A 110,980-nucleotide genomic window follows, 5' to 3' on the forward strand; every position below is an offset into this window, starting at 1 on the left:
CCCAAAACCCAGGCATGTGCCATGACTGGGAATCAAATTGGCAACACTTTGCTTCACAGGCCAGCACTCACTCTACTGAACCATACCAGCCAGGGCTGCAAATTATTTCTTTCACTGAGTTATATTTATGGCTGTCCTTCCCTACCAGCCCATACCAATCTACCTTATTTTTTTTAAGATATAGAACCATTGTATAGTTGTACCATAATTTATTAATCACTTCTAGATTAATGGATATTTAGGTTACACCAATTTTTCCATGGTATACATAATGCTAAAATAAGTATCTTTTCACAGAAAGCTTTGCACAATTATTTGATTATTTCTGTACAAATGTCTCCCATAATACGAACACTTGGGACAACGAGTATGTGCGGTTACAATTTGGAAATATCATGCACGATTGGCCTCTGTAAAGGTCATATCAATCTACATGTAAACCTAGAGTATCTAGGGGTATCCTTTTCCCTGTACTCTTTCCAACCCTAGACATACATCTTTTTTCAATCTTAATTTATATTCCTTTGAGTTGTGTGAGATTGAATGGCTTTTTTATACATTTATTGGCCATTTGTGTTATTTATAGGAATTGTTTGTTTATATTTTTTGTCCACCCACCATGGCCCTGCCATTCATGTTTTAACTGCTTCCATCCTCTGTTCCCTTCAGGTTTCTCAGGTTCAGAGCCAGGCTCAAAATACACCTTCACAACATGAGGTTTCAATCTCATTGTTTGCATTCAGTGTTCTATTGTACTTAATATATTTTCTGTCATTCTTAATATGAAAAGCTAGCTGCTTTTTAAAAGTAATTCTTTGGCCATGGCTGGTGTGGCTCAGTTGGTTGGGCATCATGCCACAAAGTGAAAGGTTGCTGGTTTGATTTGATTCTGGTCAGGGCATATGCCTAGATTGCAGGTTCAGTTGCATACCGGAGGCAGTAGATCGGTGTTTCTTTCTCACATCGATGTTTCTCTCCCTCTCTTTGTTCCTCCCTTTCTCCCTCTCTCTAAAAAAAAAAAGTAATTCTTTTATTTTTTTAATTACTTTATTGTTGTTCAGTTACAGTTGTCTGCATTCCCCCCACTGCCTCCCACCCCAGCCAATCCCACCTCCCTCCCTTGCTTCCACCCTTCCCCTTGGTTTTGTCCATGTGTCCTTTATAGTAGTTCCTGAAAACCCTTCCCCTCACTGTCCCCTCCTCCTCCCCTCTGGCTATTATTAGACTGTTCTTAATTTCAATGTCTCTGGTTATATTTGGTTTGCTTTAAAAAAAAAAGTAATTCTTTTAAAAAGTAATTTTTTTTCTTCCAGTCAAGATGGCAGCAGAGGTAAACACAACTCACCTCTTCATACACCCACATCAAAATTACAACTAAATTGTAGAATGACCATCACTGAGAACTGTCAGAAATCGAGTCGAATAGAGGAAGTCTGACAACTATGGAATTAAAGAAATCACATCCATCCAGACTGGTAGGAGGCTCAGAGACCCAGAACGGGCTGGTTCCACATGCGCATGTGGTGGATAAAAATTTGGGAGGGATATCTCAGGAGTGAGAAGTCACAGCCCCACACCAGGCCTCCCAGCCCAGGTTCCAGTGCCAGGAAGATAGGGCACCATAACTTCTGGCTGCAAAAACCAGTGGGAATTGAATCAGTGAAGGAGGCTGCTGGAGGCCCAAGCAGTTCCTCTTAAAGAACCCACATATGGACTCACCTACTCAGACTCACTCCCTCTGAGCTCCAGCACAGGGGTAGCAGCTTGAAAGGCACCAGTGGCACACAGGGAGGAACTGAAATGTCTGGCATCAGGCAAGAGATGGGGAACAGAAAGGTGGGCCATTGTCCCTTTTCTGAACCCTCCTCCCACAGAACGACAGGCTGGTGCTATACCTGAGACTCCATCAGTCTGGTTAACAGTGTTTGCCCTGCCCTGGAGATTCCCAGAGACTCCACCCTACCCAATTTATGGGCTACCCCAAGCTGCTTTTCCATATGAATGGCTGGTCTTGGTTCATGCTTCACAACTTCTTAAATCCTCTCAAACAAGCAACAGCCAGACTCAGTGAGCCCCCAGGCCCTGCACCTCTTGCTAAGTGGTCACAGGTCTGGCACTAGCAGCAACCCGCTTAAATTCACAGCTTGGCTTTGTCTGGGAATCTCTAAGCTCAGCACAAGTAGCAGCCATCTGAAGATGGATTTATAGCTCAGGCAGTGTGGCCCTGGGCAAAACACAGGTGGGGGCTGACCTTGCCCTGCACCACCTGGGAAACCCCAGAGCCTGTGCACCCAGTGAACACATAAAAACCATACTGAAGCACCACCACCCTGCCCCATGCACAGCTGATACTCCATGGAGGGCGGGGGGTTGGTGGTCAGTGGTCACAGCCTGTCCTTGCAGCTGACTGGCCTGGGTAAATCCCTCCCATTGATGTGCCTACAACAATCAAGGCTCAACTACAAGAGGAGGATATACTCAGCCTACACAAAGGGCACACCTTGAGTACCCAGTTTGGGTGATAGGGGGAGGCTGTGCCACTGGACCCTACAGGATATCTACTACATTAGGCCATACTACCAAGATAGGGAGTCATAGCAGCTCTACCTAATACATATGTAACACGGTGCAGCCAAGAGGGGAGCCCCAAATAGGGATTTGTAATAGGGTCCCGAAGAGCTTGGAGATAATTGGCTCCACACCACAGGGCCACACCTTCCCAGAATGCTGGCAGTTGTTAATTGTGAGAGGAGCCAGAAATGGGGCTGCAGAAGAAGACTGGCGCTGGGATTTAAACGGAGGCACAGCAGCCATTGGGCGTCTCTCTTTTGGGGACCACGGGTCTGTTTAGGACCACGTGGCTTTGGTGTCTTGGTTGGGACCATGTCGCTTGGGTGAGAGTCAGGACCACAAGGCTTTGGAAGTGTTCCCTTTTGCCACGTGGCGGGTGCCGGGAGGACTGTGTGCATTTGTGGGGAACTTCAGTTTGTGTTATTTCAAACAAATAATAAATTCCTTTCCTTTTCACTGATCTCTGATATTAAGAGACATCTTTCCTCAGGCGGTGGGCTGAACGACCCCAGTAGGTGGTGAGGAACCCCTGGAGAAAAAGGGGGGGTCTTTTATATCATTCAGCACCCCCTGCTCTGTTCTGTAACACACAGAAACAAACACAGGGGTACTGCCAAAATGAGCAGACAAAGAAATATGGCCCAAATGAAGCAGAAGAGAAACAGAATCATAGATATGAAGATCATCTGGATGGTTACCATTTGGGATGTGGGAGCGGGGGAATGGGGGAAAAGATGCTGGGATTAAGAAGTACAAATTGGTAGTAACAGAACTGGTAAGGGGATGTTAAGAACAGTATAGGAAATGGAGTAACCAAAGAACTTATATGCCTGACCCATGGACATGAACTAAGTGGTACGGGAATTCCGAAGGGAGTGGGGGATGCTGGGTGGAAGCATGCAAAGGGGGAAAAATTGGGACAGCTGTAATAACATAATCAATAAAATATTAATTAATTAATTAATTTTAAAAAAGGAATATTTAGAATCCCCTTCCGGCCAGAATCTTTGGACTCTTGGGACAGCTGAACAAGGGTGGAAATGAAGCATCCAATGATATCCAGAGGCTAAGCCTTCCTGATAGACTTTTACGGGAATACAAATATGGAGGAAAAGTTCAGACAGTGACAGAGGGAGAGACACCAGTCTTCCAGTGTCAGAGAGAGACAAGGCAGCTGAATGTTGAAAGAGCAAGAACAGGATAAATGGTCTAGGCAGCTTGCCATCTTTTCCTGAGTTATTCTTTCACTGAGTGGATTCCTTCAACTGAAAGTGCTATCAATTCTTAGCTTCTCCAATATAGTTTAGATATTAAGAGCATGAACTCTTAGTTCTCTAGTAATCTTGGCAATCACTTACCCTCTCTGAACCTGGGTTTCTCCATTACAAGACAAGGATCATGATAGTACTCACCTCATAGAATTGCTGATTAGATTAAAGCAATTGGAATAGAGCCTGACATGTAGTAGGTCGTCAGTGCATAGTATATATTATTATTATTATGTTGTTATTATTATTATTATTTCTCACATTGAATGCAGCTATAAATGGCTGTTGGAATATCCATGCCAGCGTATACTACTTTGAGGCCAAATTATAGGCTCACTGGCCTGGAAGGAATGCTAGAGATTATATATTGTTGTTTTTTTTTTTAATTTGACACATTAGAAACCTAAGATCCAAGGGAGACAAATGTATTTCAGGAAAAAGAAAGCTTGTGCGAAATCAAAAGGTATAAAAGAGAGTGAAAAGGGATTTATAGTGGCTGCAATGCCAGATAAATGAGAGTGTGTATGCATGTGTTAGAGAGGTGGGGAGAATGCATGAAAACTGGAGGGTAGATAATGCTATAGAAGAAATAAAGACAAGAATATAATGTGCTTTTGTATCAAAGTTAGGAACTTGGCCTTTACCTAGATAAGCTCTGTCCATTAAAAATACAAGCCACATATGCAGCTTAATTTTTTTCCTTCATAAAAATATATGTATTATTTATTTTTATCACAGTAATTTGGATTGAATACATAGACAGTTGTTTTGTCCTCACACCATAACAATAGTTAATAATTTTTAAAATTTTATTTTAATTGTTGTTCAAGTACAATTTTCTTTTACTCCCATCCCAGCCCACCTACCTAGCCCTCCCCACCTCCCTCCCATTTCCACCCACCCCTAGTTTTTGTCCATGTGTCCTTTATACTTGTTCCTGTAAACCCTTCCCCTTTTCCCTTGAAATTCCCTCCCCTTTCCCCTCTGGACTCTGTCAGCTTGTTCTCTATTTCAGTGTCTTTGGTTATATTTTGCTCATTTGTTTGTTTTGTTGTTTAGGTTCCTGTTAAAGGTGAGATCATATGGTATTTGTCTTTCACTGTCTGGCTTATTTCGCTTAGCATAATGCTCTCCAGTTCCATCCATGCTGTCGCACATATGCACATATGCAGCTTTAAATTATCTCGTAGCTGCATTAAAAAAAGAAAAAAGAAAGAGGTAACTTCAAGTTTAATACTGTATTTTATTTAACCCAATATATTAAAATACTATTTCAACATGTAATCAACATAAACAATTATTAATGATATATTTTACATTCTTTATAAATACTAAGTCATTTAACTCCAGTATGTGTTTTACATTTACAATGCAACTCAATTTGAACTAGCCCCCATTTCAAATGCTCAGGAACCAGATACTTCTAGAAGCTAGTGTATTTGTGAGTACAGATCTATGCAATGAGGAACCATTGAAGGGTTTTAGGCAGAGGGGTGCCATGATCTGATGTGTGCCTCAGAACAAGAATCCTGGTGATGATGGCAAGGGTGGATCGGGACAGAGGCACTCAGGATTGCTATGTATAGTTGTACAGATTGTATGGTACAAGGAGCACAAATGCAGGGGCTGAAATCCAGCTCATATTCCATATTTCAAGTCAAGCACCCTGGCCCAACACGGCCAGCTCGGAGCAAAGTCAGCCTTTCCTTAATTGGTAAGTTTAGAGGCAGTGCCTGTTTTCTAATTGTCACAAAGATGCCACATCTGCTAATGGTAGCCCTGGGGAATATCAGATTAGAGTACAAGGTATAAACCTCAGCCCCTACTTCTGATGGATAGGAACAATCACATCTCTTTATAAATCAAAGTTAATTGCATTTTGATTTCTCAGTCCCATAAGTCTAGAGGGAAACTTAACCTTAGTTATTCTTGGGACACCTAACTCAGAGTTGTGCATGAATTCTGACATTTTACATGCACCAGGGCATGGGGGTATGGACCTCTAACTAGTCAACAAGTCATCTGTTCATGCTGGTTAATATCAAGATATTCATGGACCCTTACGCAGGGTCTTTCAGGTCTGGCAGCACTCTGATGAATTTGTGGAAAACTTTTGCTTATGGCCCCAACTTTCTAGATTCCCTACCTCACAACTTCCCTCTAGGGCCTTCCTCACACACTGTTCAGAATCCAGGCCAGGCCCTGTCACTCTGGAACTCACAGAGCTCTTTCTCTTCTCCCCTTCTATTGGGAGAATCTCTTTTTCAGTCTGGGAATTCCTTTTCCCTTTCTGTTTCTTTACTGGCAAACTTTTTCCTTCCACTGGGTCTCAAGGCTTTTGTGAACAAAAGTCAGAAAGTGTTGTGGTAACTCTCAGCATTCTTTAAGCTGTTCTCAGCCTTAGGTGTGGGTCAAAAGCTTGTAAACAGTCTGTAAAACTACTGTCCTGGACTAAAAAATGTCAATGTCATGAAAAACCAGCAAAAGGGCTGGGGAGCTGTTCTAGATTGCAGAAGACTAAATGATACTGAAATGAGATATATGGATTCTGGACAGGGTAGAAGGGAATGGCTGAGTGGGTAGAGGCCATTATGGGATAGTTAAGGAAAATTGAATATGAATTGTATGTGGAAGAATGTCCTTGTTCCTAGGGGATACATACTGAAGAATTTAAGATCAAATATCATATCTGCAACTAACTTTCAAATGGTTCAGCAAAATAATAATTATTTTATATACATTAAATATAATTATATTTAAATATAATTATATATTCATAATTTAGTCAGTTGTATGCTAGATAGATAAAGTGAGATGGCAAAATGTTAATAATTGGTAAAACTGGATAAATGGTATATGACTAGTCATTGTACTGATCTTTTTTTTAGGTTTTATTTTTCCCCAAAACACAAAGGAGTAATAGAACATCACTTGAAGAATATTTTTGAGAATATACATGCTTGTGTTTTAGCCCAAAGCTAAGAAATTAAGACTTTTCCTGGGTGGGAGAACAAGTCTCCTTATCCCTGATATTTTTAAAGTTTAAGTGAAACTTTCATTTCTCTGGTTTTGCTTGCTCCAAATTTTATTTCCCCTTTCCTAAACTCATTTGATTTGTTCCCTAAGTTCCTTAAGCAGGGATTTAATTCATTGTTGTTGTTTTTGTACTGATACATGCTTTCAGGACAAGACATTCTCTGAATACCACCTTGGCAATCTCCCATAAAGTGTTACTCCCATATATAATGCGTCTCCCATTTTTCTTTTTGCCTCAAGTTCCATTATGGTTTGACATGGTACTGTTACTGATCTTCTGTATTACGATCAATGAATTTTTTGCATTAATGTTTTTGTTGACTTTATTGGGGTGACATTGGTTAATGAAATTATAATATATAGGTTTTGGGTGTACAATTTTGTAATACATCATCTGTATATTGTATTGTGTGTTCACCACCCCAAGTCACATCTCTTTCCATCACCATTTATCTACCCTATGCCCTCCTCCACCACCCCTACTTCCTTTTCACTTTGGTAATCTCCATACTGTTGTCTGTGTCTATGAGGTGGGTTTTTTTTCTTAATCCCTTCACTTTTTTTACCAAGCTTCCTAACCCCCATCCCCTCTGACAGTTGTAATTCTGCTCTCTGTTTTGTTTGTTTATATTGTTCATTAGATTCCACGTGAGTGAATTCATATGATACTTGTCTTTCTCTGTCTGGCATTAATTTTGATTTTTAAAAATAGTGCATTCGAATATTATTTATCTTGATTACTGAGTTTTTGGTACCCCCTTAAAATTTGCCCCTGAGGCAAGCGCTTCTAACATCTCACCTCAACCCAGTCCTGGCCCTGCAATAACCTCCCAGATGAGTTCTGTTCATAAGTTTCTTTTAAAATGGATGCCTGATATTCAAACAGACTAAAATTGTCAAAGATAGCAAACCAATTAATTACACCACCTGTCAGGAGATAACCATGATTTTCCTCTCCTCCCGTCTTACCTTTTCTATCACATGTTGGGTCTCAGCTCAACAGAAGTCCTTGTTCATTTCCAACTGTTAGCACTGATCAAGGCCACATTGCTAATAGGGTGTTTGGGAGCACTTCTCCATTTAGAGAGGTGAAAGGCCAGGATCTCACCCCCCAGAGATAAACCCCAAGACTGTTGAGCTGTTCCAGACCCTTGTCAGGGTCCTCTGTGGCCCAAAGTATTCCTTTCTATCTTGGAGTCTGTCAGTTAGCTCTGGCAAAAATCCAGTTTCCTCACCTTGATCTTACCTCATCTACACAGGTTTCCTTGAGAAAATATGGAAAAGAAACTTTTGGAATTCTGAAATATGAGAACTGGAAGGGCCCTTAGAGACAATTTTGCCCCAACCCTTCTCATTTAACAGCACATACAACTTATTGTCCTGTATTTCCACAGTCCCAGGAATCCCTAAGGCTGCCTCATGATAAAAATCAAGAGCAAGTCAAGAGCCAAGTTAATCAATGAAGTTAACTACTATGGGCCCCAGTTGTGTTCAGGGAGGACTGAGTCATTAGAAATACAGCCCTGGTTCTGTGATTTGTTTATTAAAGATTTTCTTCAAGGACAAAGAGAAGGATCTGTGGTGGCTCAGCTCCAAAGCTTTTCATGGGGTGGGGTGTGACTAGGAAAGATTTGATTAGCTTTAATTTGGGCTAGGGAGTTTTAAGAGGTCCTGCTTTGAAGGGGCCTGACTTTCCTTCTGACTGGCCCAGACATTGTGTTAAGGTGGTAAAGTTTGCCTCCATGCCTCTTACCTCCCCAAAAAGTGCCTCTCTGGGTTACATTACCAGAGAACTTTGCTTTCATTTTTAAAATGTATTAGGAGCACTTGCAACTGTGTTAGGATGGGCTTTGAAAGTACAGTTTCCTTCACATATCTACATTTGTAACAAGATTCACCTTGTGGAAAGCATCACATCCATTCCTTCAGCTTAAGCTGAGGGTAATTTTTGGCTACATTTTACAGGTGAAGAAACAGGCTCAGAGTCTAGGTGACTCTGTAAGGCCATGTAGCTAGTAAGAGTCAAAAACTTTGGCTTTTGAATCCAGAAGGATGCCATATCTTGTACTTGTTCTACAAAGCCACAAGCACCTCATAGGTGCCAAGGTATGTGTGTTGCCACTCTTCAAGGCCAGGCAGGTTTATGGTATTCGTGCAGACAGAAAAATATTCACAGAGCTGTTGGGATGTCTGGCATATCTTTATTCATGGATGGGCGAGCTAAACATGCTTCAAGCTGCATGTCTGTCTGTATGTCTCATGTCGTGGCCATTGCTCCCCAGCATGGCACCCAGCGTGGCACCTGTCCCCTTGTGTGTCTCTCTCTCATCATAATCACCACCAGCAGGTAGTCCCTACCTGTTTAAGTACTAGAGGGGAACAAATCCGGAAAACTGCCAGAACATTACATAGCATAATTCTGTGCATGCAAGGTCACTTTATGTTATGGGAACAGTTTATCAGACCCAGTCTCAAGGCTATGAGGACACTAGTTATCAGGCCCTTCCAAGGCGATGGGAACACTGTTCCCCTTAGTTACCCAGACAGCTGGGTGAGGAAGCCAGACTGCCTCCACTTACCCTACAATCCACCCCTTCTGGGTTCCTCACCTTACAATCTATGCAAGGATGTCTTCCACAAGGTGTCTTTGGCAAGGAGGACAGAGCCCTGCACCCATAACCCACAATAGCAGTATAGGCTACAGCAACAAGCAATCAAAACACAAGCACTGCTACAGCAGCAGTAAAAGCTTTAACAGCATACAGCCAAAAGGCATGTTGTACATAGGCCACCCCTATGTACAACAGCCAGTCCAATTTCCATACATGTAAGGCTACTCATGTGAGCTACACACCCAGAGGGTCCCAGTGGGAACAGCAGCCCATGAACCATTCTGCACCTCCCAGCAATGTCCAAGAATATGGGTCTGACACAGACCTGTTGGAGTCCAGCCCACCTGGGCTTGTCCTTTGCAGTTCTTAATGCAAAGGGGAGCTGGTCCAGCCAGTTCCACAGCCTCAGCTGTGAGCCACCCCAAGCCATCTTATATGGAATAGCCACTTAATGGCATGGGCCAGTCATACTGCTGCTTGGCCCCAGCATAGATTTCAGTCCAGGTCATACTCTACAGGGGATGTTTGCTGTTACACTGGTTTTGAAGCCAAGTCAAATCTGAGACAGAAGCAGGAGAGATGCACCATGGGAGGCCAGCACCAACGTGCTCACGGAGAGTTCAGTGCAGACCCAGCATACTGATTGGTCAGCCACTAAGGCATAGATATGAACCTAGTCCACTAACGTGTTACTTTGTACTCTAAGGGTGAAAAGACAGAGCAGTTATAGACACCAGTAAAGGCAAGTCGTGACCTTCTGGCAATATACAAACAAGCTTCTGGTCAGCCAATAAGACAGTGGCTGGCAGAGAGCATCTTCCTGGGCATGAATACCAGACCTTTTGTTCCTTAACTGGGGGTTCAGCATCTATTTGCAATAATAGGGGAGAACCCATAATGGGCCATAGAGAAATCACAAAGGTGCCACATAAAAGCATTTCGTGGTTGGCTGGCCCTGGATATGTCGCCTTTAAGGCTGGGGACCAGGTCCTGATCACCCAAGGCACTATTTGTAAATCTCTCTCCATCCCTTGGTCCCAAGGGGCAACAAGGGCCACCCAGCACACGTGGCAGGCTTTGATTTCCCAAGGCCACATCCAAGTAGCTGTTTGCCCTTGCTCCAGGTCCTCTGGAGCAGGCAGGAGAATATACCCATTTCTGCATGCCTGGTTTCAGTAAGGCATCCTTAGTCTGTACCTATACCTGGATAGGAGCAGCAGTCTGGTGGAGCAACACTTCCACCAGAGCAGGGCCCCTGCTCTGACTCTCCTCATTTAGAGTCCAGAGGACAGTCCACAAGCCTTTTGTCCAACCCCTCAGTGTAGGGGTGGCAGCTGCAGCTTGCAGGCCCTGCTTTAAGAGACCATTGTACCATTCAGTCATTCCAGCAGCTTCAGGTGATAGGCCACATGAAATTTTCAGTCAATTTACAAGTTCTGAGCCCACTATTTTACCAAGCCCCCAATAAAATGTGTCCCCTGATCACTTTCCATGATTAAGGGTCACCCATAAGCAGAACATAACTGCTTAAGAGTAGTAATTACTGCTTTCTGCTCTGGGTGCCATGTGGGATAAGCAGCTAAAAGTCCTGTGGATGTGTCCACACATGTAATAGGATACTTATACCCCTCTGAACTAGATAGGGGCCTGATTACATCCACTTGCCACGGGGTCAGCAGTACCCATCCCTGCACTACCCTTCTAGAAGTTCACACAGACCTTCGGGGATGCTCTTACAAGGTCTCACAGGCTTTTTGTGCCTCTGCCAATGTAACAGGTAACCTCTAAGTTTTGATAGTGGACCACATGGTCTTCTGTGCAGCATGTAAGAGGTGACGGTATAGCCACTGGGCTACTTCTCTTCCTGAGGGACTGGCAGATACTATTTCTAGCTACCGACCTTGGCTAGAGTATCAGCCTCATCATTACCAGGGGAAACAAGAGGTATATGTCCAGTAACATGATATACATGATTCGTTTCTGGTGGCCTAACTCCCATAAGTCTTGCCACAAAGCCTGTGCCCACAATGGTCTATGTATAACCATCCATTTATTTGCATGCCATGTAGAGATCCATAATGTTAGCCCCTGGTACACTGCCCAACTATCTGTGCAAATAGTGGAGAGCAGGGCTTCATTGAGCACTACCAGCCATTCAGCTCAGAGTTCTGCCCATTTGCTGTTTTGTTCCATACCAGTGTTGTTACAGGGTGCAGCCAAGAAGGGGGACCCCAAATGGGCATTTAAAATGGGGTCCAGAACTCAAGGTGTCCAGGAGATTTTAAGATGTCTTCACCCCCTCCTCCAGGGTGTGGGCTGGGGAAAGGGACACATGGAGCAGGGCCTTTGAAAGCTGTTTCGCATAGCAACAGCCTTGTAGCTAACCTCTGGCGTGGTTATTTAACATATCTATAGCCTTTGGCTGGTCGCTTAGATATGTTAAATAGCTGTGGCCAGGCTCTGAGCCAGAGGAATGGAAGTAACTACCCCACCAAGGTGTAACTGGGGGGCAAGTCCCTCGAGTTACAGTGCCTGCGTGGGAGCTTGGAGATGATTGGCTCCATGACATGGGGCCACACCTGCCCAGACTCATGATGGCAGTCCAGTAAAGCTGGAAGGGTATTGTTACAGAACAAACAAGGGGGGGCCTGGGATGATATACTATTACTGAAAGAAGCCCCCAGGTCCATTATGTCCGCCACCAGAGGAAAGACGTCTCTCAATGCCAGAGATTCGTGAAAAGGAAAGGAAATGTTTATTTAATGCTATACAAGCTTGAAGTAGTGACCTAATGTCTTTATCAAAAAGCCCTAAAGTCCCTTAAAACACCCACAAACACAGTCCTTCCTTCCTTCCCCCTTTGCCCAGTCCAGAGTACCGTATCTCAGGAAAGGAAATAGAAGTCCATGGCTCAGGCAGTCCTCTGGTTATTCCCAGTTAGTATTCCATCTCGACTGGAAGACCTCCCCGGGTTCCCGGCACCCTCAGCTGAGTTGCCGGGATCTCTGCTAAAACCAGGTGGTGGTTCCCCCTTCTAAAGCTGCGGGGGTCCCCACTCTGGCAAAGGCACTTGGTCCTCTCCCTCAGGGCCGCAGGAGTCTTCACTGTGCTAAAGCTGTGTAGTTCTCTCTCTCAAGGCTGCGGGAGTCTCCACTCTGTCAAGGCCGCATGGTTCTCTCTCTGCGCAATGGCTGTGATCCTCTCTGCACTTCCACAGCTGCATGGTTCTCCCCCTCAATGGCTGCCGCATCTGGGTTTAAATCCCCGTGCCAATCTGCCTCTGCAGCCCCATTTCCGACTCCTCCCACATTCGGCTTCACATGCCAGAACTCATACCCTTCCAGCTTTACTGGACTGCCATCATGAGTCTGGGTAGGTGTGGCCCCATGTCCTGGAGCCAATCATCTTCGAGCTCCCACGCAGGCGCTGTAACTCGGGGGACCTGCCTCCCAGTCCTATCTTGGTGGGGTAGCTACTTCCATTCCCTTGGCTCTGAGCAGGGCCACAGCTATTTGACATATCTAAGGGACCAGCCAAAGGCTATAGATATGTTAAATGACGACACCAGAGGTTAGCTGCAAGGCTGTTGCTATGCGAAACAGCTTTCAAAGGCCCTGCTCCACGTGTCCCTTCCCCCAGCCCACACCTTGGGAGTGGGAGTGAGGACATCCAAAAATCTCCTGGACACCTTGAGTTCTGGACCCCATTTTAAATGCCCATCTGGGGACCCCCCTATGGCTGCACCCTGTAACAGTATGAGTTCTGGCATGTGAGGCCAAGTGTAGGAGGAGTTGGAAATGGGGCTGCAGAGGAAGATTGGTGCAGGGATTTAAACCCAGACACGACAGCCATTGAGGGAGAACCATGCGGCCTTGACAGAGTGGAGACTCCCGCAGCCCTGAGAGGGAGAATCACCATGCGGCTTTAGCAGAGAACCGCCACTCGGCTTTGACAGAGTGGCGACCCCCGCCCTCCCTTGCAGACATTGCCCTGAGGGAGAGAACCACGCGGTTTTGGCTGAATGGGGACTCCCATGGCCCTGGGAGAGAGGACCACGTGCCTTTGCCAGAGTGGGGACCCCCGCAGCTTTAGAAGGGGGAACCACCACCTGGTTTTAGCAGAGATCCCGGCGACTCAGCTGAGGGTGCCGGGAACCCGGGGAGGTCTCCCAGTCGAGATGGAGTACTAACTGGAAATAACCAGAGGACTGCCTGAACCATGGACTTCTATTTCCTTTCCTGAGATACGGTACTCTGGACTGGGTAAAAGGGGAAGGAAGGAAGGACTGTGTCTGATATATAGGGTGTTCTAAGGGACTTTGGAATTTTGGTAAAGATATTGGGTCACTACTTCAAGCTTGTATAGCATTAAATAAACGTTTCCTTTCCTTTTCACGAATCTGGCATTGAGAGACGTCTTTCCTCTGGTGGCGGACATGACGGACCTGGGGGCTTTTTTTTTTCAATAATAGTATATCGTCCCAGGTCCCCCTTGTTTGTTCTGTAACAGTGCCAAACCAGATCGTCTCTGTCTCCGTTTGAACTGCTACAGCGGTCCATACAACAGGCTGGCCCCTGCTGGACCCATCAGTGTACCACACATCTGAGGGAATAGATGCCTGCCCTTCCTAGAAGGGGCTAGCTTCCATCTCTTCTAACGGGACAGGAACAGTTGATTTTTCATCCACATAAATAACTGGACCTAACACTTCTTATAGCTCAGCCCAAAAAGGGTTAGCAGACAGAGTACTCCTTTGTTGCAGATAAGCCCCCCTCCCACTTAGCTAATGTGGGTGTCTGAGCCATTCCATTATGAGGCTTGGCCATCCAGTCCTGGACCCTCCCTGCAATGGGATACGTGGTCCTAACTGTCACAGGGGCAGTTACCATTATGGCTTCTGTGGCCAACAGGGCAGCATATACAGCAGCCAACTGATTTTTAATCAAGGAGTACCGTACCTGTGCTCCCTTCCATAGCTGGGACCAGAAACTCAAGAGTTGATGAAGCCATTCTGATCACTGCCACAAATCCCATTCAAAGCCTTCCTGTGTCACATGTACATCTAGCTCACAGGGTCCAGCAGAATATTTCCTCCAATATTGGAAACATTTGACTGGTACAGCCAAATGGCCCTTTAGATGCACAGGATGGGCCTTTTTGGGTCACACCCCCTGGGGTTTGGACAGATAATTTAGGCCTGTACTGGATGCCAGTGTGGGGGCATCAGGAACTGCACTTGTGTAGCACCACATGCTGCTCAGGTGGGTGCCAATTGCTGGCATCACCATGGCATCCCTTCCCCTCGGGTCACTGGGCTGCTGTTGAGAACCACCCTGCCTGGTAACAGAAGCTGTCTAAGGCTGAGGGAATGACCTTGGACCATAAGCCAGCAAGGAGACAAAAGCTTATCTCCCTAGCAGGAGCGCCGCTTCTGCTCCTTTTACTTCACCCTGCCTGGCCCCCAATGCTTGGTCGGTTAGCCAATGATGGGTAAGATTCCCCAAGGGGGAGACAATCTCAGACAGGCACAATCATGTGGGAGGCCCCCAAGGAAGGACTTTGGGGGCTACAGCAAAAAGGGGTGATGGACCCTTGCCCCCTGGCTTTGACAAAGCCTGAGTCCTCATTGTCTGCAAGAAAATCTCCTAATCTCTTGGCTGCCTTCCCTTGCTCCACCTAAGCCTGAAACAATGACAGAGGGTGGTGCAGCCCTGTGCTGGAAAGGGCGGATTCCCCGGGTGATCAGGCCTAAGAAAGAATATGTAAAATCCTGTGAAATCTGCTTTGTTTAGAATGCTCTCAGTTGAATGATAAGGGTCCAGGGAAGAAGTAAGTTTGTTCCTTAAAGTTTTACAGCTCTTTGACCCTGACTCAAAATAGGCCTTCAGAGTTCCTTGTTATCTATTGTTTGATCCATACTTTTGGGCAATGAGTAATGAATGAGCTTTACCTGAATTCCTGTGTAAAGGAACCCAATAAAAGCCATTGAGGAAAAGGTTCTTGGCCCTTCTCCTGTGAGAGATCGGCCACCTTTCCCCCCAAGCAGATCGTGTCTTGGTAGACTTATTCTCATCTGTGGCGGGCGGGGGGGGGGGGGTGCCTGCAGGCAGAGCCCCCCCCCCAGGCTGCTGTTTCTGCAACTCTGGTGATTGCTGTCTCTGTGGCTCCAGGTGCCACTGTCATCTTCCAGGACCTCTTTGACAGGCACTGAACTCGCCTGCCACTGACACCACCATGGCTCTGGCCCGCTCCCTATCAGTGAGCTTTCTGGGTGCCAGCACCTGCTTCCCTATCTCATGCCAGCTCCAGCCTACTCTCTTATAGCCTCCAGAGTCATACCACCAACTCTAACAGCTCCCATGGCCGCCCCTCCTCCTGGAACACTGCTGCAAAGCTCAGCTCCAAGTGCTCGGCCTTAACCCACAGGCATAGCAGCCCACGGTGCTCGCAGCAGTCCCTGCTTCTTCTGATCAGCATGCTGGGAGCAGAGCTTTCCAGGTGCTGGCACTGCTCCTGCCAGAGCACCCAACCCGGGCTGGCCCTCTGGCCTGTCACTCTCAGCAACTGTGTTCCACATCTGTGTGGGGCAGGGGAGAGAAGGGGATTCCCAGACCAAAACTTCCCCCAGGAGCCATAGGCTGCTGCCCTCAGGGAACTCGGTTCATTTCCCCCCCCCCCCGCCCCCTGCCACTCTCTTCCCCCAATCATTCACTATGAGGGGGGTGAATTTCAGCAGCTCAGCTGCTCAAAGGCTTTTTACCAGGGTACAGACTCAAGCCTTCAAGGCTTTTTCTCTCTGCCTTGGTGTTTGTGTAACTTCGCAGTGTCGAGAAGTGCAGCCTCCTCTTCTTCAGCCTTCACAGCTTCTGCTGTTTCTCAGGGCTCTTGAAACTTCACTGTCCTAAAGTGTAGTTTCCACTCAGCTTGCAAAGCTGAAACAAACACCCAGCCCATAGCCCCCAGGGCCACTGGGCCCTGGGCTTTTCTAGGGTCTTCCCCACCACCCACAGGGCTTTCTCCACTGTGTCTGTGCACCACTGACATAGGGCCAGTTATGGGGTTAGAAGCCAAGCTGCCAGGAGCCTGGCAACCAAATACTACCTGCCGATGATCGGCCACTTCAAGCCCCTCTCTGGGGGCACCACCTCCATAGCATTCTGCGACAAATCCTGATGGTTATGCCAATTGTGTTGCCAGCCTTCAAGGCCAGGCAGGTTTATGGTATTCATGCAGACAGAAAAATATTCACAGAGCTGTTGGGATGTCTGGCATGTCTTTATTCATGGGTGGGTGAGCTACACAAGCTGCAAGCTGCATGTCTATCTGTATGTCTCATCATGGCTATTGCTCTTTAGCGTGGTACTCATCGTGACACCTGTCCCCTTGTGTGTCTCTCATCATCATTGCACCCAGCAGGGAGTCCCTACCTGTTTAAGTACTAGAGGGGGGCAAAGCCAGAAAACTGCCAGAACATTCTGTAGCATAATTCTGCACATGCGAGCTCACTTTATGTTATGGGAACAGTTTATCAGACCCAGTCTCAAGGCTATGAGAACACTAGTTATCAGGCCCTTCCAAGGCTATGGGAACACTGTTCCTGTTAGTTATCCAGACACCTGGGTGAGGAAGCCAGACTGCCTCCATTTACCTTACAGTATGTCATAGCAAACTAGCTAACAGAAGACCACAGGGTTGAAACCACTGTCTTGATCTGATCTGCAATGAATTCTAGCATTGTAATTGACTTCTGACAAGCATACAACAAATCTAGGAACTTAGTGCTAGCCTCAAAGGACACAATGGAATTCGCATACCATGGCTATAAGGAATTTACCATTCTGTAGTTTATTCTCAGAAAATTTTCTTCTCAGACTGACAGAAGACAAGGAAATCTTATCAGTTAAAGGAAATGACTTATAAGGAAGCTTTATTCACACATGGGGGAGGATCAGTTCCCACTGTAGTTCAGGATAGTAAATACTAAGTAGTCATGGCTAAATAGTAAGTACTAAATAGCCATGTGCAGTAAATAGGGAGTATGTGTGTGGCAAGGTGGGGGTAGTGTCACGATGTCCATGAGTGATATACTTACATCAGTCTGTTTTTTGTCTAAGCTATCCCATTTGTAAACTCCTAATAAAGACCAAGAAAACTGTATCCTTGGGATTGGAGGGAAGATTATGAAGTTATATAGGTATGTGTCAGAAACAGGGAGTCCACAGCTGGCAAACCTCTACATTGTAATGCAGATTATCTGGACAAACCATATTACTTAGAGATTTGGACATGAGTTATACCTTTATGTCTTGAGTGCTCACAAAATAACTCAGGGTCAGATCTGGACCCAAGTCCAACACTATATCACCAGTCCTTGGAGTTAGACCCTCTCCCCTCTTTTGCCTCAGATATATTTTTGTTAAGGAAACAATGACACATTTTTTATTTTTTTATTCATGTTGTTGCCTAGCTTATTTAACACCTTATACTTGCACAGTCCAACTGCTCAGATGTATTGGGAAATACAATCGTGTAGCATGTTGTTCAACTTGCCTAATGAAGGGGTGCCCAGATGGCATGGAATGCTGCTGTGGGGCAGGGAGGGGTAACTACAGAGGTGTTTAAGGCATTGTTAGTTCACAGGTTAGTGAGCAGCCAGTCCAGCAGTTGTTTTCTAGTCATATTGCCCACGGCTTCATCCAGTTGTCGTTCCTTGGCAAACTTCATGACTTCTTGAAGGAGATCTCCGACACTGTACCCCTTCTCTGCTGCCTTAGCTGATACTTGTGGAAGCTGTGGAGACAGCAGAGATAGTTTGAATCATGTGAAACTTTTGGAGAAGGGACCCAGATGGATAAAGTGAACTACCTCTTTAACCCACCTTTCCACCCATGATTCTAAGATTAGAGTAAAAGCTGCCACAGATACAGGACTGGCTTTCCTTTCCTTTTTCCTTTACCTTCCTCTAATGTCATAGATAAAAATGAAAATTATACTTCCCTTTTGAGCATCAAAACCAAATTCTGGAATCAGTTGTGTTTACTAAATAGTTCTCACAAAGGGCTGGGTCCTTCAGTTAGTCTGTGCTGATTACTAGGTCAAGGTTAGGGGTTGCCATTCCTCCACCTCCCTAAAACATATTTTACCAGATAGTTTGTTTAAAGGATACTGATAAAACAAAGCTGATCTTACTCTCCTCCTCTTGGCTTAAATGTACAGACCTCGAGGTCCCACAGCCTCAACTAATAGTTCATCATTTTTGTGTCTTTTTATGAAGTGAAAGTAGTTTGGACTATTCTTGAGCTCTAAGTACAATTTTTTCTCCCTGCCCATTCTATCTCCCTTCTTGTGCTTTGTCATTGCTTACCTTCTCCAGTTGTCCATCATCATCTCCCATGAAATAGAGCATTGGCACATTAAATTGGGAGGCTGCAATCCACTGCAGGACAGCCTGGAGCTGCTTCTGCAAACTACTTGTTGAGCACTGATTATTGACGATGACTTCTGGCCCAGGAAATGCTTGATGTGACATTGCACCATCATGATTACATCTGGGACCACCAACCTGGTAACTGGGGTTGTTTGCCAAGGCTGCTTGTTCTTCCAACTCGGCAAGGGCTTCCCTGTTGTTGCTATACTTAGCCATGATAAGGCACAGCTTCATCACAGATTCTACCAGTTGATCAATGAACTGTCGGTTCATTTGCTTTGTCCCACTGACAAAGTCAAGTTCTGAATTGTCCTGGAATTGTTCTTCCACTCTCTCAGACATGAAAGTTGCTTTGTTTGAACTGAACTCAGAAGGCTTACTCTCAACTTCAGATTGTTCGTCAATGTTGAAGGTGCTCTGACTGTCCTTGTTGCAGGTGCTCTCATTGAGCAGTTTTTGAATCAGTGATAGAACGATGTTTGACATATCTGACTTTTGGCAGTCTGCCTGTTGAGATTCTTTTACACAGGCAGATGACCCAGGAGCTACACGAGACTCTAGATGTTTCATTGAAAGTGCCTTGGCAGTTTGGCCTCCCACATTCTTTTCATATTGGGCACTCTGAGTCATATAGCCCATGGTAGAACCAGGACAGTCTTCTTCAAGTGTATCTTTGCCCTTGGCCTGCTGGGTCAGGTGGTACTGAATCAGCATAAGGGCAGAGACAATCAAGTCTTTTGCCAGCAAATATGTGGAAGCGCTGATATTTTCTCTTTTTTCTTCCATATTGGTGCATGCTTTGCCAGCAATCTTGCCTTGGTTTCCTTGTGTTTGGTTCCACATGGCCAGACTTTCCTTGAGGATGTGTTCACCGACTCTTTCAGCACTAATCAATGACTTGTATTCATCTGGCTTTATTTTGCATTTGTCCTTCCCCTTCATCTCAGCTTTCATGGTAGAGAATTCAAGACTTTGATTTTTACTTTGGTTCTTGCATTTGAGATCATGGGACCCAGCTTTCAAAGATGCATACAACAGACTCTGTGATTTAGTCTCCTTCTCTCCAAGCATAGCACAAACCAGGCGCTTCAGCATGGCCTCCAATATATCTGTAGCATTTTGTTTTCCATGGTTGAACAGATTCCTCTTGACAGCTGAGACAAAGTCAGAGTCAGTCATCAGGACCCCAGTGACACTATGCAGGTTCTTCAAGCATGAGTCAATCAAATCAGACACAATTTCCTTGGTGTGTTTTAACAACACCCTTTTCAGGACCACACAGGCAGGAACTGGTTTCCCAGAAGTTTGCACTTTTAAGCTCCTCATAACAGAAACCATCATGTCAGATGCCACTTGATTTGCATAAACCATGAGCCCTTTACTGAGAGTGTCTGTGAATTCTTTGCTTTCTCTTTGGCACATCTGTTTGTCTCCTCCCTTGCTCTTGTTGGATAATTCACTATACATAAACGTTTTTCGGCCACCTTCCTTGCCCTCTTCCCCAGTGCCCCGGATTTCTGCAGAGGTCATTTCCACAGCATCGTGGACCATTTCAGAAGCGATCTTGCTCACAGCACTGCGGGGACAGTTTTTCCCTTTGTCCCCAGAGGGTGGATAGATTGAATAATGATAACATTTGCTTCCATTTTCCAATTTATCCTTGATTTCCTTATGGGCCATCTGGATTACCAGATTAGATAGTCGGTTGACATAGAAGGAAAGGTCATCCATGGAACATTCTCCCTCTGGAGAGATTACTGCCCTATGAGTGCTAGATTTTGTTGAAGAGGTGGAAGGACTCTGGTTATTGTTGGTATTATTGGCTGCAGTCATTTCTAGATGTAGGCTTTGAGGTCTGTTGGCCATATAATCAATGTTCAGTTGATCAGCATAGACGCTGTAGCAGTTTGTAGAGGGTACTTTGTGATGTTCATCTTCTGCCTCTCCTACTTTACGTTTACAAGTAGAGGCTGAGGGGCTTAGTGCATGTTGGAAACCCAAGGCATACTTCTGGAGATCATTTAGAAGCCAATTTGGAACACTTATAGGATTAGAGGGAGCTTGTTTAAAAAGGCATACAGATCCCTCCATCTAAAAAAAAGAAGAACACCTAAGAGTTTGGGGAGCCTACTCCCCCCCCTTATTTTATTTAGAAGATATATCTTTCTAAACTGCACGTATTAGGGATTTGGCCTTTAGAACTTGCATGGAAACTTAATACATAATTATATCCATTAACAGACATTTGAACACCAGTGGTAGCTTGTCAATTTCACCTGAGCATATGTGCTTATCTCAATATGTGTAAAAAAATGTGTCAATGTGTCTCTTATGTATGTGTATGAATAACTGTATAGCAATTCATAAGTGTGAACATCTCAGTAGATGTGAGAATGTGTCAGTCTGTGTTGCTGGTGTGTGTGCATATGCATATATCAGTGTACATGTATGGCTGACTATGTGTAAGCATGTGTAATAACACATTCACATCAATACTTATTCTATATGTCTACTATATGGGCCAATATGTGCATGATAGTGTGTATGTCAGTGTGTCTCTGAAAATGTAAATGAAAACTGTCAATTTGAATGATTTTTGTATTTGTTTACAGTACAAAATCAATAGAATGTATCATGGAGCTATAAATACAGTTATATGTTAAAGCATAAATGCACAGGTTAACATACATACTCATTAATATATTAATGTGTAATATATAATATGTTAATGTATAGTATATAATACATTAATAAATGTGTATGTTAAAATATGAATATGTGTATTAATAGATGATTGTATAACGACTGTGCATGTCAATAAATTGGGTATAAATTTATGTTATATTATATGCTATGTCAATAATTGAGAATGTGTGTCAGTGTTGCACACATCCTGCATATTTGAGTTTGTGTGTGAATACATGAATGGGGATGTCACTGTATTTGTGTCAATGTGTGTATTAATGCATTCAAATGTGTGTTAGTGAATACGTGTCACTTTGTTTAAGTTTGTATGTATGTGTATTGACATGAGGTATATTTACAGGGTTGGACAAAAGTAGGTTTACAGTTTTTTGTATGGAAAATAATAAAATAATAAGTAATAATTCAAGATTTATGGTTTTGTGTACTCATAACTGTAAACCTATTTTTGTCCCATCTTGTATAAGAGTATATGCTTGTATCTGAATCTGTATGGTCACTGTGTTTTGATCAAGGCTTGTGTGTGTACATTTATGTATTGTGTGCATGGATGTGAATATGGATGTTTATGTGGGCATATCAATGCAGCTGAATCTATACCTTTGTATATGTAAGTCATTGTTTATGAATAGTCATTGTTTACAAATATATGTGTATACATAGATGTATACTATGTACATAGCATACATCTATGTTTACATATATATGTATACATATATGTATACATATATATGTAAACACAGATGTATACACATATACACACATATGCATACATGTATATTTGTATACACACATAAATATATATACAAATACGGATACATGCATGCATGCATATCTCATATATACATGTATGTATCTTGAGATATACATGTATACATCTATTATATTTGTATACACATTATATGTATATGTGTACATACATGTCTAGTTATGTGTATATGTATTGCACACATCTTCTACTCAGTGCTACGTACCATTGCCCTCTTTGCTCCCTCCATTGTTTCATCTCCTTTCTTTTCACTGAATTCCCAGGCATTTGAGGTTATGATAAGTTCAACATTTTGCAAATGGGCTTAGGTTACAATCAGGGAAATCTGTGTCATGTGTGGGAAATATGTGCTGTGCTTTTAAAAATAAACATCAAGCATAATTTACTCCCTTCTTAAGACTTCAAAATGGAGTCCCCCCCAATGGAACCCAAAACTCTTTGAGGAATAATTTTTAACTGTTTTTTCTTAAGAGCCACTCTCATCACTTCAAGTGTGTCTGGGGCCAGAAATATTGTTTCTGGTTTTAACATGAGCATAGGGACACAGAACAGAAAATATTTGACTTCTTTGGGCTAAAACCAAATATCCTGTTTTAATATCAGCCATTCTAGGTTTGTAGAACAGTGAAGGTTACTTGTCATGGGTTCTAATGCCCACCCAAACCAGGAGCCTAACAGATATAATTTAGGATAGTTACACAAAAACAAAAGGACTTGCATGTGACAGTAATATGCAAATCTAATTGCTTCTAATTTTATGCTACCTAACAGTCTATGTAATCTCTTAGATAATAAGGTTGGGGACCAGGCAACTAAAGTTCTTGGTAATTGTGGACTCTCTCTGCTCCATATATCCTTATTCTTTTCTTTTTGGACACTGGGCAATGAGGGGCACACAAGTCCATTACAAGGCAAGAAAAAACACTATAAGAAATCTTGCTTATAAGCCCATATCTTTGTTAGTTATGTTTGGAGTAGGTACCTATAATCAGGAAAGGGCATTCTGAGTCTCTGTGATTAGGGCCATTGTTACATACCTGGGCATGAAACTTACCTGTGAATTTAGGCCTGCATTCTCTAGAATGTCATAGTAGTCAGGTTTAGGGGCCTGTTTGTCAACAATTTTCTTACTATTTCTGAACCAGAGTCCTCAGATTCAAAACTGGGCTCTGGAAATTAGAAGGAGCAGACTCAGAGGCTAAGTGTACCTTAGACTGGTTTTGCTTCTCAGTATCCTTGATTACAATAATTTCTGTTTCTTCTAAATGCTCCAGGGCTAAGTCACGTCCTGAACTGGAACCACCAGCATCCTATGGAATTAAGGGGTCAGATTCTTATGAATAGTTGCTTTTTGAGACTTCACCAAGCTGCCCTCTCCACTGCTCCCTCTTAAAAACATGAATGTCATAACTCTTATCACTTTTCCTTTCAAAGGAGAAATAAACTTGTAATGCTAGCTAATCTTTGAAGAATGAGATATTTTTCTCTCCACAAAATACTACCCTTCCCAGAGGTATTCACAAAGCCATGAGTCTCAAGAATCATATTTCATTAATCATTGAACTTTGGCAGTTTTTTTTTCACCGTTCTGACATTCTACCTTCCATGCTTTAATTCTTTCAGCCCTGCCAGCAATTTAAGTGCCTTCTAAAATGAGATTTGGTATCAAGAGTGTCAGTAAATTCTCAGCAAGAGATTTTGGCTTCTCAAAAATGATAGCTGCTCATTCGAATCTCCTCCATCTTTCTACCCTCTGCCACACCCTTTCTCTTTTATTATGATGTCACTAATAACCTTTTCAGAAGTTTCTCACTCATTCCAACTCTGAGAAAATACTCACCTTGGAACCTTTATCTTCCGTATTCAGGGTGGACACATCGACAAAACATATCTGCATCAAAGTAGGATAATACATTTAGGAAAATTCTAGAGAAAAGACTGCAGTTTCTCTGAGATGATAAAGCACCTACCGTATTGGGTTCTTATGAGAATTGATTGAGATAGTGCATATAAAGCTTTTAGCAGACTGTACATAGTAAGTACTCAATAAATGTTATTTGCCAGAGAGAATCTTATCATTACTGTATTTCCTCAATAAGAATACCTACCTGTCAGAGATGCCCACAATACAATCCCCACGTTTATTGAGAAAAGTCAGAAGAAAGGTGGTTTGCCCAACTGACACAAACTCAAAGGTGAAACTTGTATTAGAACTCAATTCCCTGGCTCCCAGTTAGAGTAGTTTCAATAACCACAGTGTTCCCCAAAAGTGGCATTTTTACTATTGATGCTATAGAAAACTTCAGGTGGTACATAATAAACATTTCTGTTTAATAGGTGTATTTTTTATTGGTTGTTTAGTAGGAAAAATACACACTAAAACATCAAACCTGTGATATTGTGGATAATATTGCTTAGGGTGTTGGTAATTTTTAAATGTCAGTTTTTAAAAACATTGCAGAAGCACATATTAAATAAATACTAGTATGAAAGATACTTAAACATGATAAAAATGTGAGCATGATAAAAACAGAGCATAAGGTATTTTGTTCTCTTGGAGGAGTCCAACTTTAGTGCAACTTACTGGTAGCTAGGTGACATTATTATGACTTCAGAGGTTAGGTAATAGAGGCTGGTAACTAGGCAACCACTACTCCTCCCTCCCCAGAGGCTCCCCTCAGTCCTCCCTCCCTAGCTTTTTTACCACTCTTCATTCTGCCCCTCCCTTGATTTGTCCCTCTGTGAGGTATAAGCACACTGGTCACCCCACAGACTTGACTGAACTTGGCATCTTGAGAAATGACACTATCACCCCCCATTAGTCTACCCTGGGTTGCAGGATATCTGCATTCATAAGGCAACCCTTTCCACATCTTGGTAGGGGTAATTTTGTATCTTACCACTTTCCGTTCTTGTTCCTGCCGTTCTTTTGGGCTATAGATATCAACCTTGCACACACCCCTGGGGCTGTGTAACCAGTCAATATTATCAGACATCTGGAAAGACAAAGAAAAGTATATGGTTATATATGTGCTTAAAGGTTATGGATGTGCTAAAGGTTCTATATATGTGCAATAAAAGGTTCTAAAAACCTTCTATATGGTTTTTAGAAACTTGCTTGGTTTAGATAAGAGGGCCCTGAAACTCATCTGTGTGTTTCACATTGGTTTAGGCTAGGAACTGGTGGGGTGAGTAGTAGGGAAAAGATTCTCTGAAGTCATCAGGGTAATTTTAGCATAATTCATTGGGAAGCAAGTTTAAAAGGAGGTATAGAGAATGTGGGGATTATCTTTAGAGATTTATTTCTACCAAACTCCACTAAATCTCACCTGTCTCCACTCTTGAGTACCTTCAAAGATTCAAACTCACCTCATCCCCTTTAATTGAATTTTAGTTAACCCCAGTTCAGCCAGAGTCTTTCTTATATTAAGGGAGCAAAATGAGGTAAATAGCTGTAACACTTACCACATAGAGCCACTGGAAAAGACTAAGGTCAATACAGTAGAGTGAATAAGTAACCTTTTAAATTAAAACAACACATAAGATTCAACATATAGAACAAGTTTCTGAATGCTGGGAAAACTCAGTCTAATAGCTATAAATACAACCAAAAAGCAAATGTGTGAAGAAAGACCAGACCCTGATCCCATGGAACCATGTTTAATTTTATTTTTGAAAGAATAATAATCTCTGCCAACTTTCTTCATTCCCCATGCCACCTCTCACCCCAGACAAGAAGTAAAAATATAAAGAAATTGGCAAAAGCCCTGACTGATTTTTGTTGTGTAAGACCTCAGATCCATGTTCAGAAAGACACAGTTATGAGTTCAGTAGAATTGTTTTGGTACTTGGCACTTGGATTTGTTAATTAACAAGAGAAACATTTTGCCAAATATTACAGAGCTGTTGAATTCCTTTCCTCCAACTTCCTTCACAATTTAGACCTCTAGTTCCCTTTTTTCCTCTTTCTTTTCCCTCCCTTCCTCCCCTTCCCTCCCTCCATTTTCCCTCCCTCTCTCCCTCACTCTCTCTTCTCCCCTCTCTCCTTTCCTCCTCTCTCTCTCTCCCTCTTCCTCTTTTCCTGTTTCCCTTTTCTCTGCTCCCCTCCCTTTCTATCCCTTTGTTTCTCTTCCCTCTCTCTCTCCTTCATTCTTCTTCCTCTTCCTTCTTCTTCTTCCCTCTTCTATATTCAGCTATTGTTCACATGATAATACTACATCCCTACCCTTTATCACCCCCCTCAAGACCTTTGGGGCTTTCCCAAAGATTTAGGAAAAGGCTTCCCACACCCTCAAAAGAGGGAGTTTCTCTTTTTCCAGAGCTAGAGATCACTAGCCTAGAAAGAAAAAGAGTGAGGCATAGAGGTTCCCTCATGACCAGATTCTAAAAAACAATAAAAAAATAAAATTTACAAACTCATTACCTTGATAATGAAGTTATTTTCTTCTTTTGTCTGAAAATGTGCCACCGAGAAGGGAGATGTGCCCCTTTAGATGGATATGGGCAGTGCCAAGTTCTTGGGCACCTGCAGCTGGCTGCTACCTTCGTCAGCAGTTGGACAAGACTGAAGGGCCAAGGCCTTTCCTGCTGCCTATGACCTTGTGGTATGACACCAGAGTTTGTTGGGTCACAATGCCTGAAACCATAGCAACCACAGCAAAAGTATAGCAGGTTGGCAAACTCAATACCCCTTCATATCAAAACCACCTCAGGTTGTCTGCTGTATAACAATCTTCTTGGGTTCTCTGTAGGAGAGTACATATAATTCTTTTACATTTTCTCCAGTTCACAACACCTTGAATCCTTCATTCTTTCCTCTTTTTGCTAGATTTCCAGAACAATTTAATCATATTAATTACCAGTTTGGTCTGTATTTTTCACAAAACAGTATTAATTTTCACATCTTATCTTATTTTTCTTTGGTTTTCCCACTAGAAGTTCAGCATTAGAAATAGAGAAATGTAGTTAAAGTCCTTTCTGAGTATCCTGAATAAAAGTGTGAAAATAGAAAGTTGGAGGCTGACTTAACAGCTTCTGTGGTTTTACCTCACCATTAAGACACCCCCTTAGCTAGTCAAAAAGAAGTCAAAAGATGCCCCTACTTTTGTAATATTACAATAGGTTATTTCATAAGACCTTGAAATATTTTTTTCTTGTGAATTTGGATGCTATGATGACCCTTCCAGTCTGACATAAGATGTTTCTTCTTTCCTCAACTCTCCATACTCTCCTAAAGTCTTGACCACCAGCTGGTACTAGAACTTCTACTTCACAACATTGCTGTTTATTTTTATAGAGGACAATGACAGCCCAAAGTTGGGTGTTCTTAAGATTATGGGTGCCTAACTGGTTCAACAAGCTCTAATTTTCATCATGAAACATTATTAGCCCAGAATAAAAGCTAATCCTCTTGGGACAGGGTCAGACTTTCAGAGACTCCTCAAGCCATAAATGGACTTGAGCCCCTCTTTATTCTTCTCCATTATAGCCAGTACTGGATTTCTGGCTACACTATTATTTATAAGATTATTCATTATATTTTGATATGCCTTTAGTTTAGCCCTGGTTTGGACACACTAGCCCACAACCAGATAATTCACAATGTGCCCAAGTCTTATTTTGTTTTCTCCTTGTCTCTTCTTCACATGTATCTACTTTAACCTCATACATGAGAATAAATGCATCTGAATTTAAAAAAAATCAGTTGAGATGACCCCTCCCCAAAATAATGCAGTTTCATATTCTTGGTCTACCTTCATTTGACCTTTTCCCTGTTGTCCCTGAGACTGCACGTCTTAACCTTGTTGTAGAGTTCTTATCTTTATAATTCGTGGCATCAAAGAGAAACAGAACTGGACATTTTTTAAAGGTGGCAAGATAGATTTTATTCAGGCTATTACAGTAGGAGAGAAACTTTAGATAACTAGAGCTCAACTCTACTGAAACAAAAAGCAGGAGCTTTTAAATGCTGGGGTGTGCTAAAGGAAAAGTATTGAGGGAAATTTGGGGAGCAGAGGGAGGTTGATCAATGTAATCAGGGCCTTTCTGTTTGCTAACTGGTACTTATCAAAGTTAGAATCCTACCCTTCCATAGAGATTGGAAAACAGAGGCTCTGTCTTGATGATTACATTTCAAAGGGGTGGCTCCCAGGTCCTTGAAACAGATATTTCTGGGTTGTGGAAGATACATCTCAAAGGGACAGAGAAAGGATTTATAATCACAAGTTTTGTAAATTCTCTAAGAAAAGCAAGGTGAGGCAAGGGTCTATAGACAGGTTTTGGTTGAAACAGACAGGAAATTCTTTTGGCAATGTTGAACTTTCTGAGGCAGGTATGTTAAGGAGGCTGGGGTCATCATTCTAAGGGCATGCCTTGAGCTGATAGAAACTATGCTAGTATTTGTTCAAGTCTCATAATGTAGGGAGGTAAAAATCTTTGTCCTGAAAGTTGAAGTTTTTATAGGCTGAAGTTGAGGCCTAATTGAGAAGAAGGTTCCAAGAAGCCTGACTCTGAAATCATTATGTTGTATAGCTTAAATACATACAGTTTTTAGTTTTGGTCAAGGAAGGAGTCTTTGTCAACAGTGATAGGCTAAAATCCTCAGTACAGGACTTGTTTTTTTTTCTTTACCATTGTTTTGTTAAGGGGAAATTTTGATGTTTAAGTTGGAGCTCCTGTATCTGGCTCATATCTATGGAATTAGAAGCAAAGAAAGAAAATGTTTATTTATTTTTCAAGCATAAGAATGTATATCCTTAAGATTAAAACAAGCAAGCAAGCAAGCAAACAAACAAACAAAAAACCCTCTATGTCTTTCAGTCCAGAAGGGAAAAATTGTGATCTGGGCCTGGAAAATGTCCTATCAAATCCCCTAAATGACAAAGAGAGAACTATTATGGATGATTAGAGCCCTATTCCATGGCACCCCAGTCCTGTCATGCTGGAGGCTAACCAGGAGCAAACAAGAGCAGCATTTGGATGAGAAACCAGTAGTGAAAATGTAAGGAGGCTCAGTCATATGTTACAGTATATTCACTGCTTCTTTTCTCTTAAGCTACTGAGACTCCCAGAGTGTCCTGTACTGACTAGCGGTAGGGACAGATAGGGAAGAAAGGATGTTCAAAGAGTCAAAAAAGGAAAGAACATGCTCCATTAATATGTGAATATGTGTGAAGTAGTATGCACTTAGGTTACTCTTTAAGAGCCAAATATAGAGATGATAAACACAGAAGCTTTGGTCACCTGCTTTTTTTCCCAACCACAATCATCCATTTTCTAACCTTGTTTATTCTATCCAAACATCTTTTTTTTCCATACAAACTTGTGACTAATCATACAAATCTCACTTTAAGTGTGCATTAATTTTGTATTTGGTTTGAAAGAGCTATTAAGATAATAGATATGGAACCTGCACTTGTAATGTAATTATTATGAATAATGGAAAATGAAATTTAAATGAACTGAATTATCAGCCTTCATTAAATTAATGCCTGCCTGTTAGTCCCATTAAGCATCTTACAGCTTCAGATTTAGCCTACCTAATTTAGTTTATGCAATGATACTGTGACAATTAGGTTTAATAAACTTTTCCTATTCTTGGATCACCTACACCGAAGCCTCAAGAGCAGGTTCTCTGTCTCTTTTTCTTTGTATTTGCCATGGAGTTAGGCTCAAGGAACAGATGACGGTTTTGAAAATTCAGGCAGGAAACATAATTCAGAAGCCATGGAGTCATTGATTCTGAAATAATGACCAAAAAAACTTGATTAGCTATTTGAATGGGCAGCTTCTTCATAAAGCAAAAATTTTCACAATTTAGACGTGCCTCAGAATCACCTGGAGGGCTTATTTAAAAATAGTTGGGCCCCATCCCAGAGTTTCTAATTCTGCATGTCTGGAAATTTGCCTGGTGTGTTTTGCATGCATTATCTCATTTAATTCTCACACAGCCTTATGATATATGTACTATTTTAATCCAGATTTTATTAATGGCATGTTGGAGCCCAGAGAGGCCATTTGATTGGTGGTTCGGCTACTTCCGGCATGAGCCACTTCCATCGTCTTGGAGGGCGTTGTATGTTTCCGTGCTCAAAAATTAGCACTCCTTTTCTTTCTTCTAGAGTCCAAAGATGTAATAGAGAAATTCCTAGGGAAAACAAAGGTAAACGGTACCTAGTCTGATCATTTGGTCCCATCTGGTGGTTTCAAGCCTGACGGAAAAGTGTTGATCGGTTATCTCCCCCTGCTGGTCAGAATGGTAGAGTCGGCGTACCGCCTCTGAGAACTTTTTTCTGTAGGCAGTTAGTGTGCGGCGGTTGGTCTGAAACCGTTGGTCCTGTGGCGGTTGGTCTGAGGTGGTAATTCTGAGGCGGTTAGTCCCCTCTCCCCGCTGCCCCTCATCTGTTTTGTTCTGTTCTGTTCTGTTTTGTTTTGTTTTGTTTTGTTTTGCTTTGTTTTGTATTGTTTCTGTTTCTGACTGGCGAGAAGCCCTTTTCCCATGCGTAGCTTTAGTTCCAATCCATTTATGGCTTGTTATGGGTACTTTTGCCTTACATGTATAAATACATTTTATGTCAGAGCTGGAGATGTGGTTCAGGAAACTAGGTTGTTAATCGGAATTTTTTTCTTGTCAAACCAGCAAACTTGTCTCGAACATCTGATGGAAAAGTATTTAAATATAGTATTAATTGATGACAGTTTTTCTCCTTCCCTCCAGAGAGTATGTTTATTTGTGCGTGAATGTTTTAAACAAAGGCTACGGAGGAGAGGAGGGGAATATGGAAGCATGAACCTCTTCAGATTCCCTCATAGCACTTATAGGCATCCTATCCCCAATACACACCCTTGAGGATCCCCCTGGTTTCAGGGACATTTAAATAGGATGAAGACGGTCCTATCGCCCCGCAGGGACGTCAGGCTTAGCCTTTCTGTGCGTCGCTCTCAAAGCTAGATGGTAATAAGTTCATGTGGCCACTAGGAGGTCTCAGCTGCTTGGAAAACGTATTTCTACACAGTACTTGATCACTCTGTACAAAAACCCATTTTGCTAAGGCATTCCTCAAATTAAAAGGGAAATGATGAATCCCCCTATAGAATAACTTTTCCATCCTAAAAACTGCATTTTATGTATGTTTATTGACCTAATATTTAATATATTCATTTATAATCTAGATAATATATTTATAATATTAATATAATATTTCCTTAATAGCCCCATCATAAATATGTATTAGGTTAAAAGGAAGAAGTGTTTGTCTAACTCTATAGACTTGAACAGTGGCTCATGTGCTTAGACACTCAATAATCACTCTTGGTGATGCTGGGCTGAATATGACAACAGTGATTGTGTTGGCAATAACGGTGTGCTGAACAACATGTGTTCTCTGAAATCCTTAGCAGTTGTATTTTAACCTTGCTTTGGAACTTATCATGTTCTTTTGTGTATTGGTAGTTCATTATGAACTTTATCTTTCCAAATACATAATGACTGTATTTTACTCATTATCATTTACCCTTCCAGGGAAGCATTAGGTTCATATATATTACTAAGTGCTTAAGGATACTTACATAATTGAAAATTAGTGTGTATAGTGTGTACACCTGGAACTGATATAATGTTATATATAAATTATATCCTGATTTTTTTAAAAAAGAAAGAAAATTAGTGGTAATGGTTATTAATGAATTGCTGTGCTCAGAACCATATAGAAGTGCTTTGCCATGGCCAAGAACATTGGACCATTTTGGTCCAAATTGCCTGGCTTATTGAAACAACTTCTTAACAGGTTCCACTGAGTCTTTCCTTGCCAATCTTCAACAGACTTTTTAAAGAACCAATATATTTTATTAGCCACTGTGATTTTATAACAGCTTTATTGAAACAATTCAAATGCCATTTAATCCACACATATAAAGTTTATAAATGATTTTTAGTGTACTCACGGAGTTGTGCAGCCATCGCCATAATTTTAGAACATTTTCATCACCAAAAAAAGAAACCTCATACACTTTAGCTATCACAACTCCCCCAACTCTATACCTTCCTAGCTTTAGGCAGTCAGTAATCTGCTTTCTGTCTCTATAGATTTACCTATTCTGGACATTTAATATAAATGGAATCATACAATATGTACTCTTTTGTGACTGCTTTCACTTGTATAGCTTTTTGCAGTAAATTATTGTGACAACTTGTATGGAAATGCTGTTTATGAGGACAGCTCATTAGAAACTCTGTGCCAAGGGCTTTTATTAGGGCGCTGGTCCTGCAGGCACCCTCTGCCTAGTACATACCAAAATTCCAGAGTCCCAGCGGGAAAGCCGTTGTTCACCATAAATCATATTGTTTGCACAAACAGTTAAGGTACAGTGAACTACTCTCATCAGTTAGGATGGTGGAACTCCCCCGTCCCAAATCCAAGTTCCCAGATCCTAGCCAAGGGGCAAACTTGCAAACAGGATTTTCAAAAGATAGCATTCTCAGCCCTACTATATTAACTCTTTGTGACACAGATTTTGATAGAGATTGTGTTGATTCTGTAAATCAATTTGAGAATTGCCATCTTAATATTAAGTATCACAATTAATGAACATGGGATGTCTTTACACTTGTTTAGGTCTTTAATTTCTCTCAATGATATTTTTGTGGGTTTCAGTGTACAAGTCTTGCAGCTCTTTTGTTAAATTTATTTTCTAAGTCTTTTATTATTTTTGATGTCATTGTAAGTAGAATTGTCTTAATTTTATTTTCACATTGTTTCTTGCAAGTGTATAGAAATACGGTTGAATTTTGTATATTGATTAATCTTCTGTCCTGAACCTTTGAGCTTGTTTATTAGCTCTAATAGCTTTCTTTTTGTGCATGTGGATTCCTTGGCCTGTTAATGGTCAATGGCCAAATTATTGGCCTTTTAATGTGGTAGGTAACATGAATTGATTTTTTGAGCAAATTTGCATCCCTAGAATAAACCTCACTCGTTCATGGCATTTAATATACTTTTTATATATGGCTAAATTCTGCTTGCAATAGCTTGCTTAAGGGATTCTGTTTTCTATTTTGGTTCTATTTTCATGAGGGATTTTGGTCTGTACTTTTCTTTTTTCATACTGTCTTTGGATGGTTTGGTATCATGGTAAAAGTGTTCTCATATAAGTTGTGAAGTGTTTCCTCCTCTTCTGTTTTCTTAGAGAAATGGTATAGAATTGATGTTAATCATTTTTTAAACATTGAGTTTAATCCTACGTTGAAATATTCTGGGTCTAGAGACTTCTTTTTTAAAGAATTTTAAAATTACAAATTGAATTTCTTTAAAATAATGGAATTATTCAAATTATGTATTAAATACTGAATGTATTGTGCTAGTTTTTGATTTCTAAGGAATTTTTTCATTTCAATTAAATTGTCAAGTTTATTTGTGTCAGTTTCATAGTATTCCACTGATATCCTTTTGATGTCATTAAGGTCTGTAATGATATCTTTTGTTTCATTTCTGATATTGCTAATTTGCATTTTTTCTTTGTCAGTCTTTCTAAAGGTTTGCCAATTTTATTGATCTTTTCAAAGAACCAGCTTTCTGTTTCATTGATTTTTACTATTGATATTTCTGTTTTTGATTTCATCAATTTTTGCTTTTATCTTGATTATTCCTTACATTATGTTTGCTTTGGATTTATTTTGTTCTTTTTCTAGATTTGAGGTGAAACTCAGATTGACTTTTAGATTTTTCCTCTTTTCCAATGTAGGCAGTTAGTCCTATAAATTTCCCTTTCAGCACTGCTCTAATTGTATCCCATAAATTTTGATATATTGTATTTTCATTCTCATTCACTTCAATGCATTTTTTATTTGGCTTAACAATTCCCCTTCAATCAGTTTTCAAGTGTTTGGGGATATTCCTGTTATTTTTGTCATTGATTCCATGTGGTCAGAGGACACACTCATTTACTATTTCAATTGTTTTATATTTGCTGGTTTGTTTTATGATTGAGGGTATAGTCTGTTTTGGTAAATATGCCATGGGAGCTTGAAAGGTATGCATATTCTGCTGTTACTGGGTGAGTTGCTTTATAAATTTTGATTAGATTCTGTTGATGGCGGTGTTGAGTTCTCCTTGTTGATTTTTTATCTAATTGCTGTATCAGTTACTGAGGTGAAGTGTTGAAATTTCCAACTATGAATGTGGATTTGACTATTTTTCCTTCAGTTCTGTCAAATTTTGCTTTGTGTATTTTCCAGCCCTATTGGTTAGTGTATACATGTTTAGGATTGCTGTGTTGTCTTGGTGGATTGACCCTTTAACATTATGTAACATCCCTCTCTGTCCCTGGTAATTGACTTTGCTCTGAGATTTACTTTATCTGATATACATTTAGTTATCCTGCTTTTTCAGAATTAATGTATATATGGTATATCTCTTCTCATTCTTTAATTTTTAGTCTACTTATATCATTGTATTTGAAGTAGGTTTCTTGTTCATGGCCTATCATTGAATCATGTTTTTTAAATCCACTCTGCCAATCTCTATCTTTTAATTCTTCTACTTAAAACAATGTACATTTAATGTAACTATTAATCTGTTAGGACTTAAGTTCACCATTTTACTTTTTGCTTTCTGATTATTCCCTCTTTCTTATCCATATGTTTTCTTTTTCCTGCCTTTTAGTCAGTTACTTGAACATTCTTTTCAATTGCATTTTGATGTATCTATAGTGTCTTTGAGTATATCTCTTTGTATAACTTTATTAGTGCATGCATGCGGGGGACCCAACTGGAATTTATTTATAAATAATTGCATATTATTCTTACATGTTTAAACTTCAGTCACCTTCAAAGTACTTTGCATTTGATGCAATATACCTATCAAGATGTTTTTTCCACTGCTCAAAACAGTTTTTGAACTTTTCAATTTTGGTGCCTTTTAGTGCTTTTGCCATTTTTTATTTCACCTCTTCCACATTGGCAAAATGTTTCTCTTTGAGGGCTTTTTTCTTTTTTTTTAAGTATATTTTATTGATTATGCTATTACAGTTGTTCCATTTTTCCTCGCCTTTATCCCCCTCCACCCCGCACCCCCTCCCTCTAGCATTCCCCCCTTAGTTCATGTCCATGGGCCATACACATAAGTTCTTTGACTTCTCCATTTCCTATACTATTCTTAACCTCCCTCCTCCAGTCTATTTTGTGCCTACCAATTATGCTTCTTATTCTCTGTACTTTTTTCCTCCATTCTCCCTTCTCCCCCTCTCCATGGATAACCTGCCATGTAATCTCCATTTCTGTGATTCTGTTCCTGTTCTAGTTGTTGGCTTACTTTTCTTGTTTTTGTTTTTGTTTTTAGGTTCAGTTGTTGATAGTTGTGAGTTTGTTGTAATTTTAATGTTCATCATTTTTATCTTCTTTTTCTTAGATAAGTCCCTTTAACATTTCATATAATAAGGGCTTGGTGATGATGAACTCCTTTAACTTCACCTTATCTGGGAAGCACTTTATCTGCCTTTCCATTCTAAATGATAGCTTTATTGGATGGAGTAATCTAAGTTGTAGGACCTTGCTTCTCATGACTTGGAATACTTCTTTCTAGCCTTTTCTTGCCTGTAAGGTTTCTTTTGAGAAATCATCTGTTAGTCTTATGGGAACTCCTTTGTAGATAGCACTCTCCTGTCTTCCTGCTGCCTTTAAAATTTTCTCCTTATCTTTAATCTTGAGTAATTTAATTATGATGTGTCTTGGTGTGTTTCTCCTTAGATCCAACTTCTTTGGGACTCTTTGAGCTTCCAGGACTTCCTGAAAGTCTATTTCCTTCACCAGATTGGGGAAGTTTTCCTTCATTACTTGTTCAAATAAGTTTTCAATTTCTTGCTCTTCGTCTTCTCCTTCTGGCATCCCTATGATTCAGATGAAAAAAGAAGTCTCTCTGGGCAAGATCAGATGAATAGGGAGGGTGAGACACAGGAGTCATGCCATTTTTTTTTTGTCAAAACCTGCTGAACACTCAGTGCAATGTGGGCAGGTGTGCTTGTAAATCACCCATTATGAAATGGGCAAACACAATGAAAGGGTCTTCAAAAAAAATTACTGAATAACTCAGACACTCACAACAATGTCACTAGTACACTTTTACAGATGGGCTCCTAGAACACTCATCTAGCAGGAGAAGCCTATATATACTACAAGGGATCCACCTCCCAGAAGATAATTCTGGGGTTTTTTGGGGACCCCTTCATACACAACTTATCACTGTGTGTTGGAGTTAACATTTCACTAGTTTGAGGGATGTGTAGTAACCTTTCCTCCCTTTATCATTCTTCATCTATTTATTGTTTTAAATATTTCCTCTACATACAATGAGCACATTAGGCATTGCTTACAGCATAATTTATGCTCTAATTGTCTAATATAATTGAGAGAACAGCATCAGAATGAAAGTCTATTATATCTACCTATATTTTTGCTCTTTCCACTGTTCTTTCATCCTGATGTCATCAGATTCATGAGATTCCTTCTATTGCATTTGTCTTTGCTTTATGAACTTTCTATTTTTTAAGGTGGGCATCCAAGAATGACTTGATTTCCCCATTACTCCTGAAGGATGTTTTCCTTGGATAGAGAATTTTGAGATGACAACTCTTTTTCTTTTAGTACTTAGAAAATACAATGTCACCTCTTCCTGGCTTGCATGGTTGCTGATGAGAAATTTATTGTCATTCAAAAAATTTTGCCCCTATTAGGAATGTGTCATTTCTCTCTTGCTGATTTCAAGTATTTTTCTTTGTCTTTAGCTTTCAGAAATTTGATTATGATGTGCCTTTGTTTGCATTTCCTTGGATTTGTCCTATTTGGAATTTGAATCTGTAGGTTTATTTATAAATTGTTGGAAAATTTCACCCTTATTTTTTGGAATAAGTGTTTTTGTAGGAAAGATTACTAGAAGTAGAATCTCTGGGTAAAAGGATTCAGACATTTAAAATTTAGTAGGTATTTTCAAAAAACCCTCCCAAAGTTTATAGCAGATTTTACTCCTGCCAACAGTGGATAAAAGTGCCTGTTTACCCACCCTCTTACCAGCAGGAGTTATTATTAATCTATTAAACATTTGCCAATGTCCTGAACAAAATCAATGCATTGCTGTTTTAATCTGCATTTACTTTTAACAAAACTGAGCATATTTTCATGTTTATTGACCATTTGTATTTCTTCTCTAATTATCTTTTTTTGCCACAATTTTTGATGGGTGCTTCATTTCTTATCATTGATCATGAAGTACTCTTTGTTCATTTTGGAAATTATTTTTCTGTCATTTGTGTTGCTAATGTTTTTGCCAGTCTGTTGTCAGGCTTTTTAACTTTATTTTTGTTTTGTGTTTGTATTGTCAAAAAATTTAAAATTTCCACTTACTAAAAGTTATCCAGCCTTTTTCTGTCTCTAGAATTTTGGTCCTGTTTAGATAGATTTTTCCTTCAGCAAGGTTATAAAAATATTTTTTATATATTTGTCTAGTATTTCCATGGTTTCATTTTTACAATTAAATCTTGCATCCATCTGAAATATATTATCATGTAAAGTGAGGTAGATAATAGCAGATCTTTTCTATCAGGTTTTAAAACAGTGGTGTAGCGGGGAGTACATAGGAAAGTTTATGAGAATGTTGTATGCCTGGGAGGAGGGAAATGTTGGAAAACTATGGAGTCAAAAGGCTGTCTCCTCTTTTCTCAGTTTTCTGAGTGCTACCCAAGGGAAAGGTTAAGTTAACTGAGATGTGAAGGTTGAAAGAAAAACAAGTTTAAAAAATTTTGGAAAAAATCATAACTTACACTCATTAATGTTTTAAAAATTGTGGTATAATTGACATGCAACATTATATTTTGTGGTATATAACATAATTATTCATATTTGTATATATTGTGAAATGATCACCACCATAAGTCTAGTTAACATCCATCACCATGCTAGGAAAAATGAAATTGCTTATTTGCGATTTTTGTGTTACTCTTGTTTTGGTAGAAGGACCTTTTTCTCTTTTGATTAAAGAACGCATATAGTGACTTGGGTTAATATTATATTTCCTTTATAGTGCATCCTAGTGAGACATTTGTTTACAGTTATGAACCTTAAAGTAAGATACTCATTCAATTAACAAATATTTTCAATCATCTCTCAAGGAGGTGGGTATGCTTATGTGTTTGGTCTCTGGAATCAGACTGCTTAGATTTAAATTTCAGTCTAATAACGTATTTGCTGTGTGATCTTGGGCAAGTTACTAAATTTAACTGTACTTCAAATTACTCTTCTGCAAAATGGGGATATTAACACTTCACAGTATTGATGTCAATGTCAGAACAGTGTCAAACATGTAGCAAGCAATCAATAAATGTGACCTATTATTAATGCTAATCATTGGAGATAGAGCATAAGAGATACAGTCCTTTTAGTTACAGACCTTGCATTCTTGAGTAAGGATATAAATTTAAAAATTACAAATAGCACACTGGTTAGGTGGCTTAGTTGGTTGGAGCATCATCCTGTGTACCAAAAGGTGGTGGGTTTGATTCCTTGTCAGGGCATATACCTAAGTTGTGGGTTCAATCCCTGGTTGGGGCACCTACAGGAAGCAACCTATCGATGTTTCTCTCCTTCTCTTTCTCCCTTCCCCTCCCTCTAAAAATACGTAAATAAAATCTTTTAAAAAGTGAAGAGGATCTGGGATCATGTAAATATTTTACCTTTAATGTAGAAACTATGAGATACTAAAAAGAGAATGGGCTAATAATAAAAATAGGGATATAATTTAGTGGTACAGTATCTGCTATATATGAAGGAAATCCCAGATTTTATTCCTGGCATCTTCATTTCTCTTTGCCTCCTCAGAGAACAGGGCAGCGCTATACATTCTTCCAGTCTTTTTGTCAATCATACATATTTTTTCTAGTTCATGGAACACAGGAGATGCTCAATAGATGTATTTTTAAATATTTTATTTATTTATTTTTAGAGAGGAGAAGGGAGGGAGAGAGGGAGAGAAACATAAGTGTGTGGTTGCCTTTCGTGTGCCCCCTACTGGGGACCTGGCCTGCAATCCAGGCCTGTGCCCTGACTGGGAATCGAACCAGTGACCCTTTGGTTCAAAGGCTGGCACTCAATCCACTGATCTACACCAGCCAGGGCTCAATAGATAATTTTTGAATGAAAAATTATTGTATAAATGGAGTAAATGAGAATATCTGGGTTGTAGTACCTGCTTTGCCACAATGTAACTTTGTAATACTGGGCAGTTAGCAAGCTACAATTTTGTTATCTGTAAAATGGCAGTAATAAAAGTACCTATCTTTTGGAAGGAGCTCCTACCCTTCATGACAGCATGGATGGATATGGAGAGCATTATGCTAAGTGAAATAAGCCAGTCAGTAAAAGACAAATACCATATGATCTCACCTATAAGTGGAACCTAATCAACCAAACAAACAAGCAAGCAAAATATAACCAGAGACATTGAAATAAAGAACAAACTGACAGTAACCAGAGGGGAGGGGGGAGGGGATAACAGGGGTAAAGGGGGAAGGGTCATCAAGGAACAACTATCAAGGACACAGACAAAAGCAAAGGGGCATAGAATCGAGGGTGGGAGGTGGGGATGGCTGGGGTGGGTGGGAGTGGTGGAAAAGAAAATGAGGTAATGGATGTTTAACTGTGATGTCTTTAGTCTTACTGTGATGATGATTTTGTAATATATACAAATATTGAATCATGTTGTATATCTGAAACTAATATAATATGTTAATTATACCTCAATAAAAAGTATCTTTTGGATATGGTTTATGACAATAAAAAGATATAACAATTAGTACAGAGCTATCACTGAATTAATGTTAGCTACTACTATTTACTCTCTGCACTTTGGGGACTTACCCACAAAATAGGGGCAATGATTTCTGCCCTCCTTTCCATCTCAAGGTCATTCATGAAGCCAGCGGGAGTTAATATCTGATTCTGCAAAGGGTTATTAATATTAATGTTTTAACTGGTCTGAACCTACATTGTACAGCTGCTCTCCTCCACGTCCAGCAGGGTTATTTAACTGAAAATGCTTCTTTAAAGAGTCCCCATACTCCAGCTAGTCAAACATGCCCCTTCCAACCAATAGTACTGGAAACCACGCCCTAATATTATCCTTCAGTCTCGGAGTTCAATTAACCCCCAGCCCTGTCCCTCCTTGCTGGGCGGTCACCACGCAACTCTGCACATGGATTGGCCCCTGATGGCCAATCAACACTGCGCATTCTCTAGGGCTGTAATTTTTAAAATTCGCTACTGGTGGATTAGGGGGGAGCGTAGATCTGGTTGCGACCGATGGTTTCCCTGGCCGCTCCTGGTCTGGGAGTGCGTCCATGGTCTTTCCTGTTTTTTCCCCCAATCTCAATGTGAGGTAGGCGCCTTTGGGTTTGTACTGCCACTCTAATGCCCGGCTCCGTCGCACGCGTGTTAGTCCTTGAGTGTCACTCCTGCCCCTTGCTACACTGTGTCCTCTCTTGCCGGGGTGCATGGCGCCCCTGTCAGGAAACCTTTATTTTGTTCTCCAGCCAGTCAGCAGTCTGCGGGGTGAGCCTTGTACGAGCTTGGGCCGGAGTGTGTATTAAGGGGTGTGTTGGCAAAGCAAAGGAGACTGGGTCCTGTCTTTTAGATGGAGCATCCAAGTACACATTTACAAAACGTCTTTTCACTAGTGAAAGTGTGCCGGATCGATTTCATCCACAAGACGACGTATTTAAGTTAGAATGTTACTTTGAGGGATGTCTTTTGAAGTACAGGTAGATGGAAATATGTCCTTTCCCCCTTGTTATCTTTATATCTCCATTCTTTTATGTCTGCCTCTAATCCCTTCAGCTCTGGCTTGCCCATTGCTCTCTGCTATGTGATTAGAATCATAGAAGGCTAGAGGTCAAAGGGGCCTTAGAACCTTGCTTCTTAAAACTTTAAAGTGTATACAAATCACCTGGGGATGTTTTATCTCGCCTATTTCTATTTAGTAAAGGCCTAGCATGGTGCCTGAGATTTTAAAGGGCTAAAAGGTCCCATGTGATGTTAATATTGCCAGATCACTTACCACTGTTTGAAGAGTATGGAGGCTCTGGTCCCATTGCCTCAATTTATTAAGTGGAGAAATGAAGCCTAGGGAGGGAAAAGGAACTTGCCCAGTGTCACCCAGCCAACTACAAGCAAGGTCAGAACTAGACCCTAGGCATACTTTCCATCCCAGTGCTGCTTTCATTGACACAAACCATGATGCTTTTTCTTCCTAATATCTTGCTGTCTGTAACCTGCCTTTATATATAAAATGAAGTTGCTACTATTTCCTGTAGACTGTTTTGATCTACAATTTTGGAGTCTGAACAATTTGGGCTTCTAAAAGAATTGGTTTGCCCCTATTGGTTTCAGCACTGCTCTGGGATGCCCAATGAGGTCTTCAAGATGTAGGGGAGATGGAGAATCTGAAAAGTGGAAAGGATTCTAATTTTCTTGTTCAAGTAAGGCTCAGCATTTTGTAGGTGGTAGAAGTCCAGGGTGTATTGCAGAGAGTGCCCTTTTATGAAAGCATGTTTTTATGGTTCCAATCCCTACTCCTAGTGGCAGGGAAATTAGCTACTTAAGTCAGTGTGTCCCCCAAAGCAAGTGATTATTGTTCAGGAGAGTGAAGGTGGTATATGGCCATACTGTGAATAACTATTTTTTTTCTGAGGTTTAATTAATCTGTGACATTATCAGCTAAAAGTATTTTAGCCTTTTTTGCTCCAGTCTGATATTTTCTCCTTTCCCTTGAAAGACAAAGGTTTCAGAACATGAGTCTTTGATCATCAATAAAAAATTGTATGAGGTGTGAATAATAATAGTGGAGTAAGTGGTTTTCATACAGTGCAGTTAGGGGTGGGTTCACCCAATTTAGCTTTATTGCTGCTTGGCTAAGTTTTGAAGGATGAGATAGAAGATAGTTTTGGATTTGGAGGAAGAGAAGAGTAATTAATACCCACCATTTATTCTGAGTGCCTACCATGCTTAGGCTCTCAGGTACAAATATACATTTGAGCCACAGGATGCCTCTGCAAGTAAGTGATGGTATAGCTCTTTTGCTAAAGAGAAGCTGAGACTCAAAGATGCTAATCTGGCTGATTAAAAAGCCCAATTGCTTCTTTTTAAAAAGCCTGTGCTAATTCTACCTCCTCTCACTACTACACTAGAGCCTTTCATTTTGGACCATGGACTGTTTTGAAATGTTATTTTAGTGTCATTGGAGAGAGTTCATGGTTTTTTAGAAAGAGCTGGGTGATCTATACTGCTTACTAGCTTGTCCTGTGTATTAAGTCACTTAACTCATCTGGGACTATAAAATGGAAACAGTTTTGTTGTGAGGATCCCTGAGGTAATACATGTGAAGGCACATACTTGTACTGACTTTTCTCAGTGACAAAGTGTTTAATATTGAAATACTTCTCCATCCAAAGCAAAACCCAAATTCTTTGTTAATTAAATCTTCCCCTCAAACCATTGTCTTCTCTGCTTCCCTTTGTTACCAGCCTACCCCCAGCCTAGATTTCAGCCTCTTTCTAACTCCTCCCTAGCACACTCTTTATATTCTGCAATCAGACAATCTGGACATCCCTGAACCTTCTGTGCTCTCCATGTTCCAGTGTTTGCCTTGCCTGGGCTCAGGCTTTCTTTGCCTGGAAAATGCCCACAGTCTACTTGGGAATGTCATTGTCCCTTGCCGTTGAAGTCCAGGTCAAATATAATTATATTCCATTATATTTCTCTAGTACTTTGTATCTACCTTTGTGAAATCATTTGTCACATTTTCATGTTACTATTAGAGCTATACACATGCATAGTTCTAGGATAAGATGATGATTTCTTTGTTTTTGTATCTCTGTTGCCTGAAGTATCTGGTACATAGTGGTAAGTTTGTTGCATTGCCTTAGGGCTTCTCTTAGGGAAGCCTTTTTGTCAAATGCAGTTGAACTTGGTGGTGAATGTGAGTGGGGTTAGAAGGGCACTTTCTTGTGTATAAAAAAAATGATTCCTCCTAATAATGTATTTGATTGTAAGACACATAAATGTATCCTAACTATTAAGGACTCACAAACTACACCCACCTTAAGAAATATAGAATGGGGTCCCACACTAAGATGGAGTGAAGGTAGTATTCTCCCAACTGTTATAACGTCTGTTAAATTTTTATGCTAAAAGTTTCTTGTGCTTGAATGCAGCCCTTGAATACTCTCTAGCCTGTTGTGCATATGTGTGTGTGCAGTGCATTCTTGTGTCTTCTCGGTAGCATTATAATTTCTGTGACCAGGACCTCATGCCTTTTAAAGAACATTAATCCTATTGGCTAGCCTCCATCCTATATGACCGGTCACATTCTTGATTGTTTTCAATGTAAATCATGTCAGTTGTCATCAATGTTCCTAGGCCTAAATTAGGGGCTAGGATATAATTCCAGGGCCCACAAAAGATGGCAGGTGCTGTTCTGGGCTTTTTACATAGAGTATCTCACTTAATTTGAACAGTGCCCTGCAGAGGTAGGTATACTTATGTCCATTTTATAGATGAGATAACTGGACCCTGGAGACTTTCAGTCACTTGCCCAAGGTTAATTATGGTAGAACCAATATTTGAACCCAGATTTGCCTAACTCAAAGTCTGTTTTTCCTCCTAAGGATGCTATAGAAAGATTGGGTTTTCGCAAGAGTCTCCAGAGAATTCTGTGATGTTTCTAGTGAAAGGTGTTTTAAAAAGTCTCTTTTTTATTACAGCTCTGCTTTGGATAGACACTGCCCAATCTGTAAGAGATGCCATTGCCACTGCCACTACCACTTGGAAGCTCCAAGCAGGAGACTAAGAAATTTCAGTCCAGCAAAATTGTGCCCAGTGATCATGGCCAATCTGAAAAGGTTAGAGTAAGCTGTCTTTTCCAAAAGTGCCTCAGGTAGCCTCTTCCTGTGCTAGCTTAGTCCCTATCCTCACCCCTAAATCATTTGGAATATGTGTGGTTTAATTTGAGAAGGAGGGAAGGAATGGGGGCCCTTGTAGTTGGAGAAGACCAGCAAATTAGAAATTGGGGGGAAAAGTGTGAACTTTGCTTTTCCATAAAAGCATGACCAAAATGAAGGTCATCCTCCACAATTTTCAAAAGCAAACAATATTCAGCTCTTATAATGATAATATTCACACTTTTATTACCTCTAAGATGCTGAAAGCACCTTTCCAGAAAGCTGCGTAGTACATCCTGGGGACAGTATAAAGATTAAGTCAACAAATATATTATCAAGCTTTTTTTTTTTTAATTTGAAAAATTGATCCATTTTGACTCTGCTGTTTTGACCTTGTGGATAGTTTGACATACTCATTCTAATCCTGGGATGTTCTCTGTTCATTCATTGTTATACATACGTTAATCAGAATTTCACTAACACTTATGAATTGTCATTAAGAGAACATTTCCTAGAGCAAACATTATTAGGCCAATTTAATTTCCTTGATTAGTTTCCTCTCAGTACAGATAAACATTTTCTAATAATTTTCATTTTAATTTTACCAAAGTGATTTTCATGGAGAGTCCAATTTTTTTTTCCTCTGTAAATTGGCAAGAAATTTTTGACACATTTATCAGATTATTGTCCACATCAAATTTTCTGATTTAGAGTTCTGCCATTGTAAGTTTACTTTGGTGGTAGGGATTTTTCCAAGTGCAACTTTCTTGGGGCATATTTTGTAAATCTAAATATTTTTTAAAAATTTTGATTGTTGACACTATTACAGATGTCTCCCATTTCCCCACCTTTTGCCCACCTCCACCCAACCCCCACCTCCCCTTCCCCTGGCCTTTACCACACTATTGTCTGTGTCCATAGGCTGTGCATATACATTCTTTAGCTAATACTTTCACCTTCTTTTATCCAATCCCCCCACTCCCCTCTGACATTTGTCAGTCTGTTCCATGTATCCATGCCTCTGATTCTGTTTTGTTTTAGTTCATTTTGTTCATTAGTTCCACATATTAGTGAGATCATATGGCTGTCTTTTTCTCACTGGCTTATTTCACTTTTCATAATAATCTCCAGGTCCATCCATTCTGTGGGAAAGGGTAAGATTTCTTTCTTTTTTACAGCCCCATAGTATTCCATTGTATAAATGTACCACAGCTTTTTTACCCACTCATCTACTGGTGGGCACTTGGGCTGTTCCCAGATCTTGGCTATTGTAAATAATGCTGCTATGAACACAGGGGTACATATATTCTTTTGATTTGTTGTTTTAGGATCCTTAGGGATATATATCCACAAGTGTGGTCCATGGGCCAATAGGCATTTCCATTTTTAATTTTTTGAGGAAATTCCATACTGTTTCCCACAGTGGCTGCACCAGTCTGCATTCCCACTTACAGTGCAGAAGAGGTCCTTTTTCTCCACATCCTGGTCAGCACATGGTGTTTGTTGATTTATTGACAGTAGCCATTCTGGCAGGAGTGAGGTGATACCTCATTGTAGTTCTAATTTGCATTTCCCTGATGATTAGTGATATTGCACATTCTTTTCACGTGTCTATTGGCCATCTGTATGTCCTCTTTGGAGAAGTGTCTATTCAGGTCCTTTGCCCAGTTTTTAATTGGATATTGGATTGTTTATCTCCTGGGTGATGAGTTGTATAAGTTCTTTATATATTTTGGAGATTAACCCCTTATCAGATGTATTATTGGCAAATATGTTCTTCCATACAGTGGGTTCCCTTTTCATTTTGTTGATGGTTTCTTTTGCTGTGCAGAAACTTTTTAGTTTGATGCAGTCCCATTTGTTTACTTTTTCCTGTGTTTCCCTTGCCCTAGGAGGCATGTTACCAAAAATATTGCTCTGGCAGATGTCTGAGATTTTGCTGCCTATGTTTTCTTCTAGGATTTTTATGGTTTGCAACTTACATTTAAGTCTTTTATCCATCTTTAGTTAATTGTGTATGGCAGAAGTTGTGTAGTTGCATTTTTTTGCATGTACCTGTCCAACTTTCCCAGTACCATTTACTGAAGAGACTTTTTCCTCCATTGTATGTAAATATAAACTTTTATTGAGTTCAGTTTCACCTGTGAATTTTATTTAGGGCTGATTATTTCTATCAGTAATATTAAGTAGGAATTAGATAACAGATTGGCAGTTTATTTCTTAGCTAATTTGTGAGAAAATAATATTTTAATTTTTTACTAATTATTTGCACTAGGATTATTTATTGTAAACAAGATGAAAGACTAACAGTGTTATTTATAGTTATACTGTTTATATAAAAAAGTCTATATAATCTGTAAATATTCAGAAATCATATTTTAAAAGTATATGACTGGTTTAAAAGTATATATGGTTGTTAATATTGGATAGTGTACCAATAAATATGAGAGAAGTCAGAGGGAAAATTAACTTTATCAAGCTATTTTGCTCATTGTAAGAGTTACACTGAAGGTCATCTTGTCTCTTCATAGCCTTGTCCCCATCATCAATAATTACTTCCTTCAGGGATTCTCTAAGCATCAGTGAATGTCAAAATTTCCTTTTCTTGTAGTTTATTGGGGTTTATTATATGCATCCACAGTTACCTGGAGATTCTGGAGTTGCCCCCTGAGCTCCAAAGATGACTCAAATTCCCTGAAAAAGTCTGTTCACAATTGGGTATACTTATTTACCACTTTTACTTTTTTAGAGAGGGGAGAAGTACCAAGCAAAGATATCTTCATCTTCACCTCAGGGACCTCTCAAAAAGAGATCAGCTTTGGAAGATCTCACCAATGTGAGTATACTAGTCCAATCCTTTGCTGTGATTGTTGCATAAGGTTTAGCCAAACTCTTCCTTGAGAGTCCTTTTCAGTTTACCAGACCCTGACCCTTTCTGGAATGTTGAGAGGTGATTTTTATTGGAATCAATGACTCAATTTCATAAATTGCAAGGGCTCTTCTGCTGGCACATGCATCTGGGTTAATTGGTGAAACTCTCTGGAAGCAACAGATATGAAATTGTAGATAAATGAAAACTATGGGACCTTACATTTAGACAAAGTCCAGAGGTGGGTCATCTGGTTGCCTAGGCCTTGAAAGTAAGTACTGGTAGATTTGTTATAGTCTAGGCACTGTCTATCAATTCAAGCACTATGAGGATTTGGGAAAGGACATTGTTTTTTCTGTTGCATAGGACTGAGCTTAGCCAGCATTCCTGGCCCCCAGGCATTAAGTTACAGTAGCATCCCAGTCATAGTGACAATAAAAAATGTGCCCTGATATATGGAATCAAGGAACACCATAGATCCATGATCTGGTCTTCAACTGTGGAGATCTAGAAACTCAATTTTAACTAGAATTTTTTTTGAGGGGGGGAGTGTTTATTTTCCTATTGTTCAAATACAGTTATGCCTGATTTTCCCTCCATTACTCATCCCTGCCCTGCCCACCTCCCTCCTACATTCAGTCCTCCCCGCAGCCTCCATTGTCCTTGTCCATGGGTCCCTTATATATGTTCCTTGACTTGACCCTTCCCCTTCTTTTCCTCATCATCTCCCTCTCCCCTCCCCTCTGGTTACTGTCAGTTTGTTCTTTATTTCCATGTCTCTGGTTCTATTTTACTCGTTTCTATTGTTGATTGCATTTTACTTAAAGGTGAGATCATATGGTATTTGTCTTTCTCTGCCTGGCTTATTTCACTTAGCATAATGCCTTCCATTTCCATCCATGCTGTTGTGAAGGGTAGTGGTTCCTTCTTTCTTTCTGCTGGGTGTAGTATTCCATTGTATAAATGTACCATAGATTTTTGATCCACTCATTTACTGATGGACACTTAGGTTGCTTCCAGCACTTGGTTATTGTAAATTGTGCTGTTATGAACATTGGGCTGTATAGGTTCTTTTTAATTGGTGTTTCAGGGTTCGTAGGGTATAATTCCAGCAGTGGAATTTCCAGGTCAAAGGGCAGTTCCATCTTTAGTTTTTTGAGGAAATTCCATACTGTTTTCCACAGTGGCTGTACAAGTTTGCATTCCTACCAACAGTGTACTAGGGTTTCCTTTTCTCTCCAACCTCGCCAGCACTTGTTTGTTGATTTGTTTATGATGGCCATTCTGACTGGAATGAAGTGGTGTCTCATTGTGGTTTCAATTTGCATCTCTGATGGCTAGTGATGTTGAGCATCCTTTCATATGTCTCTTGGCCCTCTGTATGTTCTCCTTGGAGAAGTATCTGTTCATGTCCTTTGCCCATTATTTAATTGGATTTTTCTCTTACTGGTATGGACTCCTGTGAATTCTTTACATATTTTGAAGATCAAACTCTTGTCTGAGGTATCATTGCCAAATATGTTTTCCCATATGGTTGGTTTCCTTTTCATTTTACTGCTGTTTTCTTTAGTCATGCAGAGCTTTTTATTTTGAGGTAGTCCCACTTGTTTATTTTTTCCTTTATATCCCTTGCACTAGGGGACATATCAGTGAACATATTGCTGTATGGAATATCTGAAATTTTCCTGCTTAAGTTTTCCTCTAGGATTTTTATGGTGTTGAGACTTATATTAAGTCTTTTATCCATCTGGATTTTATTTTTGTGTATGTGTAACTTGGTGGTCAACTTTCATTTTTATGCATGCACCTGTCCAGATATTCCAACACAATTTGTTAAGAGGTTATTTTGGTTCCTTTTTATGCTTCTGCCCCCTGTGTCAAATATTAATTGATCATAGAGACGTGGGTTTATTTCTGGGCTCTCTATTTTATTCCATTGATCTATGTGTCTGTTCTTATGCCAGTACCAAACTATTTTGATTACAGTGGCCTTGTAATATGGTTTGATATCAGATATTGTGATCCCTCCTACTTTGTTCTTTTTTTTTAAATTTTAATCTTTGTTTAAGTACAATTTTCTCCCTTTTACTCCCATTCCAGCCCACCCACCCAACCCTCCCCACTTCCCTCCCATTAACACCCTCCTCCTAGATTTTGTCCATGTGTCCTTTAAATTTGTTCCTGTAAATCCTACCCATTTTCCCCTGAAATTCCCTCTTGTCTTCCAACTGGTCACTATCAGCCTGTCCTCTATTTCAGTGACTTTGATTATATTTTGCTTGTTTCTTTGTTTTGTTGTTTAGGTTCCTGTTAAAGGTAAGATTATATGGTATTTGTCTTTCACTGCCTGGCTTATTTCACTTAGCATAATGCTTTCCAGCTCCATCCAAGCTGTTGCAAAAGGCAGGAGCTCCTTCTTTCTGCTGCATAGAATTCCACTGTGTAAATGTACCATAGTTTTTTGATCCATTCATTTACTGATGGGCATCTAGGTTGCTTCCAGCACCTAGGTATTGTAAATTGTGCTGCTATGAACATCAGGGTGTAAAAGTTCTTTTGTATTGGTGTTTTAGTATTCTTAGGATATAGTCCTAGAAATATAATTGCTGGGTCAAAAGGCAGACCCATTATTAGTTTTCTGAGGAAGTTCCATACTGCTTTCCATAGTGGTTGTACCAGTCTACAGTCCCACCAACAGTGCATTAGGGTCCCCTATTCTTCACACCCTCTCCAACACTTGTTGTTTGTTGCTTTGTTTATGATGGCCATTCTGACTGGTGTGAAGTGGTATCTCATTGTGGTTTTAATTTGCATCTCTCTGATAGCTAGCGATATTGAACATCATTTCATGTGTCTTTGGATCTTCTGTATGTCCTCCTTGGAGAAGTGTCTGTTCAAGTCCTTTGCCCATTTTTTTAATTGGGTTGCTTGTCTTCTTAGAGTGGAGTCGTGTAAGTTCTTTATATATTTTGGAGATTAAACCCTTGTCTGAGGTATCATTGGCAAATATGTTTTCCCATACAGTTGGTTCTCTTTTTATTTTGATACTGTGTTTTCTTTAGCTGTGCAAAAGCTTTTTATTTTGATGAGGTCCCATTTGTTTATTCTTTCCTTTATGTCCCTTGCTCTAGGAGACATGTCAGCAAAAAAGTTTCTGCATGAAATATCTGAGATTTTCCTACCTACATTCTCTTCTAGGACTTCAATGGTGTCACAGTTTATATTTAAGTCTTTTATCCACCTTGAATTTATTTTTGTATAAGGTGTAAATTCGTGCTCGAGTTTCATTTTTTTTGCACATAGCTGTCCAGTTCTCCCAAAACCATTTTTTGAAGAGGCTATTTTTATTCCATTTTATGTTGCTGCTTCCTTTGTCAAATATTAATTGACTGTATAGACTTGGGTTTATTTCTGGGCTCTCTATTCTGTTCCATTGGTCCATGTGCCTGATTTTAACCCAGTACCAGGCTGTTTTGATTACAGTGGCCTTGTAGTATAGTTTAGTGTCAGGTATTGTGATCCCTCCAGCTTTACTCTTCTTTCTCAAAATTTCAGCAGCTATTCGGGGTCGTTTATGGTTCCATATAATTTTTGAAGTGTTTGTTCTATGTCTGTGAAATAAGCCATGGGTACTTTAATAGGAATTGCATTGAATGTGTAAATTGCTTTGGGTAGTATGGACATTTTGATGATATTAAGTCTTCCAATTCATGAACATGGTACATGTTTCCATTTGTTTGTGTCTTCCTTGAATTCTTTCCTCAGTGTTATGTAGTTTTCTAAATACAGGTCTTTTACCTCTTTGGTTAGGTTTATTTCTAGGTATTTTATTTTCCTTTTTGCTATTTCAAATGGGATTTTTTTTCTTGATTTCTGCTTCTGCTGTTTCATTGTTGGTGTACAGAAATGCCTTTGATTTCTGGATATTGACTTTATATCCCACTGTTTTGCCAAATTCATTTATTAGGTCAAGCAGTTTTTTTGTGGAGTCTATAGGATTTTCTATGTACACTATCATGTCATCTGCAAACAGTGACAGTTTTGTTTCCTCCTTTCCAGTTCGGATGTCTTTTATTTCTTTTTCTTGTCTGATCACTGTGGCTAAAACTTCCAGTACTATATTGAATAGAAGTGGTGAAATTGGACAGCCTTGTCTTGTTCTGATCTTAGTGGAAAAGATTTTAATTTTTGCCCATTGAGTACGATGTTGGCTGTAGGTCTCTCATATATGGCCTTTATTATGTTGAGGAATGCTCCCTCTATTCCCACTTTGCCGAGTGTTTTTATCATAAATGGGTGCTGTACCTTATCAAATGCTTTTTCTGCATCCATTGATATGATCATGTGTTTTTTGTCTTTGCTTTTGTTTATGTGATGTATTCCATTTACTGATTTGCAAATATTGTACCATCCTTGCATCCCTGCGATGAATCCCACTTGGTCATGGTGTATGATCTTTTTAATGTACTGTTGGATGCAGTTTGCCAGTATTTTGTTGAGGATTTTAGCATCAATGTTCATCATTGATATTGGCCTGAAGTTTTCTTTCTTTGTTGTGTCTTTATCTGGTTTCGGAATTGGGATGATGTTGGCCTCATAACAAGAATTTGGGATTCTTCCATCTTTTTGAATGTTTTGAAATAGTCTGTGAAGGATAGGGGTTAGTTATTCCTTAAATGCTTTGTAGAATTCTCCTGTGAAACCATCTGGTCCAGGGCTTTTGTGTATTAGGAGGTTTTTGATTACTGCTTCAATTTCTTTTGCTGTTATTGGTTAGTTCAGGCTTTCTGCTTCTTTTTCATTGAGTTTTGGAAGATTATATTTTTCTAGAAATTTGTCCATTTCATCTAGGTTTTCAAATTTCTTGGCATACAGTTCTTCATAGTAATTTCTTACAATGCTTTTTATTTCTGTGGTATCTGTTGTAATCTCTCATCTTTCATTTCTGATTGTGTTTATTTGGGTTTTCTCTCTTTTTTTCTTGATGAGTCTGCTTAAAGGCTTGTTGATTTTGTTTATCTTTTCAAAGAACCAGCTCTTGGATTCATTGATCCTTAGAATTGTGCTTTTAGTCTCTATGTCATTTAATTCTGCTCTGATCTTGGTTATTTCCTTCCTTCTGCTTGCTCTGGGCTGTCTTTGTTGTTGTTCCTCGAATTCTTGTAGACGTAGGGTTAGGTTGTTTGTTTGAAATGTTTCTAACTTTTTTAGGTAGGCCTGTATCACTAGGTACTTCCCTCTCAGGACTGCCTTCACTGTGTCCCATAAGTTTTGAGTTGCTGTGAGTTCGTTTTCATTTGTTTCCTGAAACCTTTTGATTTCTTCCCTAATATCATTCTTGACCCATTCATTGTTTAAACGCATGGTATTTAATCTCCATGATTTTGAGTGTTTTGGGTTTCCGTCCCTGGGATTGGTTTCTAGCTTCAGTTTCTTGTGATCTGAGAAAATGCTTGGTATGATTTCAATTTTTTTGAAATTATTGAGGCTTGTGGCCTATCATGTGGTCTGTCTATGAAAATGTTCAGTGTACATTTGAAAAGAAGGTGTATTTAGCTTCTTTTGGATGGAGGATGCCGTATGTTCAGTAAAGCCCATTTCATCTAGGGTATTGTTCAATGCCATAATATCTTTGTTGATATTTTGTTTAGAAGATGTGTCCATTTTTGATAATGGGGTATTAAAATCTCCCACAATAATTGTGTTGCTGTCAATATCTTTGTTGAAGTCCTCTAAGATTTTCTTTATGTATTTGGGTGCTCCTATGTTGGGTGCATATATTTTTACAATATTAATGTCTTCTTGGTGGATTCTTTCCTTGAGTATAATGAAATGACCTTCTGGGTCTCTCTTTATGGCCCTTTTTTGGAAGTCTATTTTGTCTGATATGAGTATTGCTACCCCGGCTTTTTTTCCCTGTCCATTTGCTTGGAAAATTCGTTTCCAGCCCTTCACTTTCAGACTGTGCAGGTCTTTTATCCTGAGGTGGGTCTCTTGTAGGCAGCATATGTGTGGGTCATGTTTTCTTATCTAATCAGTTATTCTATGTCTTTTGCTTGGAGCATTTAATCCATTTACGTTCAAGGTTATTATTGATAGGTACTTATTCATTTCCTTTATGTACGTGTGTTCCTCTCTCTTTTCCTTTCTTTCCTTAAAGCAGTCCCTTTAGCATCTCTTGCATAGCTGGTTTGGTGGAGGTGTATTCTTTTAGACTTCTTTTGTCTGGGAAGCTTCTTATTTGGCCTTCTATCTTTTTTTTTTAAGATTTTATTTATTTATTTTTAGAGAGGGAAGGGAGGGAGGGAGAGAGAGAGAGAGAGAGAGAGAGAGAGAGAGAGAGAGAGAGAGAAACATCAATGTGTGGTTGCTAGGGGTTATGGCCTGCAACCCAGGCATGTACCCTGGCTGGGAATCGAACCTGGGATACTTTGGTTCCCAGCCCGCGCTCAATCCACTGAGCTACAGCAGCCAGGGCTTTGGCCTTCTATCTTGATTGAGAACCTTTCTGGGTAAAGTAGCCTTGGTTGCAGACCTCTGGTTGTCATTACTTGGAATATTTCTTGCCATTCTCTTCTGGCTTCGAGTGTTTCCATTAAGAAGTCAGCTGTTAGCCTTATTGGGGCTCCCTTGTATGTTACTTCCTGTTTTTCCCTTGCTGCCTTTAATTTTCTCTGTTTGTGTTGAAATTTTGCCATTTTAATTATTATGTGTCTTGAGGTGGGCCTCTTTGGGTTCCTCTTGATTGGGACTCTCTGTGTATCCTGGATTTGTGTGACTTTTTCTCTCATCAAATTAGGGAAGTTTTCCATCATTACTTTTTCAACTAGGTTTTTGATCCCTTGCTCTTCTTCTTCTCCTTCTGGTATTCCTATTATACGGATATTATTACATTTCATATTGTCTGGCATTTCTCTTAATCCCTCTTCATTCTTTCTGAGCCTCTTTTCCTTTTCTTGCTCTTTCTAGGTGTTTTCTTCTACTTTGTCCTCTAGCTCGCTGATCCGATCTTCTGCTTCATCGATCCTGCTTTTCATTCCTTCTACTGTATTCTTCAGTTCAGAAATTGTATTCTTCATTTCCTCTTGGCCCTTGTTGAGACTTTCTATTTCCTTTTTCATGTTGATGTAATTTTCAGTGAGTTCATTGTAGCTTCCCTGTAGTTTCTGGTAGCTCATTGTGAGCTCATTGAGCTTCCTGATGATCATTGCTTTGAATTCAATATCTGATAGTTGATATTTCATTTAGCATTCTTTCTGAGGCTTCCTCCTTTTCTTTTATTTGGGGATTGTTTCTTTGTCTTCCCATTGTTTGTGAGACTCTTCTTGTTAGCCTCTTTTTCTTAAATTGATCTGTTCTGGCTCCCTGGGTTTGTGGTGTGAACTTCTTTAGTAGAATAGCAGTGAGTTTCAGTGGTGTAGTTTCCTTGATCTCCCAAGCTCACTGGTTTTGGGCTGTCATTTAAGTTGGCTTTGTGTTTGCCTTTGGGTTTTGATTGTTGTTGGTTCTTTCTTTGGTGGTTCCTTCCCACCAGCTGGTTAAATGAGGGTCAGTCTGTCCACTATCTCTTGTATTTTGTTGTGCTGGTGAGGGCAGGTTGTGTTGAAGCTCGTTCTTTTGTGTGTAAAAGGTTTTAAGGATTCTCTCTTGCTCTTGTTCAATTGTTTGCATTGGATACTGTCTCTGCTGTTTAGTTGTATTTCCAGATAGGTCCTGGATTGAGGTTTGTGTGGTTACCACTCCCTCTTTCACCGTCTTCTGTTGTTATCTATTAATGGTTCCTTTGTTGTTGGGTTTCCTCTTCCAGTGGGTATCCTGGTGTTCACCGCTTCCAGCTACTCTTTTTTTGTGATCAGTTGGAGGGGGAGGCAAAATGGTTTAAGACAGCAAGATAGTATTCTATGATATTTACACTAGCAGCCAGTAGAGAAGAGATCAGAGATGCTTTGACTATGTATAGTGTTAACCATGATCTTCCACCCAGCTAGCTGATTTTTAGAAAGGATGGAAAGAATATAAGACTCTTGTTGGGGAAGGAAGGATTGTGAGTTGGATCTAGAAAGCAGTGAGGTTGTGGGAGGTCAGATTCTAAGGTAAGGTGAGAGTAAAAGATGGTAAATAGGTGTAGTGTGTGAGATAATATAGTTAACCACTACAATATTAGAGTTTAGGAAACTTTGAAATGGGCTAAGTTCTGGGAGGGGTATTGTGAAATAATTACAATTGCATGGAATAGCAGTTATTTACAATAATATTAGGTCAACAATCATATGACCGAATCTATGAGTTCTAGGTAACAAGAATAGAGAGTACAGAACCTCGAGTAGTGTGCTAATGGGACACAGGTGAGTTAAAGGACAGTAGATTAGCAATACACTATGAAAGAGATATCAGGGGGAAGCTGTCAGGTCATACAATATAACCAGCCTAGCAAAGCAAACTATACAAAAAGAAGAGGGACACAAAAATACTATTAAAAAAAGATGTAAGAATACTGGGAAAATAATAATAATACAAATATGCAATAACTTGCAGGTTCTCTGTAATAGCAGAGTGAAATTTGTCTCACTGTCCCAGCTGTTGTGATGCCCAATCTTTGGGTTCAACTTTGGTCTTTTCACAGATCCAGGGTTTTGTCTCACTTGTAGGTATTTAAAAAAAATAAATAAGGCAGACAAAGGAAGGAAGAAGAGATACAATTGGAGGAAAGAAGGGAGGAAGGAATAAAACAAGAAAGCAGGAAAGAGGAAAAAGAAATTAAGAGAGAATAAAAATAATAAAAATTTAAAAATTAAGAATTGTTAAAAAAAAATAGAATCAATTTAAAAAGTCTCTTGGTTTCAAAGTGGCCAAACCGGTTTTTCTGCTCTTGCTGGCTGAGGCAGACTGACGGGTGATTGGTATGGCCTTTCTTCCTTGGTCTGCTGCATGCACTGTCTGGGAAGCTAATGTGGCTCCTTAGTCCTGCGCCCTGGGTGTGGGAATCAGGCCTTTCCCCAGGGTTACTGCTGTGGACTGGGGTGTGGGGCTGCTCTCCCCGTGCGCCTGTGCCTGTGTGCCCTTGGCTGGGTGGCAGAGAGGCTGGAGCGATTGATCACTTCAGGAGAATTCCCCAAACAGTGTCTGTCTATTCATTCCTTCCTCTTGAGAAATTCCTCCTGTTCAAGCCTGCCGCTCCACACAGTGGCCTAGCTTCTCCTGCCGCCAAACTCTCCAGCCAGACCAGTGACTGTGGGGATCAGGGCCCGCTGCGCGACCCAGCCTTTCCGATGTCCACAGCCTCCAAAGGTGCTCACAGTCCTTGTGTGTTTGCTAGCACCTGGATTCCTCCCAGTGCTGCTCAGACCCCTTTTGCCTGGGGAGGGAACAGTTGTCCCGGCTCTCTCCAAAGGACTCTGTGGCAAACCCAGCAGCAGGCACTGGGGCTGGGGCTGCAGCCTTTGGTCCCCATGCTGGTCCCTGGGACCCTACCTTTTTGCAGCACTCTTCTTAGGGTCTGGTTTTTCGGTTCCATCACAATCCTTGGTCCCCTATTTTCACATATGCTGAAGTATGGTGGTTGCTTGCTTCTCTACTCCATAGATCTGTCAGGATTTTCTCCCCTGAGCAGAAGGAAGCTGAATCTGCTCCTTCCTACTCTGACGCCATCTTAGATCCTCCCTACTTTGTTCTTCTATCTCAAAATTGCTGAGGCTATTTGGGGATGTTTATGGTCCCATATAAATTTTTGAAATATTTGTTCTGTATCTGTGAAATATGTCATTGGTATTTTAATAGTGATTGTGTTGAGTCTATAAATTGCTTTAGGTAGTATGGACATTGTGATGATGTTAATTTTTCCAATCCATCAATACAGTATATGCTTCCCTTTATTTATGTCTTCCTTAATTTCTTTCTTCAGAGTTGTGTAATTTTCTGAGAATAGGTCTTTTACCTCTTTGGCTAGCTTTATTCCTAGGTACTTATATTTTTTTCTTCTTGCTATAGTAAATGGGATTCCTCCCCTAATTTCTGTTTCTGACATTTTATTGTTGGTATACAAAAAATGCCTTCGATTTCTGAATTATGACTTGTATCTCACTGTTTTGCCAAATTCATATAGTAGGTCGAGTAGTTTTTTGGTGGAGTCTGTATGTTTTTTATGTATACTATCATTTCATCTGCAAACAATGACAGTTTTACTTCATCCTTTCCAATTTGGATGTCTTTTATTTTTTTTTCTTATTTGATTCCTATGGCTAGAACTCCCAAAATTATTTTGAATAGAAGTGGTAAAAGTAGCTCTGGCTGGTGTGGCTCAGTAGATTGAGTGCTGGCCTGCAAATCAAAGGGTCGCTGGTTCAAGTCCCAGTCTGGGGCACATGCTTGGGTTGCAGGCCAGGTGTAGGGAGCGTCCAAGAGGCAAACACACATTGATGTTTCTCTTCCTCTCTTTCTCCATCCCTTCTTCTCTCTAAAAATAAATAAAACCTTATAAAAATTAAGAAAAAAGTGGTGAAAGTGGACACCCTTATCTTGTTCCTGATCTTAGTGGGAAAGCTTTTATTTTTCTGTCTGTTGAGTATGATGTTGGCTCTAGGTATCTCATATATGGCCTTTATTTTGTTGAGGTATGCTCTGTCTACTGCTACTTTGCTGAGTGTTTTTTATCTTAAATGGGTTCTGTGCTTTATCAAATGATTTTATAGCATCTATTGTTATGTTTACATGGTTTTTGTCCCTTTGTTTATGTGATATATTATATTTATTGTTTTATGAATATTGTACAGCCTTTGCATTCATGGGATGAATCCCTCTTGATCACAATGTATGATCTTTTTTAATGTATGGGTAGATATGGATTGCCAATACATTTTTGAGGATTTTCACATCTGTGTACATCAGTGATATTGGCCTGTAGTTTTCTTTCTTTGTTGTGTCTTTATCCGCTTTGGGGATTAGGATGATGCTGACCTCATAAAAAGAGTTCGGGAGCCTTTCCTCTTCTTGCATTTTTTGGTAGAGTTTGACAAGGATAGCAGTTTGCTGTTCCTTAAATGTTTTGTCAGATTTTCCTGTGAAACTCTCTGGTCCAGGGCTTTTGTGTGCTGGGTTTTTTGATTCCTGCTTCAATTTCAGTAGTTGTTATTGGTCTGTTCAGGCTTTCTGCTTTTTCATTCAGTTTTGGAAGATTATATGTTCCTAGAAATTTGTCCAGTTCACCCAGGTTTTCAAATTTCTTGCCATATACTTGTTCATAGCAATTTCTCACAGTCCTTCGTATTTCTGTGGTATTAGTTGTAATTTTTCCTCTCTTACATCTGATTTTATTTATTTGGGTCATCTTTTTTTTATTGATGAGTCTTGTTAAAAACTTGTCAGTTTTGTTCATCTTTTCAAAGAATCAGCTCCTGGATTTATTGATCCTTTGGATTGTCCTTTTAGTATCTATGTCATTTAATTCTGCTCTGATCTTGATTATTTCCTTCCTTCTGTTCATTTTGGGCTTTGTTTGTGGTTGTTCCTCTAGTTGTTTGAAATGTAGGGTTAGGATGTTTATTTGAAAATTTTCTCATTTTTAGGTAGGCCTCTGTTGGTATGAACTGCTCTTGAACTTCCCTCTCAGGACTGCCTTTGCTGTGTCCCATAGGTTTGGGGATGGTGTGTGTTCATTTTCATTTGTTTCCTGAAACTTTTTGATTTCTTCCTTGATCTCATTGTTAACTCATTCATTGTTTAATAACATGTTATTCACTCTCCATGAATTTTACTGTTTTTCAGTTTTTTCCTTGAGGTTGGTTTCTAGTTTCAAGCCCTTGTGGTTTGAGGAAATGCTTGATATGATTTAAATTTTCTTGAATTTTTTGAGGCTTATTTAGTATCCTCTCATGTGGTCTATCTTTGAACATGTCCCATGTGCATTTGAAAAGAATATGTGTATTGCTCCTTGAGGTGAAAGTTTCTATATATATCAGTTAATTCCATTAGCTCTAATGTGTCATTCAGTGCCACAATATCCTCATTGATTCCTTGTTTGGAAGATCTATCCATCGTTGAAAGTGGTGTGTTAAAATCCCCTGCTATAAATGTGTTGCTCTCTATATCTTTCTTGAAGTCCTCCAAGATTTCCCTTATATATTTGGGTGCTTGTACGTTGGGTGCATATATGTTTCTAATATTTATATCTTTTTATGGATTCTTCCCTCTAGTATTATGAAGTGTCTCTTTTTATGGCACTTTGTTTTGTTGTCTATTTTGTGTGGTAGAAGTATTGCTAACCCGACTTTTTTTCCCTGTTGGTTTGGTTGGAATATTTTTATCGAACCCTTCACTTTCAGTCTCTGTAGGTCTTTTGTTCTGATGTTGGTTTCTTGTAGACAGTATATATGCAGGTCATGTTTTCTTATCCATTCAGCTACCCTACGTCTTTTGATTAGAGCATTTAATCCATTTACATTTAGGGTTATTATTGATAGGTACTTAGTCATTGACATTTTTCCCTTTGTTTTTGTGTTTCCCCCTCTCCTTTTGTTCCTTTTCTTAAAGCAGTCCCTTTAGCATATTTTGCAGTGCTGGTTTGGTGGAGGTATATTCTTTCAACCGTCTTTTGTCTGAGAAACTCCTGTTTTGCCTACCATTTTAGTGAGAGTCTTGCTGGGTAGTCTTGGTTGCGGGCCTTTGCTTTTCATTACTTGGAATATTTCTTGTCATTCCATTCTGGCTTGTAGTATTTCTGTTGAGAAATCAGCTGCTAGCCTTATTGGAGTTTCCTTGTATGTTGCTTCCTATTCCTCCTTTGCTGCCTTTAAGCTTCTCTTTTTGTCTTTGCATTTTGCTCTTTTAATTATGATGTGTCTTGGAGTGGGACTCTTTGGATTTGTTGGGTTTTGGTTGTTGTTGGGTCATTCTCTGGTGGGTCCTTCCCTCCTGCTGGCTGACTGAGGGTTACTTAACTTGCCATGTCTTATATGCTGTTGTGCAGGTGCTACCAGAACAAAACCAGAAAGCCCAGGAACCAAATCCATAACTCTACAAAAATAACTCCCACTTGCTATCCGACTGTCAACAGCAAATGAACCAGTATTAATGAGGGTGTAAAGAGATTAAGACTACTCTAAGAAAGGAGAACAAATATGAGATGACCTACTGAAAGATGATTTTGGGAGGGTAGAGGAAGGAGTATTAATATGAGTAGGAATTGGTGCAATGTGAAGAGAAAAAGTAATGTTTACATCATAAATAAAGGGAATGGAGAAGGTGGAATGTAGTGAGAAAAGAGAAGTGTATTGTATTGGGTTGAAAAATAAATTTAAAAAAATAAAAGAGAGAGAAAGAAAAAGGGAAAAAAGTAAATAAATAATAAAAAAATAGGAACCAAATTGGAGAAAAAGATCCACCACAGCATTATCAATAGCAATTGAGCTAAAATTAATATAGGTGGGATGGGAATAAAAGGGAAAAAGGAAGAAAGAAGAGCTTAAGATGTCTAGAGGAAAGGGAAGTGATTTAGAGATGATAGAGGGAGTGGGAATTCTAAGAGTGAGGAATGAAAACCAAGTTAATACAGGGAAAAAGTAAAGTTTGAGGTGAGAAGAAAAAGAAACAAAGAAAAAGGCTGGGACAAAAGGGGAAAAAAGAAAAAAGCAGGCTAATACAGGGAAAGATTAAAATTTAATCTTTTAGGTGAAAAAAAGAGTAGGAGAGGGTAACAGTAAAATTTGAGATTTGAAATATAAAAGTAATGATGATCTAGAGATAAAGTTGAAAAAATGCAACAACAACTATGCTTTCCACAACCAATGAGCCAAGATTGCTAATGGTGGAGAGAGAATGAGGGTATTTTAAGAATGGGGAAAGAATGAGGTGACCATTGATAAGAAAATTGGTTTGAGAGGGTGGATGGGAAAGAAATAGTAAGAGTGTGGAATGGAAACAAGTAGTAGCAAGAGAGAAAACAAAACTTGAAGTGAAAATAATAAGAGGAAAGAAGAAGGTAAAATGGGGTAAACGAAGGGAGGGGCAAACTATGAAAATTGAAATAAAGTATAATATAAAATCTAGTGGCTTAATATTCACAAACTGGGAGGACAAGAAATGAATGTTAAAAAGTGATGCAGGAAAGAAAATATCACAAATCATGGAGAATAACATGGTTGGTTTAATCTTGGAAACATCTAGTATTTACCACTGTTTTTTCTATGTAGTTCCACCTCTGGTAATGTCAGATGATGACCCCATCTGGCCTTAGGCAGCCTGTTGGAGACTACCAGGGATCTATTGTCAGTGGCTGACTCCTTCATTTGTTAATCTAGTCACTCTGCACTCAGCAGTCAGGCTTAAGTACCACAGAGTGGAGCAGAATCCTTTCTGGGGTTAGGGCTATTACTTCCCCTCAGGCTGCTGCCACTTGGAGGAGGGTGGTCTGCCTGAGCAAGATGACTCCTGCAGTATGGGGATGACTCAGCACTGGGATCCTGGTGGCTGCTCTCTCAGTTCTCTCCCCAAAGCTACCATCCCCAATCTCAAGCATCTCTAGTCCACTTTGCCACGCCTTTGCCAGAGTCCAGGATAAGTGGCTATAAATGAAATTTTATGTGTTGGCCCTTTAAATGGCTCTTTGTGTCTCCAGCCATCTGTCTCTGGCAGAGAGCAACCCTGCCATTTTTCACAGCTGGATGTTATCTGTGTACTTTTCAGGCTCTAGTGATCTAGACTGGGGATCCCAGCTTGGGATTTAGACCCCACACTTCTCAGGGGGGATCTTCCTGGCTGCTTAAATATTCCTCCAGCCCTTCAGCTGCCCATCATGAGTGCCCAACCAGCCCTCTCGAGTCTCCACTGCACTACCTACCAGTCACATGGTGTTGAAACTGTTCCTTCTGTTTGTCCCTGGTTATAAGGCTTTTCTCTTGCAATTGTTCAGTTGTTTATTCTGGATGATTTCTCCACAATTTAGTTGTAATTCAAGATTGGTCCTGGGAGGAGGTTAGTGTAACTCCCATTCACTCTTCTGCCATCTAGGTCCCCCCCGACTAGAATTCTTGAGTTTCCTTCCAAGTTACCTCCCTTCTGGTATTATTAAGGCAAAACCCAGAACTAATAGAATGTTACTAATTGAATGAAGAATTGGGCCAAAGGAAATCTTTTATCTTACATAATAGTAACTGATACCTACTGAGTACTTACTATCTGCCAGGCACTATTCTAAGTACTTTTTCCTCTATCAACTGGATTCTCATGTGAGCCTTTGAGATACATGCTATAATTACCTCTGCTTTAAAAATAAAAGAGTATATGTACAGGACTTCCAGCCAAGATGGAAACATAAGTAGACACACTGTGCCTCCTTGCACAACCAAAATAAGGACAACAAAAATTTAGAAACAAAAAAACAACCAGTATTGACAGAAAATTGAACTGTATGGAAGTCTGATAACCAAGGAGTTAAAGAAGAAACTTTCATCTAGACTGGTAGGAGGGGCAGAGCCAGGTGGCTGGGTGGAGAGTGCTTGCGGCAAAGCAGCAGCTAGAGGACCCCAGGTGCCCAAAGCAGCAGCGGGTGGACCCAGCGAGGCGGCAATTGTGGAGGGGCATGGCGCACAAGGTGACTGGTCGACTGGGTGGTCCCACATTTGCATGCAGATAAACCAGGCAAAACTGGGGAGTGAGACAGACTGCACAACCCAGGGTTCCAGTGCAGGGAAATAAAGCCTCAAAACACCGATTGAAAACACCTGTGGGTGTTGAGATACTAGGATAGACTTCCAGCCACACAGGAGAGTTCGTTGGAGACCCACAGGGTCCTAGAATGTACACAAAGCTAGCCACATGGTAATCAGCACCAGAAGGGCCCAGTTTGCTTGGGGGAAGTGGAGGAAGTAACTGAAGTCCTGTAAGAGTGGACCAAGCAACATTGTTCCCTCTTGGACCTCTCCCAAACATACTGGTCACAACCCAGCGACTGGTTGCACCACCCTGGTGAACACCTAAGGTTCCATCCCTCACTACATAACAAGCACGTCAAGACAAAAAAAAAAAAAAAAAAAAAAGAAAGAAAGGCCCAAATGAAATAACAGATCAAAGCTCCAGAAAAAAATAATACTAAGTGACAAAGAGATAGCTAACCTATCAGATGCACATTTCAAAACAGTAATGATCAAGATGCTCAGAGAATTTGGTCACAAACTAGATGAAAAAATGAAGGCAATGCTAAGTGAAATAAAGGAAAATGTACAGGAACCAATAGTGATGGGAAGGAAACTGGGACTCAAATCAATGGAGTGGACCAGAAGGAAGAAAGAAACAATAACACAGAAAAGAATGAAGAAATAAGAATTCAAAAAAAATGAGGAGTGGCTTAGGAACCTCTGGGACACCTTTAAATGTTCCAACATCCCAATTATAGGGGTACCAGAAGGAGAAGAGGAAGAGCAACAAGTGGAAAACTTATTTGAACAAATAATAAAAGAGAACTTCTCTAATCTGGCAAAGGAAATAGACTTCCAGGAAGTCCAGGAAGCTCAGAGAGTCCCAAGGAAGTTGGACCCAAGGAGGAACTCACCAAGGCACATCATAATTACATTAGCCAAGGTAAAAATGAAGGAGAGAATCCTAGAAGCAGCCAGAGATAGGAGACAGTAACCTACAAAGGAGTTCCCATCAGACTGTCAACTGATTTCTCAAAAGAGACTTTGCAGGCAAGAAGGGGTTGGAAAGAAGTATTCCAAGTCATGAAAGGCAAGGACCTACATCCAAGATTTCTCTATCCAGCAAAGCTTTCATTTAGAGTAGAAGGGCAGATAAAGTGCTTCCCAGATAAGGTCAAGTTAAAGGAGTTCATCATCACCAAGCCCTTATCATATGAAATGTTAAAGAGACTTATCTAAGAAAAAGAAGATAAAAAACATGTATAGTAAAATGACAGCAAACTCACAATTATTAACAACCACACCTAAAGCAAAAACAAAAATAAACTAAGTCAACATCTAGAACAGGAAAAGAACCACAGAAATGGAGATCACGTGGGGGGTTATCAACAGGGGAGTGGGAGGAGGAGAGAGGGGGAAAAGGTACAGGGAATAAGTAGCATAGATGGTAGGTAGAAAATAGACAGGGGGAGGGCAAGAATAGTATGGGAGATGTAGAAGCTAAAGAACTTATAAGTATGACACATGGACATGAACTAAAGTGGGGAATGTGGGTGGGAGAGGGTATGGAGGGGAGTGAAGGGGGAAAATGGGACAACTATAATAGAATAATCAATAAACTATATTAAAAATAAAATATAGTATCAAAAAATATTAGACTACATGTTGCCTTTGAAAAAAAATAAGAACTTGTCCAATGTTCGTTTTGAAGTCTGTTTAATTGAGGATACAGAGAACCCTGGTGAACTATTCCTGCCCTCCTTAGAAAGGCATCCTTCTGTGACTGACAAAATACTTGTGTCTACTAGATGATATTTTACCCCCTTGACCAGGGTTGGATAATCATTGTCGAAGTTCTCCCCTTTGGATCTCTGCTCTTTAGATGCTATGTGACCACCTTTGTGCTAATACAGTCTCTTCTGCGTAGAGATTACAACATAGATGATTAGGTTACAGCTTTGTGCATAATTTCAGATTTACTATAGGTTGGTTGAAAGAGACCCCTTCCACACATACCTGTGGTGTTAGGTTCATTTCTTGAATTACTTAACCATGGATCTAGAAACCTGGATGAAATAAGGTAGCCATACAAATCAGGACCATGTGAAGCCCATCTTGGTGTAACTTCCCTTGGCCTACAGAATTCATGATGTGAATGTGGTGACACTGTGCAAAGCAAGGTCTCATGGCATGTGAGAAACTTCTTTGCTATGTCTCAGTCCTTTTTTTCATGAAGTTTATATGGCCATTTATAAAGAACCAACACAAATAAACTAGTAGGAAGTACATGCAAATCTCCAGGGCCCTCCTGATACTTCAACTGTATTTAACTTCTGCTAGGCCACATCCTCATCCAGTTTTGGGGTGGGGTTAGAAAGGCATCCCTGAGCAGTATCTTTGCCTCTATCTAGCTTTCCAGAATCTCAAAATGTCCATTTCCATTTTGCATTCTAAATCTCTATTTCATATATAGGGAGTTTGTAAAACTTTAGGTAAAGTTAAAATGAAAACTGTGCCACACTCTTTGAAGAGCAGAGAGGGATGACTTGAGGGCCTAGGAAAGAATTCCCTATTGGATTACAGTTGTTTATTATGATATGATGATGCAAAGGTATCACATTTGTACATTTCATTTGCAGATCATTTCTGATATAAAAAAACTTGCAAAATCAGTGCAAAGATCACACAAATATCCTTTACTCAGAGTCACCTGTTGTTAACATTGTATCTCATTTGCTTATATACATCATGGCTCTTTTACCCCTAAGTACTTTAGTATATATTTCCTCAGAACAATTGACAGCTTTATAAAATTACATTGATAGAGAATTTTTATATAATCTATCATCCACATTTCAGGTTTTTAGTTGATCTTATAAGATCAACATTATAATCATTTTCCCCCCTTCACTAAAGGATTCAGTCTAGGGTCACTTACTTGTCATATCCCTAGCTTTTTAAAATCTGGAACATTTCCATAGCCTTTCTTTGTTTTGTTTTTGTTGTTGTTGTTTTTTAATGATATTACCCTTTTTGAAGAATACAGTTCCACCTAACTTCCCCTTTTAAAAATAGAACATTCATCATTTTGTGTTTGTCTGATGTTTCCACATGATTAGATTGATGTTATACATTCTTGGCTGGAATACTGTGTTGGTGATGTTCTCTCCTTTTTAGGGTATCACATCTGGAAACACACAATGTACATCTGTCCCTCACTAGTGATGTTAAATTTGATCACTAAGTTAAGATGTTGTCTGGTGTCTCCACTGTATAATTACTGATTTTTTTTCCTCTTGCAACTAATAAGCAGTCTGTGGGACACACTCTTAAAAGCCTACAAATAACCTGCTCTTCATCAAATTATCCCCTAGAGTTAGCATCCATTGATGATTTTTGCCTAAACCAATCTTTATGATGAGTTTTCTAACTCTAGCACTCAATCCCCATTTACCAGTCTGACCTTGACATTCTACTACAAGCATGAGCCTTCTCTTCTTTCCTGTTTATGTATTATTGGTAAGGGCTTATGAATTCCTACTCTTTCTGTGGTTTACTATTTATTATTGTGCTTAATTATTTTTGTGCTGCTGAACCTGTTGTAGATTTGGCCAATAGGGTCCCCTTCAAGCTGACTGCTGTGACATACTCTAATAACCATGACATACTCTCTTTGTGACATACTGTCATAATTTTTTGAGCAGCTTCTTTCCAGCATAACAAGATGTTCCAGATTCATCTTGTATCTATTTTTTCTCAGCTCTGGAGTGGTATCAGAGGCCAATATCTCAGTGCTAGGTGTGTGCTACTGGGGTGTCTGATTTTTCTGTCTTTTCAGTGGACAGAACTAGGAAATATCTGCATGGATACATACATCCCCACGTGTGTACTTATACATATATCTATACACACAGATATACACATATGCCTATATACTCAGATGTGTATATACATATTTAAAAATCATGAGTTCACAGTGCCCTCATTCCAATAAACAGGGTTCATTCTTGTATTCTCCAATCCATATTTGTAACTTCCCTTGTTTTACAGTAAGATTCCTGGTTTCCAAGGATATCAGTGTATTTTCTCAGTACTATAATACATGAGAGTTTCAACATTACTTTGTCCATGCCATCATAATAAACAAGCCTACTAAAAAGAGTTCCAGATTTATTTGTAATATCCCATGACAGCCCACAAACCCATCCTGATTGAGGGTGTATATGGTGAGGGTATATAGTCTAATACTGTGTTTACTTGACTTAGTTGTTTTTTGTCTTGTATTTTCTTCTTTTTTTTTCTTTAGCATGGTTATAGCTATTTATGTGGAATATAATTAGGTTTGATTTATTTCATTTCATTTTATTTTTAGTATATTTCATTTATTATGGTATTACAGTTGTCCCAATTCTCCCCTCTTTGCCCTCTCTGTACAGTTCTCCCTTCCCTCCAGCAGTCTCCCCCATTAGTTCATGTCCATGGGCTGTACATGTAAGTTCTTTGGCTTCTCCATTGCCTATACTGTTCTTAATTCCCCCCATCTATTCTGTACCTACACAATTATGCTTCTTATTCCCTGTACCTTTTCTCCCATTCTTCCCTTTCCCCCTCCTAGCTGATAACCCTCCAAATGGTCTCCATACCTATGATTCTCTTCCTGTTCTAGTTGTTTGCTTAGCTTGTTTTTATTTTTTTTTTAGATTCAGTTGTTGATATTTGTGAGTTTGTTGTAATTTTAATGTTCATAGTTTTTATCTTCTTTTTCCTAAATAAGTCCACTTTAACATTTCATATAATAAGGGTGTAGTGATGATGAACTCCTTTAGCTTTACCTTGTTTGGGAAGTGCTTTATTTGTCCTTCCATTCTATATGATGGTTTTGCTGTATAGAGTCATCTAGGTTGTAGGTCTTCACTTTTCATAATTTTGAATACTTCTTGACATTCCCTTCAAGTCTGCAAAGTTTCTTTTGAGAAATCAGCTGATAGTCTTATGGGAACTCCTTTGTAGGTAACTCTGCCTTTCTCTTGCTGCTTTTAAGATTCTCTCTTTATCTTTAATCTTTTGCATTTTAATTATGATGTGTCTTGGTGTGGACCTCTTTCAGTCCAACTTGTTTGGGATTCTCTGTGCTTCCCAGATTTGTATGTCTATTTCCTTTGCCAAATTGGGGAAGTTTTCTTTCATTATTTTTTCAAATAAGTTTTCAATTTCTTGCTTTGTCTTCTTCTGTCATCCCTATGATTCAGATGTTGGCCCTTTTGCAGATGTCCCAGAGTCTTCTTAAACTTGCCTTTTTTAAAAAAAAATCTCATTTCTTCATTTTGTTCTGGTTGAATGTTTATTTATTTCTTATGTTCCAAAGTGTTGATTTGAATCTCAATTTCCTTCCCTTCACTGTTGGTTTCCTGAGGATTTTTCTTTATTTTCCTTAGTATGGCCTTCATTTCTTACCTTATGCTTTTGCCATATTCAGTGAGTGTTTTGAGCATTCTGACAGCCAGTGTTTTGAACTCTGCATCAGATACTTTGGCTATTTCCACATCATGTAGTTCTTTTTCTGGGGTTCTATTCTATTCCTTCATTTGGGCCATATTTCTTTGTCTCCTGATTTTGGCAGCCTCCCTCTGTATACTAGGTAGAGCTACTTCGATTCCATTTTAGCGCACTTGTTAAGTTGTGTGCGGTGGAGCCTTGGGTATTCACCAGGGCAAGGCAATTGTGGGTCCTTGTGTTGGGGAGCGGCGGAAGAGAGGACAATGTCACTGCTGGCTGACTTCTGGGAGATTGCCTGGCCCTCACCCCATTTCTAGTCACTTCACCCACTTCCCGTATGTGACTGGCGCCTCTCTAGCTGCTGTCCTGGTTGTGATTCCCAGGGTGGGTGGGTTTGCATGTGTTGGGCGCTCCTGAAAAAGCAGCAGTTTTTTCCGTCACCCAAACCCCACTGGGTTTATATCTAGAAGTTATGAGGCTTTCTTTATGCTGTGCTGCGCCATCTGGCCTGGGCCTGGGCTTGCTCACTTATGAAGTGTCTCCCTGATTTTTATCTACCACATGTGAATGTGGGGCTGCCCATTCTGCCAGCTGCCACTACCTCTCTGCCTCTCCAACCCTGGCTCACCACTGCTATACCGAATCCTTTCCACCCTGACTCTCCATCTCAGCCCCTCCTACCTGTCTGGATGAATATAGCTTCTTTAAATCCTTGGTTGTTGGACTTCTGTACAGTTCTAGGTATTTTTCTGGGTGATTTTCTGGAAGTTCTGGGTATTTTTCATTTTTAAGGTAGTTGTGTTCCTTCTTATTGTTGTGCAACGAGATGAGGTGTGTCTACCTATGCCTCCATCATGACTGGACCAATTTATTTCATTTTAAAGGTATTACATTTAAATTTATTTTACTGACATTATTTGTAGACCCAGGATCTCTCCTACTGTTTAATAGAGTTAGTCATGGTTAGAGTTTGCGGTGGAGCTCCCCAGAGCTCCATGTTAAATGTCCCCTCAGTGAAATCACAGATAGTTTTGTGTTAGAAGTCTATAGTTAAAACTTAATTGATTTTGGTATATCCAGGCAGAAAAGCCATCTATGTTGCCTTTTTTCCCCTCTGAACATCTTATGGGATCAAAGTGGAATGTGATATTAACAAAACATCTATTGGGTAATTTGCCAGCCAGTATGCATGACATGGAGATCAGAACCACTTCCTTTGTGTCTTAGAATCACTTAGTGCTTAGTGCTGCTATTTAGCTAATAATTACAAATTATGTTATACTGCTAACTTTCACTGTGACTAGTCCACGCCAGTGCTATACTGACTGTGAGATGTTTTGATTATTCCTGGGAACACTCAAACAAGGTGTCTAGGGTGAGGATGTGGGTCAGAACTTTCCTATAAGAGCCACCTATGGGGTAATTTGTGATGCTGTCCATTCCTTTGCTTCCCCCTCCCCTATTTTTTGTAGGCTTCTCAAAGTCAACCTGCACAGCCCAAGAAGGAAGCCAGTAAGGAATTTGTTAAAGATGTTTCCAAGAAAATAAACAGGACCAAACCTACTCTGGAGTTGGCCAAAAACAATGAGATGCATATAAAACAGTGAGTAAGGAGGGACACAGATGGCATTGTTTAAGATGGTAAAGGAAATTGTGTGACATCTTTTTGATCCCCTTTTGTCCCCACTGAGAACATGTTTAATGAGCCATGTTGGTGATTACTACATTAACTGTCATTGCTGAGGTGGGCCCAGCTGTGGTTGCTAAAGTGTTAACCATTGCCTTAGATTTGGCAAAGTAAACATTGCCAAATCTAAGGTTACAGAGATTTACTTTTTAAAAATTTTATTTCAAAATATTTATTGAATTTATTGGGATTAGATTGGTTAATAGAATTTTATAGGTTTCAGGTGTACAATTCTATAATACATCATCTGTATATTGTATTGTGTGTTCACCACCTGAAGTTAAGTCTACTTCTGTCACCATTTATTTCCCTTTTACCCCTTTCTACTTCCTCCCATCCACGTTTTCTGCTGATAATTACATACTGTTGTCTGTCTATGTGTGTGGGTATGTTTTTTGCTTGCTTTTAAGGTTTTCTCATCAGAGTTTTAAAGTTTTAGCTCTTAATTTAGGTTTTTGAGGTAATTTTTGTTGTTGGTGTATGTTAGGGCTCTAAATTCATTGTTTTGCATGTAGATAGCCAGTTGTCCCAGTACCTTTTTCTTAAAAAGACTAATCTTTCTCCACTTAATTGTCTTGGCACCCTTGTCAAAAATGAATTGTCTATTAACTGTAAGTGTTTTGTATTTTTTTAAAATTACCCTCACCTGAGGACATGCTTATTGATTTTAGGGAGAGGGGAAGGAAGAGAGAGAAAGGGAGAGAAACTGCTGTGAGAGAGAAACATTATCAGTCGCCTCTCATACTTGCCCCAACCAGGGACCGAATCTGCATCCTAGGTATGTGCCCTGACCTGGAATTGAACCCATGACCTTATGGTTTATGGAATGGCGCTCCAACCAACTGAGCCACACTGGCCAGGGCAAGTGTTTCATTATATCAGTACCATACTATCTTGATTATTGTTGTTCTGTAGGGCATTTTGAAATTGGAGATTGTGGCTCCTCTAACTTTGTTTCTCTTTTTCAAGATTGTTTTGGCCATTCTGATTTTGTATAATATGACTTTTATAGTCAGCTTGTCTATTTCTAATAAGCCAGATAGCACTTCCTTTTAAACAATAATTCATTGGCTTTTTTGTATTATATTTCTTAGAGTTGTACAACCATCACCACTATCTAACTTTAGGACTTTTCCAACACTCCACTCCCTTACAAAAGAAACTCATACCCATTAGTAGTCCCTTCCCTTTTCTAGTCTCCATTCTACACTTCGTTTTCCAGACCCTGCCCCTTCTCAGCCCTAGGCAACCACTAATCTACTTTCTGTTATGAATAATACACCTATGGGTATGTCCATTCTGGATGTTTTAGATAGATGGAATCATAAGCTGTCTAGTCTTTTGGAGGTACTTACTCTTGTTCAGACTGATGATTGTATTTGCCTTTAATCCTTTCTCTTATTCTGATTTCTAATCATCTAATGATTTGGTCATACTAGATTAGTTACTGTAATTGGAGATGAAGTCCTGTTCAAAACAAAGCTTTGCATCTGACACATGTGAAAAATGCCTATTTTGGTCTTATCTTATCCTCCAATGAGAAAACATCTGGTGAATAGCCTAGGGTAAAGTGACTATGGTTAGATACCACCAATGTTAAGTATCAGCCCACCATTGACCTATAATCCTTCGTCATATACCTCTCTTTATAATTCTCTCTCTTAAGACTTCAAAAATATTAATTTCAACTTTCATTTTACCAGATGTCTGGTGTTGATAGATAAAAACAAATAAATGCAGCTAGTGAGGGAGACTGATGTATAAACAAAGTCATACAATGTGTAAATATTATAATGAAAGCCTTTATATAAAAATAAAGGTAAGAAATCATATATGAGAAAAGTATAAAATGGATTTCAGGGGAAATTTTTTCAGAAAAATGTTGGGGACCTAGGCCATAGAAACTACACACTGTGCCACTTAGTTGATTCACTATGGTACTCAATGACTTTTTAAAAAGATTTTATTTATTTTTAGAGAGAAGGGAAGGGAAGGAGAAAGAGAGGTAGAGAAACATCAGTGTGTGCCTGCCTCTCAGGCGTCCCCACTGGGTACCTGACCTAGCCCACAACCCAGTAATGCGCACTGACTGGGAATCAAACTGGCAACCCTTAGGTTTGCAGGCCTGTGCTCAATCCACTGAACTACACCAGTCAGGGCCTCAATGACTTTTATACTCTTAATATGTCTCTTGGAGTTGAAGCCCTTTCCTCTTCCATACCTTTAGTAAATATAGCAACAAAATGAGATGGCAGGTGAAGATTCTAGATAATACATTCTTCTTACCCAGACATTGTTTTCTTTACAGATATGAGCTGGAACCTTCATCAGCAGCAGTTTCTACGCCCATGGTATTACACATTGTGAAGAAACCACGCACTCTGAAGACATGTACCATTTCTGAAACACCCACTACTGAGAAGCCTTCTCTTATAAAAAAGCCATTAGTGTTAAAAGAGAAACCCAGTACTGGGGACACAGTCCTCAATAGGAGATCACTATCTTTAAAGAAGCACATAAATCAGAATAACATCTCTCTATTCGAGAAGCCACTAACCTTGCTTGAAGAGACTGAGAGTGATTTAGAGTATATTTTAGAGCCAGTGACTTTTGGGAAGAAACGAAAATCTGAGGAGGCAGTCGTCACTCAGAGGAATTTATCCTTTAAGGAGATGTGTACATGTCAGGGGAAGCAGTCCTGCTGTGAGAACGAGATGACATTGCTGAATATTAATGTTGAAAAGGATTCCTTCTTTATGGAGCCAATGAACTTTAGGAAGAAGCCTGAAACTAAGGAGGCAACCCCCACCAAGCAGCTATTAACTTTAAAAAAGTCTGCCACTCAGGAAAAGATGTCTCATGAGAAGAAGCCACTAATATTGCAGAAGGCCACCTCTGGAGAAGAGTCGCTCATTGAGAAATCATTGTCCTTTGAGAAGACGTGTACCGCTGAGGAGTTCTGTTTCCAAGAGTCATCTCTGTTGCAAGAGAAGCACACCACTCAGGGGGAAGTGTCTATTTTGAAGAAGCCCTTGACCTTGCAAAAGGCGACAACTAAGGAGGAGTCACTTTTAAAGGAAACTCTGCTTTATAAGAAGAAACATACCATTGAGGAGGCAGCTGCCACCGAGGAGCTAGTAATTTTAAAGAAGAAATGTACCACTCAAGATAAGATATCCTGCTTGAAGACCATTTCTGGAGCAAAGTCAGTCATTAAGGAGCCATCATCCTTTAAAAAGAAGCCTACTACTGAGGAGGAGTTCCTCTTCAAGGAATCATCTGTATTGCCAAAGAAGCATACCACTCAGGGGGAGGTGTCAATCTTGAAGAAGCCCTTGGTCTTGCAAAAGACTCCAACTGAAGAGGAGTCACTTTTAAAGGATACTCTGGTTTTTAAGAAGAAGCGTACCATTGAGGAGGCAACCACCACCAAGGAGCTAGCACTTTTAAAGAAGAAATGTATCATGCAAGATAAGATACCCTGCTTGAAGAAACCACTAGTATTGCAGACCATTTCTGAAGGGAAGTCAGTCATTAAGAAGTCATCGTCCTTTAAAAAGAAGCCTGCCACTGAGAAAGAGTTCCTCTTCAAGGAATCGTCTGTGTTGCCAGAGAAGCACACCACTCAGAGAGAGGTGGCCCTCTTGAAGAAGCCATGGGCATTGCAAGACAATATTCACCGTAAAGATGAATTTCTTATGGAGCCAGTTTCCTTGAGGAAGAAACATACCATGAATGAGGCAATCTCCAGCAAGGAGCTAATATCTTTAAAGAAGAAAGAGTGCACCACTCAAATAATGATGTCCATCTGCCAAGTAATATTGGACTTGCAGAATATTATTGACAAAGGTAAACATTCCTTCTTTATGGGGCCAGCATCACTTAGGAAGAAGTCTTCAATTGAGAAGGCAATCCCTACCAAGGCACCATTATCAACAAAGAAGAAGCGACTCACTCAGGGAAAGATGTTTCTCTTAAAGAAGCCATTGGTGTTAGACAAGACCACCTCTGAAAAGGGGTCACTCTTTAAGAAGGCGTTGCCCTTTGAGAAAAAGCCTAAAACTGATGAGTTTCTTTGGCAGGATCCATGTCTATTGAAAGAGGATCACACCACTCTTCAGGGGGTGTCCCACTCAAAGAAGCCATTGGCCTTGCAGGAAAAGGCTACCACTAAAGAAAAATATATTAAGGAACCATCAGAGAAGAAGCCTATCACTGAGGAGGAATTCGTCTTTCAGGAGCCATTTTCATTGCATGTTAAACCTACTAACAAAGATGAGTCCCTTTTCTGCAAGTGTTTGGACAGCCAGAATAAGATGGATACCAAAGAGGACTCCTTGAAGAAGCTGTTGACTTTGCAGGAGAAAAGCACCACTGAAAAGGATACCCTTTTCAAGAAACCATTGGTTCTGAAGAAGAAGCTCTCCAATGAGGCAACAACAAGCATAGAAAGCCAATTATCTTTAAAGAAGAAGCCTACTGCTCAGGGAGAGGTGTTCCTCTTGAAGAAGCAGTTGTCCTTGCAAAAGAACACCACTAATGAAGAGTTCCTTATTAAGCAACCACTGACCTTGCAGGAGAAGCCCAGCACTGAGGAGTCCCTCTTCAAAGAATTAGCCTTTCATGGGAAGTCTACCATTAATGAAGCATTCCATTTCAAGATGTTCTCCTTGAATGAGGAACCCACTACTAGGCAGGAGTTGTCATTTGAGGAGCCATTGGCCTTGCAAAATAATCCTACCCAAAGGGAAGATACCTTTCTTAAAGATGTCTCTATCCAATTTGAGAGTAGCCCACATGTATTCAGCACCGCCTCTGAATCTAGAACAGACATGTCCAGTTCTGGCATCATGTCCAATGTGAGCAAGTTTAATACCACAAAGAAGTCCAGTGATTGTGAATCCAGTTCCAATAAACCTTTCTCATCTTGTGGCAAGAGATCACAGAAGGAGGTATTTTGCTTTCTTCTTAAATTAGAAGAAGTGTTCTTTGTTGTTCTGGAGGTAGCTGCTAGCAAAGAGATATTTTTTCTTAAGCAGCAATTGAGCTGTGTGTTATAAGCTATAGTAAATCAAGTTGGCCTTTGAGAATCTCTTGACTTCCCAATTGGCATAGTGATTTACCTAAACAATTAGAAAGTATTTATCCCAGGAATACCCACAAGGGCCTGGAATACTATATATACAGGGGTGGACAAAAGTAGGTTAACATTTGTTCATGTGGAAAAAGACTTGTAGGTTATAATTATTACAATAGTTTTATTAACTCTAAAGAATGTCACAATGGCACAGTAAAACTGCTTTTGCCCACCCTAGTTTATATAGGCTTTGCAGTAGTGTTTACATCTTTCAGGAAATTGCCTTTCTTAGTAATTTCAGTCTTCATTCAAGTTGGCTTTGAAGAAGGATAAAGTTCATAGAGGCATCTCCAAAGAAAGATGGTCTTTAAGTTGTAAATTGAAAGGATGGCAGGATCAGATTTGGCAAGTAGGAGGAGAAATGTCACTCTTGTAGGCAAAACAACCTGAATAAAGGAGTAGAAGGGAGGAAAGGGCTACCAAGAAGATGAATTGGGTCAGATCAAAGCATTGGGACATAACAAGGAACCTAAGAAGACAGGTGACATAAACTGAAATAGTAAAATAAGAGTGTCTCTGTTGAAGATTCTTGAGCTTACCTGTGAAAATGGTGCCTGGTTCCTAAGGTAGAGCCGGCATGTACAAGGAAGACTAAGTATTTCTTGGTCATTCAGGAGTTTGAGGATTACAGGGTCTGGGGGTGCTCGGTTATAGCTCAGGTTGTATGAGGCTTGAGGAACCTTAGCAGAAGATAACAGTGGGAAGAAAGGAGTCATTCTTTATGTATATGTGCTAAGACTTCTTATGAATGTTTCTCCTTCTAATATGTCTTTTTGGTGATTTCCAAGCAGATAACCCCACTGGAGGATATTGGCAAGAACCACAATAACCTAAGTTTCGACTCAATATATGTCAAGGATATCTTCAGATACTTGAAGGAGAGAGAGGTGTGTAGGTAGCTGTGGTGGTGGGCAATGATTTCTAGTTCTCGTTTCCTTGTCACTCCATCCTTCAAATGCAAGTTGAAAGGGGAGCAACAGCTGGCATCTGTTGGTATCTTACTATGAGTTAGACTTTGTGCTACAGGATTTATAGACATTATTTTTGTTTAATTCTCCCAATAATTTCAAGATGATAGGTATTATCCCCTATCAAGATGATTATTATTATCCCCTTTTTAAAAAGATTTTATTTATTTATTTTTAGAGAGGCAAAGGAAGAGAGAAAGAGAGAGAGAAACATCAGTGTGTGGTTGCCTCTCATGTTACCACTACTGGGGACCTGGCCCGCAACCCAGGCATGTGCCCTGACTGGGAATCAAACCTGCGATGCTTTGGTTCGAAGCCCGTGCTCAATCCACTGAGCTACACCAGCCAGGGTGGTATTATCTCCTTTTTTAGATGGGGGAAACTGCTCATAGCCACAGAACAAGTATGTGGTAGAGCTGTGATATGGACTAAAGTCTTATTACCTATAAGAACATAAGCCTGCACTTCTAATTGCTGAGGAGACAGTCTTAGACACAAAAATGGTCAAGTAGTCTTTTTTTGAGTAGCTGTTCTTGGAGATCTTTTCCTTTCTGTATGAAAGTTTTCTGCCATCATATGTAAAATCACACCCTTTGTTTCACCTCTCCAGTCTGGTGAAATTTTCTTCCTCCTTTGAAATCTGCCAATCTCCTTTACTACTAATATTCATTGACTCCAAGTTTTTTTTTCCTGTCTCTTTTAACAGAACAGATGGGACCAATATCATCTGCCAACTGGAATTTTAGCAGGCCATGCAAAAGAAGGAAGATTAATATCTCATATTCCCTCTAGAGACATAGTGTTAGATTAGCTGTCTCCAGAGCCCACATTTTTTCTAGTATACCTTAGAGGATGTAAGAGAAAACTTTGCTATACCAGAAGTGTGGGCCTTAGCTCAGCAGTATAGATTTCACTTGGGATTTTGTTAGAAATGCAGAAATCTGGACCCACCACAGATCTTCTAAATTTAAATGTGAATTTTAAAGATATGCAAGTGGTACATACACATATTAAAGTTTGAGAAACATTGCTCTGCATAGCATGGTATTGTGCTTTTAGGTTGAATTGCAAAAAGGGGGCAAATGTTTTTGGTATTCATCTATAGTCATATGTGTGTTCCTGCCCATATTCCCCCTGACCTCCTTAGTATTCACCCTGACACTGGAATATCATGTGTGTCCATTTTCCAAGGGTAAATGTAACTTGTCTGGAAAAGAATACTTTGATCTGCCTCTATCAGATACCAGCTGAAAACGAGTTAAACCTTGAAGAAATTAATTATGTTAAATTGCAATTTTTTTTCTTGAGATGTTAGTTGCAAATATTTTTTCCTAAGTTACAATTTTGGAACTACAAGAATTGTTTATTAACATTTCTTTCTTATGTCATCAGGAAAAGTTCATACTTAAAAAATACATGAGCTGTCAGAGTGACATCACCAGTAACATGAGGGCCATTCTTGTGAATTGGTTGGTGGCTGTGCAGGTAAGTCTGGCAACTCCTGTTTTAGGGAGTTGCTATTGTATTTATCAATTATTCATTTAACATTACCAGGTTCCAAAAATGGTACAAATTTACTGGGTATACAGAGCTGAATAAGCCATCTATTTCCTGCCCTTGGGAAACTTTTGATATAGGGGGCAAGGTAAGACATGCAGACAAGTAAGTGCAATGCAAAGTAGAATACACTTAAGTAAATATAAGAATGTTATAAATAAGATACTGTAAGAAACCAGTGAAAGGAGAGATTATTTCTAGAAAAAGACAATGATGGCATGTTAGTTTAATCCTTCTTAAAATCTTGTAAAATTATATCTAGTGATTTGGGTAGTGGTCAGTGACAAAGTCTCAAATTCAGGTGGGATGGGTAATAGGATGGACAGTGTAGCACAAAACATGGCAGTTAGCTGCTTGTCCAGGGTTAGTTATTGAGGGAATACGACTATGAATACTTAATTATCACTTTACACTAAGGAAGGATAGCCCAGAATAGTACCTAGCACATACCAAGGTGTCAATAAATAGCTTTTGAATGAATAGAATCAAATGGATTGCTATAGAGTTTGCACAGGAATATAAGGCATAGTCTATGCTCAGAAGAATGTTAGTATATAATTGGAGAGAAAAGGTAATATAGTCTAATATACTTTAAATGCCAGAGAAGTGGTTCAGGCTCACTTTGGAGTGACAGACAAGGGAAATGTGGTAGATTTGGACATCAGCAAAGCATGAAAATATCTTTCATCTTATGGGAATGGTGAAGAGTAGTAAGTTAGATAAGAGTAAAATTTGGAGAGATCTAAATAAATAAAATAGATTCCAAAGATTGCTGATCATTACCAAGCCAGAACAAGATTTCTAGTGGACTGATAGCAGACTTTGTTCTGATCAACATTTTTATTAGTGATGTAGATGACAATAGAGAATAGGAAGATCTACTCATCCCATTCATGGGTAATTGAAATTGGGAGTAGGGAGAGGGAATAAATAGTTAAGAAATAAAATATGTTTACCAACTGGAATGATAAATGGGATCTTTTTAATAAAAGCTATTGTGTTTATTACACAAAGATTCACATTTATTATAGCAAAGTAAGAAATTATAATTACCTATGATCCCACAACCACTGTTAATATGTGTGTATATTACCCCCCACTTTTAAAGTGGTGGTTATCCACTAGGGATGCACCTTTGGTGCACAGATCACAGAATCACAGATGCACAGGACATGTCCCAGACTTATCAAATCAGAATTGTGGTGTATTGCTCAGGCACACATATTTTTATAAAGCTCCACAAGTGATGCTAATGTACACCTTTTGACAGAGAATCACAGTTGACTATTTTAGTATGTAGTTCTATGAAATTTTAACATTCATTTTGAAATAATGGATTTATAATAAGGTACAGAAATAGTATAGAGAAGTCCTGTGTACCCTTTACCTTTCTCCCAATGATAACATTTTGCATAAATGTAATATAGTGTCACAATTGTCCACAGGCCTTATTTAAATTTCATCAGTTTTACATGCATGTGTGTGTGTGCATGGTCTATATAATTTGACCACACATGTAAATTTTGTAAACATCACTACCACCACCACAGTTCAGATATAGAACTATTCCATCACTACAAGGATCCCTCATATTACCCTTTTATAACCACAGCCATGTCCATCTTCTTACCTTCCTGTTTGGAAACTAGTAATTTAGTCTCCACTTTTATAATTTTTTAATTTCATGAATGCTATATAAATGGAATCACATAATATGTAACCTTTTGAGATTGACTTTTATTACTCACCATAATTGCCTTAAGAGCCATCCAAGTTGTTGTGTGCATCAATAGTTCATTCCTTTTTATTGCTGAGTAATATTCTATGGTGTGGATGTACCACCTATTATTAAACCATCCACCCACTGAAGGGCATTCAGGTTGTTTCCAGTTTTTGAGGCTCTGAAAAATACTGCTATAAACATTCATGTACAGGTTTTTGTGTGAGTATAAGTTTTTATTTCCAACATTTAATACCCAGGAGTAGGGATTTCTGGGTGATATGATAAATGTACATTTAACTTAATGAGAAATTGCCACAGAGTGACTGTACCATCTTTCATTCTCATGTAAGATGTTAGGAGAGTTCTAATTGCTCTGCATTCTTGCTGGTACTTGGTATTGTTAGTACTTGTTTTTCAGTTATTAAATTTTAGCTAATAGGTAGCTGAAGAGGAATCTTGTCAGAGATTTAATTTGCATCTCCTCAAGGGCTAATAATAAACATCATCCTTATTTGTCATCCATATATCCTCTTTGCTGAAGTTCCTAAGTATTTTATCCAGTTTCAAATCAAGTAGTTTATTTTATTCATGTCAAGTAGTGAGAATTCTTTACGTATTCTGGATACAAATTCTTTGTTGGACGTTATTTACAAATATATCCTACCAGTCTGTGGCCTTTTCATCTCTTATCTCTGTCTTTTATAAAGCAAAAGTTTTTAATTTTGATAGTCTAGTTTTTCAATATGTTCTTTACGGATTATGCCTTTTGTGTCATGTCTAATAACTCTTTGACTAAACCTAGGTCATAAATATTTTCTCCTATATTTTATCTAAAAGTTTTATAGTTTTAAAATTAAATCTATAATCCCTTCTAAGTTTTGTATAAGGTATAAAGATTTTGAGGTCAAAGTTCATCTTTTGCATATGGAAGTCCAATTGCTCTAACACCATTTGTGGAAAAATACATTTTCTTCACTAAATTTATTTTGTGCCTTTGCCCCAAATCAGTTGGCCTTATTTATGTGGGTCCATTTCTGTACTTATTTCTATGCTCTATTCTTTTCCATTGACTTCTGTGTCTATCTTTTTGCCAATATCACAGTCTTTATTTCTGCAGTTTTATAATATTGTGATTCTTAAAAGTAGGTAGCATGATTCTTTCAACTCCATTCTGTCTTTTTTCAAAATTGTTTTAGCTTTTCTAATTTATTTGCCTTTTAATATAAATTTTAGAATCAGTTTGGCATATCCACAAAAACAACCCTGCTGAGTTTGATTGGAATTGAGTTACGTTTTGTGCAGAAAAGAGTTAACATAATGGACCTAATACTGCTGTCCTTAGAAAGGCCTGTTTGCAAAGTTGGCCCTTGGCTGGCATCTGGGAACTTGACTGGTAAACAGTTCTCTATACTGCTATAAAACCCTTTCTTAATTATAACTGTACTTAAACTGTGCAGACAATGTGGTTTATTCTAAATACGTGCTTTTCTTTTGGGAATCTGGAATTTTGGTACACCCTAAGCAAAGAGTGTTTACGTGACCAACTCCCAATAAAATCTTAGGCGTTGAGTTATTAACGATCTCCCCTGTAGACAACACTTTACATGTATTGTCACATCTCATTGCTGGAGGAATTAAGTGCACCCTAAATGACTCTAGTAGGTCAGGACTCTTAGAAGCTTGGTTCTAGTTTTTGACCAACTTTGCCTGTACTTTTTTTCCCTTTGCTGATACTGCTTTGTATCTTTTACTATAATAAATAGTAGCCACGAATATGACTATACTCATGGTCCTGTGAGTCCACCTAGGAATGTGCTCTTGGAGACCCCCCAACACACATCTATAGGTGGGAGTTGAAAAGAATTGTTAATATTTTCTATGTTGAATCTTCCAACCCATGAATGTATTATGCCTCATTTATTTAGTTAGAATTTTTTTTTTTTTTACCATATGGATCATGTACATGTTTTGTTAGATTTATACCAAAATATCAGTTTCTTGGAGCTATTGTAAATGGTAGTTTTTAAAATTTAGGTTTCCAGATTTACACTACTGTTATGAAATATTGATATTTGTGTTTTGACCTTGTATTATATGACCTCACGAAAGCCTAAAAGCTGTATTCTTAGTTTTTTTTAGAATACCAAGGAGTAACAAACTTTATTTTAGAAAATAGACTTTAGAAACATTTTAGAACTGATTTTTAAATTGAGTCAAAAGACCTAGAATCAACAAACTATTATAAATAACCAACAGGAAATTAAAATAAGTTGTTTTTAAAAGTATATGATTCTCATTTCTTGAAGTTATCTGTGTAGACAATTATATCATTTTAAATGGACACAGTTTTATTTCTTTCCAATATGCATGCTGTTAATTTCCTTTTTGTGTTTTATTACATTGTGTAGGACTTCCATTATGACGTTGAATAGGAGCAGTAAGAGTGCACAGTCTTGTGTTATTCCTAATCTTAGGAAGAAAGCAATTAGTCTTTCACGATTAGTATGATCTTAATGTAGAGTTTTCTTTTTAAATTAATTATTTTCAGAGAGAGGAGAAGGGAGGAAGAAAGAGAGGGAGAGAAACATCAACATGTGGCCACCTCTCATATGCACTCAACTGGGGGACCTGGCCTGTAACCCAGGCATGTGCCCTGACTGGGAATTGAACTGGTGACCCCTTGGTTTGCAGGCTGGCACTCAATCCACTGAGCCACACCAGCCAGGGCTTAATGTTGAATTTTTGTAGATACCCTTGATCAGGTTGAGAAAGTTACTTTCCATTCCTAGTTTGCTGATGTATATTTATCATAAATGATGAATTTTTCTTATATCTATTGATATGATTTTTGTTTAAGACTATTAATATGGTGGATTACATTGACTGATTTTCAAATATTGAAGCAGCCTCATATTCCTAGGATAAACATCACTTGGCCCTGGTATATTATTCTTTTTATATACTGTTGCATTTTATGTGCTAATATTTTGTTGAAGATTTTTGCATCTATATTTCTGTTGGATGTTGGCCTGTAGGTCTGTAGTGGAGTTTTTTTTTGTACTGTCTTTGTCTTTTTTTTAAGATTTTATTTATTTATTTTTAGAGAGGGAAGGGGGGGAGAGAGAGATAGAGATAGAGATAGAGATAGAGATAGAGAGAGAGAGAGAGAGAGAGAGAGAGAGAGAGAGAGAGAGAGAGAGAGAGAGAGAAACAGAAACATCAATGTGCGGTTGCTGGGGGCCGTGGCCTGCAACCCAGGCATGTGCCCTGACTGGGAATGGAACCTGCGATGCTTTGGTTCGCAGCCTGTGCTCAATCCACTGAGCTACGCCAGCCAGGTCTTTGTCTTTTTTTTGGTATGAAAATGATACTGCCTTCATAAAATAATTTGGAAAATTATCCCAGATTATTTTTTAGAATTCTATATTATATGTACAATTGATATTATTTATTCTTTAAATGTTTGATAAAATTTGCAAATGAAACCATCTGGGCCTGAAGCTTTTTTCTTTTCCTTGAATTTAACTAAAAATATAATTTCTTTAAGAGTTAAAAGATAATTCAAGTTATCTATTTCATTTCAGATGACTTTTGGTAGTTTGTGATTTTCAAAGAATTGGTCCATTTCAACTTAAGTTGTTGAATTTATGTGCATAGTGTTGTTTATAGTATTTCCTGTATTATTTACTCTTTCATTCCTGATATTTGGTGATGTGTGTCTTTTCTCTTTTTGTTTATCAATCTTGCTAGAAGTTTATCAATTATATTGATTTTTCCCCAAATAACCAGTGTTTGGTTTGATTAATTTTCTCTATATTCTGTTTTCAGTTTTATTGCTGTCTGCTTTAATTTTTATAGTGTTCTTTCCTCTTGCTTTGAGTTTAACTTGCTTTCTTTTTCTTGTTTCTTAAGGTAGAAGCTTAGATTATTGATTTCAGACCTTTCTTTTTTCATAATATAAGCATTTAAAGCTATCAGTTTTTCTCTAAGCACTGCTTTATGTGCATGTTATAAATTTGGGGAGACTTCCTCTTTAATCCATGGACTGTTTAGAACTTTGTTGTTTAATTTACAAGTGTTTGGAATTTTAACCATTATTTTTCTGTTATTGATTTCTAGTTTAATTCCATTGTGGTAAAAGAAACCACTTATGTATGGTTTTAATTCTTTAAAAAATTTAAAAGATTTATTACACAAGAAATGGCCTGTCTTGGGGAATATTCCCTGTGTACTTGAGAAGAATGTGTATTCCACAGCTGTTGGGTGGAGCGTTCTACATCAGTTGGATTCAGTTGGTTGATGATGTTTAATTTCTTCATTATCTTTGCTGATTTTCTGTGTACTAATTCTCACAAAAGAGGAATGCTGACATTTTCAACTATAAGTGTGAATTTGTCTATTTCTCTTTCCAATTTTGTCATTTTTTTGCATTGTATATCTTGAAAATCAGTTATTAGGAACATGAGGGGACACACACAAAAAAACAGAACCCTATAATTATCTTCTGGTGGCCAGGCCTCTTGTAGTACAGCCTTCCCTTGCTAGGTGAGTTTTCTATGAACCCATCTGCATCAGCGTACCAGTGGGCATTGTTGTGAGAGGCTGCATTTGGCTTCAGTGAATTTTTTTGAAGACTCTTTCAGTGTGTTTGCCCTTTTCATGATGGGTGATTTATGAGTGCACTTTCCCACACTGCATTGAGTGTTTAGCAGTTTTTGTCCAAACATGGCATGACATCCCTGCCTCACCCTCCCTCTTCACCTGAAATCACCTCAAGTGGCTTTTGTTTTGTTTCCCTGGATAAAAAACGTCCTCAAAAGGAAATGTTTTGCTGGTATGGAAAAGGGTGAGAAGCAAAAAAAACAACACTAAGAAGCATCAAAATCAATGAGTTCAAAAACTGTTTTGAGCAGTGGAAAAAAAGTCTCGATAGCAATATTGCATCAAATGGGGAGTACTTGGCGGCTGAGGGTTAAACATATAAGAATAAATACATAAGTTTTATAAATAAATTCTGATTTACTTTGGGTCCCCCCCCCTTGTACACATTTAAGATTGTTATATCCTCTTTATAGTGTTTTGTGACTTGCTTTTTTTTCTCCTGTAGCAATGTTCATGTAATTGTGAACATATTTTAGTTAAGTTGGCATATTTTTGCATCAGTTTTATTGACTGCATAGTATTCTGTTCTTCAACTGTCATCATTTACCCAACCCCATGTTGGATATTTAGGTTATTTCCAAATTTCCCACTTAGAGATATCCCTGTAGTGAACATGCATACATTTGCATTGTTCATAACTGTATTCTTTATTTTCTGGAATAAGCTACTAAGAATAGAAGTATTAGATCAAAACAATGTACATTTAAAATTTTTGTACATGTAGGCAACTGTCCCTTGGAAGTGTCATTTCTATTTGTACTTTTACCAGTACTGAATGAAAGTGATTATTTTCTCATAATCTTACCAACATGGGATATTATATTTTTTGCCATCTGCTAAGTGAAAAATTTTAATGTGTTATTTTGGGTTGATGTACAGGGGCATTGACATTTTAATTAGTCAAGTCTATTCTTTCATTTATGGTTTTAATTTTTTTCTTGCTTAGAAAAGTCTTCTTCATTCATAATAATATAAAGCTTTCTCTGAATTTTTCTTGAACATTTCCTCTTTTTAAAAATATATTTTATTGATTATGCTATTATAGTTGTCCCATTTTTTTCTCCCCTTAATTATCCTCCACTCTGTACCCCCCATTCTAGTAGCATTCCCCCTCCTTAGTTCATGTCCATGGGTCATACATATATAAGACCTTTGATTCTCCATTTCATATACTATTCTTTTTAAAATATATTTTATTCATTATGCTATTGTAGTTTTCCCAATTTTTCCCCTTTTATCCCCCCTTCACCCTCCAACCCTCTAGCATTCCCCCCCTTAGTTCATGTCCATGGATTGTATATATAAATTCTTTGAGTTCTCTGATTCCTATACCATTTTTATCTCTCCCCATTGATTTTATGACTATCAATTATGCTTCTTCTTCCCTGTATCTTTCCCCCCATTCCTCCCTTCCCCCTCCCCACTGAAATCCCTCCATGTGATGTCCATTTCTCTGATTCTGTTCCTGTTCTAGATGTTGGCTTAGATTTTGTTTTCATTGTTTTTTCTTTTCTTTTAGGTCTATTTACTGATAGTTGTGAGTTTGTTGTCATTTTCCTGTTCATATTTTTTATCTTCTTTTTCTTACATAAGTCCCTAAGATAAGGGACTTATCCCTTAGGTAAATCTCATGGGGAACATTTCATATCATAAGGGCTTGGTGATGATGAACTCCTTTAACTTGACCTTATCTGGGAAGTACTTTATCTGCCCTTCCAGTCTAAATGAAACCTTTGCTGGAAAGAGTAATCTTGGATGTAGGTCCCTGCCTTTCATGACTTTGAATATTCCCTTCCAGCCCCTTCTTGCTTGCAAGGTTTCTTTTGAGAAATCAGCTAGTATTCTAATGGACACCCTTTTGTAGGTAACTCTCTCCTTTCCTCTTGCTGCCTTTAAGATTCTCTCTTTAACTTTAATCTTGGGTAACTTAATGATGATGTGCCTTGTTGTGTTCCTCTTTGGGTTCAACTTCTTTGGGATTCTCTGGGCTTCCTGGACTTCCTGGAAGTCTATTTCCTTTGCCATACTGGGGAAGTTTTCCTTCATTATTTGTTCAAATAAGTTTTCAATTTCTTGCTGTTGTTCTTCTCCTTCTGGCACCCCTATAATTCAGATACTGGAACATTTCAGGTTGTCCCAGAGGTTCCAAAGTATATTTTCATGGTTTTAAATTCTTGTTTCTTCATTCTGTTCCAGTTAGATGTTTATTTCTCCCTTTTGTTCTAAATCATTGATTTAAGTCTGGTTTCCTTCCTGTCACCGCTGGCTCCCTGAATATTTTACTTTATTTAATTTTCAGTGTTGTTCACTTTTTTCATTTTTTGACCAAGCTCAATCAGTTCTGTGAGCATTTTGATTACCAGGGCTTTGAACTCTCTGTAAGATAGGTTGGTTATCTCTTCATCGCTTACTTCTCTTTCTGAGGTTTTGTTCTGTTCTTTCATTTGGGCCATATTTCTTTGTCTCGGTACACTTCTTAAGTTGTAAGTGAGTGGGACCTTAAGTATTCACCAGGGCAGGGAAGCCCTCCTTGCTGCACTGTGGTGCTGCTTGTGGGGGAGGGGCCAGAGAAGGAACAATGCAGCTCGCCTGCTCAGCTCTAGCCCATTTTCTAACAAACTCTTTTGTGAGACTGGGAGTTTCTCCCATCACAGCAACTGCTTAGTCCACAGTCAACTCTGAGTCTCAGTTTCCTGTTCTCCCAGCCCCACCCACGTGGTCTGCCACCTTGCTGTGGGGCCTTACTGGTCTGGTTGTTCTGGTTGACTGTTTCTTTAATTCCTTGGTAGACAGAGTTCCATGCAGTTGATTTTCTGGCACTTCTGGTTGTTTATTGGTTTTAGATTGGTTGTAATCATCATTTTGGTTGTGCAAGGAAGTGAATGACTTCTATCTATGCCTCCATCTTGGCCAGAACTCCTCTTCTTGAACATTTATAGCTTCATGTTCACATTTAAATCTTTATCTGGAATTTATTTTGGTTTTGATATCAGCATCTATACACCTTTCTCCAATGTTTATCTAGTTCTTCTGATATCAGTTATTGTTTTTCATTATCCACTGGTTTGAAATGACATTTTTAATTACATATATGTGGGTTTGTTTATGGTCTTTCCAATTATGTTCTTTGGTATGTCTAACATCAGTAGTATGCTGTTTTTATTATTATAGCTTTGAAATATATTTATTGCCTATTTACTCATCTTTTATAAAATATTCATGGTTCTTACACATTAAATTCTTCTAGGTGAGCTATAGAATAATTTGGTCAACTCTTCAAAAAAAAGCCTATTGAGATTAATTCTGGGAGAATCCACAGATTTTGTAATATTGAACTTTGTAAGCCATTTAGGTTATGTTCGTTTATTTACCGTGTCTTCTTTTACAATTTTAAGTTTTAAAAGATTCTCTTCATATTGACTCACTTACTTAAAAAGGTATTTCTTGGATATTGGGAAAGTTTTTTTAATGTTGTTAGTGTTATCTTTTTTCCTTTAAATTTTATATTTATTGCCAGTATATTGAGAAAGCAATTGATTTTTAAAATTTATTTTGTATTCAACTACCTTTCTGAATTTAGGCATGGTTTATTTAATTTACTCTTAGATTTGATGTGCTTATACTTTTATTTAGGATTTTTGCTTCTATATTCACAAATGTAATTCTTATACAAATGTGATGGAGGGTGATGTTTTTAAAAAAGATTTTATTGATCTATTTTTAGAGACAGGGGAAGGGAGGGAGAAAGAGATGGAGAGAAATATCCATGTGTGGTTGCCTCTTGCACAACCCTCACTGGGGACCCATCCTGCAACCCAGGCATGTGCATTGCATGTGCCCTGACTGGGAATTGAACTGGCGACCCTTTGGTTTGTAGGCTGGCACTGAATCCATTAAGCCACACCAGCCAGGGCAGAGGGTGCTGTTTTTGTTAAGCTTGGTACCAGGACTACTCTAGCTTATTAACATAATCAGGAAGTTTGTTTTTCAACAGTACTAAGTTTAAGGCAGGATTTTAATTTTATTTATTTTTTAAAGATTTTATTTATTTATTTTTATAGAGAGTAGAATGGAAGGAGAGAGGGAGAGAAATATCAATGTATGGTTGCCTCTTGTGCTCCCCCAACTGGGCACCTGGCCTGCAACCCTGGCCCTGACTGGGAATTGAACCCATGATTCTTTGGTTTGTAGGCTGGTGCTCAATCCACTGAGCTACACCAGCCAGGGCAACATAGGAATTTTATTTTCCTTGAATAACTTTCTCATGAACGCATTGATACATGATGCTATTTATGTGTGTCTTTCTTAAATAACTTTTTCTAATAATGTTGATGGTCATTGACATACTAAGGTTTTAGTCTTCTTGAGTCATTTTTGCAGTTTATGTTTTCCTAAAAATAACTTCATGGATATTTTCAGTTATCATAGATTGTGTATGGTATTATTTTATTATCCTTTATAATTATTTTTCTCATTCAGAATGTTGCATTTACATACTCTCTTTCCTCACAAAATATTTGTTCAGTCTTGTGGTCAAAGAACCAGCTCATGGATAAATGTATATGTGTTTCTTTTAAAAATTTTACTAACATCTGCTTTCATCTTTATTTTTTATTTAGATTTATTTTGTTGTTTTTCTCTAGATTCTTGAAATGATTGGTTAGCCTATTTTAATTATTTCTCACATCATAATAAAAGCTCCAAAGCTTTACATTTTCTCCTAAGTAGCCAATTCTGAGTACATCCCATTAGTTTTGAAAGAAAGTGTCGTAATTATCTTCTTTTTTTCACAATCAACTGCAATTGCAATTTTTACTTCCTTTTTGACCCAGGTGGTTTTTTTTTTGTTTGTTTGTTTGTTTTAAGAATAGTGCTTCCCTAGCTGGTGTGGCTCAGTGGATTAAGAGCCATCCTGAGAACCAAAGGGTTGGTGGTTCAATTCCCAGTCAGGGCACATGCCTATGTTGCAGGCTGGGTCCCTGGTTTGGGGTGCATGAAAGGCAACCACACATTGATGTTTCTTTCCTTCTTTCTCCCTTCCTTCCTCTCTCTCTGAAAATAAATAAAATTTAAGAAAAGAATAGTGCTTATCATTTTTTCAAGTGCTTTGCTTTTCATTGGTTATTTGTTTTTTCCTTTTATTACCAATTTTTAGATTTATTGTATTGTATATTAAGAATGTGACCTGAATGATGATTTTTGCTCTTCTTAAGTTGATGAGGTTTTATTCATGGCTTTAGACATAATAGGTTTTTATGAATGATTCACTGATGTTTGAAGAAAATATGTATTCTCTATAGGTACAAAGATCATTATGTCAATTAATTTTGGCTTAATTCTTATATAATTTATATGCTAATTTATTTTTTCTGCTTAACTTATCAAAGTCTGAGAGCAATGTGGGAACCACCCATAATTATTGTTGTTTAGTTAATCCTCCTGGCAATTCTTCACCCCCTTCATCTCACCTTAACCCCTCTGCCCCATACACTTTTTAAAACTACAAAGTGAACAGATGTTATAGTATGTGTGTGTATTCATATATATTTGTGTGTGTGCATGTGTTTGTATAAAATCAACAACCCTTTTCCTCTATTCTTATTCCTCAGGAGTAGCAACTGTAGTTTAGAGTGTATCCTTTTAGATATCTTTTTGTGTGTCTTATCACTTTTATTAATATTTGACTATCCTTTCTTTAAAAATCTTAAATTATATGAGTAATACATAAAGGCCTACACATGCATACATATATGCACATATAAAATATAGCTTTTTAATGAGTGTGGGTTTTATGATATTTTTCTTATATGCATAGGTCATACTTTGTACATTGCTCTACGACTTGCTCTTTTCTCTTAAGAATAAGTCTTAGTAATCTTTCCTTTTGAATATAGATCTACTTCATTCTTTTATACTGTTGTATAATATTGTATTATATAGATATAGTCATTATTTAGTTAACCAATCCCTTAGGTTAATCTGATCTATTAATTTCCCATCAAGTAAAAGGTGATTATTCATATACTTTTAGTTTATTTCTTCTATTGTTAGTTAAAATAATCTAGACTTTTAGATCTAGACTCTACCTAACATATAGAAAAAAACACAGGGAAGCTGCCAAATTGAGGAGACAAAGAAATATGGCCTAAATGAAAGAACAGAACAAAACCCCAGAAAAAGAACTAAATGAAACAGAGATAGCCATCCTATCAGATGCAGAGTCAAAATACTGGTGATCAAGATGCCCAAAGAATTCATTGAGTATGGCAACAATATAAAGGAAGAACTGAAGTTTACATTAAGTGAAATAAAGAGAAATCTACAGGGAACCAACAAGTGAAGGGAAAGAAGTGGGCATTCAAATCAATGATTTGGAACATAAGGAAGAAGTAAACATTCAACCAGAACAGAAAGAATAAACAAGAATTTAAAAAAAAATGAGGATAGTATAAAAAGACTCTGGGACATCTCCAAATGTGCCAACATCCGAATCATAGGGATGCCAGAAGGAGAAGAGGAAGAGCAAGAACTTGAAAACTTATTTGAAAAAATAATGAAAGAAAACTCCCCTAAATTGGGAAAGGAAATAGACATACAAGTCCAGGAAGCACAGCGTGTCCCACACAAGTTTAACCCAAAGAGGACCACACCAAAATGCATCATAATTAAAATGCCAAAGGTTAAGGATAAAGAGAGAATCTTAAAAGCAGCAAGAGAAAAGCAGATAATTATCCACAAAGGAGTTCCTATAAGACCTCTGGCTGCTTTCTCAAAAGAAGCTTTGCAGCCAAGAAGAAACTGGCAAGAAGTATTCAAATTGATGAAAAGCAAGGACCTATAACCAAGATTAGTCTATCCAGCAAAGCTATTATTTGGAATGGAAGGGTAGATAAAGTGCCTCCCAGGCAAGGTAAAGCTAAAGGAGTTCATCATCACCAAGCCGTTATTACATGAAATATTAAAGGGACTTATTTAAGAAAAAGGAGAAGACTAAAACTATGAACAATAAAATGGCAATAAACACATATCTATCAACTATTGAATCTATAAAAACAACAACAACAACTGAACAAACAACCAGAACAGTAACAGAATCATAAGTATGGAGACCATTTGGAGGGTAATCAGCTGGGAAGGGAAGGGGAAAAATGGGGGAAACAATGCAGGGTTTAAAAAGCATAATTGGTAGGTACAAACTAGACAGGGGGATGTTAAGAATAGTATAGGAAATGGAGAAGCCAAAGAATTGACATGCATAATTCATGGACATGAACTAAGGGCCAGGATTGCTGGAGGGAATGGGAATATGGGGCATAGAGGGGCAAAGGGGGGAAATTGGGATAACTGTAATAATATTATCAATAAAACATTAAAAAAGACAAGTTAATTACCCTGGATTATGCAAGTGGGCCCAATGTAATCACAGGAATCCTCAAATGTAGCAGAGGGAGTCAGAAAGTGATGTAATGTGAGAAAGACTTGGCTGGCCGTTGTTGTCTTTGAAGATGGAAGGGACCCCAAACCAAGGAGTGCAAGAATCTTCTAGAAGCTAGAAAAAGGACTCTTCTTTAGAACTTCCACAATGAAACACATCCCTACTAACACCTTGATTTTTTTTAGTCCAGTGAGTCTTATTTTGAACTTCTGAACTCCAGATCTGTGAGATAATAAATTTGTATTGTCTTTAGCCACTAGCATGTAATACTTTATTACAGCAACAATAGGAAACTAATGAAGGCAGATTTCTGAGAGTATCCAAGGCCATAATCCAGGAACAACAGGAACAGCTTATTAGTGTTTTTGTTATTCAGAAACTTAATGTATCTATTGATGAACCAATATTTTCAACCTTCTTCTGATAATTATTCATGTATGCTAATATCCATTTCTCCAAAGCTTTTTATTGACCTACATACATTGTGGTCAGCTAGGTTCCAGCCAGTAAGAGTAGCCAATACAAAGGAGTCCCAATGACACATGTGAAACTTTCAGGGAGGGTGATTACTACTCAACATAAGGAAAACTTTTCTGTTAAAACTACTCAAGGTGAGATCAAGCTGTATTTGGAGGTTTTATGACAGGAACTGAACAACTATTCAGTAGAGACATTAAAGAAAGGGTTCAAGCATTGATTGATGTGTTGGGATTCTAGATTTTATTCTTCTCTTAGATTCTTCTTCATACTCTTAAGAACCTAAGGGGTTCTGAGGGAAAAGTATCAGGATTGGGTAGGACCCATGCATACAGTGTAAACTTCGGCTATAGATTGCCTCCAGCCAAAGAAAAAGCAGGTACTGAAATCCAGCTTATGCTGTTTGCCAAGCCCTGCATTCTGGCTGTGGGGTTACTATGCCCTGAGATGGGGTCACCTTTTGCTAATTCATATACAGGCATTGTGTGCCTTCAGGGCTGCATTCACCCAGAGAAGGTACCTTTTTTCTAATTTTCACAAAACTGCCATATAGGCGAGCAGTACTGTGGGGCTACTTAAAAAAAAATCTTTATTGTATTTTTTTCCATTACCATTGTCCTCTTATATCTCCCTCTCCTCAGCATTCACCACACCATTGTCATGTCCATGGATTCTTTTTCTTTTTTGCTCAATCCCTCCACCTTCTGGGACTACTTTTATAGGAGATTGTTTCTTGGAATTGGTGAAGGCAAGACAAGGATAGATAAAAGAAGGAAAGGAGGGTTGTGCTATTAATTCATTAATCTCATTCTGGCTTCTTCAGCCCCTCAGCTTACTTCCAAATGGTGCTATTGGTACTTGTTACAAATCTATACATTCTAATGGCTTAACTAGTTGGGAAGAGATAGTAATGAATGAATAAACTAATAAGTAAGCAAACACATCTCTGTATTTCAGAGCTAAATAAACATGATCTCTTTTGGGAATTCACTGTATAAGGTAGTAGCAAATGGGGAAAACAAGAATCTAAGTATGTATTAGAGATCAAGGAGAGAGGATGTGTTCCCTCAAGGTGTTCATAGAGAAGGCAGAGCCTCTCTCTCTGATTTGTAAGACTGATCACTTACCTCAGTGTAGAGATAGAAAATACCAGGGTTCTCAAAGGCACAGGAGATATAGTCAGGCACCTACCTAAAGTTGTTCAAGCACTCAGAGCAGAAACTCAGTTGGCTAGTTTTGAAAGCTCTATTGTCCTCAATGCTGCAGACCAGGTTGTTAGATTTATCTGGATGTGATTTTGAAGCTGGACAATATGCAGATATTTGCCCTGTTTGTGTATTCCTCCAGATTACCTTTAAGGTGAGTCATGAGACCCTCTACTTGGCAGTGAAGCTGGTGGATCACTACCTTATGAAGGTAATGTGCAAGAAAGACAAACTCCAACTCCTTGGTTCTACTGCTTTTATGATTGCAGCAAAATTTGAGGTAAGCCTGAGTCCATAGAACCTGAACACTAATCAATGAGATTTCTAATCCAAGTCATGTACATACATATGCCTATGCATGTGTATATGAGTATGTATATATGTGTATGTATATACATTATATGCATGTATATGTATACATATCTACACACACATATATGTTTGCATATATTTGTACCTCAGTCTGTATACAAATAATTATTTCTACCAATTTTTTGTCTGTCTTCCCCAGGAGGAAAGCTGATGTTGGGGGGCAGTAGTGTTGTATTTGTTTTCTGGCATCAACCAGATTCTTCCATTTTCTCTAAGATTCATGTATGTGAGCATGTGCCTAATTCAATGGCTTGTTCTTTTTAAAGCTTCCTTTTGGTCTAAGATTCTTTGCCCCCAGCCCTTTTATCCTTCCACCAACTCCATCTCCATCTAGTAGAATCTTGAACTGTATATAAAAGAAAGAATTTCCAAACCTGGGTACTGGAGATATTTAAGAGAAAATGACCTGGTAGTGAGTCCAGGTGAAATGTCATTTTTGAAGTGGCAGTATAAAAGCAAGTAGCCTGACTTTCCTTCTTAGCCATAATCCATCTAATTTTTCTGATTCTTTCCTCTTCTTTAGTTGCTAAATGATCTTGTTCAACTCCCATTTTTCCTTCAGATTAGCTAGTTGTATTGGCTTAGGGTTTAGGAGCAGAGAGGTAATAGCCACTTTTATTGGATTCAAAGAACTTTAGAACTGTGGGATTGTTTCTGTGTTCTGTCCACTTCCTCCTTCCTTTGCTCATTCACCCCTCACCTACATCTGGCAGTACCTACCTCCCTTTCCCCAACCCTCTCTCCTTTGCTCCACATTTCCATCCTTCTTCCCCTCCCTCTCTTGCTGCCCTTTCCCTCACTTCACTTCTGCCCTCACTTCACTTACGCCTTCACTCTCGAGCAATTTTTCTCCAGCTTCCTATTAATCCATCCCTTGATCCCTCCATCCCTACTTTGTGTACTCAGTCAGTCTATACTGGACTCCCTCCCTCTATGGCGTTTTCCTTCCCATTCTGGCTCCCCTCTTACTCACTCCCTTAACTGCTCACTTGCTCCCTTATTCCATTCCCTGCTCCATCCTTCCCTTGCTCACTAGTTTCTTTCCTCCCTCTCTTCCTCCCATTTTTGTTACATCCCTCATTCCTGTGACTCCTTCCCTGACACCTTCCCACTCTCACTTCTTCCTTCACTCAGTCACACTCTATGCTACTCCCTCCCATCAACTGCCCCTCCCTTCCTTCCCCCCTTTCTTTGCTAACTTTCTCCCCTTCAGGCCTCCCTCTCCCCCTCTCTCTCTTGTTTGCCCCTTCCTCCCCCACCTTGCTTCTCTTGTGCCTTGCTCCCTCCCCCTCTTTGGCTTCCCCTTTCTCTGGCTCCTTCCTCCTCTTTTCTGCTAATTCCTTCTCTCCCCTTCTCTTTTGCCCCTTCCTTTCCTGTGGAGAACCCTCACTCCCTATTCTCCTACTTCCCTTGCTCTCTCTCACTCTTCCCTCTCCCTCCCTTGCTCTCTCCCTCATTGTTTCCCTCTATGGCTCACTTTGTTCCCTACCCTGTTGATCCCTTGCTCCCCCTCCTTCTTGCTTACTCTTTGCTCTGTCTCTGATAGCCCCCTCTTGCTTGCTTCCTTGCTTATTTCCTCCCACCTACTCTCACTTGCCCCCTTCCATTGTCCTTCCCTCCCTTTCTCCCTAGCCTCCTTTGACCCTCTTTCCCTTCCACTTCCCTCATGCTTTCCCTTGCTTTCTTGCTCATTTCCTGCACTACCCACTCAGTCACTCCCTGGTTCATTTCCTTGTTTCCCTTCCCTCTCCTTCCTTCTTCTTCCCTCTCTATCTACTACCTTCCCTTCCTCTTCTCCCTTTCCCTACGTAGGGCCTTTTTTTATGTTTTGAGCAAGTACTTTATGCCTCAGCCTCAAGGGTGTTAAAAAAGCAGCTGGGGTCCCTAGAGAGCAGGAGGGAGGAGGAGAGTAGGAGAGGGCACTACTCAGCAAATCTTGGAACCAGGAACATGCCTTTTTTGGTTGCCAGAATGAAGGGCCTACACTAAGTGTTCTGGAAAAGGGGTATCTTCCCCTCACAGGGTTGAGTACAGAAAGACTTTCACATGGGGAGGTGTAGAGACGGTATAAGAAAAGAAAGGAAGGAGCCAGTGAGTAGAGCAATGAAAGGGAGAGTTTCTTGCCCTGGTCTTACCACTAGGTTGTTGAGTTACTTTTTCTCTCTGGGTATCAATTGTCGAAAAAAACAGAGGGTTGGTCCAGTTTGTGATCTGAAACTAGACAGAAAAGTTTAGGAGCAAGGGTGGGGTTGGTAGGCAGATACATCTAGAGAAAGGGTACAGTGGTCTTTCTGCCTCCCAGTCTGCTCCCCAAAACCAAGGTTCAGTCTGCAGAGGCCTGGACATGAGAAGGTGCTCCCAGATAGGGTACTTCTCACCATTGGGTTGGTCTAGATCTTCCCAGTCTAGCCATCATGCACATCTTCCCACTCTCTGTATTCCTCAATCTTGGCTGAGGCTCCCTCTGTGCCTGCCTGCTTCTCTCTCACTGCCTGTTACCCCAGTGCAGCACTATCCTAAGCATTCTTATTTTTTTTTCCTTAGACTAGGACACATAGTGAGGACTTATTTTCTATCTCTAGTTCCCATTTTTGTGGTCTCTTTCCTTCCCTTAGAGCAGGCCTTAGATGCCCCATTCCTGCCTCATACCCATTAGAAGATAAATCAGTGATCCCAGTCTTTGTGCCATATTATGTGCTTCCAACACTGTAAGAATCCATCCCTAGAGGCCCCATCATTTCTCCAGTGGTGCAGTTTTGAGGCAGATCTCTCCTGTTTCTCTCATTTTGTTTTTTAGATGGGTCACTCAAATCAACCAGAAGTTGGCTCTCAGAGCTGACCTGAAGGTTTATTCCAAGAAATGTTATTGCCTACTATGCTTCCCCCCTCCCTCTCTGCCTTTCATGTCCAAGCAGAGGGAAGTGGGCTATCTTGGTCTGGCTGTGACTGCCTCTCCTCTCCACCTGTAGGAGTCCTGCCCACCTGGTCTGGATGAGTTCTTATACATCTGTAATGATGCTTATCAGCGAGATGAGATGCTTGCCATGGAAATCAGCATCCTGAAAACCCTCGAATTTGATATCAACATTCCTGTCGCCTATCATTTTCTGCGCAGATATTCTGTGGTAAGAGAGAGGAGTCACATCTCCATTTTCCCTGCTGGGTTTGTCTCCTCCATAGCCAGAGTGCCTGCCTGAGTAGTAGGGATAGGGAAAGGGACAACTGGGGACAGAGAAATTTCCTCTTCAATCCACCCTCCTAGACTGGCAATCTTTATGAAGTATAAGAGGAAGAAAATTGGAGGCTTTCACAATGTGCCTATAAAGTTTTGAGACAAGGGCAAAGTAAGAGAGGGAGAGAAGATTCTTTTTTAAAAAATTTAATAATATTTTTATTTAACCTAAAATATCATTTTTACATGTGACAAAAACACCAAACACTGAAATATTTTGCATTATTTTAATGTAAATATTTGATATCTGTTGCATATTTTCTACTTATAGGACATGTCAATTAGAATGTTATATTGTTATTGGAAATAATAGTTAGATTTTATAATGTTTGTAGTTGAAACAGTAGATTCCTATAGCTAAGTGCTTCAAACATATTTAAAGTTTTCCAAAAACTGAACTGAATATTAGTTTAATATAAATAATTATATTTATTATTTCAATTAAGTTAAAAGAAAATCAGGAAGGGACATGTGAAGAGTTTGGGGGAGATGCTGGTAAACTTTTCTTCCTTTACCTGAGTATTGGTTACAGGGGAAGTCACTTTATAATTATTGATTGTATTCTACATATGGGTGTTGTGTACTTTTTCTCTGTGTGTGTGTGTGTGTGTGTGTGTTATAGGTTATAATGTTTTTAAAGACACAAACAAGAAAGGGGAAGGAATTCTTTTGAAGCATGAAATACCTCAGGGTAAAACCAGGTGCAAAGTTACAGTTAGAGGGCTTTGGCTCTTGAAAGGATGACATCTACAGAAAGAGTAGATGTGACAATACCACAGTCACACTTGGTAATTTGGTTAAAAATCCCTATAAGTGGTGAATTCCACTGCTGATTTCAGAATCCACCCCCCTTAAGATTCTGTGCTTTTAGGGGTGGGTGTCTCAGTGTGAATCATGATGGTAGGAGAGCCATTGTTTAGCCAGAGAGACATTTAGGCTTGAGGTAAGGTAACTGGAGAGAGTGGGTGCAGGGGGTCTTCTGCTTGGTGCTGGTTTTCTGAGTTGCTTGCTGAACTGGTTTTCTTGCTCCCTTTAGTGTTTCCATGTCAACATGAATACATTGCTGCTATCCCGCTTCATCTGTGAGATGACCCTACAGGAATATGACTATATCCAGGAAAGGGCTTCCAAGCTAGCTGCTGGTTCCTTCCTCCTGGCCCTCTACATGAAGAATCTCGGACACTTGGTAAACACTTGCCTAGGGATACAGGGTAGGGATTCAGAAGCACAGGATCAGCTCAGGAGGAAGGTGTAAATTTAGGCTATGGAAGATTCGGTATCAAAACTGCTGTGAACCCACAGTGATTAAATGTTTAACATCTTGACTTCTTAGGATCTTGGCTGTCTAAAGGGCTTCCACAGCAATTTTTTGCAGTATTTAATTCCACTTTTCTTAGTCACAATACCCTTTGTTCCAAAGAAAGCTTACCTGAAGTCTGATATTACAAAACAGACTAATATGAAATTATTTTGGTTGCAGCAGGGGTGGGGTAGCCCTACTTCCTATCTGACCCCAATCCACCTCTTTCCCTTGCAGTCCCTTCAGCCAGGTTACCCTCTGAGGGAGCTTGTTGGAACAGGGTTTGAAAAGCACTGACCCAGAGAATGGAGTAGTGAAAGCATCTGTCCATGTGTATATCAGGGAACTTACAGGTATACTATATATTCTTCTCTGAAGAGGAAAGCCCCCAGAGTCTCTTTCCCTAGTACAATAAAACTCATATTTGCTGCTTTCTCAATTTCATGAAAAATTATGGAAAGCAACTTTAGAAAATTATTAATTTTTACTTATGTGTAACATCCAATCCAAGTGGAAAGAGTGTGCTTGCAAATGAGAATACTCTTCCCAACCACTCATAAACCTTTCAACTTAGAAATCCCAGAGCCACTACTGGTGGGAATAATAATTGAAGAGATGTGGAGGTAATAGTAAAAGAATGTGATGTATTGGGGGTAAATAAGACATTTCTTATGGATAGTGCAGAGGCTATATGAATAGGTAATGGTGAAACATGAGGCCAGAATTGCAGGATGTGGTCAGATTGTAAGAGACCTTTGATGTCATGCTGAGAGACCCATTTTATACTAAGGCACTGGAAGTTTTTAGGCAGAAGCATGATATACCCTTACATGTGTGTTTTGGAAAAACTGGTATAGCAGTATGGAAGGTATACTAGATGATAGTGTAAAAGTGGCAACATTGGCCAGTAAGTTTTTGTAATAGTCAAGGTGAAGCATTGGGGCCTGAACTGATGCAATGACAGTGGGACCATTAATCTTATTTAACACATCAAATATAATGTGTTAGTGCATGTTACTCCCCTGCTCAGCATGCCAATGACTGCCCATGGCAGTGGTTTTCAAACAGTATTCAGTAGAGCCCTGGGATTCCTGTAGAAGTGTCAGAGGCCGTTATAAAATAAATGGATTCAAATTGGTGGGCTTCTTAAGCCTCACTCCCAATTCCAGGTAAGATGTTTGGGCTTCCAGGTAAGATATTTTTTAAAAGGGTATTTGGGAAAATAATTTATGATACTTTTAGAAAATCACTGCATTATAGAATAAATCTTCCTTTTTCTACCTGTGGAGCTGCCACTTGACTTTCAACACTTATTCTAGTTGTTCCTTCTATGAAGCTTTCTGTGACTATCCTGGCCAAAATTCATGGGTCTTGATGCCCTCTGCCTCCAGTGCCCCATGCTCACTTCCATAATAGGACTTCTGACTCATTTTGTAATTTTCTGTGTGCATGTCTGTCTCCCTCATTAAACTACAAAGTCCTCAAGTACAGGAGCTTTACTCATCTTTATATTCTCAGCATCCTATATAGGACTTGGTAGTATTATTAATCCTAGCTAGCATTATGTGGGCACTTAGTATGTGCTAGACTGTGTTCCATGAGCTTTGTATATATTAACTCATTTAATCTTATAATGTAATTATCGTAATATCCCCATTTGGCAGATTGGAAAACTGAGGGACCAAAAGGTTAAATGACCAGTTCAAGACCATGCTATGAGTTAAACTGGGATTTAAACCCAAGTAGATTGCCTCCAGAACCTTTGCTGTTAAATACTCTGCTATTTTGCTTCTACCACATAATAGGCATCCTAAAATTAAATGAGAAAATGAATGTATGGAATGATAACTGGTAGAACCAGAGAGGAGGAACAGCCTTAAATTCCTGTTGGCTGTTGAGGTGGGACCTTGTTTGTTCTGAGGTTTGCCTGGACATTGGCTCTTGAACTGAGAGTGAGTAAATTATAAAGTCAGCCCTGTTCCTTGGCTTCTTCGGTGGCAGATTTCAGCTTACCTGAATATCTATGGCCAGGGCTAATATCCAACAGGTACATACAGATATACCCATACTACTAGTTTGTGACTAGAAACTATTCTCCTATAATAATTGGTTAGTGTCTGTGATATATGAATCTTTGATATGTTTGACTCTCTTCCCTTTCTATACTATGGATAGGAAGTTTGGATTTGGGATAGTAGACACAGAGGAAGGGTCTGTTTCCTTTTGTAAAAGTTACTATTTATGTTGCTTCTTCCAGGCTCCTACCCTGGAGTATTACAGTGGCTACAAGACTTCTGATCTTCATCCCTTGGTCAAGAAGCTGAATGTATTGCTGACTTTGCGTTCTTGTGATAATAGGCTCAAGGCTGTGCATTCCAAGTATTCTCACCGGCAAGTACCAAGCCCTAGCTGAGGATGGGTTTGTATTCAGTCATGGGGAGGCACAGACTAGCTTCACTTAAGGGAAAAGAAAGATTAAGATGGTTTTTAATCTTACTTTCTGTTTCAGGGTTAAAGCAAGATAGGGAACCAAGGGCCTTATGTTCCATTTATTCCATGAAGCCTGCTGGCTTTGGCCTATTTTACACTGAGCAGACACCTCTTCATTTTGCAGGCTCTTCTTTGAAGTCACCAAAATCCCCCCCTTGAACATGTGGAATCTGGAGGAGATTTTCAATTCCTGCTAATGAAACTGAGGGCCTGACTCTGGCAGCAGCTACTAGGGCCAAGTTGGCATGTAACTAGGCTATGTTTATTTTGTCCTAGTATTTGTGTTTTGATCACTTTTCTTCATTTTTACCCTTTGTCTTTTCCCAAAAGTATGTTACAAATATTTATGTTTTTATGAAAGAGAAGAAATTATTGTAATATTTGTTTAGAAATATAATAAAAAATTGGTATTTGTTGTTAAAATGGCTTACTTCCCCTCATATTGCTCACGAAGCCCCATGCATGGTCCAGGGATGTTTTTTTCCTGCCTAGTAAAGGCTGTGCCTCAGGGTCTAGATCACAGGTGGCAAACACAAGGCCCGCAGGCCAAATCCACCCCTCCACCTTGTTTTATCTAGCCCGGCACCTTGTTTCTACCTGGTGGCAGTGCTGAGCTCCTTGCCCCTAGTTAAGGAATAGATACATTTATACAGTCCTAAAATTATTTCAGCCCCGTGAAGGCAACTGTTAGGCCGATGTGGCCCCTGGTGAAAATGAGTTTGACACCCCTGGTTTAGATTATCCAATTTCCTTCTCTGTTGGTGACGTTCACTTCAGGTGAAGAGGAATTGAGTTAATTTAGGTGTGAATTGATAGATGAGTCTGTAGAAAGAGGATCCTTGGGTGGTGCCCAGTCCAAGGAGAGAGACCTCTACTTGACAAACAGGCCCCTGTGTTCAGATATGGACCAATACCTTTTGATCCATATCTCAGGTTCCTTGCTTTCTTTCCTTCTTCCTAGATGACGGAAAGGTGGTGATCAGGATTTTCACCCAAAAATAGCCCCACCTTCATAGTTAGGCAGTTTTCTAGAGTGTATATTTGAAAAAATTGCTTGGAGTGGCATGCTGAAATCTCTTTTGGTCTTTATCTTCTGTTAAGAGGAGAAATTCCCACCTGTGAAATCAGTGAGATGTACCATGCATGCAAGCATTAATGACATGCTCAATCTTTCATTCATATCCTCTATACCACTTGATGAAGAAACACTGTCTTAATCTTGCCTCTAGGACCTCTGGGACCTCCCCACAATCTAGCCACTGAAACAAGTTATGTCTGTCGCAGCAGGAGACATCTAGGGCTATATTCTAGTACTGTGGCTGATAACATTTCTGATTTGTTACCACTCATCAAATATTTTGAATATCAATCTTGGGGATGGGTATCTGACAGAGGGGATAGTCAATGGAGAAGTTATGGGGAAAATATCTCTCCGATTCTGGCCCCAGACTTACCATGCTAGTCTGTTCAAATCACCTTTACTGATGGGTTGGGGACAGGGAAAGCATGCCATACCCTTAGATGTCTTAGTGCTTTCTCACTTTGGTGTCATTTTCTCATTCTCCTTCCCAACTTGCTTTGCCTTGGTGAACAGATATCATTAGGTTCCCTCCTGCCCCACTCTACTGATACTTGATAGTAATTTGGCTGGCACAGCCAACTTTACATAGACATGCTAAAAGCATTGGGCTGCAATCCATTTTGCAAATCTTCAGTCTCACTGAAAAGAAGGGTCTTGTGCCTGCTTTTCAATTCTATAGCTCTGTCAGGGGAAACAATTAACTGGTTCAATTATTTCCCCCCTTGATTCCAAGTCTGATGTTCTTTAGAGGTGCTAATGGAACTATAAATTGTGTTGGTTGTTATTGCATATCTCAAGTTTATTTTACAATCATCACTACTTCAAAATTAAGAGCTATTGGACCTGTATCTTGTTATTTAGTGCCTTATTAAATAAGCAATTCTCTTTTTAAAATATTTTATTGATTATGCTATTACAGCTGTTCCATTACTCCCATGCCCCTCCACCCTGCACACCCTCCCTCACCCACATTCGCCCCCTCCAGTTCATGTCCATGTGTCATAAGTTCTTTAGTTTCTACATTCCCCATACTATTCTTGCCCTTCCCCTGTCTATTTTCTACCTACCATCTATGCTACTTATTCTCCATACCTTTTACCCCTCTCTCCTCCTCCCACTCCCCTGTTGATAACCCTCCATGTGTTCTCCATTTCTATGGTTCTGTTCCTGTTCTAGTTGTTTGCTTAGTTTGTTTTTGTTTTAGGTGTGGTTGTTAATAACTGTGAGCTTGCTGTCATTTTACTGTATACATTTTTTATCTTTTTTTTCTTGGAGAAGCCCCTTTAACATTTCATATAATAAGGGCTTGGTGATGATGAATTCCTTTAACTTGACCTTATCTGGGGAGCACTTTCTCTGCCCTTCCATTCTAAATGAAAGCTTTGTTGGATAGAGTCATCTTGGATGTAGGTCCTTGCCTTTCATGACTTGGAATAATTCCAGCCCCTTCTTGCCTGCAAGGTCTCTTTTGAGAAATCAGCTGACAGTCTGATGGGAACTCCTTTGTAGGTTACTGTCTCCTTATCTCTTGCTGCTTCTAGGATTCTCTCCTTCATTTTTACCTTGGCTAATGTAATTATGATGTGCCTTGGTGTGTTCCTCCTTGGGTCCAACTTCTTTGGGACTCTCTGAGCTTCCTGGACTTCCTGGAAGTCTATTTCCTTTGCCAGATTAGGGGAGTTCTCCTTTATTATTTGTTCAAATAAGTTTTCCACTTGTTGCTCTTCCTCTTCTCCTTCCGGTACCCTTATAATTGGGATGTCGGAATGTTTAAAGGTGTCCCAGAGGATCCTAAGCCACTCCTCATTTTTTTGAATTCTTATTTCTTCATTCTTTTCTGTGTTATTGTTTCTTTCTTCCTTCTGGTCCACTCCATTGATGTGAGACCCAGCTTTCTTTCCATCACTATTGGTTCCCTGTGTATTTTTCTTCATTTCACTTATTGTAGCCTTCATTTTTTCATTTAATTTGTGACCAAAATCAACCAATTCTGTGAGCATCCTGATCACCAGTGTTTTCAACTGTGCATCTTTTAGGTTGGCTATCTCTCGGTTGCTTAAAAGGATGGGTTCTGGGGCTTTCATTTGTTCTTCTGTTTGAGCCATATCTTTTTTCTTGGGGGGGGGGTCTGGTCACACCTGTTACATATGAGGGACAGAGCCTTAGGTGTTCACCAGGGCGGGGCACCCCAGCCACTGGGTTGTGATGCTGTATGTGGGGACACGGTCTGAGAGGGAACAATGGCACTTGCTCCACTCTCTGCCAATTTCAGTCCCTTTTGCCACTTCCCCCAAGCAAACTGGGCTCTTCTGGTGCTGATTCCCATGTGGGTGGGCTTGTGCACCCCATGGGGCTTTCCAACAACCTCTCCCGTGAGGCGGAGAGTCTCTCCCTGTGCCTTAACCCCCATGGGTGTTTTCAATCAGTGACCCAAGGCTCTGTTTCCCAGCACTGGAATCCTGGGTTGGGCGCAGTGCCTTGCTTCACAATCGCTGCCTCGCTGGGTCTGCCGGTTGCCACCCCATGGCCAGGGTTTGCCAGCTGCTGCTTACACGCCCAGGGTATGCCCGCTACACTCTTACACACCTGGTCCCAATGCTCTTTGTGCTTGTGCCACGTGACCCCTCTCCATCCAGCTTCTAGACTCCGCCCTTCCTACCAGTCTGGATGAGTGTGTCTATTTTAACTCCTTGGTTGTCGAACTTCCATACAGTTCAATTTTCTATCAGTTCTGGTTGTTATTCTATTTCTAAATTGTTGTTGTCCCTATCTTGGTTGTATGAGGAAGCACAGTGTATCTACCTATGCCTCCATCTTGGCTGGAAGTCACACTTTTATTTCTTTATCAAGATTTGTTTTTATGTATCAATGACACTACTTCAGTATAAATGATGTTTTTTTTAACTTTGTATATTTTTTCTTCCCTCCCCCTCTCCTCCTCTTTCTTGTCTTGTCTTTTCTTTTTTCCTTTTCTTTTCGTTTTTCCTTCTCTTCTCTTCTCTTCTCTTCTCTTCTCTTCTCTTCTCTTCTCTTCTCTCTTTTCTATTCTTTTCTTTTTTCTTCCTTTCCTTTCCTGTTTTCTTTTCTTTCTCAGTTATAGATGTCCCGCTTTTTCCCTTATTGCTCTCACCTACCCCACTCCCAATCATTCCCCCCCATTGTCCGTGCCTAGGAGTTCTCTGTGTTCCTTTGCTTCCCACTTGCCCTTCATTCCCCTTTTATCCCCTTCCCCCTCCCCTATAGTAACTGTCAGTTTGTTCTTTATCTCCAAGTCTCCAGTTCTGGTTTGCTCATTTGTTTGTTCTGTTCATTAGGTTCCACTCATAGTGAGATCATATGGTATTTGTCTTTCACCACCTGGATTATTTCACTTAGCATAATGCTCTCTAGTTCCATCCATGCTGTCTAGAAGGGTAGAAGTTCCTTTCTTCCTGCTGCATAGTATTGCATTGTATAAATGTACCACAGTTTCTTAATCCACTTATTTACTGATGGGAACTTAGGCTGTATCCAGCATTTAGCTACTGTAAATAATGGTGCTATGAACATTGGTGTGCATAGGTTCTTTTGAATTGGTAATTCTGGATTCTTCGGGTATAGTCCCAGCAGTGGGATTACTGTATTGAAAGGCAGTTCCATCTTTAGGTTTTTTGAGGAAATTCCATACTGTTTTCCACAGTAGCTGCACCAGTCTGCACTCCCACCAATTCCCACTAGGGTTCCCTTTTCTCCACAACCTCGCCAGCACTTGTTTTTGTTGACTTATTAATGATGGCCATTCTGGTCAGCGTGGAGTGGTATTTCATTGTGGTTTTAATTTGCTTCTCTCTAAGGGCTAGTGATGTTGAGCATTTTTTTCACATGTCTAAGTGCCCTCTGTATGTCCTCCTTGGAAAAGTGTCTCTTCAGGTCCTTTGTCCATTTTTTAATTGGATTGTTTGTCTTCCTGGTGTGGAGTCATGTGAGTTCTTTATATAATTTGGAGATCAAACCCTTGTCTGAGGTATAGTTGGCAAATACGTTTTCCCATATGGTTGGTTCCCTTTCCATTTTGTTGATGTTTTTATTAGCCATACAGAAGCTTTTTAGTTTAATGTAGTCCCATTTGTTTATTCTTTCCTTTATATCCCTTGCTCTAGGGCATGTATTCGTGAAAATATTTCTGCATGGGATACTTGAATTTTCCTGCCTATGTTTTCCTCTAGGACTTTTATGGTATGAATTTTGTTTAAGTCTTTTATCCATCTTCAGTTTATTTTGGCGTATGGTATAAGTTGGTGGTTGAGTTTTTAATTTTTTTTTGCATGTAGCTGTCCAGATCTTTCAACACCATTTATTAAAGAGGCCATTTTTACTCCATTTTTTGTTCCAGCCCCCTTTGTCAAATATTAATTGACTGTATAGACATGGGTTTATTTCTAAACTCTCTATTCCATTCCATTGGTATGTGTTCGTTCTCATGTCAGTACCAGACTGCTTTGATTATAGTGTCCTTGTAATATAGTTTGACATCAGGTATTGTGATCCCTCCTACTTTGTTCTTTTTTCTCAAGATTACTGAGGATATTCAGGATTTATGGTTCCTTAGAAATGTTTAAAATGTTTGTTCTATAGCTGTGAAATATGTCATTGGTATTTTAACAGGGATTGCATGGAATCTATAAATTGCTTTGGGTAGTATGGATATTTTGATGCATTCTTCCAATCTATGAACACAGTATATGCTTCCATTTATTTGTGTCTTCCTTAATTTCTTTGCTCAGTGTTGTGTAGTTTTTTGCATACAGGTCTTTTACCTCCTTGGTTAGGTTTATTCCTACGTATTTTATTTTTCTGGTTGCTGTAGTAAATGTGATTTCTTTACTAATTTCTGTTTCTGATATTTCATTATTGGTGTACAAAATGCCTTCAATTTCTGAATGTTGACTTTGTATCCCGCCATTTTGCCAAATTGATTTGTTATGTTGAGTGGTTTTTTGGTGGAGTCTATGTAGTTTTCTATGTACACTATCGTGTCATCCACACAAAGTGACAGATTTACTTCCTCCATTCCAATTTGAATGCCTTTTATTTCTTTTTCTTGTGTGATTGTGGTGGCTAGAACTTTCAATACCATGTTGAATAGAAGTGTTGAAAGTGGACACACTTATCTTGTTCCTGATTTTAGTGGGAAAGCTTTTAGTTTTTTGCCTGGTGTTTTATGATGTTGATTGAGGTTTCTCATATATAGCCTTTATTATGTCTAGATATGCTCCCTCTACTCCCACTTTGCTGATTGTTTTTTATCATAAATGGGTACTGTACCTTATCAGAAGGTTTTTCTACATCTATTGATAGGATCATGTGATTTTTGTCTTTCATTTGTCTATGTGCTGTATTACATTTATTGATTTGCATATAGTGTACCATCTTTGCATCCCTGGGATTATTTCTACTTGATCATAGTCTATGATCTTTTCATTGTATTGGTGGATCTGGTTTGTCAATATTTTGTTGTTGTTTTTAGCATCTATGTTCATCAGCCATATAGGCCTATATTTTTCTGCCTTTGTTTGGTCTTTATCTGGTCTTGGAATTAGGATAATACTGGCCTCGGTACTTCCTGCCAAGATGGAGGCATAGGTAGATACACTCTCCCTCCTTACACAACCAAAGGAAGGGCAACAACAAATTTAAAAACAAAAAAAGCAACCAGAACTGCCAGAAAATCAAACTGTATGAAAGTCTGACAACCAAGGAGTTAAAGAAGAAACATTCATTCAGAGCTGTAGGAGGGATGGAGACAGGTAGCTTGGGTGGAGAGGAGTTGCAGCAAGGCACTGGCTGGCAGATTGGATGAGGTGGCACCTGGTAGAGTGGGCGGTCCCACATTTGCATGCAGATATACTGGGAGGAACAACTGGGGAGTGAGACAGACTGTTAAACCCAGGGTTCCAGTGCAGGGAAATAAAGCCTCAAACCTCTGTCTGAAGAAACCTATAGGGGTTGTGGCAGTGGGAGAAACTCCTGGCCTCACAGGAGAGTTAATTGGAGAGACCCACAGGGTCCTAGAATATACACAAACCCATCCACCCAGGAATCAGCACCAGAAGGGCTCAATTTGCCTGTGGGTAGTGGAGGAACTGACTGAAAGCTGGACAAGAGCTGAGCAAGCAGAATTGTTCCTGCTCAGACCCCTCCCCCACATACAGCACCACAACATAGCAATATGGGTTGCCTTGCCCTGGCAAATCCCTAAGGCTCCACCCCTTACTACAAAACAGGCACACCAAGACAAAAAAAATGGCCCAAATGAAAGAACATATCAAAGCTCCAAAAGTAGAATGAAGCGACAAAGAGATAGCCAACCTATCAGATGCAGAGTTCAAAACACTGGTAATCAGGATGCTCACAGCATTGGTTGAGTATGGTTGCAAAATTGAGGGAAAATGAGGGCAATAACAAGTGAAATAAAGGAAAATGTGCAGGGAATCAACAGTGATGGGAAGGAAAACAGGACTCAAATCAACAGTTTGGACCAGAAGGAAGAAATAAACATTCAACTGGAACAGAATGAAGAAACAAGAATTAAAACAATATGATGAGGGGCTTAGGATTTCCGGGACAACTTTAAACACTCCAACATCCAAATCATAGGGGCATCAGAAGGAGAAAAGGAAGAGCAAGAAATTGAAAACTCATTTGAAAACATAATGAAGGAGAATTTCCCCAATCTGGAAAGGAATAGACTTCCGGGAAGTCCAGGAAGCTCAGGGTCCCAAAGAAGTTGGACCCAAGGAATCATACATCAAGGCACATCAGAATTACATTACCCAAGATGTAAGATATGGAGAGAATCTTAAAAGCAGCAAGAGAAAAGGAGACAGTTATCTACAAAGGAGTTCCCATAAGACTATTAGCTGATTTCTCAAAAGAAATCTTACAGGCAAGAAGGGACTGGAAAGAAGTATTCAAAGTCTTGAAAGGCAAGGACCTGTATCCAAGATTACTTTCTCCAGCAAAGCTCTCATTTACAATGGAAGGGCAGATAAAGTGCTTCTCAGATAAGGTCAAGTTAAACGAGTTCATCATCACCAAGCCCTTATTATATGAAATGTTAAAGGGACTTATCTAAGAAAATGAAGAAGATAAAAAATATGAGCAGTAAAATGTCAACAAACTTACAACTATTAACGTAACCTCAAAAAAAAAACCCACAAAAAAACAAAGTAGCAAACAACTGGAACAGGAACAGAATCACTGAAATGGAGATCACATGGAGGGTTTTCAGTGGGGAGGGGGAGAATTGGGAAGAAAGGTATAGGGAATAAGAAGCATAAATGGTCTACAAAATAGACAGGGGCGGTTAAGAATAGTATAGGAACGCAGAAGCCAAAGAACTTAACATGTATAACCCATGGACATGAACTAAGGTAGGGGAATGCTGATGGTAGTAGTGGTGTAGAGTGGAGAGGAATAAAGGGGAGAAAAAAATGGGACAACTGTAATAGCATAATCAGTGAAAGATATTAAAAAACAGCCTATATTTTAAAGTATTGTCAAGGATCGACAGTCTTAACAATGGAACCAAATAAACTGATTGGATCTAAGCTAATCTAAAAAAAAAGGGGCCTCATAAAAAGAGTGTGGGAGTCTTCCCTGTCTTGTCATTTTTGGAATAGTTTGAGAAGTATCAGGGTTATCTCTTCTCTAAATGTTTTTAAAATTCTCCTGTGAATCCATCTGGCAAGGGCTTTTGTGTGCTAGGAGGTTTTTGATTAGTGCTCCAATTCAGTAGCTGTTATTGGTCTATTTAGGTTTTTCGCTTCTTCTTGACTCTGTTTTGGAGGATTATATGTTTCTAGAAATTTGTACATTTCACCCAGGTTTCCAGATTTCTTGGCATATAGTCATTCATAGTAATTTCTTACAATCCTTAGTATTTCTGTGGTATTGATTGTAATTTTGCCTCTTTCATTTCTGATTTTATTTATTTGGGTCATCTGTCATTTTTTCTTGATGAATCTGGTTACAGGCTTGTCAATTTTTAGTATATTTTCAAAGAACCAGCTCCTGGGTTTATTGATCCTTAGAATTGTTCTTTTAGTCTCTATTTTTTTTTTAATTCTGCTCTCGTCTTGATTATTTCCTTCATTCTACTTCTTTGGGCTTTGTTGTTGTTCCTCCGGTTCTTTTACACATTGGTTTACGTTGTTAATTTGAAATCTTTCTCTTCTTTAGGTAGGCCTGTATTTCTGTGAACTTCTCTCTTAGGACTGTCTTCACTGTGTCCTATAGGTTTTGGACTGTTGTGTGTTCATTTTCATTTGTTTTCAGATCCTTTTTGATTTCTACCTTGATATCATTGTCACCCCATCATTTTTTAATACCATGTTATTCATTCTCCATGAATTTGACTGTTTTTGAATGTTTTTCTTGAGGTTGGTTTCCAGTTTCAAGCCCTTGTGGTCTGAGAAAATGCTTGATATGGTTTAAATTTTCTTGAATACATTGATGCTTGTTTTGTGACCTGTCATATGGTCTATCTTTGAAAATGTTCCATGTGCATTTGAAAAGAATGTGTATTTTGCTTCTTTGGTGTGAAAGGTTCTGTATATATCAGTTATGTCCATTTGACCTAGTGTGGTTGTTCAGTGCCACAGTATCCTTGTTGATATTTCGTTTGGAAGATCTATCCATTGTTGACAGTGGGGTGTTAAAATTCCCTATGATGAGTGTGTTGCTGTCTATATCTTTCTTGAAGTCCTCCAAGAGTTTCTTTATGTATTTGAGTACTCCTTTGTTGGGTATATATATGATTTTAATATTTATGCTTTCTTGATCGATTCTTCCCTTGAGTATTTATGAAGTGTCCTTCTGGGTCTCTTTTTATGGCCTTTGTTTTGAAGTCTATTTTGTCTGATAGAAGCATTACTATCCTGTCTTCTTTTTCCTGTCCAGTTTGGTGGAATGTTTTTATCCAACCCTTCAGTTTCAGTCTCTGTAGGTCTCTTGTATTCAGCATATATGTGGGTCATGTTTTCTTATCCACTCAGCTACCCTATGTCTTTTGATTGGAGCATTTAATCCATTTACATTTAAAGTTATTATTGATAGGTACTTATTTATTGCCATTTTATTCTCTTCGCATCTTTGTTCCTTTCTCTCTCATTGTTTTTCTTCCTTTTCTTAAAGCAGTCCCTGTAGCATTTGTTGCAATGCTGGTTTGGTGTAGGTGTATTCTTTTAGCCTTCTCTTGTCTGGGAAGCTCCTTATTTCACCTTCCATTTTAATTGAGAGCTTTGCTGAATACAGTAGTCTTG

General features: G+C 39.3%; 2 protein-coding genes across 2 annotated transcripts; one reads left to right on the forward strand and one right to left on the reverse strand.

The window, feature by feature from the left end:
- Positions 1–18,121: 18,121 nt before the first annotated feature.
- On the reverse strand, positions 18,122–25,382 carry AKAP4 (A-kinase anchoring protein 4). The gene is made up of 5 exons (XM_045860662.1): positions 25,287–25,382; positions 24,227–24,277; positions 23,595–23,696; positions 18,852–21,005; positions 18,122–18,277 (listed from the first exon to the last, which is right to left on the reverse strand). The coding sequence occupies exons 1-5, from the start codon at positions 25,380–25,382 to the stop codon at positions 18,122–18,124; spliced, it is 2,559 nt and encodes an 852-aa protein (XP_045716618.1).
- Positions 25,383–40,706: 15,324 nt separating this feature from the next.
- Positions 40,707–100,901, forward strand: CCNB3 (cyclin B3). Its single transcript, XM_045860606.1, has 12 exons — positions 40,707–40,802; positions 44,185–44,322; positions 47,111–47,197; positions 69,825–69,955; positions 72,348–74,991; positions 75,968–76,063; positions 77,537–77,629; positions 93,346–93,483; positions 96,545–96,700; positions 97,844–97,993; positions 100,365–100,498; positions 100,722–100,901. Exons 2-12 carry the CDS (start codon positions 44,221–44,223, stop codon positions 100,792–100,794), a joined length of 3,804 nt encoding a protein of 1,267 aa, XP_045716562.1. The 5' UTR covers positions 40,707–40,802; positions 44,185–44,220; the 3' UTR covers positions 100,795–100,901.
- The last annotated feature ends 10,079 nt before the right edge of the window (positions 100,902–110,980 follow it).

Source organism: Phyllostomus hastatus, unplaced genomic scaffold (genome assembly GCF_019186645.2).
Source record: "Phyllostomus hastatus isolate PE091 unplaced genomic scaffold, TTU_PhHast_1.1 phas_scaffold_200, whole genome shotgun sequence".
Lineage (NCBI taxonomy): Eukaryota > Metazoa > Chordata > Mammalia > Chiroptera > Phyllostomidae > Phyllostomus > Phyllostomus hastatus.

What these genes read in the sequence shown, in the direction of transcription:
- AKAP4 (XM_045860662.1), bottom strand. Translation starts at nt 25,382, where the DNA reads ATGTCTGATAATATTGACTGGTTACACAGCCCCAGGGGTGTGTGCAAG. An exon ending in AGGAACAAGAACGGAAAGTG is followed by an intron (nt 24,278 to 25,286) that starts GTAAGATACAAA and finishes ACTTTGATGCAG; the next exon opens with ATATGTTTTGTCGATGTGTC. An exon ending in CGGAAGATAAAGGTTCCAAG is followed by an intron (nt 23,697 to 24,226) that starts GTGAGTATTTTC and finishes TTAATTCCATAG; the next exon opens with GATGCTGGTGGTTCCAGTTC.
- CCNB3 (XM_045860606.1), top strand. Translation starts at nt 44,221, where the DNA reads ATGCCATTGCCACTGCCACTACCACTTGGAAGCTCCAAGCAGGAGACT. An exon ending in GCAAGAGATCACAGAAGGAG is followed by an intron (nt 74,992 to 75,967) that starts GTATTTTGCTTT and finishes ATTTCCAAGCAG; the next exon opens with ATAACCCCACTGGAGGATAT. An exon ending in CATTCCAAGTATTCTCACCG is followed by an intron (nt 100,499 to 100,721) that starts GCAAGTACCAAG and finishes TTCATTTTGCAG; the next exon opens with GCTCTTCTTTGAAGTCACCA.